Here is a 114196-nt window from a genome sequence, read left to right on the forward strand (position 1 = left end):
TACAATTCAATTTTTTGCCATATATTGCTTTATACTCAGTAACAAAATGGCCATTCATGGTTCCTTTTTTAAAAAACACAAAATAGTATGTAATTTTTTTCAGCATCCCATAATTCATCATCAGAAGAGATAGTACAAAAAGGAACAGCTTATTATTGTATAGATAATATTAGGATATAAGCAATATTATGTAGATTTGCCTAGAGACTGGTGCCAAGACAGCTTAAATAGGGCATATTAAGAAGGCTTTGTGTCTTAACATCACAGCAACAGCAACATATAACTGACCTTTTGATCTTCAATAAGTAGAACAGGGTCAGACCTGGTTAATCTCTTGATGGCAGATAATCAGGAAATATCAGGATTGTAGACTAGACAGGGATGTGAAAGATCAGAAGAAGATAATGGAAATCATTCCCATAATGTTATCAAGAAAACAGCAGGACTATATCATCATAATTACCAATATATAAGCTCTACTGGAGGGATATTTTATTTTATCTGCTTAACAAGATTTGGAGAGCTATATTCAACTTGTTAGATTTAAAACAACAAACATATTTTTAAAGTAAACTTTCAAAGAAGACTTTCACTCTTTACAATTTCTTCAAGTATCTTAAAGTGAATTTGAACCTGGGTGATATTTTATGTTTGTGTGTGTATAAATATCCTCAACCCTGAGCTACAAACACTTCCTTCTATCAGTGTACCCTTTCCATATCATTAGATTTTTACTGCAGACCTTGGATGGCATTTATGGAACTACTGCAAATATTTTAAACTAGTAACCTGTGTCAATATTTTTTGAGTTAGATTTGCAAAGGGATAACCCGCTAAAACATGTCTAGTATTTCTGGATCATTTTTGAATGCATACTTTCACAGTTATTTATAGGCTGGATTTTTAGCGCATAATATTCCCAAGATGTTTTATCAAAATAAAAATATAAAATACAATTTAAAACAGCACCATTATACCGACATCTGGGAAATCCAGTGAGGCTTTTACCAAAAAGAATGTGAAGACCAGACTTTTGCTCTGCAGCAAATCCTTGGGAAATGTGTATGAGAATGAAAATTACATTTACTGATTTAGAGCACAAATTCCCAAAATTCTCTTCCCTCCCTCCCTTCAACCCACTCCTCCAAGATCTTCCCAGTTCTTTAGATCTTCACTGGAAAAGTATTGCACTCTTTTACCACTGACAATTTGCTTAAAAATGTCATATCCTTGTGCCCTCTTGGAAATTGATAGAAATAAAGAATGCATATGAATATGTATAATGCTTACTGAATGGTTCAACATGGAGCAAGTAAGAATTGCTCAATGCTTCTTATCTGTTTAGTGTATTTTAGTGTTTAGAATTATAGCTAATACTTGTGGTGATATTAGAGATATATTGTTTGAAGACATAAATATGCAGAAGATTCCACATTGCTGGAATTATTTGCAGTGAACGTTAGATATTCATATTTATTTACAAGTAAGACGACGAGTTTTATGTGCCAAAATACATCTCCAAAATTGGATTTGGCTTATTCTGGACTGTTCAATCCCAAATATTGAAACTTTCCAAAACTCAGGAAGAAGAAAGGAAAGGAAAGTGAATTCAAAGTAATTGACTACTTGCTTGAAATTGTATATGGAATCAACCATCAAGTTTTGCTTACAATTGTTCTGAGAATTAATTAAGACATTTTCAACCAGTTTCTCTGCTAGAAACAACCCAAATTTGTAGCAGTTTTAATCATTGACTTAGGCAATATTTTCCCCAGGAGAGCCAAATTATAGAACTGTACTCATAAAACTATGATAAATACCGTCAGTATGTATAATATTTTTAGAAAAATCAATCCTTTTTCCATCTTGGTCAGAAAAAAAATCAGATAGATGTGCCAGCTCCTGGGAAGGATAAGGGAATAAGACAGGATAGGTTCCTTACAAAAGGTTTCTTATGAGCTGTTGTAGCTCTCTTGAAATCAGGAGGAAGCAGTTTACTAATCTCCCAATAGATCACACTAGAGATTCTGGCTGCACAGACTATTTGGAAGGATAGTTGTGCCAAGACTCTGCCACAGTTCCAGCAGGTTCCATCCAGAAAAATCTGCATTTGTTCAGTTTCCAATCTGTGTTCTACAGAGAGGATTTGTTCAGCTTCATGGAAGCAAGTACTACAGAGCTGTTGCTGGCATTGCCTATGCATTTTGACCACCCACTACCATGCAGCATCTCAGCAGAAGCCCCATAGGAAAGGTTTGAAGGTCCAACACAAAGAGGCTATTATTGCAATCTGTTTGTAGGCCTGACTTAACACAGTGGATAAAGCCACCGGGAAGTCATTCAGATTCAATTGTAAACCAACAAGCCCTCACCTTACTGTGTATTCGAATTCAGTGTAATCCTATGGAAGAGTCATCCTTTTATTAACTGCCAAGGCAAACAAGCCTGCTATTTTATAAAATCTGAACACAAAACTTTTTGCACAACAATTGGATTGGCAAAATTTATCCAACCATTGGCAAGCTGTATTTAGGTGCCAAATATGTCACAAACATATGGGTTATGTTTTTACAGTCATTTAACCCAGTCACTCATTCACCAATCAAATCTCCTTACTGTTGATTGTGCTATGTATAACCACATTGATTGAAAATCTTAGTTTGTGGAATACAGAGCTGCCTCCCATATTCTCCATCAAACAGCCTGGTATTCCATCAGCCCATCTTAGCAGTAAGTTTTGTGATGGAAAGGCTTGCTTTTTCCTTTTCTCTCCTTCCAGCACCTTTTAATGGAGCACTAAGTATGTAAAACAACTCAATTTTAGGTATGACAATGACCCAATTGACCAAATGGGGTTAGCTTAACCTTGTACATCACTGGGCCTACACACCATTACATTAAGTGATCCCTGGGGAATTAATTTATTACCCCCGATTGATCCATTTTAACATGTAATGGGACTGAGGCCAAAGACTATAAATGGGCGCTCTCAAAACCTAAAAGAAACTGAAAGTACAGGAAGGTATAAATTATTTTACTGGTCTCCTTGTTACACCAAGCAGCCAATGGGAAATTATACATGTGATAGTATGAAATCTTTCTTAGTTTCAACTTGAACAGCCATGTCTCTAATATATCTGCTTCCTCTGCTGGTCAGAAAACTACTTGCTTCTTGCAACCTGTCTGTCTGCAGCCCTTGGATTTGCACTTATCAAACCACTTTTGAAAATCAGTGTTCAGATGGTCTGTGTTAGAGGTTTTGTTCCCTACTTCAATCCCAAATTACTCAGGTCCCACAGACATCATATACTAATCTCTTGGGTGGAATTAAAGTATCACAGCCTGAATTCAGTTTCTTATTTTCTCCTGTCTCTTGTTGCTGCCTTTTTAGAATAAGATGAATTGCATTTAATTTGGGTAGTTTAAGAGGATTTTAATTTCAAGACAAGGCTGTTTTACATGGTCTCAGATCAGCCTAAAAATTTACCACACAGATAAATTTTACCAGCTCCAGCTGTAAGCTGCACTGGAAATGGATCTTTCAGATTACTGTCTAGCATCTCCAGCAATCCTGATAGATTCAATGGCTATTTATTGCAATCAAATTCAATCTGGTAGCATTTTGCAGCAGTAAAGAATGTCCCCCATTGGAACAAGAATTTGTGAAGATTTGATCAGTAAGACTCTTACTGTCAATATAGCAAATTAGGAAGGCTTTAATTAAAATTAAGATGTAGCCAACGCCCAGCCAGATTGCCCACCCCCATGGTCTCTGAAGCTGGCACCCTTAATTTAAGCTCCAAAGACTTTAAGAAGATGCTTGTGGTATATAATGAACATAAGCCTCCTTACACAAAAAGCACCAGCTCCCAAACCTAACCCAGTGGCATTTCCTGATTCCAAATTTAATGGATACCATTCAAATTTGGGTTTTGGCTATTCATGGTAGTTAAGCTGTAACCTGGAATTTTGTGGGTATTTTATGTTCTAAATAGAGTACACAGCACAGGCAAAATCTTTCCCAGAACACTGCAAAATGCATTCATCAACATTTACAAGGTTCCAGTGCCCTGCTCAGGATATTTGCCTTGCAGCTTTTCAGCATTTCCAGTGAAATAAACCAAAACATGCAAATTTCATTTCTTCTTCTTGTTCTAAAATCTAAAGGAAATAACTTCTATGCATGATCTTAGTCAAAAATAAAAAATAAAATCCAAGAATTGGTGAAAAGAAACAGCTGTTGAAGAGGTGGCCACTTTGTTTGATATTGAAAATACTCTGATTGGACAATGAGTCAGAAAAACTTTGAAGTCCCATTGATTTAACTTTGAGAAATATAAAATAAAACTATTGGATTTAAACTAGTTTCAATATAGCTTTTAAAATGTTTTACACATTACCTTAGATACAATGCAGATTGCGATCAAAGTCTAGTGAAAGTTAATGGGATACTGTAGTATTTAACCATAATAGGAGTCAAAGATATAAATATGGAAGAAACCTAATCCATGGGATTAGTCATGATTGTTAGTAAATACATTGTAGGCATATAATCGTCTACCTCTAATCACTCTAAAGTTTCAAGATGGGAAGATCTGGAATAAGAACACAGGTTGAATCACATGCCCGTGGCTACATGGTAATGACTAATTGGTTATAAAGATCATGCTTCAGAAGCATAACTTTCGATGAAAATTTCTGTTGTGGATACCTTTTCTCTCTGTTACTACAATTAAGTACAGTACAGCTTGTTAGAACAATTTGATTACAACTTGTGTATCAAAGCAACTAAGGAATGTGTCTGCTCCCGCACTATGAAGGATACTTGTGTACCTTTTAATTACTATGTCTTCTTATCAGCTGTACAGGTAGTTCTTGCTTAATTATGTTAATCAGGACTGGCAACTCCATCACTAAGGGCCGGGGTTATAAAGCATGATGTGTGTGATTGTACCATCTTACAGCAGTTCCAGTTCTGATTGCTGTTGTTAAGTGACTCCAGAATGATCACTAAGCACAATGGCAGGTGGTCAACATTTGTGACCTCTTGCTGACTTCTCATTGATTTTGCCCATTGGAAGCAGCAGGAAAGGTCACAAATGGTGGTGACAGTAGGACACTGCAATGTTGTAATAGCAAGCTGGTTACCAAGTGCCTGAATCATGAGCATATGACCATAGGGATGCTGTCATAAGGACCTGTCATAAGTCCCCCTCATTCAGCACTTCAGTCACTGAACAAGTGATCATTAAGTGAGAACTACTTGTACTGTAACTGAGTGCCCTTGGTTAATTTCCTGTATAAGATAATGCAGTTCTTGTTCGTGGATCTTGTGCAAGAAGCCAGTGACTTGGTATAACTCCTAGCTTTGGACTAATAACATGATTGTTTGGAACATTTGGCATTCAGACCAAGACATTTGGCATTTCTTGGTGTGCCAGAAAGATTTTCCACTAGAAAGGAAACAGCAATATTCCCTAGAGAAGGGGGAGGGGGGGAAATCACAAAACCTACATCATGCAGTCATAATGCAAACTCCACCATGATAAACTTGCATCCCAATGTCTGATGCAAATATCTAAGCATGTTTTTTGCATGATGCAATCAATGCACATGTATCATTGTGATATAATCTTGGTTTGATGCAGACCTTTATGCTGCTAAACCCAGACTGCTTTTAGTGGTAAAACTGGCAAAGTTTAAAGTATGCTATCCCAGCAGTCTGCATTAAGGCAGAATGTATACTCACATTCAATTACAAATGCCCTATAGTTCAAATTGGAGAAAGAAAGGGATGGAAATATCCCTAGGAATCCTGTCCCCACACTGAGTTTTCCTTTCATTCTCAAAATCTGAAACGGCAGCAATAATTTAATATTACAGATGAAATTTTAAAGGCATTTGTTATGGTTACAATTTATAAACCAGAATAACAAAGAACTCTGAAAGGAGAGAGCAAAGAAATGCTCTCTGCCTTCCTTAAAATTACCCCATAACAATATAATAAAGAGCATCAAGTTAACCCATTTTGATTGATGGCATAGCTCTCCGTGACTCAAAAACCATATCTAATATCCAGTCAGTGTTTACACATAACAAAATCCATACAAGTCACATAAACATTCCCTTATAGAAACTTTCCCTGATTGATATCCATTTCAACATATTTTGTCTCTTTCCTCAAACACAATAATATATGAAATGGATATTATTTGGCTTCAGTTAGTAGCTCTAGGCTGTTCTTATTTTGTTTCCTAGCTCAGACAAAAGTAATTTCTCTTCCCTCCCCCACACCCTGAAATGGATTCATTGCCATTTCCTTAGATAAAGGTAACTTGAAAGGATATAAAGATACCAGAAAACATGTTAATAATTGCTCCAAGGTAACAATGAATCCATGATCTGTTTTGGTGCAGATGCTTGCATAAATAATGATCATAATTAACTTGAGTCTATCTGGGGGGATTTTTTTAGAAATGTGATCTTCTAACAAATAAAAACTTGACAATAATGAATATGTTTTGTGTTTGCCCCTCACTATGGATTCCCAAAGATGTGAGACTTTATACAGCCTTTCTCGATGTTGTTGAATATACCTTTAAGCAATTCTGTCAGTAGTCAGGGATGCAGAAAGCTGAAGTTGAGAATCATCTGGAAATCCACAGAATCTGCTGTTCTATTTTTATATTTTGGTTTGATTCTGGATTATTATAAAAAAAAGGGCCCACGAAAGCATCAGGTATATGATGCTTCCTCATAGAGACTATTAAAAAGTTATAGCAAGGTAATTCTAATAATCTTTCTAACCTCGGAATATTGAATTATTAGTTGGCTGATTCTTGTATATTCCAAGAACTACCATGTTTTCTCGAAAATAAGACTCGGTCTTATTTTATTTTGCTTCCAAAAGAGGCATCAGGTCTTATTTTTGGGGGATATCTTACCTTAGGACTGCCACAGCCAGGCATCCCTTGCCCCGACCCCTGTCGCACCTCTGCCTGAGTTTTTCTGCTGCCACTTGCAACAGCAGGCCACATGATTTGTCATGCCGATCATGCCACTGTCGCAGGTCATGGCAGGAGTGCACATGGCTTGTGCTGATCACACCACTGACATCCCTTGCAGCAGGAGGCTGCAAGGCTCATCATGCTGCTCAAGCCACTGCCGCCACTCACAAGCGGCAGCATCAGCACAATCAGCGCAATGATCCTTGTGGCCTCCTGCCGTGAGAGGCTGCAGAAGAACTTGGGCAGCAGCGTGACAGGTGTTGGGGCGTGGGAGACCTGTCTACAGCAGTCCTAAGGTAATCAGATGCGGGGCACATGAGGCAACTCCACCCCTCCTCTGCCTAGCTTGATTTTTACGCATGAGTTTCGCCCAAAAACTAGGCCTTAATTTTGGGGTAGGGCTTATATTGGGTGCACGTGTAAAAATCATGCTAGAACTTATTTTCAGGATAGATCTTATTTTCTGGGAAACACGGTAAAAAAGTCAGTTATGATCTTGCTGTGGTAGCTCATGTTTTGATCACCACACATCTGGATTACTGCAATGTGTTCTGTGTGACTGCCTTTGAAGACTACTCAAAAACTTGATTGTCAGTAGGTTCCTGGAAGCAGTTCAAAGTGTTGGTTTGATCTATAAAGCCCTATATGGCTTGGCACCAGAGTTCTCCACCGTTCTCCACCATCTCCTCAAATTTGACCCATCCAGGGTGTCTCTCCTGGGGAAAACTTTTAGTAATGTCCCACTTCTTGGAAATAAGGGGAGGAAGCAAGGCTTGGAGGCAATGTTTCTCATGATGTCCCTCGTCCTCTCAGAGGCAATATTGTTTCCAACTTTAACAATCTTCCAATATGGACAAACCAGGTTACTCCAGAGAGTTTTGGGATGAATTATCTGAACAGAGTTCTGCTACATGATAACTTAATTTTAACTTTATTTTACAGTGAACACTGTTTTATTTTATAATGTGCAATAAAATGTATAATATTTTAACCTCCAAGAGTCATAAGAAGTAGCAGTATATAAATTAATTAAATACGTGCCTGCATACATACATACATAAACTTGAGAAGCCTTTTCTTTTGAGAAACAAAAGTCCTTTGCATCTTCCCTCTTTGCTTTGTCTTTTATTTTATAATTATTAAATTCCAAGCAATACATAAGTCAATCAATTCAGTTTATTTTGACTGAAGATCAGAAATAATTAACAGTTCCTCCCAATAAAATAACCAATAAAATATGACCAGGATTTTTTATTGATTTTTATTTTAGAGTTTTGGAGTATTGTTTTTACTGTTTTGTGTGTTGCCCAGGATTGTTGTTACAATATAAGCATCTACACACTTTAAGTATTTTAAAATAAATGCATAAAAATAAATACATGTATATACCAAAAAATTAATTATTGTCTAAAGAGACTCTTGAGAGCATTTCACTCAATATAAATAAATAAAAACAACTAAGGGCAGTTATTTCCAGTTGTTGACCACTGCTGTGCAACATATTGCAATAATGTGAGTAACAAAAGTTTTCTTGTCCGATAGAATAAAATTAATGTAAAAGTCATCAGACCAATTTGGCACAAATGAATGACAAAGAAAAGACAAAGTTCCTCCAGCTTCTCAGAGTAAAAACACCAAAGTGGCAGCGTGTGAAAGATTAAAGCACAAATGTCAGAGCCTGTTTAGTTCATTTCTCTCAATGACATTCCTAAATGAAAGTTTTGCTAGCATTAAAATAAATGTCCTTTCCCTTTTTTAAAAACAAAACAAAACAAAAATCCATTATTCAAACCAATATCAAGTTTGTTGTGACATTGCTCACAATGAAATCCTTCTGACAAAACAGTATGATCTCACAATATATATATGTATATATATTTTAAAAAAATCCCACTAGGGGGAAAAAGTGGGAGGGAGAAGAAACTCAAAAGAGCAGCACCGAAGTCAGCAACAACATCACTTGTAATGAGCCTTTGCCTCTCATGAGAGAGAGACTATAATGTGCCTTTCTTGCTGCTGGGACTTTGCTGGGAACATCTGAGGTAAAATAGAAAAGGTGCAAAACAGAACTGTGTCTCTTGCTTGTATCTGACTCATTAGACTAAGCCTGCCTGAAGATTATGGTGCAGAAAAACTCAAGAAAAGTAACCAGGCACTCTGGTTGAAGAAAAAAGAATTTAAACAATTCCACACTTCCATCAAGGTAATATTAATTGTTTCTTTCTAATGCCATTTGAGATCAGTTTGGAGGAAAGGGTAGTGGGAGGGGGAATGGAGGGAAAGAGAAATGTATATTTGGGATGATTTAGTGGTGGAGGTTATGTCAAAGGGGAGATGCTCAAAGGAAAGAAAATGTTCTACCAAGTCTTTGCCTAATTGATGTATCCAAAGTTTGCAAACACAGATCAATGCTCTCCCAAAGTTTTGATAAATATTACCTGATGCCCTCAAGAGTAGTAAGCATCTGTGTATTTTCTTAGATATGGATTTCTCAGTTCCTCCTTGCATTTTCTCCAATAAGCAAATGTGTTATTTCAAAACTGGACAACTATTGTGACAGCTGATGCATGATCCTTATTTATTTTCTATAGGAAAACCCTCCTGAGAAACCAGTCTGTATATATGAATTGCTACCATCTCTCTTTCTTTTCCTTTCTCCCTTCCTTCCCCCACCAAAAACTTTTGTGCTGAAGGCTACAGGGTCTTTAACATTTTGAAGAGCACTAGCATTATCCAGCCTGTCACAGCAGCTCCCCTTCTCCCCGAGAGATTAGATTCCTAATAAATTTCTAAAATGTGGTTTGTGTCAGGCTAGTAGCAACATGTGCAGAGTGCTCCAAGTAAAATTTCAAAAAAAGAAATAATCTGCCTGAAGATGGTTAGCTGCTATTAGCTGCATCCTTTGAGCTACAATGAACACATTTCAGATTTGGAGAAGAAATTGGGAAAATATCTTTAGGGTGGTCTTCCTTCCTTCCTTCCTTCCTTCCTTCCCCAAATGGTAGATCAGAAATATCACCATTTATTAACATGGCAAACTGAAGCTAAAGTCACAAGGTTTTCCCCTGAAGATTCAGCAATGATAATTAATGTGTATGATACATATGTTTGTCTATGGAAGGCAAGGTGAGTTCCTGCCTTCCTTGTTAAGGCAACCCAGAGTTTATCTCAGCTTTTACAATTACATCCCAATTAGGTGAAACAAAAGATACTGAAGTCTGATTACTCAAGTTGCAAAAAAATGACTTCATCTCTTTACCCTATATCATATTTCTGAATCTGATCTGTTACTAAACTTTGAACAGATTCGTTTCTCATTTTAATTTGACAAATTGTTTGGGAAACTCAAGAATGCTGGAATAAAAAGGAACTGCATCTTTCTCTTACTGCTATCAAAATGACAATATTAGGCGAGATTGCACAGTGGTGATAACACTAAAAAAAACAGCCTTCACTGAATAATGAGGATTTGGGTTGATCTAAAGCAGAGGACCATGTCACCTGGGTTTAAATTCAGCCCATAGTTTCAATAAACATTTAGCCAATATTTATCCTGGTATTGTTTTAAAGTTCTTCAGTTTTGTTTTCATCCTCTCTTTGCCTTCCTAATTTATGTTTACATTTTATTTTTATCATGCTGTGAGTTGAAAGTTCATCACTATTACATGATGAAAAGGATTCTGTTTCCTTTGTAGGAGGTTCAAAGCAATCTTATTAGGGTTAAGTAATTTTCTGAAAGAGAGCCAATTTGGTGTAGCAGTGAAGATACCAGACTGGAAACCAGGAGAGTCTGAGTTCTATTCCTGCCTTAGGCAAAAGTCAGAGGGATAACCTTAGGCCAGTTACTCTCTCTCAGCCCTAAGAAGGAGGCAATGGCAAACCACCTCTAAAGAACCTTACTGTCAAGTGCCAGGGAAACCAGGAGACCCAGGCAGTTCAAATGGGCATAAAGATTTTTTGCAAGCTTAAAACTCTCTACAAGAATCTGAACTACTAACAGGCTAAGCAATTTGGCGGCAGATAAGGAATTCAAGGTGGGCTGGACTTAGATCTCTTTGGATGTGAAGGGACTCATGACTGATGACGTGCTTGACCCCTTCCTTAGGACTAATTCAGGCAGTTTCAAAATCTGGCTCAAAGTCACTCCCCCTTGCCCCAAAAATAAAAACACAGACCTTTCTGAAAGTTATTTCAAACTACTCAGTTTACAGTATACATCAAAGATGGACTCATGTCAATTACATTCCTATTTATCCTAACTTTAAATTTTTCAATTTAATTTTTATGAATCGAAACTTGTTACTCAGAAGTGTATTTTATACATGTTCAAAACTCACATCTGTTTGTTTATTAAAACATCACATAAAATCAATTTATTAGAATAAATTATTTTATTAAATTAATTCCACATTAGCATAAAATCATAAAAGCTTAGCCTTTGTTTGAGGATGAAATATATTCCATGATAAAATGTATATTTCACTTTCTCTATTTCACATTCTCTATGCAGACATTCTAATAGAAAATATGATGCCTGAGGTACACCTACAAATGCTTTACCTTATATCTTATTGGTAACTGACAAATTTTCATTTAATTAAACTAACGTAGCTAAGATAGTGGAGAAGATTCAGAGCTGAAATATTCATTGCTGGTAATGAGAGTATGATAATTAGCATAGTACTCAGTGGACTTCCACGTTTCTGAGAAGGAAGGAAGGAATCCCATGTTTGATCTCAGCAAAAGAGATGTTAGGAAGAAGCAGGACCATTGACTAATGGAGATCCAGGTAAATAAGAGTAGAAAGTAAGCTGCTTTGGGAATGACCAGGGAAGCTGGGCACATGAGAAAGATGATGGGAAGAGTTAAGAGACCTGGAGGAATGAGGAAATGCAAGAGAAAGAGTAGAACACTAAATAGACTTTGGGATGTCTACTTTGTGTGAGAGAGGGGGAAAGAGAAAATGCACATAAGATAAATGATTAACCCTAATGTGGGTAGAACTTGTAAACAGAAGTGTGCCTAAGATATAGGGTGGGCTTTTTTGAATAGCAATGTTGAACAGGGTACAGGTTATCCTCATTTAGTGACCACAATTGGGACCAGCAATTTGGTTGTTAAGCAAACTAGTCACTAAGTGAAACCATGACTGCGCTTATGATCTTACTTCCGCTTTTCTTTGCTTTGTTGTGAATGCAAGGATTGGTTGTAAAGTTACTTTTTTATCTCTGTCGTAACTGTGAATGGTTGCTAAATGAGGCAGACATAAAGTGAAGTCTATCTGTATGGAATTTTGGATTCAAAGAAATGGATTTGTGCTTCAGGACATGCCTGATGGCATTGAAAACCTGTTTTCTATGAAACAGATTTCTGTTTGAGTAAAAAAAAAAGTGATCTGACACATCTGGAAAGTGCCAAACTGCTGTAGGACAATATATGTTTGCTGAGATATTGGTATCAAGCCATGAAGGATTTGATATCAGGTCTGGTGGATACAAAAATTCCTGTCCATAATTTTATGCCACCCCAAAACTGAGGAATGCAATATAGGATATTATACGGATATCAAAATATATGGCAGCATTAGTATCCCTAAACAACTGCCATTAAGAATTGCTACGATTTCCTGTGGATTTAGTCTTAAGTACCACCAGTCACCTAGCAAAGTGTCAAAAACTTGATGATCAAAAAAAAGGAAAAAAGTAATAAAGTTACAGGTAGTCCTCGACTTACAACAGTTCGCTTAGTGACTGTTCGAAGTTACAATGGCACTGAAAAAAGTGCCCCCCAAGCCACAGCCGAGCAAGACAACTGCCTGCCCACCCGGCGGCGCTCTTCCTCTTGTCCGAGGTTTTCATTGTTGTGAGCATTTCTGTTGAGGATTGGCAGCGGGGGTGGGGTGGGGGGGGGTTTGGTTTTTATTTCCTTCATCTGCTGGGTGGTTGCAGCATGTTTTGATCACTTCACATGACCCTGGGACACTGTGACCATCATAAATATGAATCAGTTGCCAAGCATCTGAATGTAAAGCACAAGACCCTGGAGATGCTGCAACATTCCAGCTGATCAGCGCTTCTTCTGGGCTCAGCAGAAGCATCAGGATCAGCGCCAAGCTCCAGCTGGAGCCTGGTGCTGATCCTGGTGCTTCCGCTGAACCCTGACAGCCCTGCAGCTCCAGCCATCTTTCGTTCAGGCTTGTGCGGTGCTGCCATTGGTTCAGCTCATTCCCCTCCCCCGCTACCACTTTTCTAGGATGATCGCGTACCACCTGCCAGGTGCCAATGTACCACAGGTGGTACCCGTACCACTGGTTGAAAAGCCCTGCCCTACAGTCACCCAAGTAATCCTTAAAACCTGTCTTAGTTCTGTCTATTCATTGGCTGATTGAACCACATTTTCATTTTTAAGAAAAGTTCTTCCCAAGGTTTTAGGCAAGTAACTACGAGCTGAGTTATCATAAAACAAGAAAAGAAAGAGGTACTAATCAATAGAAATGCTAAAATGTTTAATTTCTCTATAAGAAAGCACCTGCCTTTGCAAAAAATATTTCCACTGTTACTAAAGCAGCCTAAACTTTGTCTTTGGTGAGTTCCCAATATCAACCAGAGAAAAATCCTTGTTATGTATCTTTAGTGTACTAATAAAAGCCAAAGGGAATTTTAAAAAATTGATTATGTTGCCATCAAGTCAGTGCGGATGGTTAACAACCACATAGATAGATCTCCTTCTCTAGGGTAATATTTCTCCCACTTGGGTCTTCAAGCCTTTCAATACTTATATCCATTATTTCATTAATTCGGTCCATCTATCTTGCTGCTGGTCTTCCTCTTCTCTTTCCTTCCATCTTTCCCAGCATCCTAGACTTCTCAGGGGAACTGGGTGTTTGCATAATGTGTCCAAACTATAAACATTTCAGCCAGGTCATTAGTGCCTCAAGTGAGAAGCCTGGATTGATTTGTTTTATGATTTGTTTGTTTTCTTGGCTTTCCATGGTATTCCCAGGAATCTCCTTCATCACTAAACTTTAAAAGCATCAATATTTTTTCTATCTTATTTCTTCAAAGTCCAACTTTTGTTTCCATAGGGAAAGTCATTGCCTACAAGATTTTAATCTTTGAAAATGTAGACACATCATGGCATCTGCATGATCGTTTCCAAGGGTTTCATTGCTGCTTATGGCATATTTCTTGAAAGCCATAAGTACTATAAATAAAAATAAGATACTGATGGTTAACCATAGGTCTTTTCCCCACTTGTAATTTTAATCAGTACCATAATCCTGATATCCTGCTAAGTAACAGAATTCATCCAATTCTCCCAGCCAGAATTTAATCAGCCTTCTGTCATCACTCCATATTCCAGATAAAAGGTTTTTGTTTCATCACAGCAATAAGTTGGCTAAAAGCTTTGTAACTTCATTCAAGACAGCTGAGTGAGGAGATCTTCCTTTGGGTGTTGTCACACATGAGAGAATCTCACAGAAATGGTCATTTCCCATTTCTTCTGGTCACTAATGGACATCTGCTACAGAAAAAGTCTTATGGTTTTTGTCTTCTCAATCCTCAGCTCCCAAGATCCTTGCCCTGAACCTATTTTTAATCAAACTTCACGCAAAATTAGCTATAAATATAAGTTGTGCTTTCACTTCCAGCTCACTTTTTTTTTGTCTCCTACCAACTGCATGCCAGCATAATACTTCACTGCAACACACCAGGGAAATTGGATAAAGTTGAGGAACCAAAAAGGAAGGAGACAATTATTTCCAAATGCTCTAATATAGTGGTGGTGAACTTATGGCACGCGTGCCAGAGGTGGCACTCAGTGCCCTCTCTATGGGCATGCGTGCCATCATCTCAGCCCAGCTCCCCCCATGGCCACCTCCTCCCCAACATCCCCTCCAGAGGAGAGTCACTCCCGGGCACAGCCTGTGCGTAGCAGCACAGCCGAGGACATGGCAGCTGGGCAGAAGGGACAAGAATCCACTCTCATGCCCTGACGTGTGCAGTGATGCTGCAGGGTGAGGGCAGAGGGTGTGGCCACCATGGCACTGCTGGGTCCCCTGGGCGATCTGCGGCTCGCCATGGAGGCGATGAGTGGCCCTGCGGGTGGGCAGGGGTGGAGCGGGGCAGGGCAGGTGGGGGCAGAGTGGGCGGGATGGGGCGGAGAGGGGGCCAGGGTGGAGGTGGGGACGTTTTTTGGGCACTCAGTCTCTAAAAGGTTTGCCATCACTGCTCTAATAGTTCTTGTCTGTTGAGATTCTTAATCATCCAGGTCAGTGCTTCCCAAACTTGACAATTTTAAGGCATGAGGACTTCATCTCCCAGAATTCCACAGCCAGCAATGCTTGCTGTGGTATTCTGGGAGTTGAAGTCCACATGCCTTAAAATTGTCAAGTTTGGGAAACACTGATCCAGGTCATGGTTTTCCCAAGGATGTTTTCAAAAGGCAACTGGTCTTTCTTGGGTTTTTTCCTTGAAAACATTTCTTATCCAAGAATCTTCTTCAGTTTTGACTGAATGGTGAGGAATAGAAGAATAGTACAAGGTTCCACATTCATTTGCACTTGGATTCAGGTGATCCAATTCCCAAGTGGCCTCAATGACCCACCTTCAGAGTGCCAATGACCAGATGAGTGTAAAGAATATAAATCCTTCTATTCCCCATCCCTGCTCCTTCCTTCCTTCTCAGAAATTTGGAACTCCAGAGTCCTGTGCTAGCCATCACCATCTCATTACCTTTATTTCCTAAGACCAATCAGTGGCAGAGAGCCAGCAATGAGCATTTCAGCTCTAAAGCTCTCCAACTACCTGGACATTATTTTAATTAAATGAAGATTTGTGAATCATAGGTACTGATAAGATACAAGATGTTCATAGGTATGATTCTATAGAAATGATGGTATGAACTGAAGAAGTTTCTTGGTTGAGAAGTGAGACGTTTTCAAGGAACAAACCAAGAAAGTCCAGTTGCCTTTTGAAAAGCACCTTTGAACAGACTTGTTTCTCTTCTTTATCTTCCAAGAGAAAGTTCAGCTCTCATCACCATAAAAGTACCACTAACCCTAAAAAAAATAGAATGAGCAGAGGAATAGAGGAGGATGAGATGCTGGTTTTATTTAAAGTCTTTAAAGTGTATTAAAATATGTTTTTAGGCTGTGTTCACATCTTTAATGCGCTGCATTATTTTCACTGGTAATTCTTGCTTTACCCTTTGGTAAAACATCAAATGCATAACATATTTACAAGGTGTTGTGTATATTGGATACAACCCACAATGCGGCTTGTATCCCACACAGATTCCATTGGAAAAGAATGAAGGATTTGTGGGAACTGTTGTCAGAGCATTGTGTTTTGTTTTTTTGTGTGTTTTTTTTTGCACATTGGCAAAAGCAAGCCCATGCATTCCACTGTTCTGGCTGATTTGCATCCAAGCATCAGTTAGTTTAATGAGTTACTATGGTTATGTATATATACAAACAATATTTTTGACAGTATCTCGACAGGGCCTGCAATCCTTATAACTGTAGTGTGCCCTCTTCTCTTTTGGGACCATGGTTTCCATTTGAAAAGAGCCAAAGCATGTAGGAGGTGAACTTTTGTGGAAGCTGCTGAGCTGGGGTTTTTTAACTTGGCTATCTGGCAAGTCATATTTCAGCCAGTATGCCACAAACATCTGGATGAGTGTCACTTAGCAAATGGTGTCTTTAAAGTGGAGAGATGCTATCAACAAACAAAGGTTATATCCAACAGCTTTGCCTTGGTACATTCCCTAGCTTTGATTCCTCCCAGTTCCTAAAGGATCCTTTTTCAGACTTGAAGACTACCAAAGATGAATTGATTGTCCTTTTTGCAAAAATGTGTCTTTTGTGTCATCTTGTAAACTAGAAACGTATAAGTGCTATACTGAATTTATTTGATTTAATGAATTCACTTATCACCCATGTTGTGTGTATTATGTTTGTATTTAATACCAGTGTTGCAATTCAATCCCTTGTGCTCAGCCTGAGGCCTGGTCTTCAGAGTTTAGGTGGCCCTGGTCTCCATCTTTCCATACTAATGCAAAGTCAGCTTGTAATACATCTCATCTTATCTATGATTTAATCTTGGACCAGAGGACTACCCTAGTATGTATTACCAAATTGTTTGGGCATGGACAGAGCAGTTCCCCTTTCAAAAATGTGCCCTCTAGGTCAGTGGTGGTGAACCTATGGCACGGGTGCCAGAGGCAGCACTCAGAGCCCTCTCTGTGGGCACACATGCCGTTGCCCAACCTTGCCTCCCCCCACGACCCTCTCCTCTCCAGCAGCCCCTGGGAAGGAGAGTTGCCCCTGAGCGAGGCCCACGCAGAGCAGAGCAGGCAAGGATATGGCAGCCAGGCAGCATAGACAAGACTCTGTCTTCACACCCCATCATGCACAGTTGATGCTGCAGGACACCGGCAGAGGGTGTGACCGCCATAGCACTGCTGGGCAATCTGTAGCAGGCTCTGGAGGCGGTGAGTGGCCCTGCAGGCAGGCAGGGTGGGGGATCGGGGTGGGGCAGGGGTTGGAGTGGAGGCGGGGCCAGTTTTTGGGCACTCGGTCTCTAAAAGGTTCGCCATCACTGCTCTAGGTTTTGGGAGTGGAACCAGCCATGATTATGGGCTGGGGCTGAGGGTGTTGCTGTTGTCATCCAGGAATTTCCAGTGGCTTTTTGAAGTACTGCTCTACACATAGCTGGATGTGACACCATTTTGTTCCCTGCTGCATAGTGGCTTCCCTGCCCATAATCCAAAGGTTGGATTATGAAGTTACTTAGATGGATGGTCTTGAGGGACTGCTTTCTCTGGGCCCAAAATCAGAGATGGCTTGAAATATCATGACTACAGAATAACAGAGTTGGAAAAGACCTTGGAAGTCTTCTAGTCCAACGCCCTACTCAAGCAGGAAAGCCTGTACCATTTCAGACAAATGGTTGTCCGTGGCAAATGATATACCATGGCAGCTATGGACCTGATCCAGATTATTGATGGCTTAACTACAGGGGAATCACATTCCCTGAACTTGTTTTTTTTTTTTTCTCAGTGCATGGCATCAAGAACTGGTGCTAGGGGATCTTGTCATTACCTCTTGTCAAGGATACATTACTGTATTCCCTTCTAGCTCCAGAGTTCTCTGTGGCTGACCACAGACCAGAATGCTAAATAACTGGATAGCCAGAATTATTTGACATATCAATTAGGGCCCATTAGATTATAGCTCATATTTTAGGGGATGGAAATAGTTCTGATGATAGGTCCCGTGACAAGTCCATCATTAGGCCACTCAGAATTTTAAAGAGCCTTGCAACCTTTCAGGAGTTGTCTTATGTCCCCTCACCATCAGCCTGTTTTTTTTTACCTTACCTAGTTGGTCATGCTTTGGTCAGAAAGGACAATAGTTCTGGAAATAGTTCTGATGATAGGTCCCATGACAACTCCATCACTAGGCCACTCAGAATTTTAAAGAGCCTTGCAATCTTTCAGGAGCTGTCCTATGTCCTCTCACCGTCAGCCTGGTTTTTTTTACCTTACCTAGTTGGTCATGCTTTGGTCAGAAAGGACAAGCAAATATAAATAAATAAATAAATAAACTGTCAGGAAATTGGAAATTGTGCTAGAGATTTCTTTGCTCTGCTTTTTCTATTATGTCTGGAAGCATGCAAACTGGGGCTACCCCAAACCCCTTTTCATTTGGAAATGACAGAACCTTTCTGACAAGCAAGAAATTTTTCTGACCATTGGTGCATCCTGTTGCTCATCCATTTGCTGTTCTGGAGGATCATAAAGCCCAAGGCAGGTCCTAAATGCAAGTTACTCTAGAACTGGACTCTTATCTAACTCTGCATATAAAACAAGTCTCAGCAATGCCCTCATCGTCTTTGTTCATTAATCATCTGGGAAGGTAATATATTATCAGTTGGAATTTAGCACCAAATAGTTGAACTGATAATCTTCTTTCATTTAGATTTGAAGACAAACAGAATGTCAATTTGTGATACTGAGGAAAGTTCTTCTCTCTCTCAAAAAGAGAAAAAGATGTCAAGCTTTGTGTGGACATGTAAGAACAATTCATGAAATCAGCCTCAGGATGATTTTTTAGAGGACCAGAAATTTTCACGTGCATTCCTTGCTCCCAGACTAATATATGCCTTCAGGGGAAAGTTGACATGTGCAATAGTCCCTGGGTTGTGAAACTCTCCTTATATTATAAATTTTAAGAATTAAAATTTAGTTTGTCGCCTCTTGGAAGTATTTGCCCATAGACTTGAGAAATTTAATTTGGTCTCATCCATGTGAAAATTGCAGGGAATATGTCTAAATAATATATGCTGTACTTCCAAATAAGTAGCTCAGAGTATTATTCAGGATTTGCAAGGTAAAATTCAATCTCACTTACTTTGATATATTTATGCTTTTAGGTAAGGCACTTAAATGTGTTATTTTTGCTCTATTAATTATAATTGTAGAGGCCACAACTAATTGTGGGTAGTCCTTAAGAACATGGTATGTCAGGCCATCTCACCTGCCTATTGAAGAATTTCTAAGATAACCAGAAATCATCTGTTGCTTCCTAGAATATAACTAGATGGTTCACAAGTGGGAAAAAGTTGAATATTTTCACCTTATTTACTTTTATGAAGAATATATGAAGAGAAATTCTAGACTAGAAGAAATAGATATTAAATAGATATTAAAGTTTCTGAAATATCAGGACACTCAGTTAAGCTAATGATATCTTGGATAGATGGCAGGAGAAGATTTAAGCAATCCTGTTTTAAGAGAAAGAAGAAATATCTATTGCCTGACATCTTTTTTAAACAAAACAGTTAAGGTTATATCAGCAGGCAATGCCAACTTAAGGTGGAGAAGAAACTGAAAATATAACAGACTTCATCCCCCTTGGCTCAAAATTTCACAGAGATGGTTATGAAATTAAGAAACTTTGCTACTTAGGAGAAAGACTATGACAACTCTCATCAAAATAATAACATGCAGAAACTTCACATAGAGAACAAAGATATATATTGCCATGGCTTCATTATCCCAGTTGGAATCTATTGTTTTGAAAGCTGAACAACAACAACAAAATGATGTCTCTGAATTATGAAGCTGGATAAAATCACTGAGCATAACTTGGGCTTCAAGTCAAATCACTCAACAGTTGATGAAGTAAAATCAGACAGCTTATTAGAAGGATTAATAATGATGTTAAGAACAACAGATGTATATAAAATTGAAGAAAATCAAACAGAGCCTGACAGAAACAAGTGACTAGATACAATCATTCATAACGCAAGCATTAGTTTATGTTATGAATGATAGTATAGAAATATTTTTATGGCTGTCATGATGCAGATATTACTACATTACCCTCAATGATGAGGCAACATAGAGGTTTGCTGATCTAAAAATGATGAAGTTGACAAACCAATAATTGCCCTTGTTATCCACCAACCAGTTTATGAATATCCCATGTACAGAGGTCACTATTGATATCACCAGACCAATTTTAGTTTTAGAAATTGGATTTAAAGCTCTAACTGGGAAACTATCTATCTACAACTATTTTGTAAAGCACATAATAAATTCTGCTCTTCTCTTTTCCTCTATAATTCTAGTCTACATTCGTGGTAATTAAAACACAACAACAAATGCTGGCCAAGCATTAATTTTAATGTAAAAAACCCCACTCTGAATATGTGCATTTTCTCATTGTAAACTCACTTAAATTCTTAAAAATAGCAAGCACAGTTTTTAAATGTAAAAATTATAAATGAGGCTTTTTAATCAAGCCCTTATCTGGATAGCTAATGCCCCCTTACTTTTAAATATTTTTAAGAATAGAAAAGTATGCTAGAATAGCCCTAAATAAGCTTGGGAGGCCTATTTTGGTTTATGGACACATCAACATCACCTACTTAGCCTGACGTTCCTTGGCCTCAGTTCCAAAAATCCAATCCAGAGGTATCACTGAGACAGGAAAGGAAGATAAAATTTTCTGTCCATGCACTCTTTTGTAAAAGAGTTGATGAAACAAAAGAAACAAAAGCCTTCAAAATAGCAAAGAAGAGATGTATAAAACAGATCATTAATTCTTTAAATTTTAAAGTCCAAGGATTTCACATTTTAAATACTTGCCAGCCTATGTGAAATGATTTGAGTTTTACATTTAATTCCATCAAGTGTAATACTTCCATCATCTCTTACCCTTTACTATTTACCCTTACCACCATTATATGTGAAATGAGGTGAGCAAAAGATAATAAACTACATATTGTTTTACTACATTTTGGGTAGGAAATTTAGCAGACTTTGAGAAGCTGAAGAGAAGCTTCATCTCTCCCACAATCATAAAAACACAAAGAAACTGGAAACACAAATTTTCCACAGGGTAAAGCTTCATGATGACAATCCTCTAGGAATTGATCAGCAGCTCTTTAAAAGCTCCTCAAAGAATGTATAAATTTTCTCCACTGCTGTTAAGTTGTGGCAGGAACTATAAGCAGTATTTAAAGGAGATTCACCAAAACAGAATCCAAAGAGATCAGGTGGGGAACGATTGCTTCAACAAAGATCTCTTAGCAAGACCTTTTCCTTTATACTTATTTATCTACTCAGACATTAAAAAAACACTGAAATAAGCGAATTTTACTTCTTATTATGCAGATCTATACTGAATATTAATGGTAAACATAAGATGCAATTGGCCTAGAGGGGCAGGACCTGACTTAATTTGCTACTGATCAGTTGGGTGCAGTTGTATCTTAATCACTAACTTTATTATCGTGGCCAATCAACAGCCTGATTTTTAAAGCCACTCATGCTGGTCATTCCTAGAGTATTCTGCATTCATTCCTTATTTCATGGTTCATGATAAATATAGCTTGCCACTCAATCTGAATCACAAAGAACAGTTTCTAAAAGGTGTTGTTTGCTATGAACCCAGAATTGGAAACCACAGGTTAAAATAGGTTTCCAGTTGTGGCTCAGAGACAAACTGAAGACTTACGTAACCATCGCTTACCTAATTTGGATGGACTATATTTATCATGATGTAGGAAGTGGAGAAGTGAATCAGGTCATGCAAAGGATAACAAGATGCCTCTACAGATAAACCATGTTTCATCTTGGTATACAAACTATCTGTTGTCATGTCCTGAGACTTTTACTATGTGGGAAACATAAAGACAAGGAAAAAATATTTTATGACTCTGAAAATAAAGATGAACAAATAAAGATTTTAATCAGAATTCAAACTTAATTCACTTGATTCTGTTTAGTGAAGTAATTGATGGGATCCAATATTTAGCAGCCAGATTAAGAGCTAATAACATTTTGGCCCTATATAGAAATAATGGTGATTTCAGGTGGAAACTGAAATCCATCAGTTTCAAGTGGAAATCTGAAATCTGAACATTCAGTGTTTCGTCTGGTAGAAATTCAGCAGTGGAAGATAGAATGGAAAGCTACACATTGACGGGTGTTGAGAAGAGGGCTGTTGTCATCTGAGAATCTCCAGTGGCAGTACTGCTCTACAGCTCTACACATAGCTGAATAGAAGAGCATTTTGTTCCCTGCTGCATAGTGATTTCCCACTATTCAGTGATGAATGAAGGATGGCAAGGTGGCAAAAATTTTGCCACATCCAACTGTAAGTCCTTTTCTTTAATGGTAGATCAACTGTTGGTAAAACATCTATCATCCAGGATTTAATCCTGAATACAAATGCTGATCTGACCTGTATCATAGAAACCTACAGAAGATAAGGAAATTCATCTCTCTTAGCTTTAACTATGGTACTAGGCTACTCTATGATACAACAGATTAGCCTTGGTAGGCAGAAATACATATTGACCATGAATTATAGAAAATGCATTTCATTCTGTTCTATTTTTCATATAATACCATGCCCTTCTGAAGAAGGTCAATAGACCTGGGTTGCAAACAACTTAACCAAAACAAAGATAGTTTGGGAAAAATCTTTCCTGTCATGTAGTGATCATCTGGATTTTGCAGGTCAAATCTGATAGCCCTAAACTGAATCTATGCCATTGACCTATCATACCCTAGCAACAGGACTGCATCAGGTTTTCTATACTGTTCAATAGCTACATGGGTCTGCTGGGGAAGACCATCAGAGTTTGGGAATGGAAGATAACATCAAATAATTTCCAGATCTAGTGTTCCTTACCAGCCACTAGTTTATAATGAACTATACGAAGGAGAACAAGCAGAACTTAATATTTACCAGGCTGGTAAATAAGAAATTAGACTTAAGAGTAAACTATGGGGTTGTGCTCTTTCTGAAATAAGAGGCTTGCAGTCTGGGAATACTTTCTGAATCTGAGTGCCACTGGACTCACAGATAGCATCAGGCATCAGGATTCCCTTTGCACAATTACACCTAACTTATTACATTTGCACCCTTTCTTGGGGCCAGTCAGATTTGGTAACATTTATCCAAACCTATCTTTGAAAAATGTATGGATGGTGCAATGGATTAAAAAACAGGGAACTTAAGCTGCTAGCCAGTACAAAGAACAAGAATAATATATTGCCCATATTATTATTGTTCTGTTTTAGAATCAGAGACATCGAAGCAAGGCAGGAGTAACAAAACAACAACTTGTTTATTGAGATCACAAACAGAACAGAACAGCAAACAAAATGGTGCTGGCCCTTTTATACTCCCTTTGCAGGGACAGCATCAGCCTATCAATGCAAGACTAGTCTCCCACCTTGCACATGCTCACAAGGCTGGAGACAGCCTGTCTGGTCCTGAGCAACCACATGGTCTGCCGGGGCCTTCTGCAGCTTCCTGAGCCTGCTGAGTCATTCAGCAGGTCCAGGACATAACAATTATGCATTGGTATTTAGGCCTAACATTCTTAAGGCCTGAGATGGCTCACCTTTTTTTATTACAAAATCATCTGGCTGGCTAAATCTGCAGAGAAGCCCTTTTGATTATGCCCCTTCAATCAGAAGTTTCTTTTCTGGCTTATGGGAAATAACTTTCTGCTACATTGTTCTAGGCTGTGGAACACATGCCCTTAGAATTTATTCATTCTACTTTTATACTGCTTTCTCGTAAGATTCAGGGTGGTATACAATACATCATCAGTCCCGCAACCTAAAACTAAATGGCGTGCATAACTCATGGAATATTGCTAAAAGACATCCAATGAAAAATACTTGGAAATAAATGACTTTTGAAAAGTATGCTTTTTACTGTCTTCAGAAATGCAAGAAGTGTAGGACTGTGTGTATCATTTCAGCAAGGTCTTCCATAGGGTTGGGGCAACCAGGGAAAGGGGCTATCTTTGGGTCCCGATCTAACTTCCCATTGGGGTGAGGTACTGAGGACCCATCCTAGAAGGTCACATAGGATGGAGAGAAAAGAATCCTTCTGAATAAGGTAATCCTGGAAGCTTGGTGGAATTGGATTGCCCCCTTATCATTTCAGTGTTTAAAAAATGTTTATAAACACATGTCTCTTTCCCCATCATTTGCTCCCTGTTTTATTGTTTTAGTCTGCTTTGTTTCTAAACTTTGCTAGACATCCTTGAGATCTTGCCAAAGTAAAATGGCGGTAAATCAAAGCAATGCATTTCTTTGTTCTGTTTTATCAAATTAAGAGAGGGAGGGAGGGAGGGAGAGAGAGAGAGAGAGAGAGAGAGAGAGAGAGAGAGAGAGAGAGAGAGAGAGGACTCCATTGAATCTTCATTGCCTGGATAAAAAAAATTTTTAGAGAGGCCTCTAACAGTAAGGTGACCAACTTTTTTACAATGAAAAGGAGGACACAAATAAATTGAAGAAAAAATATCGTAAATAAAAGAAACATTTTATTCATTGCAACAATAATACAGAATACACTATAATATGATAAATGCATAATAAAAAACATTTGTAACAATAACATTTTATATTGTAATTATGCTTACATGCCGCGCCCTCGCCCACAGCCGCCCCGCCAGCACTGCTGCTCTACCATGTAGAGCGGGCCCTGCGGCTCCCAAAGCACCAGCTGCACCGGCTCCGGCCTCAGGGGACAGCCCGCCATCGACACACCCGCCTGCAGCCACCCCGCTAGCACCACCGCCCACCCTGCACAGCCCCGTGTAGAGCAGGCCCCATGGCTCCCACAGCACAGGGGCAGCTAGCCACTACCGCCCCTCATACCCCTGCCCGCAGCAGCCCCTGCCTCTTGCGCCCGCAACCATTATTGCCCTAGCAGGGCTGAAGATCAAGAGAAAGTTACCGTGGTGCCGCTGCTCCAGTTTCCTCCAGGTATCTTCGGGACTAACTAGGAGATGGTGTAGTTGGGTAGCAGGGAGGGGTGCAAAGTTCCTGCCAATTCGTTTTCGCTGCAGACAACTTACATGTGCAAAGTTTGCCGGCTGGGTGTTTTGGTGCACTTAGCAGCAATTCCTATTGGCTTTCAAAAGCCAATAGGGGGAATAGCTCAGCTCATGCAAAAGTTGAAAAAAAAACATCAAAAAAAGATGTTGGAACACCATTCTGAACGTTCTATAAGAAAAAAAAAGTCCTGCAGATTAGTCTTCAAATATCGAAAAGGAGGAAATGTAGGAGGACACTTTTCGAGGAAGGACAGAACTCACAAAAGGAGGACTGTCCTCTCTAAAGGATGATGGTTGGTCACCTTATTACTAACAGCAATATAGGTATTTAAATTAAGATTGAATTAACTGGGGAGGGGAGGCGAGAGTTATGATCTTTCAAATAGCAGGCACTTCTAGCATACACATTTCAGTGGAACAGTAGGGATAAAGTGGAACAATTCAAATGCTGTATTTTCTATGTAGTGTTGTCCGCACCATTGCGGTCTTCTTGAATGCAACATACAAGTGAAGGTCCACAAGGATTTGAGGAAATTCCTCCTTTATTCTATGTATATAAAGTGCCGATATTTATTAAAAGGATGACAGGATTTAAGACAGGCCTGATAGCTTGGAATTCCCAGGTCCACTTCTGTATCACCCATGTGCAACATACATAGATCATACCTCTGTCAGGTATGATCTATGGATGGTTGCTTTTGTTTCATAGGCAGATCATCTGGTCAAAAGTAGGCCACTTTATCTTTAGTTCATCAGTGAAATCCTGTATATAATAGTATAGTGTAATAATTAATCACTCCTCAATTTATTTTTAAAACATCATAAACCCGTTAATGTTTGCTATGCTCTTACTTCAGTAAATATGTCAGCAACCTGTTGAGACGGTTGAAATAAAAAGAAGCTGTATGCGAGCTGATTTCTACAGAAGATTAGTGGTATGAAACCATTTAGATTGGCCAGGTTAATCCCATAATGGCACATCATGAAGAATTTCTGTTTGCCTGTATAATCCACAAGCGGAATCAAGCACTGAAAACCGGCATTTCTAAAATGTTCATGAGGACTATGATTAAGCAATTTATTGATAGAAGCTCTTTAATTCTGCAGCTCCATCAAAGAGAATAACAAAAGTCAGTCTGCAAATAATGCTATGCTTTAAATGGATGGGGTTTTTTAGTGAAAAGAGTTATTTTCTTCAAATGCTCTTCAAAAGACACTTCCCAATCTTATTTTAGGAAAGAAAAAGAAAGACTGTGTATATGTATACCATGCTGGAAGGTAAATAACTACTATTTAAAATGACAGTCGTTCTAGGTTCTAAGGGAATTTCACATGAGAGGATTTAGGGGTATCTGATTATTTGAATCTCTATGGTCTCGCACAATCTACATCTGCCTTCATTTACGCCTTCCAGTTATTTTTAGGACTAAAACTACAACTCTCAGTATCTCATTGGTCAAGCTGCTTGGTAAGTTGAGAATTTAAGTTCCCTTTAAGGGTATCTGTTTGGGGAAGGTCATTCTAAAATTTAGGAATTACTGAAATAGTTAAACTAATCTGCACAGAGGTGCTGTGATCTTTGAATTTCTAGAAGTATCTATTTTACTTGGAATGTGAGACATGAATACCATGTAAGAACGTAACAGTTTATTTATCATATAAGAGAAAACAAAATAGAAAATAGAATCCTAGCTGGCATTCTTTCTTCCACAGCTGTTTAATTCCAACCGCAGTACCGCCCTCTTTCAAAAAAGAGTTCATGACCGGCTCCAAACATATATTATAGTTATAATATGTTGACATCTCAAAAGAACTGGCAGACATAATCATGCATAAAGCAGAAAGATGCATGCTAATAAAATCCTAGTGAGACCACACCTGAAGTACTGTAACCAGTTTTGGTCACCATATCACAAAAAAAGATGTTGAGACCTTGGAAAAAGTTCAGAGAAGAGCAACCAAGATGATCCGAGCCTGGAGATTAAAACATAAGAAGAACGGCTGCAGGACTTGGGTTTGGCTAGTCTAAAGAAAAGAAGAAACAGGGGTGACATGAGAGCGTCATTCCAGTATTTGAGGGGCTGCCACAAAGAAGAGGGGGGTCAAATTATTCTCCAAAGCACCAGAGGGCAGGACAAGAAACAATGGTCGGAAACTGAGCAAAGAGAGAAGCAACCTGAAATTAAGGAGAAACTTCCTAACAATGAGGACAATTAACCAGTGGAACAGCTTACCCTCAGAAATTGTGGGTGCTCCATCACTGGAGGTTTTTAAGCAGAGACTGGACAGTCACTTGTCTGAGATGGTATAGGTTCTCCTGCTTGAGCAGGGGGCTGGACTAGAAGACTTCCAAGGTCTATTCCAGCTCTATTCTATTCATTCTAATTAACATTATTTATATCCGTATAACTTTTAAAATTATTTAGACACAATATTAATGAATAAAATGCATTTAGTTACAATTTGAAGATAAAATCTAGACCAAAATATGTAAGATAGACTTGAGATCTTTTATTTCTTCATTTCTTTACTTATCTCTTAAACAAATTTCGTTACTACCCATCTGTCAGAGTGAACTCTTGTTGGCAAACAAAATAAAAACACAATACAATAAATACGCTACTTAAAATAATAAACAGTAAACAATATTGAGGTCCCAATAAAACCTATGTTCATCCACCAATCAAATGAATCCACCAGAATCTATATCAACAATCTATATGCAAATTTATAGAATCATAGGGCTGGGAGGGACCTTGGAGGTCTTCTAGTCCTAACCCATGTCCAAGGCAGGAGTCTACTAACAGGTCTCCCCCATGTCTTCTTTTCATTAGGCTAAGCATAACTAGTTCTCTTAGTTGTTCAGCATATAATTTAGCCTCGAGTTATTCAAGCAGACTTAATTAATAAAGCATCAACACTGTGAAGACATCAGCATCTCTCTTCATCCCATCATGGCATCCCTATAGGTTATGCTTGCATGTCACCCAGTCATAATCTAGCCTGCAAAAATCAGACGAACCACTAGATGGTGGCAAAGAGACGCTGAAAACACTCTTGGCCACCATCTTGTGATTTCATTGGGTCATATACAGTAGCCTTAATATAATCTGATTTGTTTGACTTTCGTGTGTTGTACACAGCCCATCAGTTGTAACTTACTCTGCTAACTTAGATGCTATCTTTTCCAAATCCTATCTTCTGGCATGCTTAACTGGTCCCTGATATCTTAAAGAAATATCATGTTTTCAAAAACAAAGTGGAAGGTAAGTGAAGGATAGAGCAAAAATGAAGAGGTGGAGAGACGTTTTGTTCAAAGCAGGCATGGGATCTAGGTAGAGACCAGTCAGCTGATTAACATTCCAGACCATTTTTCCCAGTCTATAAGATATCCAGCTGACTTTATTTTACACTCAGATCTGTTTCTTCTTCCTTGCCCTGGTTTTTAATAATTTCTCTCCCCCTTCCCTCTTCTATCTCTATATTTTTCTCCTACCTATCTTTTTATAATCTTTTCCCCCAATTGTCTTCTTTTCTTTTTGGTCTCTTAACCTCCTTTTTTTTTGGAAAATATGAACTTCCTTTACACTGTTCAGCAAAAAGTTTCTATATCGTTGTCTGACTTTGACCATTAAATATATGCTTGTTCCTTGTTTTTCTCTTGCTTTTTACTTCAGTATCCTACACAGGACTGGGTAAGTACAGTTGGTTCCATTGAAAAGTACTCTGATCCAAAGATTGTAATACATAGATTAGCAAAAAGTAAACTTAAATACTTGCATAAAACTAGTCTATTTTGTTGGATTATTGGGGCCAAAGAGTGACATGGTATTTCCAAAATCTCCTTGCACTGTGATAAGCAAGTACATATGAACAAGCCTGGCTAAAAATGATGTGGAAATGAGGTCCAGTTTATTTAAATGACATTAGTTGAGTCAGGAAGTCATAGGAATTAAGAGGCAAACAGTTTTTATAAAGTATAATTATGAAGGTAGTGGACAGGACCTGAAAGAGCCTACTCTTAACCCTGAAAAGCCACTAAGTAACTCCTCAGATCAATCAGCTGTTGAGGCAAATGGAAGGAAAGAACATTATGTATACTGGTTTGAGAACATAATATACATTGGCTTTGTTTGTTTTCAGGAAAGATGGGATAAAACTTGGGCTACAATTCCTGAGGCCCCTGGCAGAAGCAGATTATCTAGATGTGTTTCAGTCAAAGTTCAGGCTGGGATTAAATATGAGATAGTGTTAGTAGTTCTGGGTGCCATCCATTAAAGTGTCATCTTACAGGACCTAGGTCATGGTTCCTGTCTGTGGAATGATTTGAAATGTTTCTACCCTTTGACTTTTGGTAAACTTCCTAAGATCTCATTGTTCTTCTAGGTTCTGAACTAGGATAGGCAATGGCTGCTTGGCTTTAAGGCAGGGGTCTTCAAAGTTGGCCCTTTTATGACTTGTGGACTTCAACTCCCAGAATTCCTCAGCCAGGGCTGGCTGAGGAATTCTGGGAGTTGAAGTCCACAAGTCATAAAAGCCAAGTTTGAAGACCCCTGCTTTAGGGGTTTGTTTTCTAATCAGCTGTCTTTTTCTCCTCAATATTTTTTTTAATCCGTAAGACCCCCTGATTTGCTATGCAATTGGGTAAGCTCAAAACTAAAACAAACAAACAAATAAAATTATAAAAATACTGGATTTCTATTTTACAGTGAACTCTATTAGAATTCTAAGGCCCAGTTTCTCTCAGCATGAAGAGAATAACTGCAATTGCACTGGTCTTTGGTAAGTGCTCAAATGCATCCTATTTTTTTTAATCTCTGCTTTATTTATTACCCCACAGTTTTAGATAAGATTAAATCAATGTGCTCAGTACGTGCAGATAAATAAAAAAATCTTTGAAAATTTGTAATTAAAGTAGTAAGACCAGAAAATGTGAAAATCAAACATAAAAAAACTGAGACAATGATAACATTAATAGAAAATCTTATTATTTCACTTAGATATTTTTTAATTTCATGGGAGAGAGTATTGTTGTACATTTTCTTTACGCTTGTCTATTGTATCATAGTTTTGCTGCTGACTTGTATATATGCTACTAAAGAAACTACAAAGAGGAACAGGAAATCTAAACAATGTAAGTAGACAAAACTTGATGTAAATGGTTGATTCCTATAATTTCAATTTAAACTCTCCTTCATATATTTTGAGAAAGTTATTGGAAAACTGGCTCCAAGAATTCTGTACAAATGATGTAGCCTCCAATATCTTCCCTTAAAAATAATCATAATTCTCGGCTAAACTATTCCCACTTAAAATGTTTCGCACCCCAGACGGTTGCATGCTACATTTGTTTCTAATGCATCATTTATTCTGAAATTCTTTTGGTGTGCCAGATGCTTCTTGTTGTTCCCTTCAGAATAAACAATATTATTTCAGGTTCAGGAAAGATGTAATAATTGTGAGCAAACCAAAGACACACAGCAAGATGGGGCTGGCCAAATCTAACCAAATTTAATTTACAACAGCACTATTCTCTGCAGGTAATCCTCAGGCTATGATTATAATTGGGACCAGAGTCCTGGTCACTAAGCAATTCATTTGTTAAGCTAGTCATCATGTGACTGAACCCAATTTTACAACCACTTTTATTGCAGTTGTTAAGCAACTGAATCACAGTGGTTGTTAAACAAATCCGACTTCCCCAATTGCTTGCTGGAAAATTTATTGGAACCACAAAGGCTTACAACCCACTTTACTATTTCTTTATTTTACTTATCCTTGGTAGAATAAAGCCATCACTGATACAGTGAATATTCAAGGGTCCATCTATTAACAATTATGGCATATAGAAAATTTCAGTTTGTATGTGAGAGTTGTACATGACAAAGAGCATAAATTAATGAATAAAATGAAAGAAGAAAGAAAAACAGGTGCTAAGAGAAGGAAGATGGAAGAAATGAAAGTGGCCTGTTCTTGTGCAATGAAGTTGATAAATATATGCAAAAACTGATGGTTTAATTAAGAAGCAATGCTAGGCTGGAAATAAAGCCAAATGTAGGAAATGGAATGTTATTTCTGCCAACTCCTAAACTATCAACACATCTGAAAGAGGAGAGGGTAAAAATCACCTAAACTTTTCTTATCTTTATAAATATCAACATTAAAAAGACCATAAATTACATAGGCTAATTTATATGTCAAATGTCTCTAAATAGTTTACAGGCAGTTACTCAACATTCCTATTTGGAATGATGGAGATAGAACTTACCATCTTGGGCATATAATGATGCAGTCGTAATGCAATGATAAAACATATGCTCTGCATATAAAAAATCAGAGGGCTCCTTGGTGCTATCTGAGCTTGCTTGTTTTCTTGCAAACATTTCATTACCCTAACTAGGTAGGATCATCAGGGCTAATAAGGAGTGCTGTTTGCTGTCAGTTTATATTCTGGTGTCTTGCCTGTCTGTGTGGGTGAAGGCAGACTTAGGAATTCTTTGGTTGGGCTGTTTACTAATGACTCTTGTTCAAATATTATTCTTTTGATGTGAAATCAGCAATATGAATGTGACTATTACCTTATTCCACTGAATATTAAACAATTTGGCACTGGGATGCAAAAGAGAAAACTCGTAGGAGACACCCTGCGATTGAGAGTTTTATTAATTTTCATTTTTAAGGATTAAGGAGTCAATGCTGAATATTTGAGTATTAAAAATCGGCATAAAAGCTCACAAATAATAGAGCCAACTCCTAGCATTTCTTTGTTTTCTGCAAAGCTTTTGTGGCAGATTATACTAAGCATAACATTCAGCTTCTATCTTCACAGCTGTTCCACAGATTGAGTGTGCCATCAAAGCTGCAAAGATCATCAACCCAGAATTTATTGCTAAGTGTCCCTTGGGATGTCAGGATGTTAAATATCGGGTCTATGGCACTGATATTTATGCCTCTTTTTCCAGTGTTTGTGCTGCTGCTATTCACAGGTTGGCAGAACTGATCTTTAATTGAAAATAGCATACAAAATCAAAAAGAAAGATAACATGATCAATACTACCGGTAGCAATAAAGGTAAAAATCAGAACAGGTTGTTATTTTTTCCTCATCAAAAATTTTGTATAACTCTTAAAAGATAAAAAAAATAAGATTAAGAAGTAAAAAGTAGTTTATATAGTCAAATCTATGTAAACAATGATTATGAGTAGAGTTCAGGTTAGTGTATCTTAATGTATATTTAGAGGATGGAAAAGTAGATCTTCTTTAATTCCACTTAATGAGCAAAAGGGAATCTTTGGCAAAATGTTTTAAAGGGTATGGATTTATGAGGAAAATAAACAACTGTAGATTTGAGAAAATTGTGGAGATAAAAATAGATTGATGATATTTGCATTAATTTATACTGGGAAATGGTATTAGATCCTTCCCTCTGGTACATGATTAACCATGAAATGCCAAGGTAGAACCATTTTTTTACACATTAGGCTTACCTTATCTAAATGTCTACTAATACTTAGAACAGAGAATTTTATTTTGATATATTCTGACAATAGAATTATTCTTAGCCTTAGAATTATCAAGTACTTTGTCAAATGGATTCAGGATTGCATAGAGGAGTTAATATTTTAATACTCAAGATTTTCTGAGATTTAAGGTACCAGCACTATTTTTTTCCCCAAGGTGTTGACCATTTCAACCTTTATTTTTAAAAATAATTAATATTGGAATCATGTGGAGGCTGTCTGAAAAATCATATATGCTATGGCATGTAGAACACCATGATGCCACTCGCTGATTTCAGTGAAGACCTATAGAAGCTTTTGAAGATGACATAATGTTCCCCATAAAGGAAAGGGCTAGAATCAGCTGTTCCAAATGGACTGAATTTATATGTATTGAGCTTGCAATTCAGTGATCACACAGAGCTCTGGTAAGCTAACCATGTACTTATGACATTAATATGTTACTTTTACAGTGGAATTATTGACAACTCTGGAGGAAAAGTCTTAGTTCAAAAAGTTGCTGGTCAATCTGGGTACAAGGGTAGTTTTTCCAATGGAATCCGCTCACTTTCATTACCACGATGGAGGGAATCCTTCATACTTTCAGGTGAATTTCCTCCTTCCTTTCCTCTTCCCCTTTGCAGGGAGTTGGACTAGAAGATCTCCAAGATCCCTTCCAACTCTGTTATTCTGTAGTCATATGTCAAGCCATCTCTGATTATTATTATTATTAACAATAATATTGCTATTATTATTATATAATTTAATTCCTTCTGCAATATCTGTTATTGAGTTACTAAACATGACTAAAAAGAGTGCAGAATTTTAATCAGAAGACATATTGGCAATATGTTCCTCAAAAATAAACAGTTATAGAGATAGGACACCCTGCTAGATAATTAACAAAAGTTAATAAGAGGGGTAAAAATTGGTCCCTAAGCTCAGAAGTAGAAGTAGAACTCAATTGATGAGCACACCACTAGCACATATGCAAATTCACTGATACAATTTTTCACACTATTGAAATAGTCTGAATAAAATGCAAATGAATAAATCCATTCAGATCAATAAGCACCCTCTGCTTAGGGTTTACATAATTAGCATTTTTTAGTCTCCCTTATGACATTTTAGAAAAATTAGGGCCAAGAGATCCATCTATTTCATTTCCCAGACAGCATTTAAACTCTTTTCAATACAGCTCTAACCACTACTCTAACCACTACTACCAACAAAATTGGGTATTGTTTTAAGGATTGCAGTATATCTGTATTCATATCCTTAATCAAATGCCAAAAGTTTTGCATTTAAACTGCTCAGAAGTTGCTGGAAGAGCTGAAATCTGTGACTAAGGAGGGGGAGTGCAAAGGACAAAAGTAGTGGTCCACATAACTAAAAATCAAAAACAACAGCAGTATATACAGGCCAAGTGCGTCTGAGATTGTGATTTCCTTTCATTTCAGAATGACTGGCTTAGTTCAGTGCAACACTTATTTTGCAGCTGTCTTTTGCTGTACTCTTTTCAAACTTGGAAACTGTTCTATCTGTAAACAAATCACTAGTCTACAAGGAGAGATTACTTATCTAGGGTCAGTAATCTGTGCTCTTCAGCAGTGCTTTTTTTCTTTTAAAAAAAAAAGATGCTGGAACTCACACACATCATACAACCCGCCTTGCCTACCCTATAAGGTTCCATCCAAAAAAGGTGCTGGAACTCCATTCTGGGTGTTCTATGAGAAAAAAAGCCCTGCTCTTCAGGCAGAAATTAGGTGTCCAGCTCTATTAAGCTGCTGCAATATCAGCCCCCTCTACCACAAAGATCCAGCAGGAGAAGAGCAGTATGGACAACCATGGGATCTGGCAGGGTGAGAGCTGTGAACCATAAACACTAAGTTTTTGGTGTATCCCTGCATAACAGATACAGTGTCCTACATAAGAAATAACTACATCTCTATAGAATTAGATCACAACAATGATGAAAACTGCCTTGAATGCATTTGGGTAAATATAAAAGGGGAGAAAATGACATTGCCATAGGTGTATACTATAGGCCACCCAACCAAACAGAGGAAATAGATGAACTTTTTGCTAGTCAGTTAACTAAGGTATGTACTGTAGGAAGCACATCATAATAGTAATGGGGAGACTTTAATTACCCTGATATCAACTGGGAGACAAACTCTGCACCAAGTGGAAGATCAAACAGGTCCCTAGCAGACAACTTTGTCTCCCAAAAAGTAGAGAAGGGAACTAGGGGATTAGCCATATTGGACCTAATTCTCACTAACAGGGATGAAATGATAGAAGATGTTGAAGCCATAGGAACCTTGGGTGGGGGAAGTGATCATGCAATATTGGAATTCAAAATTATGCAAGCACAGACAATAGAACACAGACAAACTAGAGTCTTCGACTTCAAGAGAGCTAATTTCAATAAACTTAGAGAGAGCTTAAATGAACTTAAATGGATTCCAGAAGATGGTGGAGGACAGGAAGACCTGGAGGAACGTTGTCCATGGGGTCGCGATGGGTCGGACACAACTTCACAATTAACAACAACAACAAAGAGACAGCTTGGTAAGGATTCCATGGATGAGAATCCTCAAGGGGAAAACAACTCAAGAAGCTTGGGAAATTTTGAAAAGTGAGATAATAAAAGTTCAGTCTAGCACAATACCAATGAAGAAAAAAAATAACAGCTTTCAAAAGAAACCAGCATGGCTGCATAAATAAGTCTCTGATAAATTGAAAGACAAAAAGGACAAGTATAACATACTGTAACTAAGGCAGAATATAGCAAATAGCCCAAGCCTGCAAAGATGAAGTGAGGAAAGCTAAGGCTCAAAATGAACTAAGGCTAGCGACAAAAGTCAAAAATAACAAAAAAAGCTTCTTTCAACATGTAAAAAACAAGAAACAAATCAAGGAAATGATTGGCCCATTAGTGGGAGAAAGTGGCAAGAAGATGACAAGCAACAGGGAGAAAGTAGAACTATTTAACTCGTTTTTTACACAAAGGGAAAAAACAGCCCAACCTATCAAAAACGTTACCGTAAAAAACAGATTAGAAACACAAGTTAAGATAGGCAAGAAAATGGTAAGTGAGCACCTGTCCAGCCTAGACAAGTTCAAATCACCAGGACCAGATGGATTACACCCCAAGGTTCGCAAGGAACTGGCATCTTTCAAAGATCCTGGAGCACTGGGGGAGGACTGGAAAAGAGCTGATGTAGTTCCCATCTTCAAAAAAGGGGAAAAAAATGGATCCAGGAAATTACAGACCTATCAGCCTGACCTCAATACCTGGGAAGATCCTAGAAAAGATAATCAAACAATGAATCAGCAAACATCTAGAGGCATTTTCAGTTCAGCCCCAATCTTATCAGATAGAACTTGTTCTTTTTCCATAACAGTCTATTTACAGAGGCAGACACTATTATAATCAATTTCTGAATATATTATTCAAAAAATCCTTCAATATTTCCACTGCTAGAATATTTTGTTTCATAATTGTAAATCTATTTTAAGTATTCTTCTTTAATTGAAATATTTAGTTCCTTCTAGTTCCACTGGTGTCCAATTTTTACAATCTTATCTTATGTTTTTCTAAAAGAAATCAAAACAAAAGCATTTTCCCACAGAAAAAAAAATCAAATTAATTTCAAAATCTTATCTCAAATTTATCTAGACCCTTAGTTTGTTTCTAACTTTCTAAAATCAAAGTTTTACTTGGTGATTTTCCTTTTATTTGGGGGAACAAATAAATTTCCAAATTTGTAGCAGAAATGTCTCCCACTAAGGATTGAAGGAAAACTCAGTTAGTGTAAAAACCTTTTGATTTGACAGTTTCTAATGGCTGCAAAGCATTTAACAAACAATTCATAAAAATGATTAGAAAAGGAAGTGTGTAAACTTAATATCCTTTCAAAGATGACAACCATGGTTTGAGGAAGATGGTTATTCCATCATTTTCCAAAGCTTTAAACCTGCTGGTGAAGATCTGGTATAGCTCTCTGCTGCTCTTGTATCACCAGCTCTTTTTCATTGAGGACTATAGCCATTTAACCATAAGTTAGCTCTGGATTTGAGTTTGAATGATGTGCTAGATCAGTGGTTCTCAACCTTTCTAATGCCGCGACCCCATAATACAGTTCCACATGTTGTGGTGACCCCCAACCACTTATACATCACCGGGTGCCAGGGGCATGGCCAAAGAAAAGGGGGGGAAAATGGTGGACAGCATTGTTTGGCGACCCCCATGAAATGGTTGTTCGACCCCAAATGGGGTCCCGACCCACAGGTTGAGAACCACTGTGCTAGATCCTGGTGAAGATAAGATAGCTTACAATAAGCCATGATGAGAAACCATAGCATTGGCATAGCATATCATCCACATCAGATCTGTGGCTGGGGCTTTCTTAAAGCATATGAATTGGGAACTAAATTAAGATTGTGTATGAGCTCAGTATTCAAGACAAAACATTTCCAAATATTAAGCCTAACCTTGGAGATGAGGAGTGCCTTCCAGATGAGTTTAGAAAATTGAAACAAGCATGTAACTATTTTTAGTTTCCATATTTTAAAACAAAAAAACCCTAGCATAGCAGGCACATTTACTTTTCTTAGCAATTCCGTCAGTAAGTTGTCTCCAGCAAATTGAGTTTTATTTTTGACTCTCTCGTGATAATAACAGATGGCTAAAAGAATATAAAAACATTACGTAGCCACCATTTTGAAAAATAAGAGAAGATCAATAAAACAGCCACACATATATGTGTATGTATATGTGTATGTAGAAACAGCCATACGTGTATGTGTGTGTATGTATCTGTATATGTATGTGTGTGTATATATATGTATGTGTGTATATGTACACAAATATTTAATTGCAGGATCAGAAGACATATAGAGAGCTAGTCCATAGAATATATCCCTCCCTGATACAGCTGACAAAGTGAGAAGGAGCCTGTGGCCTAGAGGTAAATACAGCTGTCTAACATGCACACAGCCCAGGCTCGAATCTCAGAAGGGTAAGTGTGGCTGAAGAGAGTTAAGAAACTCTAAATAGTTATCCCATTCTCCCTTAATTCTTTGTTAGCAATCCAAATTTTATTATATATATATATATATATATATATATATATATATATATATATATATATATATATATATATATATATTTGTTTTCTGAGGTTTTCTCGGGTATTTGTATATAGGTCTTTGGTTGTTCGGGTTTTCTCCCGCGTAAAATTGGAAGTGTCTTGGCAACGTTTCGACGAAGTCACATTCGTCATCTTCAGGCTGGTGTTTTTAGCTTCTTGCTTTGAGCAGCAAAGGAAGAAAAAGGAAGAAACAGCTAAAACCACACATTGCTGCTCAAAGCAAGAAGCTAAAAACACCAGCCTGAAGATGACGAATGTGACTTCGTCGAAACGTTGCCAAGACACTTCCAATTTTACGCGGGAGAAAACCCGAACAACCAAAGACCTATATATATATATATATATATATATATATATATATATATATATATATATATATATATATATGTGTGTGTGTGTGTGTGTGTGTGTGTGTGTGTGTGTGTGTGTGTGTGTGTTAGAGATATAAAAATCCTCGAACTCTGGGATAAATAAAATCAGCTGTTTATTGTTAAAAGCAACAAAAAGCAATAAAAACAACCGTACATAAAAACAAATATCTACTGCCTTAGCTTTCGCCGGTCCTCTGCCAGCGTCATCAGAATAAGCGCTGGAAGCTGGAGAGTCTGCTTATAAGCTTAATCGACTCTGCGCTCTGCTCATCAAGCATGTGGTAGGCCTGTCTGCTCTAGTCAACCATAACAATAAACGGCTGATTTTATTTATCCCAGAGTTTGAGGATTTTTATATCTCTAACGTAAATATGCCTAGGATTTGCATTTTTAAAATTATTATACACACACATACACAAACACGTGTGTGTGTGGTTTTGTGTGTGTGTGTGCGCGTGTGTGTGTGAGAGAGATTCTTGGCAATTCTATGGGCCAGGTCTCTACATATCTTCTGATACTGCAATTAAATGTGTGTATATATACAGAAATGTATACATATATTTGTATGTTTGTACTTATACATATATACAAACAACATTTAATATACATATACAGACAATGTTTAATTATTTATTAATATCTACAGCTACATATTATATATATGATCAAAATGAACTCTTTCTGGTTCCAGATTAGAGAGTTTTAATGAAAATAATTGCAAAGAAACAACATGATTTTCTTGTGATCTTGAAACAGCTGAAAAAGTAGGATGTTAAAGCCTTTACCTTTAGTCATTAAGCTCCATAGAGCTACATTTAGTAAGGGAGAACCAGAAAACTAAATAAAAAATGCACAAGAAAAGACACATTAACATTCCTAAAATGGTTTCCCCTTTCAATTATTTAAGTTATTTATATAAAGTTATTAATATGTGGAAGTATGGGAGAGTATTGGCCCAGGGGACTGTGTGCTTTTTTAATAGAGTTTTTTATTCTGGTTGGGAGAGGGGTTAAACTTATGTGTAAAACCCAGGTTTCTGGTTACAGTATGGACTGCTTTATAAAACTTTTGAAATAAAAAATAAATAGCTCAATAACAAATATCACAGTATATGATGAACTGAGAATTTGCATTTTGTAATTAAAAAAAAGAGAGACTGAACGGCAATTTCAGAGACTAAAAGCTTCCAGATCCAAATAGCCTAACAACAACAACATTCTTCTATAATTAGAGATGACTTGGGTGGATATCAGATATCACACAGTTCTAGAATGCAGTTGGTATGTTTTTGGTTTAGGGCAGGGGTAGGCAACCTTGGCTCTTTTATGACTCATGACTTCAACTCCCAGAATTCCTCCCAGCCATGCTGGGAGTTGAAGTCCACAAGTCATAAAAGAGCCAAGGTTGCCTACCCCTGATTTAGGGTAATAAATAAACCCAGTCATATAAAGCTTGTTTGTTTGTTTGTTTGTTTATTAAAATGTTATGCCACTCATCTCCCCTTTAAGATAATTCTGAGTGGCTTACGTTATAAAACAAGTAAAAAATAGTTGTTAAAAGATTAATTTTTATTAAGAATAAATATTCTTAATTTTATTAAGAATTATATTAAAACCGAACTAAGAGAGCTAAACACTAGATGGGACTGGGATAATCCACCTCTAGCAGTGAGTGCCCCCCTTTGAGGCCCCAAGTTTTGATACCCTCCAGAAGGTCAAAAGGGAGGGGGCAGTTCTCATCTCCAGCGACAGAATGTTCCACCGGGATGGGGCCACAGCAGAAAAGGCTCTTCTTGACTTTGCTTGCTTCAATTCCTTAGGGTCATGATCTCATGAATCATGGTGTCTATGAGAAAAGCAAGATGGAATAATTGCCCCCTTAGGTAAATGGTGTCGGTGGTGTAATTTGTGTCAACCAGACTGTAAATTCATAACTGATATCATGTGTGTGATGACATAATCCTATGTGACATCACTGAATATGAGTGCCTAGTTCTTGATATACCTGATGCAGCCCTCAACTCCTTACCTGTTGGCTTAAAATTGTAGGTGCTTTTATATATATTCACTTATTGGAGATTTCGGTTTTGTTTTCTTTAGAAGGCAAACCCAAAAGAGGCGTACAGTATCCATCCATTCTGACCTATTCATCTTCTGAAAGCACAGTTACTAAAGGCAAGTGATGGATTTTCTGCTTGAGGGGGCATTATTGTTTTACCACATATGTATCTATTTTGTGGTTACTTGGATTAAGAACTTGAGCAAGAACAGTTTGTAACCATATGCTAATTTATATAAGTCTAGTATTATATGTGTTTCTTTAATGCCCTTTGCTTTATTGATCATTTAATGTGGCTTAAGAAGAGATTTTTTTAATTACTATGCCAATCTGTGCCTGGTAATGATTAATTGAGTAGAGTTCATGTCCTGAGAAATAAAATTCAAGGATTTGTGTTGCTCTGCCTCTTCCCATATCTTCTAGCTGCAAATGTAGGGTTAGCCTCTTACTCATCATCAAAGCCTTGATCCAACTCATGTAGCAAAGATACAAGATCTCTTTTCTAGGAATGTGTTTTTAATAATATTGTGGCTTCAAGGACACCCCATGTTAATTTTTTGGGTTATTTTTTTTCCTTATCAAATACGAAGCAAGTCATTTTGTATTTGGAATCTTCTGCTAACATATCTGTATGCGCCAAGTGTTTGTGATCAACATTTTGTATGTGTCATTTTGTGGTTCTTGGTTCTTTGCTTGTTGGAATGCTAGAGACCAGGGATTTATTATATCTTTCTAGCTTTGAAACGAATACAGTAAAATTATTGTTTGGATCCCTTCCAATGGTTCCTGCTTTGGGGGTGAGTTTCCACCCCAATCTTCATCATGTTGAAACTGTTCTCATTCATTTCTGCAATGCAAGTGTTTGAACTATTTTTGACATTGTTGTACAACTTTTCTGGGCTGCCTTTTTTCATCCTAGTGAATATTTTTTAAAATAACTTTTTTTGACAATTTATCCAACTGATGTCTATGACATCAACTGGATAAAGATCAAGGCTTGTTATAAATCAGAAATGAAGCATTCCAAATTTTGTATTCAAAACTTACATTTTAGCATTACTTTCTTTGAAACCCCCAGTAAGCTTGGCCAATAATTGCAGAATTCACTTTTATTAAAAATGGTTAAAGTGGGGATTTTATGTATCTAACCCATATTAGCATTTTTTCTTTAATCCAACGGCTTGAAATCACATTCCGTATTCCACAAAGGATCTACTTGTCTTGTAGAGTAGGCAAATTTTGGCTCCTCTTGGGTCTTTCTGGGCTTTGTTGATGCATATCATGAACATTTATTCGGAGGAGATATGACAAGGCAAGTGACAAAACTTGACTTGAAGTTCCCGATACAAAGCCAGGAGCTTGGAAGCAAAAGGACAGTAGTCTCTACTAAGAATCTCTTCTATGTGTCTACAGACACTTCAACAAACAAGGGAGGAGAAGGAGGAGGAAGTGGAGGGCTGGGAGGAAGAAAACTAAGGCCCTGCCAGAGAGAGAAAACACTAGACTGACTAAAAGCCAACCTTGAGACAAGAGGGATTTTTATATTCTGAGGATGTTGTCAGACAATTTTGTGAGGAGAGTTGCCCAAAACGTCAAGATGAGAGTTTTGATTGTGCTGGCACTTTGACTCTTAGACCATACTGATGAAGTCAAGCCTACTATACTTGATACTTAAAAATAAGTGAATTTACGTTAGATTTCTTATAAATTAATTTACATTTTACTTCTTTATATTCGGGCCCTCATTAGTCTACATATATACATACCCACACATAGTCAGAACATTTGTTATAAATTATTTTGTTTTTACTAAAAAGAGCAATCCTGTCACAAAATACTCTGAAAGCAGAAATGGTCTGTTGCAAATGAAGGTGCTGGTTCTGATCCATCACTGCTGGACTGTTGAGCACAACGTCATGACTTTGGAAGTGCTTATGAGGGACTGCTGACCTCCTCTTAGTTCTAACTGTTTTTATGTAGATCACATTGTATGTTCAACTACTAGCCATCCCCAACCTACAGCTGAAACCCAACCTAATTATGTTAGCGGGTACACAAGGAGGGCAAAGCTATTAAAGAAAGTTTTTTTTCAGTGAGATGCTATATTTCAATCTTAATGTAGGAAATTCATTACGGAAAGGGTCTCTGACAACTACAGCTCCATTACCAGCCACACATGGTGCCGCTCACACATTCAAACGCTTTACCATCACAACCGAATTGGTCAGCACAACTCCAAAGGCAACCACCACTTCAGCCACCATTGCACCGATGACCTTCACCAAAGTGACAACTGTTACAGTGGCAAAGCCTCTCGTTGCAGTGCACAAGGTCAGGGATCTGGGTGAGTGAATGAAGAGGAGCTTCACGAACTAGCTGTTTAATAACCCAATTCGATAGGGCAATGGAACAAATTTGCTAGATCAACCTTCTCACCACCATTCTCATCTCATCTCATCATCTCATTTGTACAAATGTAAAGCATTTACAATCTTCTGATGATTCCACAGAAGATTGTTCAGAATAATGCAAGTCTGATGGTACTGTACCTCCTCCTCCTTCTTATAGTTCTTATAGTGGAGAAATGTCTGAGTCTCTTCCAAATGTTACCTCACTGTGGATTTAAAAAATGTTTCAGCCCTACACAGTTCTTTTTATTCAGAAATATTCATAGGCATGTTTCAGGCCTCCATACAGAGACTGTGAAGGCCATTCCAAAACTTTAATCCTTCTTTTATACATGTACTTCATGGTTAATATAACAACTTCTTTTCAGTCCCATTGTTACTCGTCTTCTAAATTTTGGGACACACTGAAATATACTATTTGATCAGAGGACTTAAACTTTTTAGATACAATTGTTCTTCTAGTTCTTGATTAGGATGCTTAATATGCTTCATCTTTTTTTAGATTTAGTTTCAGCTCCTTCATTCATATCCAGTGCTTCTCTGCACTCTGCCCAAAAATCCTTTCAAAATCTAGGCTCTACGTATTCTATCTGAATGTGTATAGTTTGAATCTAGTCCTGGTTTATTACATGTAGTCATAACCCAAGTCCAGACAAAACAAGATATAAAGCAATCAAGTTCATTTTCATAGAACTGATAACACTTTTTTCTTTTTAAACTCTGTTTTAATTTATTTTTTTTAATTCCATTGATTCTAGTGAAATAATATTAATGAGAAGTACAGTGTAGCCTTTCTTCTGGCACAAATATAGTAGTCCTCAACTTACGAAAGTTCATTTAGTGGCCATCAAAGTTACAAAGGCACTGAAAAAAGTGATTTACAAACATTTTTCACACTTATAGTGTTGCAGTATCCTCATAGTTACATAGTTACATCAAAATTCAGACAGTCAGCAACTGACTCATATTTATTATGGTTGCAGTACCCCAGGGTCATGTGATCATCTTTTGTGATCTTCTGACAAGCAAAGTCAATGGAGAAGCCCGTTTCACTTAGCAACCATGTTACTAACTTAATAACTGCATGGATTCACTTAACAACTGTGGTAAGAAAGGTAGTAAAAATCACTTCACAATTGTCTTGCTTAGCAACATAAATTTTGGGCACAATTGTGATTGTAAGTTGAGGACTACCTATACAGCAACTGAGACTTTCATGAATGTGGTGGTAGGTCTTCCAGAGGCAGTCTTTTAGACTTTTTCACAAATCTTTCTCTACTAGCAAATCTTTCCACAGCCTCTTTTCCACTTTAGAATATTAACCTTATAAAATAGTCCTTTTAATTTTTCATAAACATGACTTAACAATTTTTCCTAAGAATTGGCAATGTGTGGCTTTTCAGATATTATTAAGATTTTAATCATCATGACGGTAATCCTTTAACATCTAGACAGTCATATGTTGCCCACCTATTTTAAAAGTTTTTGAAAGAGAGGCTAACATTCTTAATGATTTGTTTATATGCATTCAAGAGAGAGAGAGAGAGAGAGAGAGAGAGAGAGAGAGAGAGAGAGAGAGTTGGTTTCACAAAGTAAAATGCAACATGTACTTTTGCTCTCAGTTTTTTACCTTATGAATATTTGGAAAAATATTTTTTTTCCAAAGCCAAGCCATAACATTCTGAGGTAGGACATCTAACTCTCCCTCCCTCTGAAAACAGGACTGGAAAAACTTCTAGCTTCCTGTGAGAGTAGGTCACTCTTTTCCCAGCTGTGACCTTGCCCTGTGCTGGAGAACAGGCGGACTCTGCCCACCACCTGCGACCAGGACTTCTTCAGTCTCAACCTTCCATTTCATCTTTCCAGACTACTTCCCTTCTTCTTGCCATCTCTCTTAGTTTTCATTTGGAATTTCACATGGATGCCATTGGCTCACTCCCAAACAATGAGCTATCCATGGACTCATCAGAAGAGGGGACCTCCCTTAGCAACACAATGTTTTATTTCACTTCACCATTTCTTTCCCTGTAGGTATCAACCATCCCTTCTGTATTGTTGTTAAGAAAAATGCATGATTGTGTTCATGAAGTCACCAAGAAGTGAAAGTCAAGTGAAAGTCAAAACTAAAACATCTAGGCTGATATTTATGCTTTGCCTATTTTCTCCTCCTGCCCCCATCAACTTGTTTCATACACTACTGCTCTTGTGCTTTTGTTCTCAGTAGTAAGATACTTTCTTGTTCATTCTTAGGCTCTAGCAATGTCCATCCAGTTTATTCAGCGGTGGCAGCAGCCGCAGCATCAAGTAAGTACAAGGACAAGGGAATGGCTTTACTGAAACCACAGCCCTTTCAGGTGCACCTGAAAGCAAATATCAATAAAACTGTTTTAAATTGATTTCATTCAGTAGAGAAGAAAGTACTGAAATTTCAATTATATCAATAATATAGCAATAGCACTTAGACTTATATATCGCTTCATAGTGCTTTACAGCCCTCTCAAAGCAGCTTACAGAGTCAGCTTATTGCCCCCAACAATCTGGGTCCTCATTTTACCGACCTCGGAAGAATGGAAGGATGAGTCAACCTTGAACCAGTCAGGCATTCTAACCACTGCGCCACCACAGCTCTAGTTTAAAGGATTAATACAAGCATTTTCAACTCTCAAAGTGGTAAAAAAAAATCTTTTTACAAAGTTTGGGAAACTTCAAATAAAGTATTCTATTTGAATTCCTATTTTAGGACAAGTTCAAACTGTACAAGGAAGAACTCAAAATCAAGGTATGTCCTAATTCAGTGGACTTTCTAATTAAGACAATGTTAAGGTGTATTAATTAGCTAATCAGTAAAACATTTTAAGGATGGGGCTAGTAATCCTAAGATAGATAAAGCTTTTACTATTTTAAAATTTTTCTTAGAAAGAATTCATATTCCTAAAAGTAAAACTATCTCAATATACTTGCTTTTGAATAAGTTCCTTGTTAATACTTCCTAGTAAATTTTCAAAATTATTTAATATGATTGAGCCAAATTTAAATAGCTTTATCTTAGTTGCTTTTTGTTAATTCAGAGGTAATTTTATAGCTTTCCTCTAAGTATCCACTGAAGTAATAATTGAAAATTTTACACCAATTAAATCTTAATTTGGTTTGAAGGGGAACCTATAATCAATTATGTCAACAAAGACAGAACCACACAATTTAGCAAACAAGCACTGAAAATAAATGAGGCATCCCTCTGTTTCTATTTACAGCTTTCCTACCCATTTTAATGTACTGCTTCAAATTTTTCAAAGTTATTAGGGCAAGTATCTTCGTATTAAAATTTAATACTTTCAAAAGAGAAGAAGATCCTCTACTACAGGAAAGCCACAAACTGTCTTTCCAAGTTCATGTTATAACTCCAAGGATTTTTGGGACAGCCAGAAATTACTCTCAAAATAAACTTAAGGCAGGCTTTATTTTACATGCTCTGTTATTTACATAATTTCAACAAAGTTGGTCTCATGTATTTCTTAAGATGTGTTATTTTTCCCATGAGCCTAAGATTAAATTGTGAGTTTGAATAATAATTATAATTTGTCTTTTGTCTATAACAGCTACTGAAACAGATGTATGGAAGTTTGGATCAAGCCTTTTGGACTCGGGTAAAAATTTTCTCACAAAGTCTATTAAACAGCAACAATGTACAATAAGTGTGTATATATCATGTGTTCAGGAAAACCAAGCATTTGTTTTTTGTTATGGTGAAGTTCCTTACATAGGATGATTTCATAAAATTCTTTTGAGTCTTGTGTCTCACTCTATTTCATAATATATATATATATGCAAATTAAGGCATATAAGCAAATATGTCAGATAATGTGAAATAGTAAATTGAAGTGCTTTGAATTAGATTTATACTGCACACTCTTATCAGCTGATCAACTTTCATTTATGGATCCCCACTGAAAAACTACTTTCAGGGTTCATTTGGCACACAGGCTGAATTCACCCAATACACTCAGAGTGAAATGTGATGGTTCTAACTTTTCTTCTTTCATAGATAGTTTCACATTACAAATTTATCGCCTGATGTTGGAAACATACAAAGACAGTGCAAACAAATGAAAGTCTTGAATTTGTGTATGTGTTTGTGTGTTTGGTTGTTGGTGGTTTTGTTTGTTTTGGCCAAAGCATCCATTGATGTTCAGATCATTTTAAAAAGATTGTCAGTATTAGGAAATAAACTGTATATGCCGACAGATAGCTCGTGATGGATAGAAAGCGACACATTGCAAAAGAATTTCCATGTTAGATAGAGGGAGCTACCACGACGCAGGATTTCCAAGAGACCAGAATGTGATACAAAGTTGGCCCAGTGATTGTTTGATGCAAGCCAATTATCATTTCAAAGAGAATTATTTTTAGTTGGTATGAGACAACTGTTATCTGAATAGAGATTTAATGAGCCTGGACAGCTGTGACGATCTAGTGCTGAAAAAGCTTAATTAGCTTGCCACAAAGTCCCACGTCAATGAGCTGAGATTCTCAGGATTCGACAATGCCATTTTAAAGCAAGCCTGGGAACTTGCAGGCCTCCCTGGAAACAGCAACTTTTTCAATCAGCTCTGAGAAATGCACGTTGGGTGGCCTTCCTGCTCTGAGCGTTGCTCAGCACTTAGGGGGCGACTTTCCAGGCAACATTGGAAGCCCTGTCTGCGATTTGGTGAAGATGATAGAACTCCCTGAGGTGGCCAAATTGACCTTTCGATTAGACAAAAGACAATACAGTATCTGTGTTTAGTGCTGACTTGTGGAGGTTTTTTTTTTTTTTTAATAAAAAAGGGAAAAAATGAACTAATGATTTCGACAGTTAGACAGGGTAGATTATAGAAAGAAGAAACTCACGTTGCGGCTTTAAAGAAAGAGGTAGATTTGTTATTTTAGTCATAGCTGCTCTAAAGAAGATAAGAAGTCATTCCTTTGTATCTTTTTTCTTTCTTTTCTATTTTTCTTCTACCTTTTTCTTTCCTTTTCTTGTACTTTAGCTTTCTCCTTTATTTCCTTCTCCCCCCCCCCGCCTTCTTATTCTATTTTATTTTGAATGAATTTTTGCTCTTGCTTTTAAAACTTTCCAAAAAATTACATTTTAGAAAAGAAAGCTGGGTCTATGATAACACAAGCGGAATTTTAACACGGTGAAAATAATGTTTAAAAAGACTCAACTCTCCATTAGAACTGCATAAGTAACTTGTGAATACAAGATATTCTGTGTTATCTGGGATTCAAAAAAGAATTGTGCTTTCCAATTTGCAGTGGCAAAGTGTGTCCCTCCCTCCTTCTTGATGGTCTTTTAAGCTCTTGGGACCTTCAGGCTTTTAGGCATACACTCAGCACTTTAAAAGGGATCCAAGAGCTTGCAAACAGGCCAGCAAGCAATGCAGCATTTAAGGAATTAAATTGGTGGTGGTGTTCTGTGTCCAGCTGGGTTGCTAGTGTGTCTCCAGGGATAGCCTCATTCAGCAGGTGAAGAATGTAGAATTCCTCATTTGGCCCTGCACATGCATTCAGAAGCAGTGTAGTTAGGACACATCTGAAGTCACTGAAATCTGAGCTTAAATTTCTAACATTTCACTTATATGGAAAAATGTAATGTGAGTAGTCCACGACATGTGATTTTTTTTTGTTTAACAACAGTTTGAAGTTACAACACCCTCAGAAAAGTGACTTATAACCTGTCCTCAAAGTTATAACCATTGCCTCATTCCCCATGGTCATGTGATTGCATTTTACGATGGTTGCAGTGTCTTTATGGTCATGTGATCCTGATTTGCAACCTGCCCAGCTGGCTTCCAACAAACAAAGGGAATGGGGGAAGCTGGTCTCCCTTAACAACCGCATGACTCCCTTAAGAACTACAGATACTCACTTAGCAACTGTGGTAAAATGGTTGTAAAATTGGGTCCAATCATGTGACAATTCACTTAACAACCACATTGCTTAGCAACTGAAAGTCTGATCCCAATTGTGATTGTAAGGCAAGGACTACTTGCACAGATAACTTTTTGTCTCTATTGTGTGGAGACCCAGTTTCTTTGAAAGTGAGTGTTCAGATTGAATATAAAATAGGTTGAAAACACTGGACTGTACAGTTTTCTGAGCTCCCCAAGGCAGTTGTACCAGTGCACAACTGGACCTATGCTTTACTATCCAATTCTTCCATCTTATCTGGACCCTGTTAGAAGTTCATTCTTCTCTAAAACATTTTCTCTTTCTATGCTAAATCAAGCATCTGAACTCATCTCACAATTTCTTTGTTCAACGTTCAATTAGCAGATTGTATTTGATGTGAATGTCTCCTCTTTCCTGACCTTCAAATTTAATAATGATATATAACATTGATCATTCTAGGTTTCAGCTCCAAGGAAGACATAGTCCCAAAGCCTTTGAAGCCAGTTTCCCAGGGAAATCCAAGTATGTGAATCACAAATGTATTTAGGTCCTTTCATAATCATCTGTTTTTAGCGGACAAAGAGAAGAACATTTTACTGACTTGGCATTTCATGAATGAAATCTGTTCCTTGGGTGGGGGGGAAGGGCAATGGTGTCAAAGAGAAATCTAGCAGAACTACTAGTGGGGACAAATTAATTTCCATTCAGGTTTATTCAAATGTTGATCATTTATAAATAAATGCAGATTTTTTTTCACTAGCTTGCAGCGATAACAACAAATGATAAAGGTACTATCTATTAATAATTAATTTGGTAACTGTAAAAAAAAAAGAGAGAGAGAGAAGGAATGACTTTTTATCCAGAGTTATATTATGCAATACAATAAGATGAGTATAAATACATGTATTTAAGATATTTATTTATTTATTGTTCAGTCGTGACTCCATGGACAAGGCCCCCCCGTGTCCTCCACTGTCTCCCAGAGTTTGCCCAATTCATGTTCATTGCATCGATGACATTATCTGACCATCTCATCCTCTGCCAACCTCTTCTGCTTTTGCCTTCAATCTTCCCCAACATCAGGGTCTTTTCCAATGAGTCTTCTCTTCTCCTATTTCATATTCTTAACTTCCCATCTTTCTCAGAAAATGGCTTTGGGTGATGCACACAGCAATAAAACTGTTTTACATAGTTAAGCTATTTCTGGACCCAACTTCAGTTTGTTTGTGGGTGAACTGAATGGCATGGGCAAGTAACCTCCAGAAGAAGAAAGTAAGAAAAAAAATCATAGCATTCTTCCTATTATGATAAACTAGTAGGTGTAAGTAACACATAGATAGTTTAAAATCTCACCGCCACAGCTCTATGGGGCTGGATGCAAAGTAATTGTTCAATGACTAGGAAAACTTACTTTGTAGAAAGGGCTTAATCCAACAAAAGCAATATTGATCAGTTTCTCCTTTCCCCTGCAATCCATGTTGTGTGAAAACTCAGAAGAATCTTCAGAGTCCATATGAGACCACAGGAATGAAGAATTCAGCTTCTCCTTTTTTCCCCTCTGAAAAAGAGTCACACCAATAGTTCTCTAAGTGACTTTGGATCCAACTCTTGTTTGTTTCTGAATAAGCATTAATTACTTAAATATCTGTGATTATCCCTAATGTGCTTAAAAGATCTAGAACTCATCTGAAGCTTTTGTTTGAAATTTGGATGTTGGTCACAAAAAAATCACCAGGATATTCCTGATTAGAAGAGAGGCCATAAAAAGTTTATTTGGATGGCTGTTTATTGCTTTAATGTGTCCTGTGAAATCAGGGATTCCAAGCACTGCTTTGGGCAATCTTGGTTACCATGAACCTTCTGTTTTCTGTGAACACTTGCAAACATGACTATAACTACAAACAATGATCAGCAGAGCATTTGAGAGATAAATGAGGTGTTATGATCTTAACGTAGAACATACAATACAAATGGTCCCAAACTCTTCTAATATATTTTTAATGTATCTAATATAATTTATTTTCCTAGATTGCAAAGTTGACTTAGCCTTCTTGATAGATGGGAGCTGGAGCATTGGCAGGCGCCGTTTTCAGATCCAGAAACAGTTCCTCAAAGATGTATCTCAAGCTTTGGATGTTGGCCCAATAGGGCCTCTCATGGGCATTGTTCAATATGGGTAATAGTGCATTGTCTTTATAAAAACTATGTATTTAAGAAGAAAATTAGATTTTAGAATGTGTATCATACACACACACACAATCATACACAAACAAACTTACACATACACACAAGCGCCTACAGAAATAAATATCAATAAAATCCAAAGATACGTTAACTCCCTTTCTAAGTCCTATTTCATGAATTCTTATGGACTTAGGAGAGTATCTGATTTTAGATTGGCTAACACAAAATAATAGAGCATTGGTCAAGAATGGGGTGAGATGGACATTCATTTCTTCCATTGTGTATTAAATATTTTATTCTAAAAGTAGATGTAGTTTTCAGGAAGGCAAAAGCAAAAAAAAAGTGTCATAAATTAATATTCTGCCTCTGGAAGTAACCAAATATATCCAAGAGTTCCAGTAGAATTGCATAAAAGATATAGCAGAAAGGGCAACTTATACACACTCAGTATTTTTTTCTTCAAATGTTGCTGATTTGGGATAGCTTATTTTTAATTTATTCATATTATATTTAATTTTATTTATATTATGAGTGTATTGGAAAAATACATATGCATCATGTGGTGTGTATGTGTCTGCATGGATACAAGCCAATTTCAAAACAGCTGGGATATCAGAATATATAAAAAAAATAAATATAAAATTAAACGGGTCAGTCCCCATTTCTATCTAAAATACGTTTCAAATATATAAGGGTTCTAAGCAATGGGGAAGAGAAGGAAGAGAAACAAGTCTGTGCACTCAGAGAGAGTTCCATGACAAATGGCGCATGAGAAATATGGGTCATGCCTTGTTTTTAGAGTGTGTTTGTCTCAGGTGATAAGGGGTTCAGAAAGTTTAATTAGGTGCCTTGAGGAAGGACCATCTCAAGTTCCAACATGAAAAAAACCAACAACAATAGCCTGTTAATAAACTTATGTAAAATTAAGTAGGTACGCTTTTATTAAACCAAAGAGTTGATCTCCAGTGATTTGAAAGGATGAATAAGATGGAATTGGCAGATGGAAGCAAACAGTAAATTAATAATTCAGTATGAATTATTAAACAATTTGAACAATTTATTATTAGCAATTTACCATTGCTATTAATTATTACTATTAATAATTCATAGCAAATTATTAATAATAATAATAATAGTAAAGAGTAAATTGTTTTTAATTGTTAATTATTACACAGAAAGTTCTATTTTCTGCTGTTAAAAAAATCATCTCTGCAAATTACTCATACCCATGAAAATTTAATTGTTTAACTGGGAAAAGTAAAAACATAAAATTTCAGGAACTATTTGTGCATATAATTCTTTGCTTGGAAAAAAAAATTACCTGAAAATTGACCTTATTTACTTTCAGTAATGGGCTGCTGTCAATGCTGGGTTTTACATGACTTTTTTTGTCTTTGTTTTACAAACAGTGATGACCCTTCTACTGAATTTAACCTGAAGGCCTATGCAAATACCAAGGACTTAAAAAATGCCATTGAGAAAATATCCCAAAAAGGAGGCTTATCCAATGTTGGTAGGTAGCAGATATGATACACCAAATCTGCTCAAGAATCAGATGCTAAGATTTGAGGTTATTGTTTCACCTTCTGGAGAGATTCATAGCTGAAGATCATCACCTGCTTCATTTATTCTAGACTGTCTTTTCCAATTTTGGGGGAGGAAAGAGGTTCCCCAAAACAACAGTGTTGAATTCTGGAAGAAGGAGTCAATGTAAAGATACATTCTATTCCACTCTATGAGGAAACTCATCGTGTTTTGGCATCACAATTTATTGGCCTCGGATTTCAAACAATAAGATGTTAGAACTGTACTGTGTTCCAGTGTCTAAAATTCATCATGCAGATATTGTGGAGCCTTTCATCTTGCCACAAATCCAAGTCATTTCTGTAGAATCAGAGTGGATTAAGCTTATTAGATATGTATGCGAAGTTGATATACATCCTCAGTCTTAGACACATTTGGTTGAGAAAATTATTCGCATGATATGTTTTTAATGGATATGAATATTTCCATCACAATGTGGACAGAAGGTTAATTTCATTGTTGTTTCAGGATGAATACTATTTCTATTCCCATTTCAACTGGAGCATGTATTCAGTGCAGATCATTGCTTTATGTCTTATTAATCCTGACAATAAGAAGCTTCCTACTGATCTGCTGCATCTTGACACTAGCTTTAAGGCTGTGCTTTGGTTGGGTTTTGCTTCTGTCCTCTGTTTTATCATTTTTAATCTTAATAACATGCAATACAATGTCAAATAAATAAATGGGAACTAGCTCTTTAAAGATTTATTAAACAAAGGAACAACTCTTTCCCCTCTGCCATCCTCTCGCCTAGGAAAAGCTTTGTCCTTTGTTAACAAAAACTACTTTGAAGATGCCAACGGCAACCGAGGAGGTGCCCCCAATGTGGCTGTAGTGTTGGTGGATGGCTGGCCCACCGATAAGGTAGAAGAAGCCTCCAGGCTGGCACGGGAGTCTGGCATTAACATTTTCTTTGTCACCATTGAAGGACCCGATGAAAATGAAAAGAAGAATGTGGTTGAGACAAACTTTGTGGACAAGGTAAGAGAGAAGGAAACACTCAGGAAAGTGGCAGATTTTGGAGTGTGCACATATTATTGTGGGAAGGTCTGGTCACTTTGCCACATGTGGCATAATCAGACAAAGTCTATAGTTGTTTGGCCAAAATAGCTACTTCACAGTCCTGGGACTTAGTTCTGCCAAGCATTGTGATTACGTAATGCACATTAAGATACCATACTTTTTTTAAAATTTAAAAACCAAGCCAATGAAAACTGTTCTTGAATAGTGGATACAGATAGTCCTCAGCTTACAATTGCAGCTGGGCTCAACGCTTCCATTGCTAAGGAAGACAGCTGTTAAGTGAATTTTGCCCCATTTTAGACCCTTTAACAACCTGTCAGAGCTGTTAAATGAATCACTGCAGGTGTAAAGTTAGTAACAGGGTTGTTAAGTGAATCTGGCTTCCCCATTGCCTTTGCTCTGCAGAAGGTTACAAAAAGTGATCACATGACCCTGGGACACTGCAACCATCATAAATACTTGCCAGCTGCCAAGCATCCAAATTTTAATCATGTGACCAGGGAATGCTGCAACGGTTATAAGTGTGACAAATGGTCATAAGTCACTTTTTTCTGTGCCGTTGTAACAGTCACTAATGAATGGTCGTAAGTAGAGGACTATCTGTGTTTAAAAGAAAATTGATTAAAAAGAGGACAATTCTGGACAACCCAATATTATGAAGTTAAGGGGCTTTTATCTTTTGTCTCTGCAACAGTTCTAACTGGATTCACTAGCCCCATACTGCATATACCTATTATCAGGGCTTTTTTCTCATAGAATGCCCAGAACGGAGTTCCGGCACCTTTTTTAGATGGAACCTTGTAAGGTAGGCAAGACGGGTTGTATGACGTGTGTGAGTTCTGGCATCTTTTTTTTTTTTTTTTTACAAAAAAGCACTGCCTATTATTCACAACAAAGGAAAGTTTCCATTGGAATCAGAATATTTTTTCCCTCTTATTGCAAAACAAAACAAAACTAGATATGGTGAAATTCTAGTATCATGCCCATTTTGACTGCTAACTTTGCTATAACAAAATGAAAAACAGTCCAGAGAGCTGTTGTACAATTCCAGCAGCAACACACATTGCAATTGAAACTCTGGAGTTTAAGATTTTGCTTTGTGGACACTCTATGCCATTGCCTTCAGGTGGATTTATTTAGGAATTTATTGCAATACACATGAAAGTTCTGGATGTACCTTGGTTAGAACTTGTTCTCATAAGCTCTAGAGTTTAGACTGGATGCATTTTACAGAATGTCTTTTCAATTAAGCAGTATTCTTATGAGTTGGAATTCTTCCTAAAGGCTTGGCAAAGGAAGTCTCCTTCAGAAAGCAAAGCTGACTTTGGGAAATGCAAAAATAACATTTTCTTTCCTGGATGCTCCTTCTGATCATTTTGTGCACTTTCCCTCATAGGTTTGCCATGAAATACATTTATTCTGAACTCTGAAGTCCTTCACATATTAAAGCTGGACAGGCTTCAGCCTACTGACTAATTTTTATTTTATTTAAGTTTGCTAGGACAGAGCTACAATGAGCCCCTTTGAGACACGAAAGAAGCACAGATTTGTATGCACCAATTTATGGTAGCTGCATCCTACAAAATAAAGAACTGCATGAATCTGTAATCCAGTCATATGATAGAACAAAGTTTGTTTGTTTGTTTGTTTGTTTAATCTATTTATAAGTCACCCATCTCAAGGAGTGACAAAATTCTGATTTTGCAGCACTAAAACTGGTCTTGTATAAAAAAAAAATCAAAGACCTTCAGATGTATTGGACTTCAACCCTCAAAATTTCCCACCCTTTGTGTACACTGGCCATACTGGCTGGAAACTGTGTGAAAGAATTGCAATAGAGTTCAAGACAGTAGCAACAGCAATAATGCTTAGACTTACATACCACTCTGTAGTACTTTACAGCACTTATATACCACTCCATAGTATTTTACTACACTCACTGAGAGGTTTACAAATGTAGGATATTGCCCCATCAGTCTGGGTCCTCTTGCTTGCAGAAAACTGTTTTAAAAGTGTGATGCTAAGCTTTCAGATCTTAAAACACTGATGGAGACCAGCTACACATAGGAGTAACTCCAGATCAGTAATATTACAAGATTAAACCTATATATCTAGAAATGTATACATTTATTTTCTGGCAATTAAACAGAAAGAAACCAGGGTGTCTTGTACAGTAATTTTTGAAACTCTCATTTCTATCATTTAGGCTGTATGCAGGACCAATGGATACTATTCTATTCATGTCACCAGTTGGTTTACCTTGTACAAAGTTGTGCAGCCTTTAGTGAAACGAGTCTGTGATGTTGACCGTCTGGCTTGCAGCAAAACCTGCCTAAATGCAGCTGACATTGGGTTTGTCATTGATGGATCTAGCAGCGTTGGCACGGGTAACTTCCGCACCATTCTGCAATTTGTAGCCAATATTAGCAAAGAGTTTGAGATTTCTGATACAGATACCCGGATTGGAGCTGTGCAGTACACTTATGAACAAAGGCTGGAGTTTGACTTTAACAAGCACAACACTAAGCAGGAGGTGCTGAATGCTATCAAAAGAATCAACTATTGGAGTGGAGGAACCAGCACTGGAGCGGCCATTAACTTCGCCTTTGAGCAGCTCTTCAGCAAATCCAAACCCAACAAGCGGAAAATCATGATTTTAATTACAGATGGCAGATCGTACGATGATGTCAGGGGACCAGCTTTAGCAGCACACCAAAATGGTAATCCCCCGTTGTTATATTTTCATTTCAAAACAAAAATGGTTTAGCCAGATCTAGCTATGGGCAGGGCTGTTGATCTGAAGAGGGCGTTTAAATTAGGTGATCCAGAAGTCCAAGTTAAGATTAAACTTACTATTCCCAATTCCCCACAACTCATAATTGACAGACCACTCTTGGATTGTATTAGGACCAAATTTATTTGAGTTAGTGGACTTGCTGAAAGGCATGGCTGGCCTGGATATTGTCATCTCCTTAAAGAAACTGCTGACATAGTAACTGGGCAATCATAGGGGGAAAAAAACATTTAAATGAAGGAAGTGTCCAAGAAAAGACACCACTTCTTTTAGAAAGTGCTGAACTGGGAGCAGATCAATTCTAGATCGAAAGCACAACACAATTTACTAAGCATAAGTTACAGTGGGTGGGAAATTGCTCTTCTGTTACACCACATTCAAGTTTCTTTATTCTCCCTTTTGTGCTTTCACTGTTTTTTCAGTTAACGGGAAATTCAGCATGGGGTCCTGTCTACTTGAAAACCTTTAAAAAATAATAATACCACAATTGTAAAATAATGGGGACTTTCATTACTCCTTTTGAACAGGCATAGGTCTTTTCTTTTTTCATATTCTATCTGGACTATTATGAAGATGAATATGAATTTAGCATCTATTAAAAATGGCATTGATCCATTATAGTCTATTTTTCCCTCTGCAGGTGTAATAGCCTACTCAATAGGAATCGCATGGGCTGCCCAAGATGAACTGGAAGCTGTGGCAACTGACCCTGATAAGGAACATTCATTCTTTGTGGATGAATTTGATAGACTCTATAGATTTGTTCCTAAGATCATTCAGAACATTTGTACAGAGTTCAATTCACAGCCACGGAACTGATTGCATCCAACTACAAGGGTTGCATCACTGAAATTGCATCTGATTAATCAGACAATGCTAGATGAGAAGTTTTTACCTAAAGGATAATTTCAGATCTGCTCTCCAGGCATAAACATAATAGAAGCTGTAGAGTAATACTTCCCCTCCCCCCCCAAACCTCTCCTTAGTGGTTTCCAACCTGATCTGATAACAACTTGGCCAATAGCCTTTGACTTATTTAAAATTATCATTTGGAGTCAACGAATTTAACTTCTCCATATAAGAGGCAGGGGATATTTCTGAGGACTTCACAGCCATCTATATGTTAATGATAGCATTTCTTTGTCAGGGTGGTGGTGACGGCAAAAAAACAGGCTGACTTATCACAATCGATCAATCAATCAATCAATCAAAACAGAGCTGGAAGGGACCTTGGAGTTCTTCTAGTCCAATTGTCTTCCGTTAGGAAGTTTTGCTTTAGTTCTAATTTGCTTCTCACATTGATTAGTTTCCATCCATTAGTTTCAAATATTATAAAACAGTTTGGACCCTAACCTTTAATTACAGATGTTGGCATTCATGTAATTGATAAGAAGCAAACAAGACACTAGTTAAATATAGGTAATGTGATTTAAAAAACATGTATCTATGGCCTGCTTACCACATACTGGAGGAATAGTTTTCAGCATATTGTATTTTGCCTTTACTTACATTTAATGTGCTTCAACTGTATATCAGTCTGTAACATGAGCCCAAACTTTGGGGCAGGCAGATAATAGATAGGTAGGTAGGTAGGTAGATAGACAGACAGACAGACAGACAAGTTCAGCATTGTTGTCCTTATTACATTCATGAAAATAGCATAGCCCAAATTTTCCACTCATTGTCATATAAGTAAGGAGAGTATCCTGCTGATTAATCTTGAAAACTGTTACAAACATGGTACATCCAATCAATAAGTCTCATTGGGAATAATTTTTCCTGTAAATATTAAAACCCTCAGTAAATGACTATTGGCATTTGAATTCTAAAACATAATAATATTTATAATAGCTTTTTGATCCTTAATAGACTAAATAGTAGTTGAGCCCTAATAGCGGTTTCCTGTTACTTAACTAAGGTTTTCATACAGAGACAGAAGTCTCTAAAAGTAGCTTGAAAGTGAAAATACTCTGTCGGGGGTGTCAGACTGCTGGCCCACAGGCCGGATGCTTCATGCTGAAACCGTGCCCACCCTAGCTCCAGCAATGGGGAAAAAGTTGCGATATGTCACATGTCATGTGACGTGGCAAGTTTGACATCCCTGCTCTACATATATATTTTGGCTGAACCATTCTAATCTACATGCTTCTTGACATTACAAACAATGAGATATCTAAAAGTAGACTGATTCTATTTCAGGAAAGACTCTATATACTTATATTCATATATTTTTTTCCAATTTACAAAAACAGACATTAATTGTAATTTTGTATTTCTTAGGGTGTTCTTTTTTAAAAGAAAACTGGGCACTTTCTAGATCCCCGTACAATTATTGTGCTACATTAGTTTTGGTGGAAAAGCCAACAATTTCACAATAAATATACAATGGAGGATTGCTTGAGCGCTTCTTAGTGTGTAATGATCAGTGGTTCTTATGTCAACTTACTTTACTTCATTTCTTCAAACTGTCTTCTGAAATGTTTTAGTCCACTACCTTTATTTTGCTTCCCTTAGTGAAGGCAAGGGCAAAGAGTACATTCAGCTGAGTATTGAAGAAACTTAGTACTTTTTGTGAAAGAAACATGAATTTGTGAATTTCAGTTCCATGCCTTCTCTCTATGCACATGTATATCCAAAAGACAGTAAAGCTCCATGTTCTGTCTTAAGTTGTGGCACTTATGAAAAAGCAAAAAAAAAAAAAAAAATAGTGTTTAATGTGTAAGAAACTTCAGGAGTATTACTCTTATACAGCATGAGATTATTTGTCCGTGGAGTTTTCAACATGGAAACCATGTTGAATTATGCATTGAGTTATGCATCCTCTACAAAGGAACATTTTAGTGGCTAATTCTTAAATGGATATCACTATTCTGATGAATTCTGAATAATCAGAATTCTGTTTCAGGCTAACAATCCAAATGTGGGATGAGACTAGTGATAAAACAAATCAATACTGCATTGTATGGCAACTACATATTCTCAAGAATGCTAGAATTCAATTGCAGCATATTTCTAGGGCTATCTTTTTAATTATAACGTGAAGATTAGAATATTTTAAACATATCTGAAGTGACTCTAAACAGTCATTATCAAATTACAGCATTTATAGGTCTACCACACAACAGATTAGAAGAAATGCTTCTACATCAAAGGGTTCATTTTAAAAGACTTCACCAATCAGAAGTCAGGACACCCGGCTATAAAAACAGGAGCCTAATCAGGCTCTGCTGAGTTGCCTGTGCCCTATGTAGCAGCCCAAAATGCATTTTAAAATTAACGCCAGCTATAGCTGCTAGTGAAAAGTCAGTAAATCTGTTGCAGTCACTAAACCCTGAAGCACATTGCCCAACCCATATTCAGCAATGAATATCTACACCAGTAGGTTATTGAACTGAATTGAGCTGAGCTGAATTAAACTTTATCTGGCCAAGTGTGATTTGACACACAAGGAATTTGTCTCTGTTACAGAAGCACTTGGTGTAAATGTGTATTGATCATCACATTGCTTTTCCTAGATATTATGTACTATGTATTCTTGAAATTATAGACTCCAGCTAACTTGGAGGTATGTCATTGCAGACAGAAACTTAGCATTTCCATATAGGAACTTAAGAGTTTTCATTAGTACACTGGACCAGCATGGCTGTGTACCTTTTCTCAACCTCAGCAATTTTAACATGTGTGGACTTCAACTCGCAGAATTGGCTGGGCTTCAAACAAATATCTATCTCCCCAGGCCTTGTTTTGCTTAACAAAGACCCTAAAACAATAAATTTGGGAGAACTCAACAACTTAATTCTTTCTAAGACTGACCCCTATTGAGGTCTGATTTTTATTCAATGGCAGCAGTCAAAGATTATAAGCATAACACACTGTATTTCTATGGGGCAAAAACCAGTTTATAAAGAAGTTTTTTATCTTTCTATTCTAAGCCTTATATTTTCAGTGGTTTCTCCAACTTGTAACATCCATACATTCTTGTACATGTACAAAATGCAAAGATACAAAGGTGTTGAAAAATAGTATTTATTAGCACCCAATTTACATAAATATTTATTACAAAGGACATTTATTTGTTGCTGCAATGTTTAGTAAAGCTGCTCTGTATAGTGTTACTACAGAAAGGTCCATTAGATTTTATTCAACAGAGAATGCAAGTACTATACAAAACAATCACACTTTATTAGCAACTACCCAGAGTTACTACCTTCATTACCACATCACTTTTACCTCATATTTAATTGCAATAACAGAAGATTACAAGAAAATTTTCTTGGCAAACAGATTTACTCAAGATGCTTCACAAACTTTGTGCCATTTGCTCTTTAAAAGTTTATTTTTAAGAATTTTTAAAAATACTAATTCTCAATTGGCATGCTCCACTTTTTGCATCTTTATCAGATTTTAACCAAATGGTAAACTATATTGAAAATTTTAAAGTGCATATTCATAACAATTATGAATAACTCCTGGACTAAAACTGACAGATATTGAGTAATATTCATTGAAGAATTATTTATTATAAATATCCCTAAAATCTAGCATCACCACCATTTTCTTTGTTGATGCAATATTTCCTAATATGATGAAACTGAAACCTAACTGATTTATTTTAATCAAAATGTAGGAAAACTGGTACTACAAAGCATTATTAAAACTACTTCCAGTATAATAAAAATATTGCAAATTCTATATATATTTCCCTGGGAGTGAGTCCTACTGATCATAGAGGACGTACTTCTAAATAAACATATACAGGAAAATAGGGGGAATTATAAAAACCATTTTTGATAAAGAAAAAAAAACCCACAACTTTATGTCAAATCAAAGAGTAGCTTGTTTCTTCTTTCTCTTGATCCAAGCCAATATTAAGGTTTGTATTTATGATAAATATAGTGATCACATGAACTATATAGTTCCTTGTACATATTTATTGAAGCAGTCTATGACGATTACTGTTATCATGCTAAATGCAGAAGGATTACTACTCTTTTTCAGGAATTTCATTTATATTTTGGAAAATGACTTCATTTCAGTTTAGTTGTAGTATAAAACACAAGAAACAAACCACAGTTTTCTGGTAAAGAATGAAAATCACTTCGAGTACTACCAAGACTATTACCAACTATCTCTAAGTAAGAGTTTTAAATCCAGAAACTCAAAGAATTCAAATTAATCATAACATTAAAAAATATTTTTCTAAATTCTCTGAAGTAAAATATGGCAAAAAGAACATAAGCTATTGCTATTCTGTTAATGCTTAATGAAGAGTAATGTACTAAAATATAACTTTAGATATGCACAAAAATTGTTCTGCACATGCAAAATCCAAATCTGTCCATTGTCCAGGAGGGCAGTTAGTGAAATGTCAAGTAATATGCTAGAAGAAATAAAATCTACCCACCCAACTACAACCAAGCTGCACTTTTGTACTTTCCAAGCACTTTAAACAATTGGTTTAATATAAAGAGCAATAGGATAAATATATACTGGTACCTGTAAATCACATGTATTACTATGAAACATGGTTATCATTGTGAGTTTTCAATTTGTTGATTTACAGTACAGAGTTTCAGTTAGCATGCAGTTAACGGTTTTGTTTTTCTTTTTCTTTTGGCTTTAAACAACAAATGGAGGCTTACATTTTCTCCCTCTGGTTTGAAAAGGAAAGATAACAAGAAGGGGAAAGAATGTGCTCTTAAAATAAATTATGGAGGGTCTAAGGGCAGCACTAGTTCACACATTTCTTCCTGTTCTTCATGAATCAATAGCTATAGCTTCAGATGATAAGCATATGCTTAGCATTTTCTCCCTGGTTAGCTGCATGGGCAAAACATTTAAATAATTAGACATGATTTCAACTACAGTATGTTAAGGGAAGGCAACTGATGTGATGAACTTAATTTGAATAGCATAAAGAAAAGATACACATTGAACATTAATCAAGCTGATCTAAAAATGGGTATGAATGCATAACAGAAATGCAATCCAAGATTGGAAGATAAATGAAACAGCTTATCAATTTAAAAGGGTCTTTTTCAACTGAAACAGAATATATCTGTATTTAGTACAATGAGGATTGTAATATGCAATTTGAAAGACAAACACAGAATCTGCAACAGAGACCGCAACCTCATTGTTGGCTCAATGGCACCTCAAACCTCTGGCTATTCGTCTGTTTTAAAAGTCACTTCTCTTGTATCAAAAATTCACCAAGCAGGATGGCACATCCTTCTATCAATATTTGAACAGGAACATTTGTTACATTCATAATTTAATCAAACATGCTGACCTATTAGTGATATGTACAGCAATTTAAACATCAGCAATTTTGTATTATGTTGCATTAAGCAAAAAGCACAATGCTATTTATTGTTTATCCTTTGCATTAAGTCTCAAGAACTTTCAGTACTAAAACATTGAAATTATCCATAGAATTTTCCCTTACTTATAATATATACTGTTTACAATCTCTGTCATATATTTATATATATATAAATATATATATATACACACATACACAAAATATACACAGCTTAACATTTGTAATATCCTTTTTTAAAAAAAGAATATCAAGCTAGTAAAGGGAAATACACAGAAGTCACACATAAATTAATGTGTTTTGTGCAGTTGGATTTTCTGCTTGGATACAAAATCACAAAAATAATGAATGTGTAACAGCTATTACTATTTAATCAGTTTTTGTAGGAGAGGAAACAACTATAAACAGGTTTGGTTCTTTTGTAGCAAACCTACAAAAAATAACCGTTAACGGTACCACAACATAATAGCCAAAGATGGCCAATCTTTTTAAGTTTCAAGTACTTTCAAAAACCAAATCCAGTCACATATTCCCAACACAAGACTGCTATATAAAACCATGACTATTGTGGGCAGAAGGGGAGATAATAATGGGTCTACCTTTGGATACTTGCAGTTTGCATTGGCATAAGCCCTCCCACAGTTATGGCACACATTGTGGAATCACTGGAAGGGGTCAGGGAACCATTGTTATTTCATACAGATTTTGTCCATGGTAAATAGAAGTCAATCACTTCACATATCCCAAACAGTACTGCTCTGTGTGGTTTATTAGGCTCTGATGCAGTACAGTTTATAAAGCAGGAAAAGAGCATATGTATGTTTTCCAAACCAATACGCACCCCAGTGAAATAATTTAGAAATTACATTTGTTGGGTAGTTGGAAAGATACGTAATATTCCTTAGCTCTACAATGAATAGTCATTAGCATCTGAAATTAATCAGATCCTTATTGTAAACATATGCCCGATCATCTCAGATGAAGTTATATTAAAGGCTATACTGTGGTTCCAGCCACCTGTTAACATTCATTTCCAACAACAGAATTTACATTTGTGAGCCTTTTACATATCTTCCTTTAACATAAATTTAGAAAATATGTTATCACATTCATATTTTAAATAGTCAATATTTTAAATCCAATATGTCTATTATAAGACTCTACAGGCTGAGATTCTGTGACTCATTTAACCATTCAGTGCTAGAAAAGGAGACAATGAATTAACCGTCTCAAGGATCTGAATTGCATGAATTTCTAATAGGGGGAACATTCTAAATTAAGGTTTGTTTGCTACCTTCACCAACTTGTTGTCCTTTAGAAGTGCTGGCTGGAAGCTCTTAAGAGTTGCAGCCTCAACACTTTTGCAGTACACCAGGTTGGAAGAAGCTTATCTGCTAATACCCAAGCAAGCTGTTAGCCTTTGTGTTGATTTCTGCATTGCATAAATTGAGACAGCATCTCATTTTGCCCAAGGCCAGCCTAGACAAAAAAGGACACTTTCAAAATTAAAATGGTTCTTCCATAGATCTCTTGAAATAGGGAGTTTCCTAGCTCTCACGACTGAGATCATATAATCTGAAGCAATTGCTAACATTCACGGAATTAACGGTTACAAGAAGGTTCTTGCTCTTCTCTTTTGTACAGCTTATTTTATAGATATAGACATATATATTTATAGATATGTACAAGGCAACTAGAAGGCTAGGGAAGTGTTGCATCATACAAAGACTTTGGCAAGTGCATCTGCTCCTGCACTGGCAATGTAACATTTGGTGGGATGGAATGCCACATCATGAATGGATTCATCGTGTTTTTTGCGATGAGCTGTAAATTCCTGAATGCAGGTTTTGCTTTCAAGGTTCCATAAGCGTATAGAACAATCGTGGCCTAAAGGAGAAAAATATTTTCTTAGTTTTGTGACCAATCCAACTGTGAGCAAGACATTTTTAAAAACATAAAATATACTTACTGCCGGACATCAGATACAAGCCATTCGGATCGACAGCTAAACTTGTGACTGCATCCAAGTGGGCTACCATAGAGTGGATCAGTTTCCCTTTGCAGTTAAATATACAAATATATTAGAACTTGTAATAAGTTTAAGATATTGCAGAAAGTTAGAAATGTAGAATGACATGTACTCATACTAAACATCTATACCAGCGGTTCTCAACCTGTGGGTTGGGACCTCATTTGGGGTCGAATGACCATTTCACGGGGGTCGCCAAACAACGCAGTCTGCCATTTTTTTTCCCCTTTTCCTTAGCTGTGCTACTCCCTTTTATTCTATTGGCTTTTAAAAGCCAATAAAATAGACTCTCTTGAATAGAGTCTAATTCTATTGGCTTTCAAAAGCCAATAGGAATTGTCCAGGCTGTCTCTGCCCTGCTGAGCCCGCCAAAAGTCCCATTCTGCTACGCTTCGGCTGGCGCAGGGGGCGGCACCACGCATGCGTGGCGCTCCCGGGCAGGGAAAGTCTTCGACTTACAACCGGTTGGGTAGTCCTCGACTTACGACCAGTTGGGTAGTCCTTGACGTACGACTGGTTGGGGGTTGCGGCATTAAAAAGGTTGAGAACCACTGATCTATACTGTACCATGTATTGGCACAAAGCAGAAAATCTGATTCTTAACGTACTCTAGTCTCTGCTAAATAATCATCTAATGATGTACTGTTCTTGTGTCACCTTCATTGTATAATACGCTTCTCAAAACTTATACTTGATCACAGTACACCACATCTTTATTAGCTTCCAAAGGAATAGATAAGCATCCCCTTTGCAACAAACCTGCACTTCCCAAAGATATGAGATGTATCTTTACAAAGCCTAAACTCTTACATAGCTTTGAAGGAAGAACCTGTAAACACATTTGCAATATGTTGCTATGTTGCTTGCACAAACTTTTAATCAGCTTCTTTGCCAAGCTAAACGGTCAATTCTTAAACTGAAATGTATTCATTAAAACTGAGTCCTGATTGCACTACACGTTTCTTCCTTTGGGCATATACATAACACTACAAGCATTTTAAGGGATATGATTTACAAATTTACTTCCATTACATTATGAGCAAAAACAGTCTAAAAATGTTTTCTGGTAGATTTTCACAAGTCTATACTAAGAACAAAAAACTTCCACAGATTTTAACAGCAATCTCATTTTGCGCTATGTAGAAAACACACATTAATATAAATTATTTCTCCAGGTCTCTTAAATAACTGTGAACAGATTATACCAATGACACATATCAGAGATTTCTACCATAAATACAATGTTTTACCAACTTAATTCTATATGCTGCATTGCTCAGCCAACAAGTCTTTATTCTTACAATTGTTTTTGTCTGTCAGAGGTTATAATTGGATACTGATCTTGAAATATTCACCACTTAATAAAGTTATTTTCAAATGGTAAGTGATCCCATAGTATTTTGGGGTTTTATGATATGTTACATAGAGAAACAGGCAACTTACCTGTGTTATTGTCATAGAATTTAATATGCCTATCCTCGTGGGCTGTGATGCTTATTGGAAGAGTTGGATGGCTGATTACTTTATTTATTTGGCAAGAAGTGTTAACTGCTGTTGACAGAAAGCATATATACAAACAAAATCAACTTCAAAAAATATTCAAGTCATATAAAATTCTGAAACACTAATTACCTAATCTAGTAGGCCATTCTGATGAAAGAATATTTTCAGGACCCAAACAATTATATTCACATTATTTAAACCATCTTTATGTTATTAGGCTCACTAAACATAGTGGATTCCTATATAAGGCACACAAAAGAAGAACAAATGGAAGACCATATGATTAAACAGATTAAGAACTTTGGACACCATATAATAATAGAACATAGGAACATATGTGGTTAAAGAGATTCAAATTTACATTATGTTATAACCTAAAGGACAAATTTGATAAAATTATGTAGCATTGATATATGACAGTGATGGCGAACCTTTTAGAGACTGAGTGCCCAAACTGCAACCCAAAACCCACTTATGCATCGTCGAGTGCCGGGTGGGTGTGGCCCATTGGCTGGGTGTGACCAATTGGGTAGGGGTGGCCAATTGTGTGGGCATGGCTGCGATGGTAATGGCAAACTGGGTGGGACTAAAAAGTTCAATCAATCAATTCCAACTTTGTAAGAACTTTTGTTTTCCCACAAGAAGTTGAAATTGACTGATTGAATTTTTTTTTTTTTTTTTTGCACATGGCGGCGAAAAGGTTTTATAAAATGAAAAGGTTTTATAAAACCCAGCTGAAAGCCTAGGACTGGGGCGACAGTCCACGTGCCCCCAGAGAGGGCTCTGAGTGCCACCTCTGGCACCCATGCGATAGGTTCGCCACCACTGATATATGACTATAGAACAGGCATGTCAAATTCGTGACGTCACGTGACATTGCGCGACGTAACGGAACTTTTCCCCCATTGCTGGCAATGGGGTGGGCACGGTTTTGGCGTGATGCATCCGGCCGGTGGGCCAGCAGTTTGACATGCCTGGTCTACAATATATAAATATACTTCAAATCTATACTGCAAATATGGACAACGTGAAGGGTCATTTTATCATTCCTGTTGGACGTAAAAAAGCCAAAATTTCTGGGTTGAAAAACATATAATGATACAAACAACTTTAAAAGATCAACATTTATCTGAAATCAGAAATTTTCTTGTTGAGATTAATAGTTTAACAATAGATTAATAATTTGTTTGATTAGAGAAAGATCAACAACTACATTTGTCAGGGACTGGAAACCCTTTATGAGATTTTTACTTAAAAATTAGAAAAATAAACTGTGATTAATGGATTTGAAAATTAGAAAGGGTAGCTTGTAGAAAGAAGGAATTAATGGTGTAATCTTAGACAGAAAGGATAAAATATAAATGCATTTATAACTGCTGTCAAAAAAAGACCGGAAGCTACTACTTTACTAATTTTCTTTCTTTTATTTTCTATTTCTTGGTAGCAATTTTTGATAAGGGCTCTTCAAGAAGTTCCCTTTAAAAGATCTTTTGGGGGGTGGGACTTAATCTACTGGGGTTGCCCAATTCCATTGCCCTTCCTTCTATGCCTAAAAATCAAAACAAATTCTCTTCTTCCATTTGGTTTTTAACGCTTCGTTACAATTTTCTCCATTATGCTTAGACAATTAGACATACATATAGACATACTACATCAACTTTATTTTGAAGATTTTCAACAAATTAAAGTGTCCTAAAAATAATGAAAATGAAGCTACAAATACCCTCTCCCCACTACCCCTTGTTGCAATATTTAATACATACTAGTATCTATATTGGACTCCAAGGTAAGAATGCGTTGTTTTGTTTCCATGTTAAAAATGCTTGTATATCCAGTGTTAAATGATGCTACCATAAGGCTTGGGTCACTGCTCACTAGATCCACAGATGATGGAATTCCCATTTCTACAAAAATAATGTCCAGAGTACAAAACAAGTTTAAACAATTACTGTGAAGTTATAACTTGAAAAAGCTATATTTATTTTAGCATGAGTATTCAAGTAACAATAATGTAAACATTACTCAAGAAGATAACATACACAAGAAATATAGTTTTTTGACTGTACAATAAACCATTTTTGAAGTGTTGGAATAGGAGAAATCTATCTCAACAATGAACCACCAAAATCTTAAATAAATGTTTATATATCTAACTCTCTATAATTCAAGATTTACCAAAACCAGAATAACATCAGAACAAAAAAGCATAAAAATACCCAATGAAAAGTTAGGTGGAATCAGCATAAAAATGAATCTAACTATGCCACTCTTTCTTTAAGGAGAATCCCATCCAAAGCTAAAATGATAACACAGTTATAGGGAAGAGAACACACATTGCACAAAATTGGATAAAAATATATTATTGGAAAATTTGGAATAACCAGAGTAATATTTCTTTAAAATGAATAAATGTTGCTTTAAAATGAATAATGTTGATTTCATTACTATTATGAATATTCCAATGATGAAGCCATCCACGAAAGTCACAAATTATATTTATTCCAGAGAATGATAGAACTATCCTAAGGCGAGTATTTGAATACTGCTCATTTAGAAAGTATCAATACTTTCTTTCTCCAGCAACGACTATACTTTTCTGCCATATAATACAAAAGCACACACTTTCTCCAGTTTGGAGTCTTATACTATATTTGATAGGAACATATTATCAAATACAAGGCTTCCTCTTGCTTTCCTGTCAGCAAACCCATGCAGAAAGAGTTTCTTTTTCTTTCTTCTCTCTCACAGTGTCCACCCACCTTAAGCCATGCATCCAAATTCTACGGAGTAATGATTGGGTGAATGGCAGAGGGAGAATTCTATCCACTATGGGTACAAATTCCTATGTCTGGCAAAATCTATAATTGAATATAATCTACAAATTACTATTATATTTCAATTTCCAGTTGTATATAGAAAATTAAAAACCATCTCTAAGATGTATTTTTTTTTTAAAAAAAGAGGGAATGTTCTCTAGTAGTAATACCTTTTAAAAATAATTGATCTTATTTAAACACACACTCAAAACAGGCCAATAGTTTTTATTCTGATCATTAACAAGTATAAACAAATAATGAAACATAGTAAAAGTATACTGTAATACTATATACAGCAATAATATAGTATACATGTTCCCCAATGCAACTTCAATGAAGTGATGCTGGGAATCCATCGCTACTATATAATGGAATGGTAAAGTGAATCCATTCTATTAAACTGTATAATCTCATATATTTCAGAAACAAATTCAATGCACTCTAAGAAACAGAAGATCGCACAATACCTTGATTATCATTAAATATATTCAAAGCAGGAGAGATCTCCAAAGCCTTCCATAAACGTATGGTGCCATCTGCTGAACAGGAGAGCAAACGCTGGTGTGTTCCACTGTAAACCAAACCCCAGACGGCATCTGAGTGGCCAACAAGTGCACCTCTTAAGATGGAAGGATCTGAGGACAAAACCATATATTTCAAGATGACAGTTCTTAAGAAATATTTTCAATAAGTTTATAGGCTTCATTAAACTAAAATATCAGTATCTTTTTAAAAGAACCTTATTTTTTTATACCAATTGGTCCTTCTAATCAAGAGATTATGAGTTTATTCTAAATCTTCAAATTTATATAGGATTATTTTATAACCAATTGAGGGTTGCTCTTGAGATGTCCTCTATCATATAATCTGTTTCCTATGTTTTCATATCATCAGGGCCTTACTAGTACATAAGATTAATATATTAATATATTATTAATATTAATTATTAATATTAAGCTGATAATAATAATAATAAAGTTGAAGGGACCTTGGAGGTCATCTAGTCCAACCCCCTTCTCAGGCAGGAAACCCTATATCATTTCAAACAAATGGCTGTCCAGTCTCTTCTTAAGAGTGTTGGGGCATTCACCACTTCTGGAGGTAGGTTGTTCCACTGGTTAATTGTTCTAACTGTCAGGAAGTTTCTCCTTAGTTCTAGGTTGCTTCTCTCCTTGATTAGTTTCCATGTGTTGCTTCTTGTCCTGCCTTCAGGCGCTTTGGAGTATAACTTGACTCCCTCTTCTTTGTGGCAACCCCTGAGATATTGGAATACTGCTATCATGTCACCCCTAATTCTTCTTTTCATCAAACTAGACATATCCAATTCCAGCAACCGTTCCTTATATGTTTTAGCCTCCAGTCCCCTAATCATCTTTGTTGCTCTTCTCTGTATTCTTTCTAGAGTCTCAACATCTTTTTTACATCGTGGTGACCAAAACTTTATAATGTAACACTATATATAAAATATATTTCAGTACAGTATTTTGTCTTGATTTCATGTTGAACTCAAGCATTGAATATGTTTTACATTTCCTTTAAATATACGAAAATGAAAGGCAACAAAAGAAAAATCACTAACCATATGAATCATAAGGGTCAATATTCGGATTTGTAGTATTCCAACTCTGGATGAGGCCATCAGTACCTCCACTGTAACACTGCTCACCATTGTTACTCATCACTACACAAAGCACTGGACTGCTGTAAGAGAAAGCATGTTATGACAGCACTGATTAGTGATTTTCTCTAACAACATAGTCATCCAACACTAATAATTCTAATTTATAGTAGAAATCATAGATGTCCAAATATTTTTTGTCTTGGAAATGAAGAGCTAGTGTGCAGCACACCTCATTAAACACAGTAAAAATAAATCTCCTAATAAATAAATCTATTTCTCTGTCACTATTGGAAGAAAGCTTTAAGACCTCCTAACAATTACTTCTGTATTCTGCATAGTCCATAGAGATAACAGCAATAGCAGTAAGAGAAACCAATGCAATCATTCAACCAACTGTACCACCATTACACTGTGAAAGTGTCTTAGTTACCACAAGCATACAAGATATATTTAGAAACATTCAATGTGTGGTGAGCTGAGTTCAACCACAAAATGAAGCAAATGCTCACCACTATTTCATGGTTTACATCATCCCTCAGTTCTCTTTAAAGAGAAGCTGCAATGTTACATCGGCAGCAACAAAATTACATTCTTTTTGTCCACATTTACTTACTTATGTGCCCTGAAAGTATAGATAGGTTCAACATCAAGTGAGGTGCTCCTAAACAAAAATAAAGTTATTATTTAAGTTATTGCAAGAACAACCTTGCAAAATTAGGTCAATAACCCTTTTAGTCTGCCATTTTGTTTCTCACTTGCAAGCAAGAGACAGAGAGATGCACCTCCCACACAATTATTTTTATGCTATTGGCATTCAAAGGTGTAATGAATTTTCAAGAACAATACCCCTTAAGATACTGTTCCCCATGAGTTCAACCAATTCCTTTTAAAGCCACTCAAGTTAATAGCCATGATCATTTTATGAAGTAAGAATTCCTCAAGTTAAAAATGTGATGCCTGGAATGGTTTTACTTTTACATTTTCATTGGATGGCCCTTACTTTGACCTAGGGACAAAACTATCTATGTGTTCACTTTTTCATGTCATGCATGATTTAAATATCTTGATCATGTCTCCAATTGGTTGCCTTTTCTCCAGGCTATAGTCCCAAATATTTTGAGCCTTTTCTCATACAGAAGGCGCTTGAGTCTTTTGATAATTTTCATTTTCCTCTTCTGGACTTTTTTCAGTTCTATTATATTCTTTTACAAATGCAAGAACCAGAACTGTGTACAGTACAGTACTTCAGATGCAGACATACCATAAAGTTATGATGTTGGCATTTTAATTTTCAGTTCTTCTCCTAGTGATTTGCATAGCATGGAATCTGCATTCTTCACTTTTGCTATGTACCAAATTAATGCCTTCACTAGGCCCAGATGGTTTTTTCTGGTTAGTCATGCTCAGACCTCATCAGTATATAAATGAACTTGGGATTTTTTTGCCCAAATGAGCTTGACTGTACACTTATTTAAATGTATATGATACAACCACTGCAAAGATGGCTGCAAGAGAAACTGTAATACCACACTCTTTCTCCAATAATAAACTTTTTATATTTCCCAGTTCTCTTTGTGAATTCTAGGAGCCTTCTATCAGCACACAAACAACATTGCACCTAATATTACATAAATTACTCTCATGGGAAATAAATCAGATGTAAAACTTCATTTTTGCTATTATATTTCTTCAAATACACCTTATAAGAATGTTATCTATTTCAGCTATTAATGTGGAATAATGAACAATCACTAAATAATGATGTGTCTGTATAATTACTGAAATAGTGCTGTGTTAGTAGTATGTGACTAACTTAATGCGCATTACACTTGGATACAATGTATGTAGCAAACTCTCCATTGTATACCTGAAAGAAATGAACCTAATGTATTACAATGTGTATTCCTTTGTTCCTGAGAAAAGGAAAAGTATAAAACTGAAGTCTGAATCTGCCCTCGGGGTTCAAAATTGCTTGTTGTTACTGCTTCTGAACCTGCGCAATAAATCTCTCTGCTAAAACCCTCTGGAATTCATAAGAGTCCTTTCGTTTTCCATAAGATTTCCAACTTACTTTTTTGCTGGACAAGTTTTTTGCAAATTCCACATTTTTAAGGTATGGTCTTCTGAAGCTGTAATTAACACTGGTTCAACTGGATGGAAAGCCAGGCTCCTTATTCCATCAAAATGGCTCCTTAAAGTAAACTTGGGATTCCAAGTCTTCCTCAGAGCATCTTTATTGTTTGCTATCTAGTGTAACAAGAACAAAAACTAGGCAAGTCAATGGGAATATACTAATACAAATTATATTAATCACTTGACAGAGGATGTACTTCACTGTATGGTTATCAAATATTCAGTAAAGACTAACAAAATATTAGAAGTTAAAATACTACTTTTTTTTCAAATCAGGTATGAATCTCTGTATTAAAGTAACTCATTAAAAACATTTCAACAGCCAATTAGAAATGTATACTGTAATCTACAAAACAGCACTGGATATAACCTGCAAAGTAATGTTCTCTCTCTCTCTTATATCTGCACATCTATTAATAGTTTGAAGGGTTTAGATATAATTTCAGATTCTGTAATTCTCATCTTTTCATTGTATCCTCCTTTACAGCCATTTCTTTGTTTTAAATACTTACACTTACTGAACTCTCACTCTATGGCAGACCTTAAAATAAATGTTTTGGGAAATCAGAATTTAGCACCACCATTGAGCAAATACATCAAATGCTTGCAGGTGATCTCAGCAGGTCTCAATAAACACAATGGGTTTTTAACAAATGAGTACTGTTAATGGTTTCCATTTCATCTCTCCAGTTTAAATTTAAATTTAAAAGCCATTTTGGTAATATCTGTTACATTGCATAAGCAATCTATTTTTCCCCTTCCTATCTCACCCTAATTTAAATCTTATGTTAGTCTAGTCATTTATACATCTGAATTGAATTGCAGCTCAAGAAATATACCTTTTAATAACATTTGGAAAGTCCCAAAGGTGCTTTTTCATGAGGCAACTGGACTTTCTTTTTTGTCTTTGAAGTCGTTTTGCTTCTCATCCAAGAAGCTTCTTCAACTCTGACAGGATGGTCGGAAATTTATATTCTTTCGAAGACAGCGAAGTCCACATTTTAGACAGAGAGAACCACTGACTTGAAAGAGGGGTCAAAGAGGTCATCTATGTCAAAACTGAACAGCCTTCTCTCAACAGAGAGGGAGGGATACGGCATCATCTCTCTCCAGTCTACAACATGGTCCTTTCAGTAGTTCCAAGAAGGTTCCATACCCATTTGCACTACTCAGGTGACCCTGAAGACACATATAAGTTTCCAGGTGGCCTGATTCTAAAAGAATGCAAATGACCAGCTGTTTGCACATCCAGTCAGAGCTGAAGAAGCTTCTTGGATGAGAAGTGAAACGTCTTCAAAGAGAAAAAAGAAAGTCCAGTTGCCTCATGAAAAAGCACCTTTGGGACAACCATGGCCTGGATGACTGAGAATCTCGATAAACTTTTGGAAAGGGTGCAACCAGTCTCTTTTTCTAATTAAAAGCTTCTCGGTGTCATTAAAGAGTGTTACCACCATTCAAAACAAAAATAACTGCAACATTAAGAGATTAGTACTTACATCATATGTCAGTGAATCTGCTTCATTGGCTACTGTAAGGCCTGCCAATTCCCCAAGGCCAAGCTCACTTTCAAGGGCCTCATCTGCTCCCATAATGAAAGATTTCCCAGATGAAGGAGGGAATGTTAAAGCTTCTACTGAAAGACAGAACACACATAAATCCAAAACATGTAACACACTGAATGAAGACAACTTCAGTTATTAATACCATTTCAAAAATAATCAAAAACAAAAAAAAAAACCCTGGGACTTACAAGGAAGAAATGACAAACTGAAGATGGCTCTGCTAAAAGACCACAGTGAAAAAAAGAACCAGTGGGCAGACCGGCTCTTTGTAATTCCTCTCCTGATAAGGAAAGGACTTGAGATCATCCACAAGTGCTCCCTACAGTTGTTCCTCATGAAGAGACTGCAAACCCAGTGCTTTTTTGCTTAAAAAAAAAAAGTGCTGGAACTCACACACATCATATAACCCGCCTTGCCTACCCTACAAGGTTCCATCCCAAAAAGGTGCCGGAACTCCGTTCTGGGCGTTCTATGAGAAAAAAAGCCCTGCGCAAACCAATGGTCTCCATCAAGTTTAGAACTCTGGAAGACAAGGGAATAACCATCTTGCTCAAACCCAATCACCAGCACTTTGAACTGCACCCTCTATGCCTTTTCTTTTATTTGATTCTTTCATGTACCACAAGATGAACTAGCAAGATCCAGTTCTTGGATCAGTTTATTTCATATTGTTCTTAATTTCTCATTTGCTTAATTTGATCACAGTATAATATTGGCCCAAAAATATTTTTAATGATAGTTCAGTGTTTTTCTAGCATCTTGGGATATCTTTTTCACAAATCAAAAGTAGCTCTCATTAGCAAAAATATTTCAAAAATCCTATATAAGTACATGCAAGTCTTCTTATTCAAATTATGAAACTGCTTAACTTTCCTAATTCATTATTTTAATCTAGTAACAATATATTTTTAGATTAATTGAGGACACCAAAATGATCAAGGTTCACTAGCAAGCATTATTTTTACACTGTTTTAATTCTTCGTTTGCTGAGTTTTAGCCTAATACAGTATTATCAATATGTTTCTATTGCTGCTTCAAAATATTCACAAAATGCATATTTGAACACCAGTTCGACCGAAGCAACACTAAAATCATTAGCCATACTACCATCTGCCACATTCATGAGATCATCAAAGCCTGGCATTCCACAAGCTATTCCATCAACAGACACATTGACCTACAACCAGCCTACGGACCCCTCAGAGTCCAACTCAACCACACAGCCAACCAGAGACAGCACTGACCCTCAACCAACCCACACAAGCCCCTCCCCCCTACCAGTTCACCTCTCAATGACCCTGATCTGATGTAGCCTCCCCATCACAAGACTCTCACTTGACATACCCACACCTGAAGCTCTTATAAACAGAAGAAATGGACACTGACATCCCCTAAACTCTGGTGAAGATGTTAAAACCATAAATATTAAAAACCTAACACCAATTCTAGTTTCACTGAACTCAGGACTAATTTAGCAACTGACATTACCAATTACCAAGCATTGGTAGAAAAATATACAGAGCTGTCATGAGCTGTCTATGTTACAGAGCTGTCATGAGCTGTCTATGTTGTGAGTTCCACAAAATTAGTCATGTAAGGCAGGCAGAAAATACTTAAACAAAGGCTGTAAGTTTGATCAATTATTTTTAAAATGTGATCTTATTAACTAAAATTAATCTTTTGAATATTGGGTAATATACTGGGATACATTAAAAATGGGAAAAACATTCAAGTATATATTTATTTATCGTATTTACTTTAATAAATAAAAATTACAGGGTTATACCTAGGCTACTTAAAACAACTTCTATTAGTTAATACAAACTTAAATTTTAAAAGAATTGTTTTACTAAGATAAAATGTTAATACTTGCAAATATTAAGATTGTCTTAGAAGTTAACCTAATCTAAGCTAATATCTATCTATCTATATCTGTATCTATAACCAGTGCTTTAAAAAAAAAAAAAAAAAGATGCCGGAACTCACACACATCATACAACCCGCCTTGCCTATCCTACAAGGTTCTATCCAAAAAAGGTGCCGGAACTCCGTTCTGGGCATTCTATGAGAAAAAAAGCCCTGTCTATATCTATCTATCTATTTCTATATATCTCTATCTCTATCTCTCTATCTATCTATAGATAACTCTAAATACTGGAATCCCAGGTATAGACATTCCCAAATAAATAAAATTGATGAACATCTAACAATTAACGTGCGGCTACGCGCAGCACGAGACTTATGCGCTGAACAGCTGAGAGGTGGGATTTTAAAATCTCAGCCAAAGACCAGCTTTTAAATCAAAGCCGGAACTATTGGGACTAAATCCGAGTGAGCGGGTTGTGAGCATGCCATATGTACATTCTATATCTTGACCGTTATAACGGTCATACATGTGTATGTATAGGTTCTTCTAATCTTCAGCCCTTACTCTGATGATGTCAACAGCTAGTTGATGAAAGCTTAGTAATAAAGAAGGCTAATCACACACGCACACCCCCATACGTCTTACCTTCATCTGTTCTATTCATCTCTTGCTCAATAAGCCGCGAAGTACTGGGTCGCGTGGGTGGTACAACAGAAGGCTGTAATGCAGGGAGATCATCAACATCTCTCAAATTAGCAAGCATATCTTGCAGTTTTGACCTGTTGGGTCCTGACCAAAAAAGTGCAAAGGTTGGATTAACATTAACACTGTCAAAGTTGTTCCAGCACTAATGACAATGGGTGCTACCCAGAGCAAAGAAAAACATGAATGTGATTCAAGTAGAGAGGACTAGCTTCAGCAACAACTAAGTTAAACGCGTGAAATGAGGTGCTGAGATAATAATGAAAACAAAGATGTGCATACATACATTCACACTTTTATTCACTTTTATGAGCTTGCAAAATGTAAAATAAAACCAGGTGAAAGCAAATGATAAAACACAAAGTTTTCTGAATATAAAAATACTTGTGAATTATAATTTTTTTTGCACAAGTTTTGAAAATTTTCCCAAATGGAGTAAGGTTATAGCTTTATCAGTGGTGCCACAATCTTTAAAAAAAGTGATTTGCTTAAAAAAAGAGGGGAAGGAAACAAAATCAAGCAAGAATAACTTTTTGCTCTTCCTCAAACTACATGTGGTGAAGACCCCATGCCTTTCTCAACACTTACCTGTGTTTTGCTCCATCATTTTCCCACATCCCTGTTTTGACTGTTTTATAAAGGACTGAGGCTGAAACATATCTTCGGTAGTTTTTCCTGTTGTAAGTTTAATTAAGAATGGGAAAATATCTTACCCACAGTCCATAACTGTTTTTCCTATTCTAGTAAATACAACTATTGTTAGTAGCTAAAAGCATTCCAACACAAATCTGAATGTAATGTTGCTCACAAAGCCTTGCTGCAATAGCTTGGCCAATCTTAGAAATATCCTCATACCAGTCATTTGACCCATTATTATTGATGAAACTCTTAAATGGTAGTAGCATTATGAATATTTGCTTTGATTGCACACAATTCAATTCATGTTTAAAAACTGCAAATATATAGTATATAAAATTTGACATTATCATTGACCAGATCAAAATTAGATCTAGTTTTATACTTGAAGACTCAGGCCCACCCAACTCAGATTCCTACATTTAACTTTTCATTGGTCTGATAAAAGAACATCATTAGTTTTAAGTTAATGCAACTTATAAAAAATAATTTCATTTTCAGTAGCCTTTTGTCCTAAACAGATGCTGTACTGCAATTTCTGTAATGGCAAAAAACTACTTCACACCTTTTTTTTATCAGCCAAATTTTGTTTGGAGAAGATAGAAGGAAACATCAATCTTGCCCATCCTTACCTCTAAACCTTCAAAATCCTGTGAGTTTCATAAATGATTGGGGTTCCACTTGGTTTACTGAAGAATTTCTAGTCAGATCCCCCCAACTCTTCACCTCACACATGGACTACACATTATTAATTTGCATATTAATTTAGACGCTCAATCTTTTTGTCAAGCATGCCAAACTATAAATCCTGCAAAATAGCTTCCTGTTTGTCAAGCTTAACATAATTCATCTACTAGGTGACAGAGGATGCAATACTGCTTAGGTGACAGCATAAAACTAGGTATCTGTATCTATGACTGAATAGCAGAAGCTAGCACAAAGAGCATGTTTATGTATTTGGGGAGTCATTTTGTCAACTAAAATGTCCATCCTGCATTTCTAAGGAACATAATTCACAGTGTTCATGAAGCGTTCTCCAAAACTCTGAGGAGAGAGTTTCCCCAAAAATAAGGATGGGAAAAAAATATAAGTTACTTGTGAAATCAGTATTGGCAATTCATCTTGAAAAGTAAACTTTTAGGAAGCTACAATATATGTTAACAATCCACAAGATTATTTGAAAACTGATGGAACTCAAGCAGTCTGTGTTACTTGATACATGATATTTAAAAGCCTGATACTCATACTGTGTGTATTTACAACTCACGTTACTTATTCATTTGATTCCAATTCCCAAATTGTGAAATATTTTACAAGAATAGATAGACCCAAAGTGGCACAAATTCCAAAATATAATATGAAGGGAGATAGCAAACAATTTTCCCTGTGAAATCCATTAACCTAGCTAATAGTGGAATAAGAATTGACCACCCATTTTAAAGTAGGCACTGCTTACTTAAGTTGGTTGGCTCATAACAGCTCAGTTCTTTAAGCCTCCATACAAAAGTCTGGAGAAGTTGGGCAGACATCCAATTTCTGCTAATAATGTTGTGTACACAATGTTTTGACAGAATAACATGGTAGGGGATAGGACTGCTACAGGTGTTACAAGTTAGTTATGTGTAATCTCAAATTAGTGAACAGGCCTATTCATCTTTCCCATTAAATTCAAGTGGAGGAATACAAGGAATTGACTAAGTGATGACTATTCCACAAAGCATGCTCTCTCAAAAGGCTCCATGAGATACATGTTTCTCCTCTTAAGATATGCCTCCCAATGATTTCTGAGGCAAATATACGTAATTTGTTATTCATCACCTGAGAGACTTCACTCTTCATAAGTCACCTTATTCATTGGTTTGTGGATATGAACCAGTATGCACAGCAAGTATTTTTCATCAAATTCCAGTGTCCAGTGTGTCTTTTGCCATTATATTTATGTTACTTTTAATACAAAATGTTTTTGCACTGCCTCATATTAACAGTAATCCAATTAAAATATTAGATATTCTTTTTAATTCCATGATAGTAAGACAACTAATACTACAAATCACTTTAGAAAAATGCTAAAAATTAGCAATTTGTACACAATAATGTACCTAACAATTGGAAATAAGCTAATTCATTAAATCAGTGTGGTAAACATTTCAATAATTTAAATTAACCATCTTGTAAATGTCAACCTCACTGGTACCATTAATTATTATGTAAGCTTTTGTATTATTCTGTATGCATTTACAAATACAATTTCTGTATATGGAATTTACGGTAAATCTATGACTTGTATATTTATATTTTGAAAAATGGAAAACAGAATGATGCACAGGGCTAGAAATTAAATTTTGAAAACTGATCCAATTGGTTGCCTGGTATATATATCATTCAACTTAATTCAGTTATTACATCAAGACTAACTTTAATAAATAATATTTTTTTCCATTTCGAGCCCTGCATTCAAGTTATGAAAACAGCATGACCTACATGAAGCAAACAGTAAAATATAAACAAGGGTAGAAATTAATTTATTAACTTTCACTCTTGTTAAGGATATGTCCAGACCAAAATTCTCTACTGTAATTCTTTATATGCTGATTTTATTATTTATATACTAAGTTTATTATTTCTGTTGTTCCTTTTTTTACTGCAATATTTCCAGTACTATAGAGGTTCTTGTTTTGAAACATGCCGTTAAATATCAGACACTCTACACCCAACTATGTATACATACTTAAAACACTAGTGTGGGCAAAAGGCAAGAAAAACAGGGAAAGCAAGAAATGTCCTTTTATAACATCCAATAAACCTATTGACTTTATGTAAGGAGAATTACCCCTAGGCTGTCATAAGACAATCTGTAAAATAAATCTGCACTGAAAGTCAAAAGGCAGCTTTCAGGTTAATCAAGAACCTGGGTATTAAAAACTGCTCTACAGAAAAATGCAAAGTCCAAGTCATCTGTAACATACAGAACTACAGAATTGCTTTTTTGGACTTGGTCATAGTATGGAGACAAATACAAATCCGGTCATATACAGAGAAAAAAGATTAATCCCCACTTATTGCAGTATTATCTTTGACTTCAAAGCCCCAGAAATGCAGATAAGGAGAAATGACACGATGCTATTTATACTGCAAAAGTTCACTCACATGAATATTGCCTGGTTTGGACAAAACTTAGCAAGATGTGTTTTAGAGTCATCAAAAATTCTCTTCAATGCATTTTGTACATTATTTTGTCAATGTACATAATATTAGTATTACCAACACATTTAGATTTTAAGTAGCATTAATTTCTACCCCTGGTAACTGTAAACTCAAAAGCAGTCAGGAGCAGCAAAGAAAAAGAGTAAGTAGTTTGAGGAAAACATTGAAATAAAGATAGCACTGGTGAAGTGAAAGAGGCAGGATTTGTTGATCTATGGTGCAATGTTTTCCACTTACTCTTCACCCCCTTTTTCCCCTTGCGCTCCTTTTTGTATTGTTCCTTCAGTTTGGTTATTACTCCCTGGTCCACATTCCAGGCTTCGGGCATGAGACACTGGTCTTCCTTTTCTAGACAAATTAAAACAAATGAAACATCCTTTTTGTGTTATTTAATTTTTAAAAAATGCTTTATTCTTGGAGTATTGGCAACAGCTGGTGATCAGTGAAATGATGCTGTATTTATCCACTCAGTTTATAGGACTGCTCATCTCAAATACATGGGCGGTTAGCGGTACTTCAATTAGTATTGTAAAAGTATACAATAACATTATAAACAACATGAATAGCAGTTGAGAAAAACAATAAAACAATTAACATAATTATGATACAGGCTCAGCTACAAGTCCAGAGCCCTCGGCTCAGTGACAAAATCAATTTCCTTAAGGCTTTACGAAAGGTCAGCAGAGACGATGAACCTGAGCTTGAGGGGACTAATGTTCCAGAGGGCAGGCACCACAACATAAAGACTCTCTTCTTGGTTCCCCTCAGGTGACACTCCATAACAGACACAACCTGGAGCAGTCTTCTCCTGCCAGATCTTACTGAGTGGGTAGATACCATCAGGAAGAAATGGCCTCGCAAGTGACCACTGGCCACAAGCCATGAAGGACCTTAAAGGTATCTACCAGTACCTTCAATCGGAAGCATATTGGCAACCAACGCAACTCATGGACTAGAGGATTCACATATTTTGAACAACAGGCAACCATAATTGCCCACACCACTACATTTTGAACCAGCAGAAGCTTCCAAATTCTCCTAAAGCACAGCCACATGTAGAGCACATTCCAGGGTTCAATTAGGACGTGACCAAGGCATGAGTGACCATGAGTAGGGCCTCCCAATCCAGGAACACAGCAACTGGCATATAATATGCTGCAACTAAAGGTTAAATTAAATGTGACAGTCTTGTATTTCTTTTCATATTCGATCTTATTCACCAAGAAAATGTTCTAACTCAAACCTAATCTGTAATCATCTCTTCCATTTCTTAGAATTACAGCTATAATATCATCTTTGATTTAATCCAGATTATTCTACTTGTTAAGACATTTTTAGAAAAACAAATCTGTAGCTGGTGCTAATTTTTATTCTGGTCAGAATAGAAAATATTTTAATTCTAATTGTAATAATTTCAAGCATACTGCATTGCTTGTGTATCTGAACATCTTGTCAAATTTCTCTTCTACTACAGAAGTCTTCACAAAAGAAAGCTAAAATTTAAAGTGGAAAAAAGATGCATTAACAGCAAATCTAAGCATTTTTTTCTTGCATGCGATTAAGAAATGTATTTCATATTTAGTTTACATATTGAAAGTTACAACACAGGAAACATACCACACAGCTGCTTTCTGAAATGTCTGAATTATCCATTGATGAGTCCTGGAGAGGATTTTTCCTTCCAATTTCTCTATTTATTTACAGTCCAAGATAAAGTTATTGCACTATATCTTTTCACAGTATATTGTATATCTAAGCTTCAAGTTGTATGTAATGGTTATTTCTTTGAACAGTTACATTGCTAAAACAAATTGCCTGAAAGAACTCTAACTAAGAACTGTATTACATAGTGGTAGCAAATCCATTTGAATACTTGAATTAAAATCACAAGGCCTGGAAATTTGCTAAAACTATTTGGAATATTGGACAAATATCTACATAGTTTGCAGTTTCTGCAAACATATTTAATAATCTCAAGTGATATACAGGCAAGCCTCATTTAGTGACCAGAATAGGATTGGCAACTCGGTTGTTAAGCAAAGTTGTCACTTTATGGGAAAACATGTGACAACAATAGTGCTTATCTTACTTCAGCTTTCCTTTGCTTTCCAGACTTGTGCAGGTTATAAATGCAGGTATTGGTCACAATGTTAGTTTTTAACATGGTAACAATCTTACTTTTCGATCACTGTCATAACTGTGAACAACTGCTATCTGAGGCAGTTGCTAGTGAAGACTACCTGAAGAGCAAGTTTTTCAACTTCAGTATGGATTTTTGGCTATTTTGTGACATATGACCTGCTTATACAAGCTTGACTTAGCAACAAGCAAACCACGTGGAGGTGAGATACAGTAATCTTTACTGCTAGTGTGAAGGACCTAATAAGAAAATGATACAGATGTAAGGGATTCTATATTCCTAAAATCAACAAGCTGATTAGGTACATCAGGTGAACAGTACCACTGCTGCATTGGCCAGATACTATGTACTTCCCAGTGCCACTTTTTTTGGGAGAATCCGAATGAGGAAATTGCCAAACCTCCAAACAATAACAAATTGGGAAGGGATAGGAGGTGAGGGACATGGTACTCTTGATTTGTGTTCTTAACTCATTTTTATCTTTGTACATCACATAGAGATATGAACTTAAATAACCTCTTGAAAAATAAACTCTTTCTGACGTTTTAAAAGGAAATTGTTGTATGAAAACAGGTGCTCCATTAACCCATGCATGTAAGAAATCTTTCATTGGATAGTTATATATTTCTAATTTCAGTCCTTTGCAATCTTATCTAATAGTCAGTGAAAGGGGATTCGGTGAGATTCACCTTAAACAAAATGTATGTGTGACAGTCCTGTTAGTCACACCTTCAGACCATACTACTTAAATGATACACAGGGGAATAAAAACCATAGATGGCATATGGAAAATTTACCAAGGTGATGGCAACAAATCCAAATGCAGAAAACCAGTAAAAGGTGAGGATTAGGAAGGGACAAGGTATGCAGATAAACAAAAGTAGCTTTCTATATAACAGCATAAGAGAAACTACAAGAGTTAACCAAGCATGACTATATAGCTACTTCAAGGGAATGGTCAGTTCATATTATATGTATGAAGGATAAAATGGAGAAGTATGCCAAAGAAAAGGCTGGTACTTGGAGGGCTATAAAATTTGCAGCAAATAGGTTAGTAATGATGAACATTGGATATTAATAGAGTAGCCACATTTTTTTAAAAATCCATTTCAAATTTTCTCCCCTGAAAGAGCAGAAAACAAAAGCACAAAATACACTAGAGGAAATCTTTATATCAAGATAATTAAATATTAAAGATTTCTTCACACAGCATGCTAAAAAATGGCCTGTTTCCCACAACTGCTGAATTAAAAGTTCTCCTTCCCCTATTATTCCCATGCAAGTAGTCTTGGTTAGGTCATGAGTGGTGATACATTGGACCCTGCCAGATTTTTCAGTTGCCAGCAAACTTCAATTTGGAGAAGTAAATAGGCATCAAATTCCACAACAAGCAGATGTTTACAAGCAAGAAAGGGACTAACCATTCACTTTCAAAAATCTCAATTATACTTTCCTGGAACATGCATTGGATTTCCTCTTCTGCTTGCTGGTAAATATTGTTAGGATCTGAAATTATGGTATAGGATTCTTAACTTATGATCCAAATTTGAACAATTCACCATTCCAGAAATGTTCTAAGCTCAAATCAGTACTGAATATTGCACAGTAACCTCCTAACCACCTATTCTAAGGAATTACACAGTTTAATACAACCTAGTGCAGTTGTAATATAAATCTGCTTAAAGTACCGCTAAGCAAAACATAGAATTCAGAGCTTTCTATCAACAAGGAAAAAGAAAAAAAAAAACAGGAAGACCTCATCTGACTAATTTGCTATTACACAGGCTAATCTTCAAAACTAATTTTCTCTATTTCTTTACTCAAAACTATATATAATTGTACATGAAATTAAAAAATGGACTCTGTTGCAAAGGCTTTAAACGTGAGAAAAAGCAGGATTTGCCTCATATACTTGTCTAATGAGATGAATAGATTTAAGGATAGTCTATTGGTCTAAAACAGACATGTCAAACTCACGTCATGTGATGCCGTGCAATGTATAAGGCCGGTTTTGCCATTGCTGGCAATGGGGAGGGCGCGGCTTCCATGTGATGCATCCGGCCCGTGGGCCGGCAGTTTGACACCCTTGGTCTAAAACTATAGGTTTGAATCCGCTCTCCTGGAGATGATCAAGTTAGAGGGGCACTTTAAACTTGAAAAGGCAAAGTGGAAGGACTGTTAAAACCTGTCTGAGCTTTGTTTCCTTATTTTGCTTGCACAAGTCCCATTGACAGTTACCATACAGACTGCAATGAATTCAAACTATAAAAGTAGATAACAACTTCAATATTTTTAGATATTCTGTTAAATTAAGAAACAGCTCAAGAGTTGAATGTCCAGAATTAAAATAACATTTCCCTAGGATGCTTCTCCAGTTCCAGGTAAATTACTGCATTTAGGCTACTTTCTTTCTCTTCTTACCCCAGTCTGTACCATCTCCTGAACTTCTAGATTCCCCTTCCCCTTCATCAGATGTAGCCAGGAAGTCAAATTCCTTTAAGGCTTCTTCAGTATCTCTGTCTTCATTGTTATGAGGCAGTACTCTTTTTCTCATAATCTATGGGAGACAAATTTTTTCTCTCATTATGTTCTATTTTTCTCATGTTTGCACTTTTTAAACACATATAAGCAGAAAGATAATATATTTTTGGTACCAGCCAGTAAAATATAAATTAATTAGTCAATACTTGATCTATTGTTTATACAATTTCTCTTCATTAGAAAGCCTATAGGTGCCAGAGGCATTCTTATAAAATATAAAGAACAGCTAATCTAAATTCATACCTATATTTGGAAATATGTTTAATTGTCTAAAACAATCATCTGAGAATTGCAGTGATCACCCTAGGATCTGGAGGGGATGGTGAAGAACAATCTCTAAGCTTCTAACAACCTCTAGTGTTTCTTCTAACTGGCAGTTTTATTAAATATCCATTTATTTATCAAATTTGGAGACCGGCCATCTCATCCACAGATTTGGGGAACAGTTAAACCTCTCATAACTATTTTGTCTGAGAACACAAAACAGACTCTTAAAAAGTATTCTTTTGTTGGAACCCCTAATATAAATGGAGACCTCAAAACTTATAAAGCCAGTTAGGCTTCTAACTCTCATATAAAAAGCAATATAGCTGCATAGCTCTTTTTCTTTTTCCTCTTGAGATATTTCTCTGCATATCTATTCCCCGAACCCTGGAAAGCCCATTACTGAAGGAATATTTGGACTGCTATACACAAGTGTTTTTACTGATCAGTTTCCAAATGTTTTGCAATTAAAGTTTTTAATAGGTGTGTTTTGAATGATCAAGTGTTCTTTTGGTACAAGCTTCATTATACTAATTTGTTTTCAGCCCACCGTTGATGTATCCATGACTGTTCGCTCTCTTCCATCAATATCATCATCTTCCTCTTCATCACTAAATTCTGCAGCAGCGTTTTCAAGGAATTTAAATGTTTCTAGCAGAGAGGCAGAATCTGTCAAATCTGGTTTTCTAGATAAAAATTAAAACAGCAGCACAAATCAATTTTCCTGTGGTTCTTTTCATTAAGCTTTATAAAATCCAACAACATACATCACAAATTTCATTTTTGATGGGCCTACATATTTGAAAGTAAAAAACATAAAGCAAGATATAGTAATAATGTTACACAAGTTTAGAACTTACTTTTGGGAGCATCCAATTATTTTTGATTTTAAGATTTCATTACCAAGTGAAACTGAAACCAAGAAAGGGAAGACTATTTTTTGCTCATTTTCACCTTTACCTTAAAATCAATTTCCAGCACAAGTAGTAGCCAGAAGGACTAAGGAAAACCATTATTATTTTCTGCGCAACCCCAGGTCCCTCCATTCATATTTAGATCCTTATGGTTTTTACCAGCATTTATTTATTTATTTTATAAAATTTATATGTCGCCCATTTTGCCAAGAGGCAATTCTAGGCAGCTTACAACCAAATAAAAGCAATAATCTGGTAACAATTGTGAAGCTGAAGATAGCATGAAAGAGAAAATGTACAGACTCATGGTTGCTAATGATAGCACTTTTGAAAAAGAACATACATGAAATTGTAACAGTGCTTCTGTCACTAAACAGGAACCTCAAAATATTCGTTTTTATACATCTTTTTATCTTAAGATTAATCAAGAAAATAATTGCTCTTTAAAGCTATAGATATTTCTAATAATTTAAGATTGTTTAAAGACAATAATTGTGCAAATTCTTCTATTGACACAATGAAGAGCAATTGGAGGCAAGAAGAAAATAACGGAAGCTAGAACAATTGTCCCGATACTTAAATTGACTGGAAAAGTTAAATTTCATTTTTTTTCATTCTTTAAAAAATTAAGAGAATAAATTTAAAACAATTACTAAAAGAAATCTCTCCCACCATGCTTTATTTTCATACCTAGGTCCTATAACCTGCATGTCGCAATTAGTTCTTTTTTAAAAAAAAGCACACACTACACAATTTTAACTGATATAAGAGTTTTTTAAGAAGGGATTGGATAGCCATTTGTCTGAAACGATATCGCAGTGTTTCCCAAACTTGACAATTTTAAGGCATGAGGACTTCAACTCCCAGAATTCCACATGGCTGTGGAATTCTGGGAGTTGAAGTCCACATGCCTTAAAATTGTCAAGTTTGGGAAACACTGCGATATAGCATTTCCTGCTTGAGCAGGGGGTTGGACTAAAAGACCTCCAAAGTCTCTTCCAACTCTGCTATTCTGTTACATCAAAGAAAGATCACTTTGGAATACTTCTTCAAAACATAAGCAAAATTACAATTTCTAAAAAGTTTATATTCGTAAATGACATTATGAAGATAGGACAAGACTTAAATGCAATACATGTTTACTCATAAGTAGGCCTCAGCAAATTATTTCCAAGTAAGTATTATACAGTATATTAAATATATATAATGGTTTATGTTAACACAGTTTCATAACACAGTTATGAAAACTGATTAAATGGTACCATGTTGTACAAACATCACGAAAATGTAGGTCAATCCCGCTTTTCCCAACCTGATTCGTTCCCAATAGGTTGAGACTACAATTCCCAAAATGCACAGCCGTGATGAACACATTCTAAATTGTTTTGTACAGTACAAGTAGCCCAGGGAAATATTGAAAATATTTGCATAATTGTTTTTAAACGCAGTTGTCAGCCAAAGTAAGCATTAAGTATCATGACATATACTGAATGATGCAATAAAGAAAAATAAACAGTTCAACAGAGGTTTCCAAACTTTCTTGATTCATGGCACACATAATCATTTTTTTAGGGCACCCCCTAGCCCAAGCTGTGATCTACCTTGAGATAGTAGTTTCCATGGTGTCTGAAAGACATCAAGAACTGCTGTGTTTCCCTCAAAAAATTAAAATATCCTGTGTCACCCGTGAGTTCACTTGGCACCCCAGAATGCCATGGCACAAAGTTTGGGAACCGCAGCAGTAAAATCAAAGAAAATGTCATCAAATTTAAAATAAATAACCATATAATACACAAACTTACACTTATTCTGTGAAGCATACCTACTTATATTTTTTCACAGAACAAAGGTTTATTGCCTATTTTCAGTAAAGCTTTTGTGAACTAATTTCAGGTAAAAATTAGTTTTCAGCTCTATGATACATATTCTCTGTGAATCATTGGTTTTGAAGATGGCAGGAAGAGGAGAAGCAACAGAACCTAATCCTAAATTAATCTTTCTCAACTAAAGCTTTCCAGATATATTAAATGATGATGATTCTCGTAGTTGAACTGAGCTTGAGTTTAGGAAAGGCACAAAGGGGAAAATATTTAAAATTATATATTTTTGTTTACCATAATGAAAATCAGCTTAAATTGTGACAACTAGTACTTCAGTACAAATGCTTAAACATATTCCTATTGATTTCTAGTTTGGGTTTTTTAAAAAAATTATTATACATTTAAACTGCGTTGAACCAATTTTAGGGCATTTGTTTCAATGGGTGTAACATGTTTTATCATATTTCTGGAACTGGTTTCAGGATGCTGTCAAATGTGCTATCATAAAAGGCCAACCAGTCTGAGGCAAAGAATGGTGGAAATTATAATCCCAGGAACAAGATATATTGGGAAAAAGAAGAAGGATTTGAATTTTAAGAACACTAAATAGTATTTTGATTGCAGAAAGCATATTTCTACTTTCTCTTTCCTGTAAAGCCTCTGTATCTGTTCCTGAGTATGAAGAAATCTTTTATAACATTTGATGCAATGCAGGAGGCTGAAGATGTAGGAAGATGATCAGTGAAAATCCAAGTCTCTTCTTTGGGTTAGTGCAAGTTTATTCTGTTCAGGCAAGCCACAGGCTGCAAACAGTAAGAACTAACAAGAAGACATGTTGGGATGAACTGGCCTGTTATTCAGAAGCAAAGTTCCATCTGGTATAGCAAATGCAAGTTTAAAAAAAACATTTCTAAGTTCTTCCCAAGTTTTTATATCAGCTCATCTGTATATGAAACCTTTTGTAGGGATGATATTTCAAACTGAAGTTAAGTCAGTGAATTATGAACCTATTAATATTTTACAGTGTATCAACATAAGATATATTTCTATTTTGAATTTTAACAAAATAAAAAGCTATTCAATGAAAGAAAGTTTTCAGTCAATATTGCCTAACAAAAAACAGATTTATAATGATGCCCTTTGTAAGTCAATCTTAAAAATCAGAATGTTTGACAGGTTTTATTATATATTATATATCCAGTATTAAAAAAAAGCATATCTAAATATTGGTTACTCAATTTGCAAAAAAGAACATTAAAATAAAGAAGCAGAGATTAAATGAAAACTATCTGGTATACCATGCAACGCTATACCAAAAATAAGGCATTTTATTGATTTGTTCTTCTTTTATCAAAAATTGTTAATGGCAAGATGCAGCCTTCATATTCACAGCAAACACTGGAAATGCTAGATATTAATATCATGTTAGTATCCCTGTGGGCTTCATGCTGAGATATGGTACTTATCTTTTATAAAAGGAGTCTGCTGATCTGAAGAAGTGCAACATTTCTTTCATTAAACATTATGAAACATGTGTGAGTAGTATTATGTCTGTCAAACTATCAAAATAATGTTTCCATGGATGGGCTTGAAATCTTCCAGGCTGCATTCGAACTCATACGATGCTCTTGAGTATAAAAGTTTCACAAGGATCTGTACATTAGCAAACATATTGGCTTGCATAAAAATACCATGGACAGAATAATTAATTCTTCCTTAAGGAAGCATTAGGTCAACTTTAAATTACTTTGAGGAATAGTAAATACAAAATTTGCTCTTAAAAGAGGTTTCCTTGTCCTGATCTGCTTCATTTATTGATTTATAACAATTCTGGTAACAATTAATAAAAATACATTCCCACCAATTACATTTCCTAGAGGAGTAAAGACCGCCAAAAATGCAGAGTCCATGAATTAAATCTTCCTACAAACAATTTGTATTTTACTTTCTTCCAATTTCCATCCATGACAAGTTCTAAATTATTCAACAGAAGCTAATTACTACCTTGCACTATACCAGTATGCTAAATTACTGGAATGCCATCAGGAAAGTAAACAGTGATCATCACTGGATCTCTTGACTTTTCTCTCAGAGAGACTATGCTAGTGTTGAGAACATGACGTACCACATAGTTATGTCTTTCAAAACTGCATAGTATTGGTTAGAGAAAGAAGTAAAAAAATCATGTGGTGGGGTTTTTCTTCCATTCAATATAATAACGGCATAGTTTAGAAATGAGGAGAGAGAGACTGCTTCTTCCTTTAAAAACAGCATCCACATTCTACCACACTGGTATAACATATAATATTACATTTTTAACACAGAGATTTTTAAAGTACAATTTCTACTATTTCTCATTATTAAGAACACTTACCCAATCATCACTTTTTGTTTAATCTCAACATCAGTGCCGTTCACCATTGATTCTTGGTTTTTGTCTGTTTCCTTCTCTGGACCATCACCTGAAAGACCCAGCAACGTCCGTACTCGTTTTGACTTCACATCCAGGATTGTGTCAGTATATCCCACCTCTTGCAGGTATCTGTATGAATAATTACATGGCAATTATTCAGGAGCTATCAATGCATTTGATACAATCTACCCAGAACTGATCAACAATTTAAGTAGTAAGAGGAATAATGTGGCTTTGCCTGACACAACAGGCTTACAAATCAACTTGTACCAGCTGCAGAGGGGATGTCTCCTGCAGTACCAGCCTCTACGACTCCCATGAAAAGTAGAGAGCTTTTCTATCCATGCATACACAATTATTCATTATGTTAGTTAAGAAGAAAAATCCCTCACACATCTTCACTATATTCTTTTATAAAGGGGAAACCAAGCAATAATTGGCTCCTCTCTTCATCTTTCTTTGGGAGGAGATACTGAATTCAGAGCAATGAGTTTTATAAGCCAAACATTACAAGAAATAAAATAAAAATAAAGTCTTATGAATAAAGCATATAAGCAATTTTATTATAAAAACTGTCAATTCTACCACAGTGAAATAGCTTTTGCAAGTTAAGGAAAAGAGGAACTAATAGTAACCAATTACTTGCAATCATCATAGCATAGATACTAATGTTTTGGTTGTTCCCACCATATTATGAAGTCATTATTAAGTTTATTATTCTTAGACAACTTACTGTCTGAGTAACTGTCGCCCTTGTTTCCAAATTAACTGACTATTAGGTTGTGACTGAACTTCAGTTTCATTTCCTTCATCTGAAAAACATAGACAAGACTAACATTAGTATAACAACGTTAGAAGAGTCAGTTTTGTGCAAATTTATCGTCTAGCACTGACTAAATATTTCCAGCCTATTTATTTCCCCACCAATCCCCTTTTTAATTTTAGGTTTGAGATCAGGACTGATCCCCAGAAAATTTTGTGGTTACATTCCTATAGGTGGCAATTTTTTTGGAAGGGGAAGCCAATTATCAAGGGATAATCAATCAATGGATTTCTTTGTCTAACCTGATAAGCTGAGAGCCACGCCAAAACGAGTCTTCTCGAGCAGAGACCAAGTTAAGAATGGACTCCACAGGAAGTGGGGGCGTGTCAAGTTTTGGCTACTTGGTCTCAAGAGCAGGCAGACAGAGAAAACCCATCCGTGGATTATCCATCTCCTGTACTGGAGAACACACTGTACAAAATTTTAGATAAATATAATATACATTGGATATTATTCTATGGTTACTCCCAAAAATATATTTCTGCAGAAAATATTCTACAGAGCATGTTTAAAGGCATGTTTAATGACAATGAAAAAATGTACATAGAATATACACTGAATTCCTACAATTTCAAACAGGAAATAAGAACACTTTAGGTTAATAGTACTGAGAGGACAATATATTATCATTGCCTACAGTGGTTTTCTATTCTAAAATAAGTTTAGAAGAAGTGAAGTCAGTGTCAATTACAAATTCTATGTAAAAAGTTCATGCATAGATTTTTGTCCAGTAACTAAGTTATTTTTCTGACTAACTGCAACAAAAAGTGAAAAGAGGCCTATCAAGTAATTTATCCATATCACGCATTATGATTGTAATGCTGTAAGATACAGGCACAGTTGAGACAAAATTAGTATCAAAGTTTGAAGATTTAAGGTACAGGACTGTGTGACAATCATAGGAGGAAGAACCATACGGGAAAAGGAATAGCCTCTTATGAGCCCTAAAAACTATTTCACGCTAAACTATTCCAGACCATCATTCTTTACAAAATGATAGCTTTGTCTTTTTGTCAGTCTTAACTGCTTTCCTCTGTACAAATTAATTCTTACCAGAATCATAATTCGGTGGCTTCATATCTCCCTGGTTCAGCTCTGTACCATATTTTAATTTGTGATATTTAGCTCTATAAAGGAAAAAGGAATTAATTAGGGTAGAAAAGTGCCACTGTCCCCTTTCTCTTTCATAACTACATATTCCCACAAGCATAGATGTATTCAAAATGTTCTTTATTTTTTTTAAAAAAATCAATGCTTTACACATACTGAAAGTATATAAATTACAAATGTGGGTAAATTAATTTCATGCAGTTTTTATTAAAAAATGTTTATTGACAAGTTACAATCACAAATCCAATTTAGCTATACCTAACAAATCTGCAAATACTCTATGTATAGAAAAACTAAGAATTGCTGCTAACCTAAGTTGCTAAGAAAAATATCAATGCACAATCTACAAGAAAACTATAGTCTTAAAATAACCACATTAGAATCTCTTTAGTTTTGAGTTTAACTTTTGCTGATGTTATGGTTAGTAAAACAGATTATAACCCAAAATAATTTCATATAAATAAAAACAATGGAGTCTTGAGGTATTTTAAACATTACAAATTCATTATCATGTACTTTTTGTGGAGATCAAGTGTTTAATAAAAATAATGCTTAGGTAAATCAGATTGCTAAGAATCATGTTTAAAAGATAGAAGAATGTCAATTAGGATATTTTATTTCTTAGAAAAAACTGTTTAATATTAGCATGCAAACAAAACAGATGCAGTCTAATGAATTTTAAAATTAATTTAGAACCAACTATTTTAAGTAAGATTTTTACTCAAACATTCTTGTCCTCGGCTTTTTTCTATATGTGATTAGATTAATTTATAACACTAAGTTGGAATTAACAAAATATTTTTAAAAATATTTTTGTTTTTTATTTAGAATTATTAACATATACAATTAACAAACCAATCTTTAAACAATGGCAAAAAACAAAAATACTATTAAGAAGGAAAAGAAAAAGAAAAAAAATCTATTGTATATTTTATACTTATCAATGGTCACTGGTTTACTAATAAATATATGCCTATAATATAATCAGTACAAAAATATCATTGTAAAGATCTCTGCCATAGTAACAGATATTGCTGCACCCCTTGATTGGTAGAAAATATTGCCTTTTCCAAAACAATACATCAAACAAATCCAACAACCTTTCTTTAATATCTGGAATAATATCACCTTTCCAATTTCTCAGTAATGTCAATTCTACAAATGGTATTTGGGATAAAAAAATGAGATCTTTGCAAGGTTCCTACTTATGTGATTTCTACTTTAAGATATTTAGCAAAAGCTTTACATGAATTAATATGAATGGAAAAATAAACATAACCATTATAAATATTGATTTACATATACATATAAAACTAAAATTACACCAAGTAATCTTAAGCATTTAAAATAGGTATAGGCAATATGTCTTTAGGATATTTTGGACTCACATGGGCATGCTGATTTTGATTGCTCAGAATCTAAAAATTTGGAGAGTATATAATATAGAGCTTAAGAAAACACTTTCAGTCTAGCTGATGTGTCAGAAATTAAAATTAGAAATTAAAATTAGAGTTTTCAGAATGCAATACATTACCACAAAGTTTATTTCAAATTAAGAAAAGTAGTAAAAGAAACTTCAGTGATAGAAAATATTACAAGCTGCTTATCTTTCTGATCTTATGTATCAAGGTCCTGTCTAGAATGAAGTTTTTGTTTCAGATAATATCTGTTTTGTCTGAAATAATTCTGTTTTTAACCCAAAGATCAGTGGTGGGATTCAAATATGTGAATAACCAGTTCTCTATGTGGATCCCACTTTCGGAAGTCCATTCTGGGCCTGGGCAACAAAAATTAGCCACCGGTTCTGCCAAACTGGTGTGAACTGGCTGAATCCCACCACTACCAAAGATGCTTTTTCATGAGGCAATGGATTTTATTGTTTTTCTTTGAAGATTTCGCTTCTCATCCAAGAAGCTTCTTCACCTCTGACTGGATGGCTGAAGAAGCTTCTTGGATGAGAAGCAAAATGTCTTCAAAGAAAAACAAGGAAGTCCAGTTGCCTCGTGAAAAAGCATCTTTGGGATAACTATGACGTGGATGACTGAGAATCTCCATAGACAATTCTGTTTTGACAACTGATGCACCATTTAAACAGTGGCAAAAGGACGTATCTTTTGTGTGGCAAATTAAATATAAGGTGTTACAGGATGCAAAGGAAAGAGGAGGATTGAGTTTACTTGATTTGAAATTGCACAATACTGCTTACTGTTTGGTTTGAATGAAAGAATGAGTATTGCTAAGTGAAGGCTTTTATGACATGGCTTGATATTTGGATGGCATGAGTATCCATGGCAGAATTTAAAAAATTATTATGTTAGAAATGCTATACTTAGAGTTTGCAAGATACAAACTCAGGTTGTGCCCAAAAACACTTTTGTGGCTCTCAACAAAAGTGGCATTTTATAGACAATAAATACAGTAATAGGCAAACACAATGGCTAACTTACTATATTAGAATTATGTCAAGGGAAATACAAAATCAAATCAAGAGAAAAACTGTTGATATAGTTGACAAAGTTTTCTTATTTACAATTATTAGAAAAAATTAAAATACACAAAAGAGTTTGTTTTGAACACTCAAACGGTTAGTTTGAAATGCAATTATGTACAAATGATGAACATGTAATTGCTAAAATATATAAATTAGTTGAAATTTGAAACAGAAGAAAAAAAATAAAAGAATGTATAATACAGTGAGCTAAAAGTTTGATTATAATATATAGAAAGAACAGTGGGAAAATACAAGCTTGAAAGGACTGAAATTTACACATGTTATAATCTTAAAGAGAATTTTATAAAATGATCTGGCATTGTTATATGATATCAGAGAAATTGTCTAGAATATATAAAGGCACTTTAAATTCATATTGTAAATGTGAACATCAAGAAGGAACATTTTATCATGCTTGGTGGACATGTAAGAAAGCTAAAAAAATTCTGGATTCAAATACATACGCTGATTTAGAGGATTTTAAAGAATAATATATAATTGAAAGCAGAGCTTTTTCTTTTGGGATTAATGTACAAAAGTTGGAAAAAAGTTTGCTTCTGTACATGACAACTGCAGCAAGTTTATTGAAATGCACAAGGATGGAAAAAAATTAGTACTATCCACAATGGAGGAATGGTTGTTGAAGGTGATGGAACTGGCTGTAAAGATCAGGAGCCACTTCTTTGTATTTTTCTACTTTTCTTTTATTTTTTCTTTTGTTCCATTTTTAGCTCTCTCTTTTCCTTTTTCTTTACACTAGTTTTACACTTTACTTTTTAATAAAATTATTAAAAATATGAATTAAAGGTGGCTGGGCTTTTTTTTTTTCCAAACATTTCCTATTATACTTAAATGACTTGCACCTTAGTTATAGATTGTTTAATAACATTTTATTTTTTACTGGAGAGAAGAATAGGGAAAAGGCACTCAATATTGACTTTGATATAACATAGTAAATAATTCTTGCATTTAACAGTTAACAGCTCGTAAGGTATCTACAACTTAAGCACCATACCGTTCTTGTTTAAGAGCATACTCTAACATTTTTATTCTTCGCACTAAATCCTTCTTCAAATTCTCTTGACCTTTTCTTTCTCCTTGAAGGAAGGCAATCTGAGCCTAAAATAAATAATTTCAAATAGAAAGATTAACAGAAAATCAAGTTGTTTTCTTACATCAGTTCTATGACAAAGTATTGAAAAGTATTGTTCTTAATAAAGAACTAAATCTCCTGGCAAAAATCTTTGAAGCAAAGTATTGCTGAAATATGCAATATATGATTATTCAACATCCTGGTTTATTCATTTGTAACTCATCAAGTAACAGTACTCTTGACAAAAATAACAATAATTCATTTGTCTATCTGACTGCAGTATACACCTACTCATGCTAACTTGACATTCTCTAAACACATCATTATATCATGGTATATTAGGGACTTATCATCACATCAAGGTATATTTAAGAAAGGATATGTTTGGTCCACCAGAAGTTGTTATCTTGCAATTTCAAACATCCTATGGCATGTCAGCTTGAGCAGCTTGATGTTGCATATCAGCAACAAATGTAAAAGGAGCAGTAGGGCGGGCACATATTATCCACAAGTGGGTACAAAAATTGTAAAGAGAAGATTAATACCTCTGGCATAGTTGGATGTATTATGTTAATAAAGAAAAAAATTAACTGCTATTCAATGAGAATAATAATTAATATTAATATACATACATGAATGCATCATACTCTGTATTTTCTAAACAATTCTAACAAATCTAAATATATACTGTAGATTTTATTTATCACAAAGACAAAGACTCTATATTTTCTAAACTCAACAAATCTAAATATATACTGTAGATTTTATTTATCACAAAGACAAGAGTATAATAATCAGCAATAGAACAAAAGTTATCTAATAAAAAGGTATAGTTTAGCTAAAAAACAAGGAATACAACTGTGATCATTTCAAAGCTTCAAAGAATTTCAAAAAGGAAAAAGATTACAGCGAGAGGAACCGTACAGAATAATGCTTGTGTGCTTGATAAAAGCACATTCTCTACAGTTCCTCTAGCCCAACTGAATTCAACAGTCCCCAAAAATGAATTCCACCTCACATACTGTTCTTGAACATCTAGTGTGTTGTCCAAGCGAATCACCTCTTGAAATGAGGGGGCAACTGAGGCTCAGGATTGGCTCATACCTATGCAGCCTCTTTTCTCACATGGATCCCAGTGCTTTCTTTGATTTACAGAGCGAGAGGAGGCATGAAAAGAGATATTCTCTAGCTGCACCACTGAAGGTGGACCCTGGGTTTGTTGAGTTTCATTTTTAGTTCTACCTGCCCGTGCACAATTTGGTGGTCCTCATGGACTTGCAGCTCCTATCCAATGAACAGGTAGTAGCCATTGGTTTTTTGTGCTGCAGGAAATTTTTCCTTAGTTCCAGATAGGATCTCTCTTTAACAAACTTCCATTCATTGCTTCTTGTCTTTAACTGTAGACTGCTATCATGTCTTCCTTAATCTTTCTCTGCACTAGGCTAGATATGCTGAGTTCCCTTAACCTCATATAGGTTAGTCTCTAGATCCCTTATCATCTTTTTGTTGTTTTCTGTACTCATCTAGGGTTTCAGCATCTTTTGTGGCTCCTTTGACTGAGTCCCTTAAAAGACTGAGAAGACTCTCTGGGATATTAAGTGCGGTATAATTGGAAGTAATTGATGACTTAGGAATCTTTGCTGAACCTCTCTTTATTCCACGTGCAAAAAAAAGTCTGACATCTGTAGAACAGCAAGCCAGTACCTGCCTTTAATGCAAAGTTTATTTATATCATGACATAATAAATAGACTCTCAGGATCTTGCAGTAAACACAACAAAAGTTAAGACCATTTATATTTATTGAAAGAATTTCAATTTCCTCCATAATTTCAATTGTATCGCGGTCTCAATTTTCTAGGAGAGCTTATCTGTCTCTGATCTTTAGGCCTCTCATCTTCCTCTGGTTGTGTCTTTTTAGGTGCATCTTTCTCCATTTGTTTCGATGTTCCTGCAGTTGTTTCCTCTGGTTTCTTAGGTTCCGCCTCACCTCTCTCCAATAAGTCTCTATGATTATTAAAGAAATCCTCTGCTTGTTGTGGGGTGTTCAATCTGTATCTTTTTGTGTCCCAGAAAATTAATAGTCCTTTTGGGACTAACCATCTGAAATTCACTCCTTTACTGATCAATTTCCTCGTTAAGAATTGGTATTCTCTTCCAGCTTCTCTAATTCTTCTTGGGATCTGTTTGAGAACTACCAACTCTTTATCTTTGTATTTCAGGGGTTGGTCCCTCACTAGTCTCAGGATCTCATCCCAAAGTGCTCTTTTGCTGAATCTAATATGAACTTCCCTGGGCACTCTATTTCTTCTTGCATAATTTGAATTCAGTCTATAGACTTGATCAACTTCTCTTTTAATTTGATCCATTTCCATTCCGAGCAAGTCTGCCAATAACTCAGTCATCAAACTTAACAGGTTCTTATCACTCTCTTCTATCGCATTTTGGAATCTTAGAAAGTATGATGCACATTCAAACTCCATCCTTGCCACACTTTCTTCCAGCTCTGCATTAGATTGCGCCAATCTCTGATTTTCACCTTGGAGAGACTCTAATTTCTGGTCTACTACTACTGACTTGTCTTCAGTATTTTGCACTCGTTGTTGAGTATCTGACATTGCCTGTTGAAAAGCTTCCATTTTTTGATCCATCTTAAGGAGATGGAGGAAATTGGAATTCTTTCAATAAATATAAATGGTCTTAACTCTCCATCAAAAAGAGTAAAATATTTCATAGACTACAAAAATTAAAAATGGATATAATTAGTCTCCAGGAGACACACATTAAGTTACAGCATTCGAGAATACTTGAACAATTAAGACTTGGCAAACTTTATTTTTCCTTGGCATCACAAAAGAAAAGAGGAGTAGTGCTTTTTATAAAAGAAAAGATGAATCCAAAACTAATTTATGCTGATGAAGAGGGAAGAATACTGATGGTGGAGTTTACATGGAATCAAAAACAAATATTGATGGTGGCGATATATGCTCCCAATGAGAAACAATATCAATTCTTTCAGCAATTATATGATAAATTTCTGGACTTAAACTACCATAGCTTGTGTATTCTTGGAGACTTTAATGCAATTGTTGATCCTGTACAGGACTATAAAAGTCACAAACAGAGGAAAAAAGGAAGTAGTGTTTTACCTAAATCCTTTCTAAGAATGAAAGATGAACTTTGTATACAGGACATTTGGAGAGAGATGTACCCGGAAAAAGCACAATACACCTTTTACTATAACAGACATAAATTGTGGTCGAGAATTGACACGATATGGACTTCTATGGATTTAAAGGCCATGATACAAGAAATTGAAATAGAATCTAACATTTGGGCAGACCATAATTCAATGGAAATGACCTGGAAAGGACTTAAGAAAAGACCAAAATGGTCCTTGAATAAATCAATATTGAAAGAAAAGGAGTTTTTACAATTTGCAATAAAAGAAATGGAATTCTTCTTTAAAGTTAATAAAAAAGAAGAAACCTCTATTCAAATTGTATGGGACACGGCAAAAGCTTATTTTAGAAGTTTGGCCATAACTTATCTTGCTAAAAAGAACAAGGAAAAGAAACTTGTTCAACATAGATTGAAAGAACAACTTAGTATGTTGGAAAGTGAATTACAATTAGACCCTCAAAAGAAAAAGTTGAAAATACAAATGGAACTATTAAAACATAAGTTAAACTTATTTGAGACAAATATAATGGCACAACAGATTAAAAGGTCCAAACAGAATTTTTTTGAAAATGCCAATAAACCTGGGAGATGGTTGGCATACAGACTAAAAAAAGAAAGAGAAAAAAGATTAATAAGTAAGCTACGGGATATGGATGGTGACCTACAATGTCATAATGACATAATGAAAAAAATTACGAAGGAATATTATGAGACACTGTATAAGGTGGAGATGGTTTCTAAAGATGTAATTCAGGCTTATTTAAAAGAAGCAAATCTCCTAAAGGTTCCTGAGAATATGCGTCAGAGGCTAAACGAGAATGTTTCAATGATGGAGTTTACAGAGGCGATAAAAAAGCAAAAGAAAGATAAAACACCAGGACCTGATGGTCTTCCTGCTGAATTTTATGTAGCGTTACAAGATACTATTACTCCAACTCTGAAAGACTTATGTAATGAAGTTTTTATACATAGAAAAATACCAGACTCATGGACTGAAGCTAATATTACTTTGATACCTAAAGAAGATACTGATCATACACTAATTAAAAATTACAGACCAATATCGCTATTAAATGTAGATTACAATTTTTTTGCTGCAGTAATGGCAGAAAGAATGAGAAAAATTTTGAATGAATTTATACACCCAGACCAAAATGGTTTCCTACCAAAAAGCCAGATAAAGAATAACTGGAGGATTATTTTAAACATCCTGGAGTACTATGAAATCCATCCAGGGAATCAGATGGCACTTATATTTCTTGACGCACAAAAAGCCTTTGATAATTTAAATTGGCAATTTATGTTTCAACAACTTCAAGAAATGGACTTTGGTGAAAATTTTAATAAAGAAATTCAAGCAATTTATAAGAAACAAACAGCAAGAATACTTTTAAATGGAGATTACACAGATAGATTTGAGATTAAAAAAAGGCACTAGACAGGGATGCCCATTGTCTCCTCTGTTGTTTATTTTTACTTTAGAGGTTTTGGCAAGAAATATCAGACAAGACACAGAAATTAAAGGCCTGGAGATTAAAGGATCAGAAATATAAACTACAGGCCTTTGAGGATGACTTGGTCTTCATTCTGGAGGAGCTATTGCAAACAGCTAATAAACTTTTACAGAAAATTGAGAAATTTGGAGCAGTGGCTGGTCTAAAAATAAACAGGGAAAAGATTAAAGTAATAACAAAAAATCTAACAGACAAACAGAAAACTCAACTCACTAAAATGACAAATCTTCAAATAGTTAAAGAAGTTAAATATTTGGGTATTTATTTAATGGCGAAATATACTACACTAAAAGAAGATAATTATGAGAGATTAATGAAACAAATAAAAATGGACTTGGAAAGATGGGAAAATCTTCAATTATCACTTTTAGGAAGAATAGCGACGGTTAAGATGAACATTTTACCAAAGCTAATTTTCTTATTTCAAACAGTGCCTGTTAAACTTTACTAAGAATTTTTTTGATGATTTAAATGATTTTAAGATTTATATGGCAAAAAAAGAAGGCAAGAATCAAATGTAAATTGTTACAAGAATCTAAGGATAGAGAGGGCTTTGGACTTCCAGATTGGAGACTTTACTATCAAGCGGCTATTTTGCTTTGGCTTAAAGAATTGTATTGAGAAACAAAAGATTGCTCTATTTAGAGGGACATGACATTCAGCTAGGTTGGCATGCTTTTATATGGTATGAGAAATCTAAAGCACATAAGTACTTTCAGAATGCGATAAGAAACGTACTACTTTCAGAATGGGAGAAAATTAAACATAAAATATACATGAAAATACCTGAGTGGTTTTCAACAATGGAAGCATTTGCTTATCCAAATTTGATTAATTATGACAAACTGGTTAGTTATAAAGATATTTTAGATAAAGAGGGAAAACGTAAGGACAGGCAAACTTTACAATTACAAGGTATTGATTTGACATAGTGGTCTTACTTGCAAATTCAAACAAGATACGAAAAAGATATAAAATCGATAGGTTTTTATAAAGAACAGACCTCATTGGATAAAATTTTGTTAAAAACAGATGAGAATTTGATTAGAAAACTCTATAAATTTCTTCTAAACTGGAAGATGGAAGAAGAACAAGTGAAAGAAACAATGATAGTATGGGCAAAGAATTTTGGATATTCTATAGATTTGGAAGACTGGCAAAAACTTTGGGATAAAAACATTAAGCTTACAAAAGCAGTAGCATATAAAGAAAACTTATATAAGATGTTCTATAGATGGCATATGACACCAGTTCGCTTAGTGAAAATGTTTAAAAATGTTTCAGTTACTTGCTGGAAATGTAAACAACAGCCAGGCACTTATTACCATGCCTGGTGGACATGCCCTATCGCTAAGAAATATTGGTCTAAGATTCATAGATGGTTGGAAAAGATGATGAAACTACAAATAGAATTTAAACCAGAATTGTTTTTGTTAGGAATATTAAGACCTAATTATGGTAAAGAGAATGACTATTTGATATTGCATGTTTTAACTGCCCAATTTTGTAAAAATGAGAATCTACCATCTGACCAGATTATTATTACCAAAATTCTAGAGTGTGCAGAAATGGATAGACTAACATTAGAAATGAAAAAAAAAGATGATTTAATTTATTTTAGAACTTGGGAAAAATTTTATCAATGGTTAGAGACACGTTAGAACTTGAAGGATTTAATATTTTAGAATAGATGACTGGTTTTTAATCGAGTTCTAACTAACATTTTGATGATACGATTACTTTTCCTGATTTACTGATTTTTATTTGTTACTTTTGATTGTTAGGATTTATTTTTTTATTTTATTTTGTTTTTTTGTGTGTGATTTTATTAGTAGTGTTTACTTAATAGATTAACATATTTGTTTACTAATTATTTTTAATATGTTACAGTTTAAGCTTTGTTAAAAATGGTTGAATATGATACTTACTCATTATTATGAACCGGACAGTTGCTTGTTTGTTGAAATATGTGATTGTACCTATCCTTATTTTACCCTAATCCCCTTTTTCCTTCCCCTCCCCCTTTCCTTTCTACCTTTCCCTTTACCATACCTGTATTTTTCCTATTTTTCCTTATCTACATAAATTCAATAAAATTTTGTTAAAAAAAACAACACAACAAAATGATGATTAAAAAAAATCTATGTTGAATACCAACATAAATGACAATAAATTAAACAGAGTGAAATAAAAAATAGGGCAATAAATTAAGAAAATTGCAACAATGCTCTACAGAATAATAGCTTCTGATAGCTTCTTAAAGGCTGGTTTGGCAAGAGACTGATCTCCAATAGAAACTTGGATCCCCTCACATTCTGAAAATGTGGAATCACTAGGAATTGTTCCTTATAAATTCTATTAGGTTGAGCTAATGTAATTGGGAGAAAGTGATCCTGTAAACTTCCAAATGATTGTGAGAATGGAGCCTGCTTTTGTGGTGTTCAGAAACTCATTCTCCAAATCGTGCAATTGTGAGAAGGGTGCCGCTTGGAGAATGGTGACAGGCAGACTTAGTAGGCTGAGTATGCCTGTCAGCAATTGCAGAAAACCCTTAAAGGTAAGTATTATGCATATGCTGGTGGCTCTGTGATCAGATGAGGCCTCCTGGGCCTCGTGGGATGGGTGGTAAGCTGATGCCTCCCAAGCCTAGTTGGGCAGAGGTGTCCTGGACCACAGCAGCTTTGAGCATGCTGGTGGGCCAGATGGGCAGCTGAGGTGGGAGGAAAGATAGGCAGGTGGGGACAGTTGCAATGCTCCTGCAGTCATAAGTGTGAGCAGACTGCCAAGCACATGAATTTTTATTATGAGATCACAGGGGTGCTGGAGCAACCATAACTTCAGGCGTAGAGTGTAAGTCCCTTTGCTCACCAGTCATAATTTCAATTGCCACTGAAAACCTGGTTAGTGAGGACTCCCTGTACCCACTTTGTAGATTTCATACCCTTCGTTACTAGACTTTCAGGCCAGATTGTAAAGCTATGTTTTCAGGACCTTCCAGAAGGCCACCAAGGTCAGGGTCAATCTGACTTGTGAGTGATGTTCTAAAATGCAAGTACCACTAAAGAAAAAGATTTCCTTCTAAGTCCCATCAGATGCAACATGCCCTTACTGCTTCACCTAACTGTACATAGATGGATTAGGAAGAGGTGCTCCCTCAGATAACCACCCTCAAACATATGAAGCTTTACAGGTCATTACCAGCACTTCAAATTTAACCTTGAAGAAAACTTGAACCTGGTAGTGTGGAGCAGAGATCTAGGTGCACAGATATTTATAGCTATTATTCCAACATCTTTTTTCACAAGTACTGTTACCATGGAAATTAATCTCCAATTTTGTACATGCATTTTTTTTTTATTTTTGTTTCCAAAAGACAATTTTGCACTTGTCTCTTTAAAATTTCATTCTATTATTTTTAGCCCATTTTTCCAAAACAGAAGGCAGCAAAATAATATGAAATTAAGACATTAGCTATCCCACCCAAATTTCTAGCATCTGGAAATCTGATAAACATTTGCAGTACTACATCCAATTCATTCATGAAAATAATGAAAAACTGGTAATATTTAATTTGTGGAATCTCACCTGAAACCTATGAAAAATGTTTCCAATAACACTTTTGAATATAGTGTGGACCAACTATGAATCTATTGTCATGCCATTCAGCCCATACAGAGTGCTTGCTAATCTGTATATTATAAAAGTAAGGGCATGTTGCCAAATGCTTTGTTGAAGCCTTATATCAATTAAATAAGTTGCCTAATCAAAAACTGAGATAAGAGGGAAAATCTGTTCTTGATAAATGCACACCTGATGAATTGTACTAGTACTTACCACATTGTTTTCAAAATGCTTACAAATCAATTATTATATGCTCTAGAATCTTTTCAGGTATTAATATCAGAATGATTGGTTTGTAGTCATAAAAACTTCATTCTTTCCCTTTTTGAAGATACAGACATTTGCTCCTCTACTCATCTTACAGTTTGCTAAGTCTTACATGCCTGAAATACAATGAATAAAGATATGGCAAGACTCTTATGTCTTTTACTATCCATAGATATAATTCATCACCTCCTAGAGCCGTGGTGGCAAACCTATGGCACGTGTGCACAGGTGGCACGCAGAGCCCTTTCTGTTGGCACATGTCCTAGGCCTTCAGCTGGGTTTATAAAACCTTTTTGCTTTAGGCCTCCACTGCTGTGTGCAAAAAAAAAAAAAAAAGGTTCAATCACTCAATTTCAACTTCTCGCAAGAAAAAAAAAAAGATCTTGCAAAGATGGAATTGACTAATTGAACTTTTTAGTCCCACCCAGTTTGCCATTACCACCGCAGCCATGCCCATCCTATGGGCCACACTCACCCAATTGGCCACACGCATGCAATGGGCCACACCCACCCAATGGATCATGCCCACCCAGCACCCAACAATACATAAGTGGGTTTTGGGTTGCGATTTGGGCACTTGGTCTCTAAAAGGTTCGCCATCACTATCCTAGAGATATAGAATTCAAAGTAATGAAGCACTTACTGACTATATTTTTTTATCAAACTCAAGCTTCAATCCTGCCTCTTCATATAGCTTATTAGGAAATTGTACAACAAATTGTTGTACAATTTCCTAGTACAACACACAAAGGTTGTTTTTTAAGACTGCCTAAAGCTATTAGTTGCTTTTATCTGTTACTAGTTTTGCCTTCTTCTTTGAGCAGCTGTATGCTGCTGCTATTTTCTTTGTATTGTGAGCCCAATTAGAAACCATTTTTGTTCTCAGTCTAATGCTCTGTGCTTTTACTTTCCTGATACCAGCTCTACACTTCAAAGTTACAGGTAGTCGAGTTACGAATGTAAGGGAGCCTGCCCATTCCATTTGTAACTTAAAAATTTGTGGCAGTGAATCTCATACCTCGAACAAGATCACTCCCTGCTTTCCCCACGCATTTGCTAATTTAATACATGGGTGAATGTGTGGTTCGTTAAGTGCACATGAGGTATCTCAGGGTAGGGAAGGCCATGAGGGGGCCTAGTGATGGAACAGCCCCCCAAGTTCTCCTCGACCCACTAAGATACCTCATGCTTCCCCCTCCTTCCTCCCGCACCGGTCTCACATACCTTGAAAAGATCCGTCTCCTCTCTGCCGCAATTCCTGCTTTTGAGGCAGAAGAGTCGATGGAAGCTCCTGTGTGCCGTAATATTGCATGAATTCAGACACCCATCCTCTTTTGCAGACCTCCAGAGGCACGTGGAAGCCTCCCCCGGCCTCGGCAGCAAAATCTTTTTGCAAAGATTGCAGAAGGCTTTGCAAACAGAGAGAAGGCTTTGAAGTTTCAACCCTTACCTGCATTTGCAAAGCCTTTTGCTGCATATCTCCACCAGGCCTCTGTTTGCAGAAATCAGAGGCCTAAAGTACCGTGAGATCACGCAAGATCATTAGCGTGAGATCTCATGCCACTGATCTTGCATGATCTTGCATAACTTTAGACTTCCATTCTCTGCGAACGCACCAAAGGAAGCAGCGAAACAGTCAAGAAAGCAAAGGATCTCTTGATCTTCACAAGGTGAGTTTCCACAGGCCTAGTGCCTAGGGAAATCTGGGGGGGAGGGGGGTAGAGAGAAGGAATAGCCAGGGTGAGTGTTGCAGTGCCACTGTAGTCATTCATAAGGGTGAACGACTGCTATGGTGCAGCAATGTTTGTAATTCTCGTTCGTAAACACTAGGGGGCGCTTATCACGTAACTTTGAATGTTTGCTAAGGGATCATTGGTAACTCGGGGATTACCTGTATACGACTGTACTCTTCCTGGCCCTGTTTCCATTTCCTTTCTGTGTCCTTCTAAGTTTTCAAATATTCACTAGATTTTTTTGTAAAGACATATTCATTTATTTTGCTGTCCTGCATTTTTTCCTCACTACAATCATTTGCATCTATACTTTTAGTTTTGCCTCCTATAGGGAATTTTATTCATCTTAAGTTCCTTCCCCAATTAGCTTCTCCTGAAATGAAAGAGTAATTTATCATTACTTCAATAATGACATTTAAATCGCTTGAGAGAATAGAAGAGTATCAGCCTCCCTTTAGATATAATCTTTAAATATGCAAAAACATTTAGTGGCACTGGAAAGGCCCCTCTCAATTATGGTGCTTCACTGGAAGAATATTCTCTTGACACTGGTTTTTCTGATGTCACAATTGTTTTGAGTTACAATTGATTTTTTAGACTTACTTAAAGCCACACCCAAGTAATACTTAAAGCATTATTTGGTATTATGCTTATTATTATAGGTTATCCTTGAAATGTTTATTTGAGAAACGGAGTATAATTCCTAGGTTATTCATAGGCGGAGTATAATTCCTAGGTTATCCATAGGTTAGTCTCTGCTCTCCTGAATAAATAATGAATGCTTGATTCAACATAAGAATACCCTTAAGAGGAATAAGTTTTGCTCTGCTAACGAGCTTCTAGGAGCACAAATTAGACTAAAATTCATTCTCCAAGAACTGAAAAAGATCAGTTTTTAAAAATCTGGAGAAGAAGGGTTAGGCAAAAATTGCTATTTATTTGTCGCCAGACTGTTAAACCTGTTAGCATTGTCAGAAGCACTTTTATCACATTTCCCACTCCTGCAGACAATGGGACAAGCGGTTTTTCCATTAGTACACCATCTGCCTACTTGCATAGTTTGCCTAACTCCTGAGAAATATAACCCACAGCATGCAATCAGCATTGAAGAAGTGTCTCTTTTGTGTGCCGGACAGAACACATAGTCCTTGGAAACTGAAAATGTCTTTAACAAGGGCCTTTCTGCTAATCTTTGGGTATGGAGAAGTTTATATTAAGAAAAACTCCAAATCTCTAGAGAAATGCCTAAGGTCCTTTAATGAAATACTTTCCATTCTTCTGGTTAGAAAATGAAATATTAAAAATGGCAGAGTGACAGAATCTAGGCCAGGGGTAGGCAACCTGGGCTCTTTTATGACTCGTGGACTTCAACTCCCAGAATTCCTGAGCCAGCCAAGCTTAGGGGAAAGGAAAAGGTTTCCAAGCTGAGCTACGCTGGCTCAGGAATTCTGGGAGTTGAAGTCCACGAATCATAAAAGAGCCAAGGTTGTATACCCCTGATCTAGGCAAATGAAGATAAACAGCTGTTAAAAAAAGTGAAGATATCCAAACTTGCAGTCAGAATTTCAGAATGTGTGAATCGATATTTTAATAAAGTATACATTCTAAGTGAATAAATCCACTTTAATATCACCTAAGAAGAGTTATTGTTCCCTACTCAAATATCCTTAAAAATATTTAAGGACATTAGCAAAAGAAAAGGCCTAAACTTTTTTAAAATTCTTGATCCTATCACAACAATGAATATTTCTACTTTTCTGCTTCTGTGGTAAATTGTAGACTGGTAACTTGAAAACATGGGATTTATACCAGACATATCAGCAATTTTAATTCCGATACAATTATATTAACTAGTATTTTTGTAAGCTGCAACTTATGGAAATTAAATAAAATGCCAAGGAATGTCTTTTCCACCATTATTACTTATCTACACAATCTTAGAAAGTCTTCTTAGAAGACCTGGATTGCTCCAAAGTAAATACACAATGACAGTCAAATTTATATTTAAAAAAATCAAACGGCACAGGCAATGTATAACAAACCATTACAACAGACAATAATCAATTATTTAATATTATTTAAACTTCCCCAATCCATGTAATTCCAATCAGCATATATGAGTAAACCACTATGCCAATCTTCAGCCATAAAAAAATCAACTGTACAAAGTGAGAATAAGAACAAAAGCAGAAAAGATTGTGTTTACATCAGTAAAATACCCTCGACTTAGAAGCCTACAAAACAAAATTGTTTTGACAATTTATTCTGAAATTTCAGCAGATATGAGCTAACTGGGAGTAACATTATGGCATGAGCCACTACCAAGTAGGCCTATCTCCTAGTCTAAACTCCCTTGACTTCCAGTTAGGGAGAAATATGGAGCAGGCTCTCTCCTGACGTTATAATTGGACAGGCTTAGTTATAGTAAGGAAAGTATATAGGGCTTTACTTAGAAAAAAAGTGTAATCAGCATTGGGACATATTAAAATCACATTTTTATGCTACTGATTTTTAAATATTTTTCCAGCTAATTATGGCTTTCCGTATATCAACCCTATCACTACCCTTCCTGGATATCCTGATCAGCAGAGACCACAATGGCAAACTAAAGACACAAGTCTATAGAAGAAATACCCATAGTAACCAGGTGCTCCACTACCAAAGTAACAACCTAATCTCCCACAAGAGAAGCTGTGTAAGGGCTTTATTTAGATGAGCCCAACACACTGCAACAACCCAGAACAGCAGAAAAAGAAAATAGAGCATCTATACAACATATTCCAACAAAATGGATATCCACACAACTTTATCAAAAAGTTCCTGACCACTCAACCCAATACAGCACAACCAACACAAACCTTAAAAAGAATTACACTGCCATAGATCAAGAATATCTCAGAAACCACCAACAGACTACTAAAACCACGTGGAATCAGCATAGCACACAAGCCAACTAAAGCCCTTCAAAACATCCTAAGCAGACCAAAAGACCCAACAACCCCAAAAGAAAAAACAGGAGTCATCCATTCTACAGCATACAATGTAAGGACTACAACAACTACAATGTAAGACAAACAGGCAGAAGACTGGCAAAATGTATCTACCAACACCAACTAGCAGTCAGAAGACATGATGAAAATTCTCTTATTTCACAACATATAGGTTTAACCATAGTTTCAATTGAGAAAATGTGACCATCCTAGACCAAGCCAAGTCGAAAAACACCAGGGAATTTTTAGAAGCCTGGCACTCCGACAAATCAGCCATCAATAGATACAAAGACATTAACATCTATAGACTATGCACTATAGACCAGGGGTGCCCAACCCCCAGTCCGTAGACCGGTACCGGGCCACAGCATGCAAGCAACCGGTCCGCACAAACAAGTAAAGCCCCATCCACGGAATGCAGACAGCACACAAAACCATGCACCCTCCGGTCTGTGGAATAACCTCTCTCCATGGAACCGGTCCCTGATGCCTAAAAGGTTGGGGACCTCTGCTATAGACTATAGATTATATCACCCAGTCCAAAAAAGGAACAAAAAGACCCAAGGATCTCTTCACCAGCAATCAGCACCGGATCAGCATAAATTAACTCCAAGGTTAACTTCAGGCCAATAATCAAGTAAACAATACTCAACACACTTTTCACCTATTTCCCCACAACAACAATCCTGTAAGGTGTGTTGACCTGAGAGTGAGTGGCCAAAAGTCAGCCAAAGGGCTTTCACGGCTAAGGCAGGACTAGAACTCAATAGTCTTGTGCTTTCTAATCTGATATTTTAATTATTAGACCAAAGGCCCCCAACCTTTTGGGCACCAGGGACCGGTTCCGTGGAGAAAGGTTTTTCCCATGGACCGAAGAGTGCGTGGTTTTATGTGTTGCCTGCATCCTTTGGATGGGGCTTTGCTTGTTTGTGCGGCCCGGTTGCTGGCATGCCACGGCCCAGTACCACACTAGACCAAATTTGTTCTCTAGATAACATACCGCACTAGACCAAATTTGCTCTCTAGATAACATACTGATCCAATAATCAAATACTAATAAACAGGCACTGTTTCTTTCCAAAGTTTCACTAAGTTCCCCATCCTCAAATACTGTATCACTCAATTTGTGCATGTTTACTGAAAAGCTTACTCTAGTGTTAGGTGCATTTTTTAGAATCCAAAGGCCTTTTGCTAAGGCTGTATTCAAGGCACAAAACCCCATGTGAGCCAATCTACTATTGTACATGGCACCATTTAGTTCAGCTTGAAAGGCAGGATGCTTCCCAATCCCACTGCACTTTTTGCTTATACTACCAGGATTTTAAGAGCCTACTAATATTAAAACTTCAAACTTTTGTTAAAGGCTACAGTATTTACTGTGCTATATCAAAGTATTATGGAATAGAGCAGGCATGTCAAACTGCCGGCCCGTAGGGCGGATGCATCCTACTGAAACCGCGCCCACCCCAGTGCCGGCAATGGGGAAAATGTCACAGGACGTCATACGACATCATATGATGTCGCAAGTCTGACATGCTTGGAATAGAGGCTAAAAATCTAAACACTGCATCAGAAATCATTCAAGTCCCATTTTGGATATAAATTCCAAAAGTGGCTAAAGCCAAAGTTAAGCCACTATCCAGTTACAGTTCCCTGTAATTACTACAAAATTATGGAAACCTCATCCCATTCAACTAAAATAAGAGTGTGTTTTATTATGCAGATAGTCCTGAACTTACGACAGTTAATTTAGTGACCGTTCAAAGTTACAACACTGAAAAAAGTGACTTATGACCATTTTTCACACATACGACCATTGCAGTATCCCCATGGTTATATGGTCAAAATTCAGATGCTTGGCAACTGGTTCATATTTATGATGGTCACAGGGTCCTGGGGTCATGTGATCACTTTTTGTGACCTTCTGACAAGCCAAGTTAAAAGGGAAACCAGTTTCACTTAACAACCATGTTACTAATTTATCAACAGCAGTGATTCACTTAACTGCGGCAAGAAAAGTCATAAAAAGGGGCAAAACTCATTTAACAAATAAATTTTGGGCTCAATTGTAGTTGTAAGTCGAGGGCTACCTGTAGTCAACAGGGAGAGTCTGGGACTGAGAAATGCCAACTTGGTTCTCAACTATTCATTTAGCTTTTCTGATAGTTAGTTATACATCACTATTAACAGCATGCCAGGCACAAAACATAATCATGTAAGGAATAAGATCACCTCCATCCGTTTGACTAAGATTCTAAAGCCTAGTATGTATATCTATCACGTGGCTCGTTTATTCTCCACGAAGAAACGGCACTAATCTTTGTCGTTTAACCTCCGGCAACAGAAATGAATTAACCACACATTTCTACGGAAAGGGAGCAAACACGGCACACGCTGGATTTAAGGCGAACTAGACTTCGGTGACAACACCTGGATGCCAATACTCAACTTTCGCAGGTAATGTTTATCCGCCGCAGGACGCAGGAGGGGGGTTGGAGAAAGAGAATGAGGACGGGGAAACGAATCCCTTTGCAAGGCAGAGGCGGCCAACCACCATCCTCCCAAGTTCCGAACGCGAGGAAAGGTTAGCGAGGCCCCCTCCAAGCACCCGGGGCTCTCCCAAAAACTCCGAGATGCCACCGAGTCAATCGCTGCCCCGCCGTTCCGCAGTTCCGCGTCCAGCAGTTGAGAAGGCACCGCGGGAAGCGGAGAAGGAAGCCTTCTTGACAGGTGCGCGGGGAAAAGGAGAGCAGGGCAGGTTGGGAGCAGGCGGCGGCCCCCCGAGCGGGCAAACCTGCCGGGAGCAGAAAGGAAGGCAACGGGGAAAACGCTACCTGCAGTTCCGCTCGCTCTGCCTCCCACTCGGCTCGCTCGGCCTCGAAGCGGCCCCATTCGTGCTGCAGGAAATGCAGGATGCCCGGGACGCTGTATTGAGCCCGCGCTGCAGAGACCGGGGCCGGCCCTGCTGAAGCACCGCCAGCGGCAGCCGCCGCTGCAGCCGCCGCCGCAGCCGCCGCTTCTCCCGACTCCAGCCCCGGCCCGGCCCCGCCCGGAGGTGGCGGCAACAGCAGCGCGTTGTTGTTGTTGTTGTTGAAGAAAACGCCGGGGCCAGCCTGCTCGTCCATGGCTGGAGCCGTCGTCGCGGCGGGAGAGACCGTTTGCTCCTCTTCCGCACCTCGCCCGAGCGGCTGTTACGGTCAATGCCGATGTCCGTGGCCCGCCAGCCCCGCTTCCCCCGTCCGCCTCGCTCAGTGGAAGCAGTAACAAACTGGGTGCGTCCCCTCAGCCGTCAGCGCCTGACAGCCACCCCCGCCGGCAGCTACCGGGTCTCGCCAGAGTCAATTTCAAAACGCGTTCAGCGCGTGAGAACCCCAAGCATCTTGGGAAATGCAGTTCCCTATCGGAAAGAGTGGAGCGGCTGCGAATTTCTAACAAAATAGTAATAATAATAATAATAATAATTGGTGCTCGCAGGTTACAAAAATCTGAAGTTTGATTTGCAAACTGTTTTGTTTTAAAGTTGAGAAAAGAAATTATGTTGTGAAAGTGTATTTATCGCTGAGTCGATTAGGTAAAGTGATGTACGTTGGTGTCATGAGTCCCAACAAACTAATGGGATCACAAATGACAGTAACTAATGGGGAGCGGGGAATTCTTGGAATAATGGTAAACAGTTCAATAATAGTGTTGACACAATGTGCTTCCAATATTTTTAAAAGGCCAAAGGCATATTAGAATTAATAAGAAATGGAACTGACAACAAAGAAACCAATATTATAATTCCTTTATAATCAAGAACTTTACATATCTCTAAGGTTTTGGCCATTGCACCTCTAAAAGGTATAGTGGAGCTAGAGAAGGGTTCAGAGAAGGAAAATTAAGATGATCAAAGGACTGGAGTAATGTTGCGAAAATACACTTCATGGAACAGAAAGGGATATTATCCTCAGAAATCATGAGACAAAGAACTCTGGAGTTAGTGGCTATACAGCTAATTCTAAATCACTTTTTTTGGTGATCAGTAAAACATTGAACTTAGATTATGGCTCTCAATTTAAATCTGGGTTATAAAAAAAACTTGTAATTATTTGACATCTATATTTATCTTTCATTGGCACATTGCCTAGACTTGAAGGGTCAGAAAGGAAAAAAAATGTAGCGACAGAACCATATTTGCACTGCTATCTATCCTATTAACAGAACAATTGAACTGACCTTTTGCTATGTAAAGAATGTGAATATAACAATGTATGTTTTTATTGGCTTGTCTCTCTTCAAGCAAATTATGAATATCAACTGGGGCTATTTGCACTAGACTAGAGGACTCTAGCCTCTATGATTTCTCAAGCCTCTGCTTTTCTGCAAGGGAAACAAGTTGAGCCTAGTAGGATTTGGCTCAGGTTGTATTAATGGGCAGTTGATGCTCAAAGGCAGAACAGCACCAGAATTGTTGTGGGACACTTAGTACAGTTTTTTTATTAAATTTCTGCC

The 114196-nt window shown here is 36.3% G+C and overlaps 2 protein-coding genes across 8 annotated transcripts; one reads left to right on the top strand and one right to left on the bottom strand.

The window, feature by feature from the left end:
* The first annotated feature begins 8727 nt into the window (after window positions 1–8727).
* On the top strand, window positions 8728–61200 carry VIT (vitrin). 4 transcript variants are annotated; one of them, XM_039352301.1, is made up of 17 exons: window positions 8728–9210; window positions 29062–29079; window positions 30094–30166; window positions 30453–30518; window positions 32214–32370; window positions 33357–33490; window positions 40513–40587; window positions 42594–42815; window positions 45130–45183; window positions 45620–45658; window positions 46476–46523; window positions 49270–49332; window positions 50839–50986; window positions 52404–52507; window positions 53333–53559; window positions 55808–56321; window positions 57036–61200. In XM_039352301.1, the coding sequence occupies exons 3-17, from the start codon at window positions 30133–30135 to the stop codon at window positions 57212–57214; spliced, it is 2064 nt and encodes a 687-aa protein (XP_039208235.1). In that variant the 5' UTR covers window positions 8728–9210; window positions 29062–29079; window positions 30094–30132; the 3' UTR covers window positions 57215–61200. The 4 variants fall into 4 exon arrangements, with proteins under 4 accessions (XP_039208235.1, XP_039208236.1, XP_039208234.1 ...); XM_039352302.1 differs by lacking the exon at window positions 29062–29079 and having other exon boundaries at window positions 30107–30166; XM_039352300.1 differs by lacking the exon at window positions 29062–29079 and having other exon boundaries at window positions 8729–9210.
* STRN (striatin) lies at window positions 60408–113020 on the bottom strand. 4 transcript variants are annotated; one of them, XM_039352297.1, is made up of 19 exons: window positions 112540–113020; window positions 96322–96425; window positions 92759–92832; window positions 91616–91694; window positions 90844–91011; window positions 86286–86421; window positions 85352–85487; window positions 81028–81138; window positions 77539–77625; window positions 76894–77037; window positions 74316–74449; window positions 72758–72933; window positions 71300–71347; window positions 70645–70766; window positions 69533–69700; window positions 68013–68153; window positions 66190–66297; window positions 64687–64773; window positions 60408–64604 (listed from the first exon to the last, which is right to left on the bottom strand). In XM_039352297.1, the coding sequence occupies exons 1-19, from the start codon at window positions 112828–112830 to the stop codon at window positions 64435–64437; spliced, it is 2484 nt and encodes an 827-aa protein (XP_039208231.1). In that variant the 5' UTR covers window positions 112831–113020; the 3' UTR covers window positions 60408–64434. The 4 variants fall into 4 exon arrangements, with proteins under 4 accessions (XP_039208231.1, XP_039208230.1, XP_039208232.1 ...); XM_039352296.1 differs by having other exon boundaries at window positions 74316–74452; XM_039352298.1 differs by lacking the exon at window positions 77539–77625 and having other exon boundaries at window positions 74316–74452; window positions 112540–113019.
* Between the last annotated feature and the right edge of the window lie 1176 nt (window positions 113021–114196).

The sequence above is a fragment of the Crotalus tigris genome, unplaced genomic scaffold (assembly GCF_016545835.1).
Source record: "Crotalus tigris isolate CLP2741 ecotype Arizona unplaced genomic scaffold, ASM1654583v1 scf7180000018420.1175843, whole genome shotgun sequence".
NCBI lineage: Eukaryota > Metazoa > Chordata > Lepidosauria > Squamata > Viperidae > Crotalus > Crotalus tigris.

What these genes read in the sequence shown, in the direction of transcription:
- STRN (XM_039352296.1), bottom strand. Translation starts at nt 112,830, where the DNA reads ATGGACGAGCAGGCTGGCCCCGGCGTTTTCTTCAACAACAACAACAAC. An exon ending in CAGTCATGGATACATCAACG is followed by an intron (nt 85,488 to 86,285) that starts GTGGGCTGAAAA and finishes TGTCTCCCATAG; the next exon opens with ATTATGAGAAAAAGAGTACT. An exon ending in TATACTTTCAGGGCACATAA is followed by an intron (nt 70,767 to 71,299) that starts GTAAGTAAATGT and finishes TTTCTCTTACAG; the next exon opens with CAGTCCAGTGCTTTGTGTAG.
- VIT (XM_039352301.1), top strand. Translation starts at nt 30,133, where the DNA reads ATGAAGAGAATAACTGCAATTGCACTGGTCTTTG. An exon ending in GAACAGGAAATCTAAACAAT is followed by an intron (nt 30,519 to 32,213) that starts GTAAGTAGACAA and finishes CTATCTTCACAG; the next exon opens with CTGTTCCACAGATTGAGTGT. An exon ending in AGGAAGAACTCAAAATCAAG is followed by an intron (nt 45,659 to 46,475) that starts GTATGTCCTAAT and finishes TGTCTATAACAG; the next exon opens with CTACTGAAACAGATGTATGG.